Source organism: Cetorhinus maximus, chromosome 32, assembly GCF_964194155.1.
Source record: "Cetorhinus maximus chromosome 32, sCetMax3.hap1.1, whole genome shotgun sequence".
In the NCBI taxonomy this organism is placed as follows: Eukaryota; Metazoa; Chordata; class Chondrichthyes; order Lamniformes; family Cetorhinidae; genus Cetorhinus; species Cetorhinus maximus.
In genome coordinates, this window is record NC_135910.1 from 18,852,285 (window position 1) to 18,996,463 (window position 144,179).

The window sequence follows — 144,179 nt, forward strand, 5'->3', positions numbered from 1 at the left end:
GTGGGAAGTAGAGATAATCGATAAGGAGGACATATCAGAGAGTAGTATCAAGGTTAAAAGAATACTTGGAGAGTTTGATAGGATTAGAGTAGACAATAGTAAGTCATTAGATTGGGTCAGAGTAAGGGGGAAAGTAAGAAAGCCTAAATCAGGCTTAATGTGCATGTATGAGAGTGCACGGAGTGTGGTTAATAAGATTGGTGAACTACAGGCGCAAGTTGGCAAATGCAATTATTACATTATTGCAATAATAGAACTGGCTCAAAGAAGGGCAGGACTGGGCATTAAATATTCCTGGGTACAAGGTGTTTAGGAGAGACAGGAATGGAAGAAAAGGAGGAGGTGGGGTGGGGGGGGAGGGGGAAGTGGCAGTATTGATTAAAGATGGAATTACATTACTGGAGAAAGAGAATGTTCCAGAGGGGTCAAGGATGGAATCTCTCTGGCTCGAGATAAGGAATGAAAAAGGTGCAATAATGTTATCTGGCGTAGACCACCAACCAGTGGAAGGAATGTAGGGAAACAAATTTGCAAAGAAATTAGAGAGAGGTGCAAGAATTATAGGGTAATAACAGAGGACTTCAATTATCCAAATATAGACTGGGATAGGAATAGTGCAAAGGGACAAGAGGGGCACGAGTTCCTGGAAGGTGTTCAAGATAGTTTTCTACCGCAGTATGTTTCCAGTCCTAAGAAAGGGCAGACACTGTTGGGCCTGGTTCTGGGGAATGAGTTGGCCCAAGTGGATCAAATATCAGTGGGAGAGCATTTAAGGAACAGTGACCATTGTATCATAAGGTTTAGGTTGGCCATGGACAGGACAAGGAACAATCCAGAGCGGGGATAATTAATTGGGGGAAAGCCAACTTCAATGGGAAGAGAGCACATCTGAGGCGAGAGAGTTAGGATCAAATGCTGGCAGAAAAGATGGTGGCTGATCAATGGGCCACCTTCAAAGAAACAGTATTGCAGGCAATGTCAAGGTGGGACATTCCCCTTGAAGGGGAAAGGTAAGACAAATAAATCCATAGCGCCCTGGATGACGAGAGAGATAGTGGTGAAGACGAAAAGGAAGAAGTGCGCGTATGACAGATTTCAGTTAGAAAATACAATGGAGAATCAGGCTGAATATAGGAGGATCAGGGAAGTGAAAAAAAACAAGAAAAGCAAGGAGACAGCATGAAAATAAACTGTTAGATAACATAAAAGGGAATTATAAGCATATAAATAATAAAAGGGTGGTAAAAGAAAGAGTTGGGCTGATTAGCAGTATAAAAGGGGACTTGCATGTGGAGACATGAGAAATAGCGGAGGTATTAAATAAGTATTTTACATGTCTTTACCAAGGAAGAAGCTGCTCCCCAGGCCAAAGGAGAGAGGTAACTGGTAAACTCTTAAGAATTTACAATTGAGAAGGTGGTGTTAGAAAGTCTATCTTTACTTAAAATAGGTAAGGTACCTGAACCAGATGAGATGCATCTAAGGGTACTGAAGGAAGTTAGAGTGGAAATTGCAGAGGCACTAGTGATAAATTTTCCAGTCTTCTTTAGACACAGGGGTGGTGCCAGAGGACTGGAGAATTGCAAAAGTTAACACTCTTGTTCAAAAAGGGCTGCAAGGATAAAGCTGGCAACTACAGACCAGTCAGTTTGACTCCATTGATAGGGAAACTTTTGGAAACTAGAGTTTGGGATAAAATCAACAATCACTTAGTACAGGATAATTAAGGAAAGCCAGCATGGATTCATATTTAACTAGCTTTCTGGAGTTTTTTTGAGGAGGTAACAGAGAAGGTTGATAAGGGTAATGCTGTTGGTGTGGTATATATAGATTTTCAAAAGGAATTTGATACAGTGTCACACAGACTTGAGCAAAATTCCAGCTCACGGAATAAAAGGCACTTGGATAAGAAATTGGCTGAGTGACAGGAAACAGTAGTGATAAATGGTTGTTTTTCAGATTGGAACAAGGTTTGTAGTGGAGTTCCCCAGGTGTCAGTGTCGGGACCCTTGCTCTTCCTGATATATATTAATGACCTAGACTGCGGTGTGCAGGGCATGATTTCAAAATTTGCAGATTATATAAAGATTGGAAATGTTGTCAGCCGTGATGGGGATTGTCTTGAACTTCAAAAGGACAAAAGCATGTTAGTGGATTGGGCAGACAAGTGGCTGATGAAGTTCCATGCAGAGAAGTGTGAAGTGATTCATTTTGGCAGAAAGAATATGGAGATTCAGTATAAAGGGAGAAACTCTAAAGGAGGTGCAGGAACAGAGGGACCTCGGTGTATATGTACATAAACCATTGAAGATGGCAGGGCATGTTGAGAGGGCAGCTAATAAAGCATGTAGTATCTTGGGAGCATTGAGTACAAGAGTAAGGAGGTCATGTTGAATTTGAATAAGACACCAGTCAGGCCTAATGTGGAGTAGTATGTTCAGTGCTGGGAGTACTCGAGGAAGGATGTGAAGGTATTGGAGAGAGTACAGAGGAGATTCACAAGAATGATTCCCAGGATGAAGAACTGTAGCTATGAGGATAGATTGAAGAAGTTGGGGACTCTTTTCCTTGGAGAAAAGGAGGCTGAGAGGAGACTTGATAAAGGTATTCAAGATCCTGAGGGGTATGAACAGGGTAAATAGCATCAAGAACTACAGGACACAGATTCAAAATAATTGACAAAAGGAGTAAAAGCGATGAGAGGAAACATCTTTTCATTCAGGGTGGCTGGAGTCTGGAACGAATTTCCTGAGAGGGTGGTGGAGGCAGGTTCAACCGAAGTATTCCAAAGGGAATTGGATTGCTATCTGAAAAGAACAAACATGCAGGGTTACAGGGAAGTGGGACTAGGTAGAGTGCTCTTTCAGACAGCCAGTGTAGACTCACTGGGCTGAATGGCCGCCTTCTACATTGTAGAGATTCTGAGACTGAAATATACGCATAGCTTGTGCTAGTTGGAGGATCTCCAGTAATACTCCAGCCGTAAATGGCAGTTCTGGGGTTAGAAGCTACCAGGCTGAGAAAGGAAACGAGCAGAAATAAATGCTCAGGAGATAAGAATAAATTTGGACCGATTCTGGGAGAATTGAACGTCCACTTAAAGGATAGTACAACATACACCCGATGGTGTTTTCTTAGTTGTGTTAAACGTCCTGTTAGTTGCCTACAAAAATAGTGTTTAGTCAATAGTGCTTTTGGTCTGTTTGTTATGCTAAACATTTTAAAATGTGAAATTGTGTCATCTATTCAGCTATATACAGGAAGTTTGAAAAGTTATTGGTCTCAACTGGAATCATAGCAATGTAGAGGGAGCTAGTTAAATGAGATAATCATTGTTGTTGGGTTTGCCCTCTCTTACCTCAATTCTTCAGTGAGTAATATGCCCAACAGGGCAATAAAGCTTAACTCAATTCTATCTGAAAATAACATGGACGCGCATACGTACATACAATTCATTGCATGGCAGCAGTAGCAGGGAATCCAGGCAATTTTCTCCTGCCTCGTTCAACTGCAATGCTCCCATCATTGCCCAGTTGAAGCCAGGTACAGCGGACCCAGAGAATGGTAATTCCCATGCAGTAGGGCGCGAACTTACTGTAAATTGCTGGAATTTCTTTGAATGATGCCACATGGGCCACACTCACTCCTCAGACATACATTTCAGTGCAACTTATTACAATTCTCCTCAATAGAAGCTTGGATCGGGAACTTGGTATAACGGTAACCCTTCAATGGGGTTTGTTGATAAAATATGATTCTATCTCTCGTGATCCTAACGAAGCCAAGAACACTATCTCCTGACACCGACTTGAAGGCATCTTTGTGTGGTTTTCATATGAAGGGTTATACGCACATTGTTTAAAATGTGCTAGTGTTCACCTTCAGAAAGTGTTCTGGATCATCTTACTGCTGGCTGTTTAAGTTGGGATGTCAAAAATTAAATAGTAAAAAGAGTCTGTCCAAGGAGGGCAGGGAAATGTGGAATGTCGCTGAGTGCAAGGGAAAAGTCACCAATTAATCGTCAGCAGGCAAAACAGAAATACGTTAGGCAGCACTGACAATCTCCATCTGAAATGTTCAGCCACCCTTCTCCCTCAAGGTACAAACAGCTGAGGGAAGTCAAACTTAGTACATTTGGATTTTAACTCCAATCACAGCATCCAAACTGGTTACACAATTCCTATTCTCCTCTGTTTAACTGATGGAGGAGCCACTCCACACCACAATCTCCTGATGTGCCTATATCCTCTCGTACTGTCACCGTTTAAGCCAATAGTATTGCTTTGTAGTATTACAGAAGCCCTAGTGTTTCTTGGGTTAAAAACCTGCGAGTCTTAATACTCAAACATAATTTAAACAAAATTATTGGCACAAACAAGATTTGGGATTAAAAAAAAACTTAAAATGGAATAAGTAGAGAAGACGATCCCACAATCTCTTAACTACACACCAGACAGTATGAAAGGTATCACTAAAATTTCCATGCATGCCAGGAGATATCAGAAACCTGCCTTCTGAGAGTTTCCACAATTTGGGTTGTGCAAGTATTCTAGCCATTCTAGACTGTTCGGTTAAATATTTCAAGGCGTGCCATTTTCCTTACAGCTTTATGTATCATATGAAGGATAAATATTTAAAATAAAACAAACCTATTAAGCAGCAGTTTTCAATCACCACAGGAATTCTCTCTTGGCAGAACAAAAAGGTTATTGCTGAAATATTTTCCAGTCTCATATTACACTGGCCTTGCACCAAGTAACATTCATTGCACATCTGGCTATTCACATTTTACACAGAACCAGGATCAACAATAAGTTTATTTTGTTATCCAGTAAATGTTTCTTCACTCTGCTATTCCAACCTCCCAACTCCACGCTTCCCCCCATCCCCCCTTCTCCCTTAATGCTCACACATGGCTCCGTTTTCTTCTGCAGAAGCAAATCTGGAAAGCACACGTAAAAAGCAGGCCTCCACTATTGAGAGCAAGTTAGCCAGAGACTTGCAGTGATCAGTAGCATGGGAGCAGACTTTGAGGCAAAACGGAAAAGAGCCTTCAAATGAAGCAAATGTTCATACAGCGTGATGTAAAACAGAGTGCTGCAACAATGGCCAATATGGGTACTCGTTCTCCACTCATTCCCGGAGTTTATGTCTGCTATTAAATCTGACCTTGATCTTCCAAAATCAACCCCTACCTCAAGTCTTCTTTAAGACCACTTAAAATTAACCTTAGTTGCTTGTGAAACTGACTGCCCTCCAGTATCTTACTAAAGCGGTCAGTTCGAAGATCCAGGCAGTAAGTTGAGAGGCTATTCGACTGAGGGCGCAATACAGCTGAGCCCAATCCAATTCCCACTCTATGCCCATATAAAAATCCCCTTTCGGGTAAGGCCACTGGATAGAGATCGGAAGCAGGAACCCCTGAGGATTTTCTCCTTCCTAACCCAATGGAGTGAGAGTCCATTAAAGCCTATACCATCACCCAGGTAGAGATCAGCAAATTCAACACCAAAACTGTATGGGTGGCATTTTATTGCATCCAATTATAGGAGGAAGACTTCTACAACTACCAGAAGTCTCAAAGCACTTTACAGCCAATGAAGTACTTTTTTTTTGAAATGCAGTCACTGTTGTAATGTAGGAAACGCAGCAGCCATTTTGTGCACAGCAAGCTGCCACAAATAGCAACTGATAATGAGCAAAATGTTTTTTGTGATGCTGATTTGAGGGATAAACGTTGGCCAGGCCACCAGGGATAATTCTCCTGCTCTTCTTCCAAATAATGCCATGCAATCTTTTACATCCACCTGCATTGGCAGATGGGACTTTGGTTTAATGTCTCATCCAAGAGAGAGCACCTCTGATGGTGCAGCACCCATAATGCCAGTCCAGTCAAGATCAGCTTAACCCAGTACTGGCTGTGAGTTGGACTTTACAGATCTGTATTGCTCAGTACCACACTAGGATGTTTCATTTATGCAATGCGCTTCTGAGGAGAACATAAGCTGGGGTCAGATAAGGGAGTCATTTCCATATCAAATCAAGGGTCAGATGGAAAATACGTGCTACTTGAAACATTCATTGGGTTTGGTGGTCCTTAGCTTAGAGGGGTGTAAATGGCAGGTTTCAGAATACTCACCAAAGTAACCCCCTCATATTTATTTGTGAAATTATAGTGATGGATCATGGCTGTTGAGGTTTAACACTTCCATCGAAATCAATTAAAATAGAAAGTTATTTTAACAAACAGTAATTTTAAGTTAGACGTAATAATTCAGACAAACAACAAGCATTTAGTGTAGAAACAGAGCTGACGTTTCGAGTCTGTATGACCCTCCTTCAGTCAAGTGCGAAACATCAACTCTGTTTCTCCACAGATGCTGTTAAACCTGAGTTTCTCCAGTATTTTGTTTTTGTTTCAGATTTCCAGCATCCACAGTATTTTGCTTTTAACAAGCATTTAGTGTTGAGGGACAGATTTGGAATGGAAATTAATCATTCTGATGTAGGACTACAGCAAAATAAGCCTAAAGATTCCTGAACAGCCCAGTGGGTTCATCATTCCTAATTGTGCAGGACACCTGATGCCTATCAGCAGACAGTTGCATGGAGCATATAAAAAGTCAAATTTTCCACCATTTCAACAAAGCTTTTTCTAGTAATTTATTTTAAAGAGAGTTTTCCCGGTTTTGACTCTTCCCTGTAGCTGCTCAGCATCATGTTTTTTTGCATTTTCAGTTTATCTTCCCATCCAATCATGGTCTTCCAGCTTGTCCTATTTTACTTGGGGGTCACCCCAATGCTGGTTGATCACCCTTCTCCATCTCCTCCTGTCAGTCACCCATTCTTCCAGTACCACTGTGTCTCGCTACTGCATCCTTCCATCTGGTCTTTAGGTCTTCGTCGTCTTCTTCTTCTTCCCAGGGTCTCATCTCCATCATTTGCCTCAACACGTCCTCTCAACAGATGGCCATACCATTTCAATCTCTTCTCAGCTACTTTCTTTAATGCTTCCACAATTTTCACTGACTGCTGCCGCACCCCCAGCCCTTGATGCACAGTTTCCTGATCTTGTCCTTTGTCACTCCATACATCCATCTCAGCGTTCACAACTCATTTGTATCCCTCCCATCCACTGCGTACCAGAACTTGGTACATATTTTCATCAATAAGTTAAATATTTTTGCACGAATTACCTGTTGCAAATTTCAACCTACATTTATATAGCACTTTGAAATGTTTCCCTTGCAGTTTCATTTTTACATAAAAACACGTTATGCCCACCAAATCCCTTGATGGCGTTTGAATCCTCAGATGAAGCGTGTATCTGCCATCATCCTTCCCTGTCCAATGCACCAATACCAGCACCGCACGCTGGACTCAGTAGTGGCTTTAAGAGGAGAAGCAGTTGAAGTGCAGGAATGAGGGTGCATGAGAGAAATCAGAAATCACTTGAAATTCAGCTGAGGATCAAAACTGACCCACTCCCAGTGCCATGCTCTCTGTAATAAGTAGCAACTTCTAAGAACATGAAATAATAGCACAATCCAGGGGAAAAAAAAAGAGTTCCAACTTTTAAGCACTTTTGGATATTTATTGTTTAGTAAGAAAATTATTTTCCTGGCGTCAGACAGAACACAAAGGGATGTCCTAACTTTACAGCGGAGCAGAGATTCCTGGTTTCTTCAGAAGCTTCACTCTGGGCTAGATTTCTTTAAATTAGTAAATAGATTTATAATTGGGTCAAATTCTGGAATCAAGATGGAGGAAGAAATTCTACCTTGCTATTGTGGGTTTTAATCACCAGAATTTCGTGTGTTTTAATGAGTGAACAGGTGTGAGGAATATAAACAAACCTCATTGCACAGAGGAGTTTTTGGAATCTAAATCGAACTTCTCCCAGTGTAGCTGCATGAAAACTGTCCTTTTAGGATTCGTATCTCTACACCATAACTGGTGTGGTGCTTCTTTTTCTTGTTTCTCTCCCAGGGGAGCCAATTAAAGCAGCCTGACCACTCCATCGGAAAACCAAAGTGTTGACGTGTCGGTTGGGTGTGAAAGTTGGCATAGCCAGGTCCAATTCCATTCTCACCCAACATCCACACAATTCCAGGATTGGGGGAAATGGCTTGCCGTCAAGGCTAGCAAACCTGTTGGACATCTCTTCTCGAGGAACATTTACTGCCACCTCCTGGAGGTCAACACAGGCCAGATATCAAACCTGGGACATTTCAGAATGTTCAGTACCACAATGGGGTGGGGTGCAGTTACCAACAGGTCTTTTTGATGTTTCCCAACTACTCAACCTAAACAAATAACTTGAGTCATGGCCCCATTATGCTGTGTCCAGATGATGCCAGGACTACAGGTCTGTGAGGTCCATTAATGGCTATACCAAAACTAAACAACCTTCAATCCATTAACCAGAACTTAAAAAGGTGGCATGTGACAGAAATGAAGGGCCACACAGTTAGTTAATGTGCTCCCAGAAATGGATATATTCCAGCGTGTTTAATTGTCAAGGTGCTAAAAGAATGTGAAATGAAACTTTAGAAACCAGGAATGAGTCTGTTCTGGCCTTGGAAAAGCAAAATATTTAAGGAACAGGCATATTCCAAAGTTTGGCTATTAAATCCCCCCTCCCCCAGCAGCACAAACCCAGCTGCTAGAGACTTGAAACATTTCAACGCCAGCTCCAACACTGCTTCAACAATCCTCTATTCTTTCATACTTCAAACCCTCCCCCCTCCCAAAGCCCTCTCTAATTCTGTCTCGAGAAGTACAACTTCCCTTTTACATGAGGAAGCAAACCTGCTGCAAAGGCTTTTAAAAATAATAATTGTATAATAGAAAAAGGGTAACTTAACTTGTGTTTTAAACATGTATCGTAGCTTGTAAAAAGGTGGGGAGTGAACCTTCAAACACAATGAACTTTAAATGACTTTGGTTTAGATCCCAATCCAGTTTGATCCATTCCAGACCTTAGCATGTTCCTAAAAACAGCTCGTGTGGGAGTTAACCAGTCATCCTGCATTACTTACGCCCTACTTCACTGAGACATGGTGCAACAGGGTTGTGAGGCTCTAAGCAAAAAAGAAACAGGGTTTTTGCCTTCATTTTTATTGAAAACTAGCTGGATACTTCTGTGCCGTTTTCCCTGAGGAAGAGTGTATCCTCCTCCTCATCTGCCCACCCAATCTCAGCCCAAATTAGTTTCAAGTAGAGCCCAGGATTTAGAATTAAACTCAGTGACTAAGTTATTCTATTTTAGGATCTTGCCCTTCTCCTAAGCTGTACAGATAACTAGCAGTAGATAACCTTCAAATTCAGCTCTAGACTTCAATGCCAATCTTGATGGGAGCTGATTTGAAAGCCTGAAACTTCAAAATGCTTAATCCCACTGACTGTCTCTAAACTGAGCTTTCAATTGTTTGAAGAATTATTTTTTAAAAATTGGATTCCGTGGCATAAACCATACATGCAGTGCAGTTTTCTAAACCAGACACAAAGTGATATTGAAACGAGGGGTGAAAAACAAGCTGGGTGAAAGGATTCAGGAAACCCTGAACTAAGTCGTAACAAAATCTATGTAAACATGGGACAAGGCCCTGCAAAAGAAACTTTTTTCCAGTTCCTAGATTTGAAAAAGTTATAAAAAGTTAAGAGACACTAAACCACTCATTAGGGCCTGTGGAAAAGCTTCACTTTAGTAGCTTAAGGTCTGCATGTTCCTGAATGAATGAATATTGCCTTTTATGGGTCAGTTAAATAGTCTAACTGCTGCCACAAATTATCCACTCAAGGTCTGGAATGGAAATAGAAGTAGTTGTTCAGTTTTCGTCAATTTACCCAGAAATTTGTGCAACACGTATCTCACAATAGCACTGTACACTAACTAGACACAAAGTACACAAGGCTGCATCATACACTGTACAGATGCCTGAATAGGAACAGGGTTGAGCCTTATGGGGGGCCTGCCCCTCTATACCCAGTTCAAGCCTCTAATTTCAAGTGTTATTCTGAAACAGGAAACTGTTGCTATGGTAATATCCTGGGCAGCTGTACAACTGTGGATACCAAAAAAGAAATCTCTAAAACAGACCAATACACCCAAGGGTGGTAAAGTGGGATATTTATAAACCCCAAATCTTATTTTACTTAGTCTGCGGGGAGGGAGAAGGGAAGATTCCTTAAATGGTTTAACACTAAATTACTGCTCGTTACATTGGCTGAATACAAAAGGATGAAGACAGCAAGTTGAAACTTCTGCAGAATTGCATTTTGTGATGCTCAGTGTGTGATTTAGCCTCAGACTGCCTTGAAAGCCATATTTATTAGCATAGTGACTAACTGCAGTTTAATTTAAACCAGTCCAGTAGAAATTGTAGTGTGCCTACACAAGACAGGTGATTCAAATTTACTAAAAACTAGGAATAGTTCTCAAGGAAAGCAACTCACCTTTCATTAGGCCCCAACTTAAAGGTGCAATTAAAAACAAAATTAACAGATCGGTGATGCAGAGTATTGACATTCTACATTTCCTCATATTAAGGAAAGGGGGAGTGGGAGGGAGAGGGTGAGTTATCTGCTAGCATGTACTCTGGCAATCCAACTACATGCAGTGCATACAAAGCCCCCCTTCCCCTACTAGTTGACCCCTTGCAGGGAGGCCTTCTCTATAGGAAGAGGAAAAATATTTAAACACATTAAACTTATCTGGGTTTACAGTGACCTACAGCATTTACGACAATGCTATAGATCAACAATCTGACTTCCAGCAAAAAAAAAATCCACCAAATCTAATTGACAAAATCTATATTTTAGGAAAAGACTGGAAAAAATTTAAACAATGACTTTTGGGGCAGCTGTTTTCATTTTTGTAGCATTTAAATTTGAACAAAAATGGTGGATCATACTGCTTACAACATTGCTCCCCAGTTAGTCACACATCAGCCTTTCACCAACACAGCACAGGCATCCTTTAGGGAGTGAACTTCGCAAGCTAACCATGCATTAATGGCAGAACTCCAACTGGTTTCAGAGTTCAGTTGAGCAGGAAGAGGGACAGAACTGGGTTGGGGCTGAGAAAGTATGAAGAATATGGTGACTCAAAGGGCAAGTATTAGACTGTCTCACTGTATTGGCACATGTACAATTGGGCTGTGCCAGGGGATGTGCATTCCAGCTAAGTGGGAAACAAATAGCTTTAAGAGGTGGGGGGAAAAAGCAATAAAAAAAGAGCTGGCTGTACAGTGGTGCCTTCTATCTGGTGAATAACAGTTATCACCTTTTCATTCAGTATGGAACAGATAATTATATTTTTTGGGGATACATATTGGACTTGCATCCCCACAAGAACCAGCTGCAATTCCAATTTCACTACATTTAACAGGAAAGTTGACGCCAAATGCAATCAGCTTTGTAAAGGATGGTGAAGTTTAACATCCAAGCCTAACTTAATAAATTTATCAGATGGTCTTTGTTTAAAAAAAACATTGAAAATGTAGATGGTGACAGGCCATGGTTTTATATGGCTAATCTGGCATCCCTGGCACCAAGCAATGCAAAAGAAGCAACTTCAGTGCTCAACTGTAGCCATGAACTGTTTCTGGAGTTGGTATAGAGAAAAAAAAAACTGTGGCCTCTAAAGAGGCCAGAGGAACATGGCAAAGCAAAAACAAAGCCAGTCTCCCAGCACCCTAGCAACAGAACTGATCTGCACATTGGACCAAGTGCAGCATTGAGGCATACACTGTAGCAGTGATGCAAAGTTCAGAGATAAGTGATGGAAAACATAAAAAAGGGACCTAATTTTTGTGGAATTATAAAACTGTTTAAATAAGGGTGGGTTGCTGTATAAAAAATATGAACAAAAATGTAAATGTAATGGGATTCCAGCATTCTGAGGGCAAGTTCAGAGCAGCAGGCTGTCTCTAATAGATTGTGCAAGAAAAGGAGACCCTCATTTTAACCTCCCTTCAGAGTCTGGATAAACCACACACAGATTCAAATATAAGAAGCATCTATTCACTCCAAACAGATATGCCAATCAATCAGATTCTTTGGCAATTAAGGAACCATCCTATTTAATAATGTGCTTATCTCTTCTTGTATTTATCTTTTTTTTTGAACAATGCCTTTTTCTTGCAGCTCTAAGGTAGGAGTTGTAAAAGTACATTTCATGCAGAAGTCGCAAAATCAAAGTCACAAACCTCAATGGGGGTTTTTAAATGCTGTGCAAGGTGACCTACCATACAATTATATTTCCAGTTGGGTCTTGTGAAAATGTATTTCTCAAATACAAGCCTCCTTACCTTCTTCTGTCACGACACTAAGTTGGGAAAACAAGGGTTTTGGTGTACATCAGGCGGGGAATTGGTGATATGGAAGGGTTCACATCCAATCTTTTCATGAACAGGGTGATGAGGTGTCCCTACTCCTGTAGCAATTAGGACAGCCACTCAGCAATTGAAATATTTGCAAAATGGACATAAAAAAAATTTGAGGTTTTGCAAATCTAGAATTTTTTTTTTAAAAAAAAAGTTTACACAAGCAGGTGATTCCTTGCATGGGGGCAGCCACATCCCATTCTTTGCTCTTTTAGTCTGGTTTGGGAGTGGGAAACGGTCATCCTACCCCTATACTCGCCTCTTCAAGACGACAGCTAGAACAGCATTGAGACAAGTTCAGAATAAATCTGTTCACCGATGTGGCAGGACCATTAAAAAAAATCCAAAGTCATTTAAAGTCATGCCTGTGTTGTGCATGCCCCCCCTCCTAAAATGTAAACACATAAAACTTTTTTGCTGAAGCCACAAGACTCCAAAAACAAAAATGTGATTCATATAAACAGGCCCTTATATAACTGATACCCTTTTGAGAATTAATCTCACTTTTCCATACATACATTTACTATATACATGAAACCTTTCATCTTTGAACATACACATTTCCCCCCCCCACCCCCCTCCCACCCCGCCCCCCCACCCCCAATTCTGTGCCTCATGCTAGAAAATTATGACCTATGAACTCTCTTCAAATGCAACTGTAAGCGATCGGGGAGGGTTACGCAAATACACACCTCCCCGATTTCTTGCTTCCTGTGTTAAAGTTTTTCAAAAAAAAAGGTTACCTTTCTGACATCATCACAAAGAAATATTGTGTTCTGAAAGCACCAACATTACAAAACTGCAGTAAACATTTTTTTTTGTTGTCAATGTTGCAATTGGAACTAATTAGGAAAAACACTGGGGCCTTTCCATTCCCCCACCCACCTCCCTCCAACCGGAAGGAGGCCAGTGGTTTTTTTTGGTGTAATCACATAGCTGCATGTTTAAGTTTAGACATTGCCTACTGTCAAATGAAGGTGGCATGAAAAGCAACAATGCTTGAAAAGAGTGAAACACCAATATCCCACCACTTGGCCACAAAAGACTTCTACATTTGGGCAGCAAACACAAAACAGACTTCTCAGTATGCAGTAACATCGTGAATGTCTGATCTCTGCCAGAGGCCTATTTATTTGGTGTTTAAATGAAGCAGACATGGGCCTTTCCTGCTGTGTTACTGTTCAATAATCAAACTGGCATGCCCCTGCAGCAAGCCAAGTTTCACAATTCTTGCCCCACTCCCCCAGCCTCCCAACCCACCCCAAAGCAAAACTCGGTCCAACAGACCTGAATTGGCAAAATTCATGACTTATGCAACCAGCACAAAGCATCAGGACAGACCTTCAATTCCATCCTAAGACACTGTAAAGCAAAGAATTTCCTGGGGTGGATGTGTCATAGGTTTAACCCCAGAATTTCTGCAGCAAGATTCTTAGCTGATCTGGTACCAGACTAAAAGCTTTGATTGGGGAAAGGTTGGGTGGTGGGGGAGAAATAAAAAAAAAGTATGTTCTACTCCGAGTTCACAGGTTACTGTGTAACTGCAAGCATTATATACTGAAGAAGATTGGACATGGCAGTGGAGGATTATGAGGGAGAGGATGATTTCTAGTTTATTCTTACGGGCAGCTAGAAAATCAGGGCCTAGTTTCTAATGGTCAGGATCCAATGTCAGAGCATTCCCTTAGTTAAAGTATGCTAAGCATTGGAAATCGCAGCTTCTAGAAGCCTATTTTTTTTTTTTTAAGAGGCACAGTCTGTTTATCACTGCTCACAGGTGCCGCTGCAACGGTGTCACCCAAGACTCTTTCAGGGCCTTTCATTTATTTCAACCTTCCCAAAATCTATGTGAGAGCAGTAATCCCAGCCGAAGAGTCAAACACCGCTTCAAACTCCCACCACCCCAAGCTCTGAACCCATGGCCAGTGTTCCGAAAGTCAGTCAGCACACATTCCTCCAAATTCCCCAAAGATCAAGTTGGCATCCATGAAATTCCAATGTAAAAGAGAGAAAAAAAAAAATCACACTGACCCACAGCCAAATGAACAAGAGGCATTGAGACTCCTTCAAGGACCCAGTCATTGAGAAGTTAAAAAGACGTGGGGGTTGAGGGGCTTCATCGTGATAGGTTTTTGGGTGAGGTGGGGAAAACATCCAGTTAGATGCCTCCTGCTAGGAATCCACAGTTATGAAACAACCAAACAATATCAACCACAAAGCGAGAGAGAGAGAGGGAGAGTGGGGGAGGGAGGAGGGAGAGTGGGGGAGGGAGGAGGGAGAGGGGGAGAGGGGAGGGAGAGGGGAGGGAGAGGGAGGGAGAGGGAGGGAGAGGGAGGGAGAGGGAGGGAGAGGGAGGGAGAGGGAGGGAGAGGGAGGGAGAGGGAGGGAGAGGGAGGGAGAGGGAGGGAGAGGGAGGGAGAGGGAGGGAGAGGGAGGGAGAGGGAGGGAGAGGGAGGGAGAGGGAGGGAGAGGGAGGGAGAGGGAGGGAGAGGGAGGGAGAGGGAGGGAGAGGGAGGGAGAGGGAGGGAGAGGGAGGGAGAGGGAGGGAGAGAGGGGGAGAGAGGGGGAGAGGAGGGAGAGAGAGGGGGTAGGGAGAGTGGGGTGGGGAAGAGAGAGGGGGGAGAGAGAAGAGAGAGAATTTAGTCTAAACTGTGCTATTTTGGAGCCTGTTCACAGATGTATTTCTGCTGTTGATACAAGCACAAATATACAGATGAATATAAGTAACACAATAACACCAGATTAAAAAAAGTCAGTTGTTTCCCCAGTTTGCTTACTGCACTGATTAATTCTCTTTGCAGCTCCTTAACTGGAGTTTACTGGAGCAATGCATGGATAATGCAACAAGTTTTTTTTTTAAACGTAATGTGGGCTTCAGAACAGAACACCTCTTTTATATATTTTAAAACTTTCTTAATGGTTAACTTGTATGCATCACTTTGACAGTTGACCAGAGGTTTTAGGTTAAATTAGTGATAGACAGATGCAAAAGCCAGACCTGTATTACTGCCAAGTACTGCATGCACTGGGTACCAGACCTATATGACAGCACAGCATGTACAGGTTTCTGTTAAGACCATTGTAATATCAGCCAAGAGTTCCCGTCTCCTCTCTCTCTGTCATGAGCACTGCTCACCACCTTACACTGTCAATCACTAATTTCATGTTAGTTCCCAGTTTTCTTTAAATTAAGTTTTGAGCTATATGACTTATTTGTACCGGTTCAGAACCTTTTACCAGATGGGTGCTGAAAAAAAGTTAAAACAAAAATATACTGGAAAACGGACCGGAAGTAGTTTGAGTACCGGTCTATTTCCCCCAAGGTTAAATAAAGATCAGCGAAGATATACATTGTAAGGTGTAGTGACCCTCAAACTTCAGTGGCATTTCCTGCAGCTGCTGTGTTATGTCAGTCTCTCAATAAGTGTTCACAAGCTAAGTACAGCATACTAAATAGTCGATGTCTTGTCCACTCCATCTGTTAAAATAAAAAGGAAATTATTTCAGTGAAGCACCAGTCAAGGGCGCTGCCATTACCATCAGTTCTCTTAAGTTCTTCTCTCTTCCTGTTACACGCCAGATATGCCATCCTACACATTTAATCTTTGTTGCATTCTGATTGTCTTGAAATAAAGGCTCATTCCACCATCTCCGATACAGGAATTCTCTAGAGCTGTGAAATTCTTTAACTCTCTCAGGCTGACCTCCTCACAACTCTCTACCCATTCAAATCCAAGCTATTGTACAACATCTTCTATCCCACTTTTTGCCATCTTGGTGTCTGGCACTTTACTTCTCAAAAACAAAGTCTTAACTTGCAAGCTTTGGGTACCTGAATTATGACTGAACAAAGCATCCAAGTATTGCATAATTCAACATTCATTACAAAATTTCTTACAAAAATTTCTTACACTTTTCAAGAGGCAAATGTTTATTAACTTGCTTAGTGTTTTATAACTCATTCTAGTTAGTTCTAAAAGGAACATTTAAGTAAAAATGTATACTTTTAACACCTTGGAGATAAAGGGTGTCAAGAAGCTTAAAAATAATGATCGTTTATTGGGGAAGGGAGGGGGTGATGCTTGTATCAGCCTTAGTTCTCAAGACTCACTCTACTTGCTACAATCACTTAACATAGCAGGCTCAGTCTTGGCTGCAGCACATACTACCGGGACTCAATATCATACCAATCTTTACAAAGGCATCTAATAAAGCTTTGCTGCTCCTGATGGGTTGTGTGTCAATTCAACCTGAAGCTTAGCTACACTGATTAGGAAAGATAAAAGCAGAAAATGCTGGAAATACTCAGCAGGTCAGGCAGCATTTGCAGAGAAACAGATTTAATGCTTCAGGTTAATGATCTTATCAGAACTGGGAAAAGTTAGAAACGCAATGGGTCTTAGAGTGAAAGGTGGGAGAGTTGGAAAAAGATAGAGTGGAAGACAGGAGAGATTAAATGAGAAAAGGGATAGTGGTGTGAGGCAAAGGGACAAATAAAGAAACAAAGAATGCGTCTAGAGGTGGTGTGAATGGCAGACTGATGAAGAGCTGCCATCCGAGAGTACAAACAAGAGAAAAACAATTCAAGACCAAAACCTGCAAAGAGACAAAAAAATGGGGGCAGAGGTCAGAGTCTGAAATTGCTCCACGGTGAGTCTAAAGTTTGTAAAGCTCCCAATTGAAAGATGAGGCGCTGATCCTTGAGCTTACATTGAGCTTCACTTGAACACTGCAGAAGGCTGAGGACAGAGGTCAGCGTGAGCACAGGGTTGAGAATTAAAATGACAGGAGATCCGAAGTTGGGGTTCATGCTTGTTACAGAGCAGACTACATTGTGAGCGGCAAATACAGTATACTAAAACTAAAAGGAATACACACAAATTGCTGTTTCACCTGAGAGGAGTGTTTGGGGTCTTTTTTTAAAAATTCATTTATTGGATGTGGGCATTGCTGGCTAGGCCAGCATTTATTGCCCATCCCTAAATGCCCTCTGAACAAGGGCAGTTAAGAGTCAATCACATTGCTGTGGGTCTGGAGTCACATGTAGGCCAGACCTGGTAAGGACGGCAGATTTCCTTCCCTAAAGGACATTAGTGAACCAGATGAGTTTTTACAACAATCGGCAATGGTCATCATTGGACTTTAAATTCCAGATTTTTTAAAATTGAATTCAAATTCCACTATCTGTTGTGGTGGGATTTAAACCTGGGTCCCCAGAGAATTACCCTGGGTCTCTGGATTACTAGTCCAGCGACAATATCACTATGCCATCGCCTCCCCAACCTTTGGAAAGAAAGATGTTGTGAAGAGGACATACGTAGGCTACAAAGGGACATAGATTGGTTAGGTGAGTGGGCAAAGATCTGGCAAGTGGAGTATAATGTGGGCAAATGCAAAATTGTCTATTTTGGCAGGAAGAGTGAAAAAAGCATATTATCTAAAATGGTGAGAGATTGCAGAGCCCTGAGGTTCAGAGAGATCTGGGTGTCCTAGTGCATGAATCACAAAAGTCTTGTATGCAGGTACAGCAAGTAATTAGGAAAGCTAGTAGAATGTCATCATTTATTGCAAAGGGAATTGAATACAAAAGTAGGGAGGTTATGCTTCAGCTGTACAGGACACTGGTGACACCACATATGAAATACTGTGTACAGTTTTGGTCTCCTTATTTAAGGAAGGATGTACATGCATTAGAAGCAGCTCAGAGACAGTTTACTAAACTCATGCCAGGAATGGGCAGGCTATCTTATGAGGAAAGATTGGACAGGCTAGGCTTCTATCTGCTGGAGTTTAAAAGAGTAAGAGGTGACTTGATTGAAACACATAAGATCCTGAGGGGTCTTGACAGGGTGGATGTGGAGAGGATGTTGTCTCTCGTGGGAGAATCTAGAACTATGGGTCACTGTTTAAAAATAAAGGGTTGCCCATTTAAGACAGAGATGAGAAAACATTTTTTCGCTGAGTCTTTGGAACTCCTTTCCTCAAAAGGCAGTGGAAGCAGAGTCTTTGGATGTTTTCAAGGTAGAGGTAGATAGATTCTTGATAAGGGGTGAAGGGTTACTGGAGGTAGGCAGGAGGTTACAGTCAGATCAGCCATGATCTTACTGAATGGCAGAACAGGCTCGAAGGGCCAAGTGGCCTGTCCCTGCTCCTAGTTCATCTGTTCATAGGTGAAATGGCAGGTGTTCCAGTCTTGCACTTGCATGTAAAGGTGATATGGGAAGGGGAGGTGGTATTGGGGGTGATTTGAGGTGTGCACCAGGGTGTTGGGGAGGAAATGGTTCTTTTGGAATACTGAAGGGGGGGAGGGGGGGAAAAAAAAAGGTGTTTGGTGGGGTCATCATGCTGGAAGTGGCGTAAATGGCAGAGGATGATGGGGTGGAAGGTGATGATAACAGGGACCCTATTGTGATTCTGGGAGGGAATTGAAGAGATGAGAGCAGAAGTTGGAAAATGGAATGGGCCCAGTAAAGTGCCCTGTCAACTACAGTGTGGGGTTGGAGGGGAGGGCCAGAGTCCTCCGTTCAAGGAAAAGGAAGACATACTGGAAGCACTGGTATAAAATGCTGTTTCATCAGAACAGATGCAATGGAGACTGAGAAACTAGGAGAACTGAAGAGTCCTGGCAGGAAACTGAGTGTGAGGAAGTGTACTCAAGGTAGCTGTGGGAATCAGTGGACTATATCTGTTAATAACCAATTCCCAGAAATTGAGATGGAGAGATCAAGGAAAGGAAGGGAAGAGTTGGAGATGGGCCATGTGAGAGAAGGGTGGAAATTGGAAGCAAAATTGATAAAATTTTCCATTTCAGGGCAAGAGCAGGGAATTACACTGATATTATCATTATTAATGTATGGGAAAAAGTAGTAAGGGGGGGGCCTGAGTAGGACTGAGACATGGAATATTCCATATATCCCACAACTAGGCAGGCATAGTTAGGACTCTCAGGAGCTCCAACAGCAACACCCTTTCTTTGGAAAAAGTGAGCGGAAACAAAGGAGAATTTGTTCAATGTGAGAACAAGTTCAGCCAGCTAGAGGGGGTTGGTCGTGGATGGAGAACGGTTAGGTCTCCATTCGAGGAAGATGTGGAGACCCCTCAGACATTCCTGGTGGGGAGATGGAAATGTAGAGGGATTGGAAGTCCATGGTGAAGAAATTGGAAACTTTAAAGTGATGGAAGGTATTGGAAAAGTCACAAATGTAGGCATGAAGTTATTAGACAAGGGGGGAAAATATTGATGGGAAGAGATCAATGCAATGGGACAAAACAGGCTGAAACGATAGGCCTACCAGGAAAGTTCTGTTTGTGGATCTCGGGAAGCAAGCTGTTCAGGGTTGGCCATTTGAGGTCAGAGGCTGTGGTGGAAAGGTCTCCAGAGGAGATGAGATCAGTATCAGTACTGGAGATGATGGCTCGATGTTCACTGGTGGGGTCATGGTCCAGGAGGAGGAAGTGTTGGAGAGTTAGAGTTCGGCTTCTGCAAAGTAGAGGTCAGTTTGCCAAACAGCAATGACACCACCCCTTGTTGGAGGAATGGCGACAATGCTGGGGATTGACCCAAAAGAACAGTGCAGCAAGTTCAGATGGAGTGGGTGGGGGAGCAGAGAAATTCAGACTGTTGAAGTCACACCAGCAGTTCTCAATGAAAAGATCTAGAGAAGGTAAGAGGCCAGAGGAAGGGGTTGAGTTGATGGGAGAATATTGGAGGTGGGTAAAAGGGTTCATTGTGTGAGGAAGACTTCTGGCCAAAGAAGTGGGCAAGTGGGTACAAAGGCAATGGAAGGAAAGCTGAGCATCACGCCAAGCTCAAAATTCATTGAGGTGGGGGCATAAGGGGTCCTTTGCTAAGGGATCAGGAGACGCTCAAGGTTCATGGTCTGCACTGACTTAAGGGGTAGAAAAGGAGGGACTATTCTATTGCCCAACAGCATGTGTGTCTAGAGGCAGGAATAAGAAAGTTATCCAGTAATATTTCTGTTGATCATCAAATGATTCCTGGTTGAGCATGAGTGGCATGGGAGGACTGACGAGGCTCAGAGGTGACCCTCCTCATCGCACCAAGGTGAAGAATGTTCTCAAGTGAGGTACGGAGGCATGGTCTTACCCAAACAGGGTAATGGATAAAATACATTCGCCAGATGTTTTGTAAAAGTTTCTCATAGAATGATCAACAAACAGAGGGGGTTCCCATTTTGGTGGAATTTATTCCAAAGAGAGGTGAATCAACATTAGTCCACTGCAGGAACCTGCCTTCCTCCCCTACATATTTTCCACTTATAATACTGAATTTTCTTACTCTGAATTGGAGAGAAACCTCGCTTCATAAATATTCTAGTCACTAAAATTCAACTGTGTAATCCATGACTGTATTTGCTTACCTCCTAAGGCGTGCTCGGTCATACTGAGACACAGAGATTCCAGTCTGGTATTAATCTCCGGTTCTGTCACTGGCACTTGACATTCTGTTAAAACAGCACAAAGCTTCAGTAAACTTTCTGTTTGGGACACGTGACAAAATGCAAAGCCCTTCTGTCCCTGAGTAGCTTCTTCCGCTCTCCTCAAAAGATGCTTAATGCTGCTAACATTTGCTTCCACTGGTATTAGGAGCTCTTCAGTATCCATTCTGCAGGCTGAACATAGTGGCCATGGTGATGGCCCCATTCAATGGCAGGAAAGCTGGGTCAGCTCTGTCACAGCCATTTCAGAAACCTGGTTAGAACTCAATGTCAATCAGCCACCTCCCAGTGCCGAGAATCTGCCAATTTTTACCGCACATGGCATACAGCCCCTCAATAGACAATTAATGGGCATTCTCCTGACAATCAGGGTTTGTGGTGGGGGTGGGAGGGAGAGGGAAAGGGCACCCCATCCGCCACATTCCCTCTCAATTCTACAGTCCCTTCATGTATGAACATAATGAGCAGCCGGCTAATGCTATCTAATAAGGACACCAGAGCTGTCCGATCATGTTCACATTCATCTTCTGCAGGCGCATGCTTTCTAGCAGGGGTCACTGGATAGTGATTACGAGCAGGGACCCTCATTAATTTCTCTCCTCTCACCGACCTTTCCACACATTCAAATTTAAAGGTTCGAGATCAATCCCAATACTCAACATAAATCAGAGCGATTTGGCCATTTGGCCGATTGCACCTGTACCCAGTCTTTTAAAGAGCTATTCAATGAGCCCATTGCCTTAGCTCTGCAAATTCTCCCCCTTCAAGGTGAGCTTTTTCAGCACAGATTAGGAACCTTGTGTGTCTGTGTCACAACATACAGAACATTTATTCATTTATTCACTACGCCAAGTAACGCTGGAGGGTTGAAAGGAAAAGGAAAGCTCTCAGCGCAACTTAAACTCAGAGGATTGCCCAGTGGTCGGGATTAAAATATTTCCAGCATCCCTCAGTTTCTTCCATACTGTCAGTAAAAATAGCAAGGATTATTTTCAGGCACTTCAACTGGTTAAGTCAGTAATAAGCAAGGGGAAAACACTCAAAACTTGTAATTGGCTTGCAAGACATCTCATTACTATCATAGCAAACCTTCCCACTCTGAAGGGGAAAACTGAACCATTTCGGGTTGATGGAGGAAATTATTTGGAGCCAAAACAGGACAAACCTGGCTGCTGGAACATCAGGATGGCTTGTGGGGAGGTGTGCACAGGTAGTGAGTATGTCCGCTGCACTGAGCTGCGACTTTGACTTGGCATGCTATTACTGCCACCTGGGTTCGCAAACCATAGGTTCTGCAGGAAGGAAAGGAAAACATATCAATCTTACAGGCGGTGTGCTTTAGTTTGATTTATTTTCCTCTTTTTAATACTAGGAACATTAAGAATTGTTAGATGAAAAATGGCCAAGGTCCATTCTCCCTTCTACCATCCTCAGTTAGATAATACAATAATGAAGTTGTTATTGAGAGTTTGGTTGGTGTTGTTTCTTCCTCCCTCTTTGCTGAAGGTGTTGACACATGGACTATTATCCCACTGGCATTGCCAGCTCTTTGGTACTTCATTCAAGTACCAATTCTCCAGTGCAAGAAACGACAGCTGGTGCTGGCAGACAAGCACATTTTGAAGGGCAACACAACTCACCTTGATCCTTGGAAAAACTCAGCAGGTCTGATAGCATCTGCAGAGAGGAACACAGTTAACATTTCGAGTCTGTATGACTCTTCAACAGAACTAAGGAAAAATAGAAAAGAGGTGAAATATAAAAGCTGGTTTGGGCGGTGGGGGAGAGCGTGGTGGGATAGGTAGAGCTGGATAGAGGACCAGTGATAGGTGGAGATAACCAAAAGATGTCATAGGCAAAAGGACAAAGAGGTGTTGAAGCTGGTGATATTATCTAAGGAATGTGAAAATAAAGGTACTAGCCCTAGTTGGGGGGGGGGGGGAGAGAAAGGGATCGAAATAGGCTAAAAGGCAGAGATAAAACAATGGATGGAAATAGGTGTGAAAAGAAAAACCTATATAAATTATTGGAAAAAAGGGGGGATTGGAAAGGGGGTGGGGATGGAGGAGAGAGTTCATGATCTAAAATTGTTGAACTCAATATTCAGTCCGGAAGGCTGTAAAGTGCCTAGTCGGAAGATGAGATGCTGTTCCTCCAGTTTGCGTTGAGCTTCACTGGAACAATGCTGCAGGCCAAGGACGGACATGTGGGCATGAGAGCAGGGTGGAGTGTTGAAATGGCAAGCGACAGGGAGGTCTGGGTCATGCTTGCGGACAGACCGCAGGTGTTCTGCAAAGTGGTCACCCAGTCTGCGTTTGGTCTCTCCAATGTAGAGGAAAACCATTGGGAGCAGCGAATGCAGTAGACTAAATTGAGGGAAGTGCAAGCGAAATGCTGTTTCACTTGAAAGGAGTGTTTGGGCCCTTGGATGGTGAGGAGAGGGGAAGTAAAGGGGCAGGTGTTGCACCTTCTGCAGTTGCATGGGAAGGTGCCGTGGGAGGGGGTGGAAGTGCAAGGGGTGATGGAGGAGTGGACCAGGGTGTCCCGGAGGGAACGATCCCTGCGGAATGCCGCCGGAGGGGGGGGGGGTGGTGAAGGGAAGATGTGTTTGGTGGTGGCATCATGCTGGAGTTGGCGGAAATGGCGGAGGATGATCCTTTGAATGCGGAGGCTGGTGGGGTGATAAGTGAGGACAAGTGGGACCCCATCATGATTCTGGGAGGGAGAGGAAGGTGTGAGGGCGGATGCACGGGAGATGGGCCGGACACAGTTGAGGGCCCTGTCAACCACCGTGGGTGGAAAACCTGCCCCTTTACTTCCCCTGTCCTCACAGTCCAAGGGCCTAAACACTCCTTTCAAGTGAAACAGCATTTCATTTGCACTTCCCTCAATTTAGTCTACTGCATTCGCTGCTCCCAATGCAGTTACCTCTACATTGGAGACACCAAACACAGACTGGGTGACTGCTTTGCTGAACACCTTCGGTCTGACCGCAAGCATGACCCAGACGTCCCTGTCGCTTGCCATTTCAACACTCCACCCTGCTCTCATGCCCACATGTCCGTCCTTGGCCTGCTGCATTGTTCCAGTGAAGCTCAATACAAACTGGAGGAACAGCACCTCATCTTCCGACTAGGTACTTTAAAGCCTTCTGGACTGAGTATTGAGTTCAACAATTTTAGATCATGAACTCTCTCCTCCATCCCCACCCACTTTCCGATCCCCCTTTTTTCCAATAATTTATATAGATTTTTCTTTTCCCACCTATTTCCATTATTTTAAAAAGTATTTCCATCCATTGTTTTATCTCTGCCTTTTAGCCTATTTCGACCCCTTCCCCCCCACCCCACCCCCACAAGGGCTATCTGTACCTTGCTTGTCCTGCTTTCTACCTTAATGTCACGTATTAGTACATTCCTTAGATAATATCACCAGCTTCAACACCTCTTTGTCCTTTTGTCTATGACATCGTTTGGTTACCTCCACCTATTACTGGCCCTCTATCCAGCTCTACCTGTTCCACCCCCACCTTAAACCAGCTTATATTTTACTTCTTTTCTATTTTCCCTTATTTCTGTTGAAGAGTGATACGGACCTGAAACATTAACTGTGCTCCTCTCTGCAGATGCTGAGAGACCTGCTGAGTTTTTCCAGGTATTTTTGTTTTTGTTTTGGATTTCCAGCATCCGCAGTTTTTTGCTTTTAACCTTGATCCTTCCTTGCCCAATGTCCACACTTTCCACCAGAGATTGCTGAATAGCGGTCAGGGCAGGAAAACTGGCTGCTTTTCTCTTTCCTAACCAAAGGGCACAGGGACCTATTGCAGCACCCTATATGGTGGTACGGTATTGTGGTTTTATCACTGGACTGACGTTGTGGAGGCTCGTTCAAATCCAAACACACAGCTCGGGAATTTCAATTTGGCTAAACAAGCCGCACACCATCCTGATTTGGAAATACATCGCCGTTCCTTCACTGTCTGAGTCAAAAACCTGGAACTCTCCCTAACAGCACTGTGGGTTTATCTACACCACATGGACTCCAGCAGTTCAAGAAAGCAGCTCACCACCTTCAAGGGTAATTAGGGATGGGCAATAAATGCTGGCCCAGCCAGCGACGGCCACATCCCATGGATGAATAAAAATGAAATCCGGAATGGGGTCAGTGAACGCACTGGATTGTTGTATACCTCCCCAACAACTAAATTCACTAATGTTTTTTCTGGAAGGAAACCCATTTCCCAGACTGGCCTATTTGTGACTCCAGATCTGCAGCAATATGGGTGACTCTTAATTGCCCTCTGAATTGGCTTAGCAAGTCACTCAGCTGCATAGGTATGGGGAATAAATGCTGGCTTTGTTAGTGATGCCCACATACCCTGAACGAATAAAAATAGCTACACTAGACCATACTGGATGCAATTTTCACTCAATGTTCATATCCACTTTCTAAAGAGAGGCACCAGCTGCACATCTTGGGATTTTTTGATTTTTATTTTAAATTTGCTGCAAATTGAGTCCCGAGAAGGGAGAGTGGAAGATAACACCCTATCCATAGTAATAAATGACAGGTTCACTCACCCCTCATCTTCCATTGGTCACTATAAAACACAGCTCAAATCAAGAAAAGCCAGAGTAACAAATCCCCCCTTTTGATGGCCCACTTGCATTAGGAGGATAAAACTGTGACACCGAGCAACTGGGAAATGCAAGGCGCCAGAGAAGGGCGGATGAGGCTGGGCAGACATAAAGTGGCTGAACAATGAAGAGAAGGGCAAGGTTGAACACAGCACACTCAACCGTTAAAAATAGAACCTAAATTCATGTTCCCCACCACACATCAGCAATACAGCACTTTCAAAGTTTAGTTTAAAAAGGAACAGCGGTTTTTTCTGAATTCTTGCTTTTTCTTCCAGAATACTGAAAAAGGGTATGAAGGCCATAATTCCCTCAATTCATTGATACAACAAAACGTAAAATTTTATTGCATTATGCCCATCACTTGGTTTATGCCAAAGCTGGCAAATGGAGGTACACTGAATGCATGAATGTGGGCCGGTACAGGAGCAGCAGTTTGGAAACAGTATGAACACCAGCATTGCCAAAAGCCTGCCACTCTTGTCATTTTACATGAGAGGGGCAGCAGACCACAAAATTCCAAATATCAATTTATATTTAATTTTTAAAAAAATTTTACAGTGAAGGATGTCACTGCTGGAGAGTAGGGCATCAACATTTCAGACTCCCCGCCAACAAACAGTGTGATATTGCAACGGTGCATTTCTCGTAACAACATTCTGCCAAATCTGTCCAATGCTGCCATTTCATGCCCCGCACCCACTAGAGCTGCAGAGAAATTGCCCAATCTCATTTCAGGGATGCAGCCAAGAAAGAGATGAGGTTTATCCTATCAGCCCAGGTTGGAGTTGAAGTCAGGATACAGGAAACAATGCTGCATTCTCCATTCTCCAGTTATCCGCTTCTGAAGGTGCTTTCATTAAAATGCTGAATAAAACATCTTCCAAACTTTCTGTTCTCTTGCACTTGTACCACAGGCCACATGTACTAACCTGCCTGCCTTGGCTTGTCAATGGATTAAGCGTATGCCTTGGAGAAACACCACCCAGATTAGCAGAAGTGCCAATCAGACCCATGCGGTTTGCAGACAGACCCCGCGGAGGCACCTGGAATGGCCGCTGGCCTCGTCTGCCTAGCCCGCCAACCACAGAACCGGCTGTGGGAAGCGAACTGGACTGACTGAAACCCCAGCTGGAAAGAAAAGAAAAATAGATTTTATGAATTCCAGTATAAACCAGAGGACAGGAAACACCAATACACTATTAACCATTTCTCTTCTCCTGAAGCTGTTGATTCCTGCTGGGCCAACAGGTGTCCTTTTCTATTTTACTTATGCCCATGAATGAGACCCAGCCCATTCCCTTCGCTGGATATAAAAGATCCCATGCCACTATTCAAATGAAGAGGTGAGCTCACACTGGTGTCTTGTCAAATATTTATCCCTTGACCAATATTACTAACTAACACATTATATAGTCACTTTCACATTATTCTGGGTCCTTAGCCGTGCGCAAATCTGTCGTCACATTTCCTATGTCACGACAGTGACTACACTTTGACTGTAATGCACTGTGTGTAATTCTGAGGTTATAAAAGGCACTACATAAATGCAAGTCTGTCTATTTTCTTTCTTACACAGTACACTCTAATTATCGTAGGGATGATATGTATGGACTTTCGAGTAATTAGGACAAATGGAGCCCATCTGAACCAAATCAATTAAAAATAGTGCGCACATTATTGGTTGGTTCTGACACACGAATATTACCTGCATTAGTCTCAGGGTTAGAAAGGCATTTTCCAGCACTGGTTTGCTTTAAACAAAAAGCAACCCATATATGTAGAAACTGTGAAATCCCATATTTCGTAGGAGAGTTTCCCCACTGCATGTTATGCACTCCTGATTGCCAATCACTGTACAATACTGAAATTGAAAAGACAGGGCACACTGCTGGTTTTCTATTTCCACATACCATGAACTGATTTATTTTGGTTAGGAGACACTCTAGATAAATCAAGTTGGCACAGATAAATCTGCTACAAGTGGCTTACACTGTACATTTTATTGATAATAAATAGGATGACAGGGAGTTTAATGCAGTAATTAAAACTCAGGAGTTCTGCTGATGCTGATAAAAATCACAATTGAATACATCCTTTGTTACTCATTGCCAACAATCTATATATAGTAACTGAAACTCTAGTATTCATCTTCCTTGACAACCATCAGATAATGAATGGCATGGGTGTGACAGGGATGCACAGGTTTAAAGCCTGACAATTGGCACATATCCACCTGTGCTTCTGCAGTGCTACAAATTCAGCTTGCTGCAACAAAGTGTTTGATTACTAGCATGTTCGGTGTTCAAAAACCAACATTCTGCAGTGTCCAGTACATGATAAACCCTACAGGTGAATGACTAAATACAGTGGCTACACTTCCGCTTTCTTTGCTCAGGGGCTTTGCTATCAAGTTTTCAGTGCAGAGTTTAAAACTTGCTGCAAAAAACTGTACGAATAGATGGCATGAACTCACTTTTCACTACACCCCACTAGTCTCCCTGTTCTGATCACACTTACTTGCTGTGCATATGGGGTATTTTACACTCGTGTTTTTAAAACTGCATTCTGAGAAATCCAGTGTCAGGGAGTTGGCGTCTCGTGTTCAGTCGCCTCAGATATGCCAGGATCAGAATTAAAGTCCAAAACAAAAGCAGCTAAACTAAAAGCACACTGCACGGCTCAACAGTGGTGAGTTCAGGGTTTGTGCCAGAACTACACTACGATTAACAATCTTTTCAACGTCGTGTGCAATTTCTTCAACCGGATCACGGAACCAGGATCCGCTGTCCCTTCAATCAGATCAGAGTGTCAACAACCAATCAGATCCCCAAATTGCACCTCGGGCACAAATTAGCTCCCAGAACTATATTATATTATTTCTGATTATTTCAGTCACAAGTATATTTCAACAATATTTTCTGCAACATGACAGTTCCTCATCCCTTAAACAGATTGACAATTAACAAATGAAATTCCAATAAAAAAAACCATAACTTTCCATTCACATTGCAATTTCTCCGAAATCTATCTACCACACTAATCCTAAGTCTTGATCCAGAGTATGTTTTCACTCTGGAGCACAATATTGCACCCCTGTACATTTTGCTTAGCCGGGGCAAGGTCCAATGTGAAGAAAGCATGTAGGTAGGCTAACTGGGTGGCACATGCATGGTCATAGGTTCCACCCAGGCCATCTTAGCTTGCAGGGAGGCCCCACATCTCAGCACTAGCCCCATTTATCAGGTCCAGTTAGCTATCCATAGCCCTTTAGGGAGAGCTTGGAGCTTCTCCATGCTGTACCCCCACCACACACATGCCCCCACACCCAAAATCTGCTGGCTCCTTAAACAGCACTTCATATTTTTTGAATGAACATTTGGAGATCTTGGAAGCTCAATAACTTCTCAGCTTTGATTTTCCCAACCAGTCTGTTTCCCCTCAATTCCCACTGCAGCTACTCCTCGCTGTTATTCTAACTGTTTTTCTACCTTTGTTATTCGCTTCCTGGAATGAAAGCTGCAAAAAGGGAACAGGTGGGAGAGATGAAATAGAAAGAGGCAGCACAGATTGGCGAGCCACAGCAGTCTGGGGCAGAGGAGAAAGAGTATGCACATGAAGGGAAGTCAAACATAGTGACCCATGGTGGCATAAATTTCTAGAAATGCAAAGCAGATGTGCAAGAATCTAATTTTAAAAAGGGCCTAATATTTCACCAGAAGCGAAAGCTGTCAAATGGGCCTCCTCCCAAAATATTGACAATGTTCCAGATGGTGCAGGCCGTGCTGTGAAGCTTTTATTTCAGATTTCCAGCACAGGGAATTACACCCTGGCCATATCACATTAATGACACAGAAAACTCACCTTCTCTGGCGAACACCTGGCATCTCCAGCAAGGCCTTTCTAGGAAAAGACCTCAGCAGCTTAAACACTTGCTGCTTCCACGAGAAGAGTCTTTTCTTCTGTGTTTCAGTAAATGCCTGAAATCAATTTCACATAAATGTGATCCACAACCAGTAGATATAGTTTTTACAATTTCCCTGCCACTTATTTAAGAGGTGAAAATCATTCAGGATTCCAGATAGCTTCATTTCGTTGCTCCTTATATAACAGAATATGTATTGTTCGCATTCTGGTGTAATATTTGAAGCAGGGCAGTGCTATTGTGCATGCACATCAGGAAAAGTATCCAGTTAAAGGTGGTCACATTTTGTGTTGGTGCTAATAGCATCAGCATTTAATTTGCAGGGTAGAAATCGTTGCAAGGGGTTGAGCGCTGGTGAATTACGCTCTCTCCGATCACGATGAGAACACCATTCCAAAGCAATGACTGGTACCTATGGGCAACTAGTGGCCGGGAACAACATACCTATTCCTCTCCGTTACAAGGCGTCAGGAAGAACAGAGAAAAATTAGGAAGGGGAGGAGGGCGGAGAACTTATCCAGAAAGTACTTCCTTTGGAAGGGTGCAGCAGGGGTGGGGTGGAGGGCATTTAAAAAGTGTACTTTTTTATAGAAACAGAATGAACAAACGTAACTCCCGAGTAACAATTGGCAGGTGTGAACAAACTGCATTAAATCAACAATTCGGAATTTGCCACATCACATTAATCAGTTCAAGCCATGTTTTGTTGTTTCATCACACTCGGGTCAGACAACAACAACGATGCAAATCAGAATTTTTCAAAGAGAAAGTCCTGTATATAGTGAATAAACAGACCTCAGCATGCGGTCCAGTGGGCTGACAATTTGCACCAGCATTTTTGGGCTAGTTATAAAAAAAATAAACAGGTCACCTGGGGTTTCTGCTCCTGATGACTATTACAGTGACTCACTAGAAAGTGTGAATGTGGACACTGGTGAGGACAGGTGTGAGTTGGCTGTGACCCATCTAAAGTCTAACCTGATTCACAAGGAATGGCCGGTTGGGTGAAACACTGCAGAGTCCTTCGTACCTAGAGACCATACTCCAGCAACTCTCATGTCTGCATGTGCCAGATTAGTTTACTGGCAGCATTCTCACTTTTCAGTTGGATGGTTATGGCATCAAGCCCCATTATAACAATTCCAAGCCGGCACTTCAGTTGCAAGCATTGAGGCTGTGCTGCTGAATGAAGCATTAAAGCCCTATCTACCAGTTCAAGTGGATGTAAAAGCTTAGAAGACATTATCCAAAGAAAAGTGGGGAGTTCTCCTGGTGTCCAGGCCAACAACTCTTTCTCAATCAAAAACAAATAATCTGGCTATTTATTTTATTGCAGCTTGTGGGACCTTGCAGCTTGCTAACTGGCTGCCATTGACAAGCAAGTGATTATATTTCAGAACGAATTTATTCACTGCAAGTTAATAGGGCTTTATTAATAGGATCAAAGTAAAACAGCAAGGGGGTTATGTTGAATATGTATGTGTCACTAGTTCAGCTTCAGCTAGAGTATTGCAGCCAGATCTGGGTGTTGCACCTTGGGAAAGATGTGAAGAATGGTTCCAGGGATGAGGAACTTCTGTCATCAAGATAAATTGGAGAAGTTAGTATTGATTTCCTTAGAGATAAGGTGGTTGAGGGGAGATTTGATAGAGGTGTTCAAGATCATGAGGGGTCTGGACAGAGTAGATAGGGAGAAACTGTTCCCACTCGTGGAAGGATTAAGAATGAGGGGGCACAGATTTAAAGTAATTATTAAAAGAAGCAAAAGTAATATGGGGAAAAACTTTTTCACATAGCAAGTGGTTAGGGTCTGGAGCTGCCTGAGAGTATGGTGGAGGTAGATTCAATTAAAGCATTCAAAAGGGAATTAGACTGTTATCAGAAAAGGAACAATGTGCAGGGTTATGGATGAAGGCGGGGAATGGCACTAGGCGAGTTGCTCATTTGGTGAGCCAGTGCAGACACAATGGGCTGCATGGCTTCCTTCTGCGTTGAAACAATTGTGACTGGGGCTTCGGGATGTTCTGGAAGATGCAATATAAAGGCAAGTTCTTTGGTTCCCCAAGAGGGGGTAGGGTTGAAAAAAAAAATTAGATATGGGATCAAGTCTTTTTTACTTTTCAGATTCTAATTAGACCACTGCGGTGTAATTTGGGTTCAGAATGGAACATGGGAACAGGAGTAAGCCATTCAGACCCTAGAGTCTCTTCCTCTTTCAGAAGAATTGTTCAATCCAGTGGAAAACAGCTCCAGCAACTGGAAAGGGATGTATGTAGCAAGGATATATCATTACCATGGAATGGCAATCCCCATTTATAATACGCAAGTACCCACCTCATGAGCCAGGCACTTCTCTAGGAGCTGCAAGTAAGAGCTTATATTTTCTTCATCTGGTCTGGACACCAGCAGCTGAGTGCAAACTGCAGAAAACAAGAAATAGAAGCAGATTAAAGTCTTCTCAGGAATAACTTTTACGATCAGCCAAAAAACATTCCTATTCTCTCACCCTCACCTACAAAATATCCACTGTCACAGAGTCTACTGCACAGTGTAGCAATGTACAAGGTCACCTGCCCTTAACCTGCTCTCTACCAGGAAGACATCAGGAACTCGAGAAAACAAGGGACAAGGCTATTATTGAGTGAGCTAAGCTAAAGGTATTATGAGAGAAAATGATATCCATTAGGAAGCAATGATTAAAGCAAAGAACTGCGGATGCTGAAAATCCAAAACAAAAACAGAAACACAAATACCTGGAAAAACTCAGCAGGTCTGGCAGCATCGGCGGAGAAGAGCACAGTTGACGTTTCGAGTCCTCATGTGTTCTGTTGAAGGGTCATGAGGACTCGAAACGGCAACTGTGCTCTTCTCTGCCGATGCTGCCAGACCTGCTGAGTTTTTCCAGGTATTTCTGTTTCTGTTTTTGTTTAGGAAGCAGTGATTAGCTGCTTATGTTTTAAAAAGTATTTCATGAAGAAATGGAAGATTAAGGGAAGTGTGTACAGTTTGGGGCTCCTGTGAAATAACAAGTCAAAAGAGTTGACAGAGAAAAGAATTTTGTTTTCAACACATTGTGATGAAAAAGAGGAGATTGTGCAGGTACAATTAATACTATTCTGCCTGCTCCTCAAGATGCATGTAACAGTTTCTGTGGGCCACCCTGTTTGCACTTACTGGAATACCTGCAATGGCTTTCAAAACCATATATCCAGGCCTTTTTCAAAAGGAGCCAATAATTATAAAACACAATTTATCAACTGGCTAAAAGCCCATTTCAGCCTATTTTTATCCTCCAAGCACCAGAGACCCTGGTCCCTCTTTCTGCAAGCCCATGGAATGCTTTTTTTTGAGGGCAGGATGGTTAAAACTGCACATAATAGCCTAAATGCATATTTACGAAAATCAACCTATGCTGTCATCACTCTTCAGCAATCCCCAGCAAGGTCTGACAATCTCCATAATTAACAGCCTTCCCCAATACAGTCCAGGCAACATGGAGAGGGTGTGAGGTACCAGAGGGCAGCCAATGTCAAGAATAAAGAGTTAGAGACCATGTGGAGACCTTGGCAACAAAAAAAAGCTGTTGCAGTTTGTAATCCAAGCATGAACCAAACTATTTTCAATTTGCGTTTCTACTTTTGTCCCCTGTTAATTTCAGGAACTGACTGAACTCTTGAAGGCGAAGACCACCCTTTAACCCCATTTGGTTTCTGCCAACCCCCGCCATGATTAAAAAGGTAAGCACTAACCTTTCCCCATGACTCTGGTGAACTGTCCAGGAATGTCACCTTCAGATACTGGGGCCGCCGCCGACTCTCCATCGCATGTTGAGACACTCTGGGGCTGAAAGCCATCAGACGTAGACTCCTTTTCGGCAGCTGCTTTGGTTGTTCGGCTGTCTGTGCCCAGTCCGGGTATAGTATTGGAGGAGCTATTGGGGTCTGTATCGTGTCCCTCTTTGGGGGTTATTTGAGGTGGGGTGTAAGCTTTGATTGGGGTTATAATTATCTGCTGCAGCTCCTGAAGGGCATTTCGCAAGTTTCCTCCCTCGAGAATGTCCTGTTGAAAGTATAGCAATTGAAGTTTTACTTCAATCATTAGGCATTACATACTGGAATGAGTTTTACACTTTTTGAATTCATCATGTTAGTAGTCTAACAGTGTGGTGAACACATTAATCCATCCACATGACTTCTGTGAATGAGATGGCCACAGCTTGGAACTAAATTTATGCAGGACCAAAGCTCTATGCTGTGGCCCTGGAGTCCATCAAATGGAGAGTTGGGGTTCATTTCACTTGGGAGCCTCACAGGTGAGATCAGAGAGGTACAAAGAATAGGCTCCCATCATCAGATTCGGCTAGATTCAAATCCAGGTCCCAATTGTTGAACAGCAAAGCAGTGCCCTACTTTTACCTATTTACCCACATCCCAACCACCCAACCCCAACAGGACCTTAAGTCTTTTTAAAGATCCATTACTTGCCTGAATTTTTAAAAGTTACTGAGTAATTCAAGTCCAGAGCCCAAGAGCTAACATAGACAAAACTAGCTCATTTATCTCCAAACACAAGTATTACTACTCCTCCTGTGGCATAGTATAAGATGACTCCAAGTTTTGCAGACCAAAAGAGTCCAGGTTTGATTCCTGGTCTGTGAGAATTGGTTGATTTTAGCCAGGGCAGCAGTTAGATTGCTACAACTGACCTCAGTGGTACTACAAAAGGATACTGGGAGTCTACAGCACTGCATGTCAGCAAGAATCAGCATTTGCAGGAAGAGGAAAATTGGCAAAATTTGTTGTTGAAGTGGAGGATTCTCAAATGAGGGATGGTCAGAAAATGATGCATTACAGATACCTGGGCATTTATGATTAAAAAACCTCACTGCCACAGACTTCAAGGTTTCAGAAATTACACCTTTCAACATTTCTTGTAAATAACTGGTGTACTTGTGGAATTTGATTTAATGTTGCATAACAATATATTTGACTTTACTGATAACAAGCAGGCACCTTTCCAAAGAAGTAAAGCCTTCTGTTAGAGGATATTCTTAATAGGATAATTTACTGGACATTAGTTCTAATGTGCAAAAGTTTCTAATGAGCATATTTTAAACAAACTATTGTCCAAATGCAGCAAGACCAGGACAATATCCAGGCTTGGGCTGACAAGTGGCAAGTAACATCTACGTCATCAACAGTGCTATCAAGCGGCACTTGTTTAGCAATAACCTGCTCACTGATGCCCAGTTTGGTTCCACCAGGGTCACCCAGGGTTCCTGACCTCATTACAGCCTTGGTTTAAACATGGACAAAAGAGCTGAACTCCTGAGATGAGGGGAGAATGACTGTCCTTGACATAAAGGCAGTATTTGACAGTGTGGCATCAAGGAGCCCTAGCAAAACTGGAGTCAATGGGGATCAGGGGGAAAACTCTCCACTGGTTGGACTCATACCTAGCACAAAAGGTGATGATTGTGGTTGTTGGAGGTCAGTCATCTCTAGGACATCACTGCAGGAGTTCCTCAGGGTAGTTTCCCAGCCCAACCATCTTCAGCTGCCTCATCAATGACCTTCCTTCCATCATAAGGTCAGAAGTGGGGATGTTCGCTGATGATTGCACAATGTTCAGCACCATTCATGACTCCTCAGATACTGAAGCAGTCCATGTCCAAATGCAGCAAGACCTGGACAATATCCAGGCTTGGGCTACCAAGTGGCAAGTAACATTCACACCACAAAGTGTCAGGCATGGCCATCTCCAACAGGAGAGAATCCAACCCATCGCCTCGATGTTCAAAGGCATTGCTATCACTGAATCCCCCACTAACAACTTCCTGGGGGTTACCATTGACCAGAAACTGAACTGGACTAGCCATATAAATACTGTGGGTACAAGAGCAAGTCAGAGGCTAGGAATCATGCGACGAGTAACTCTCCTCCTAACTCCCCAAAACCTGTCCACCATCTACAAGCTGCAAGTCTGGGGTGTGATGGAATACTCCCCACTTGCCTGGATGAGTGCAGCTCCCACAACACTCAAGAAGCTTGACACCGTCCAGGACAAAGCAGCCCACTTGATTGGCACCCCATCCACAAACATTCACTCCCTCCACCACCAATGCACAGTAGCAGCAGTGTGTACCATCTACAAGATGCACTGCAGAAATTCACCAAGGCTCCTTCGGCAGCGCCTTCCAAATCCATGACCACCAGCATCTAGAAGGACAAGGGCAGCAGATAGATGGGAACACCACCACCTAGAAGTTCCCCTCCAAGTCACTCACCATTCCGACTTGGAAATATATCGCCATTCCTCCAATGTCGCTGGGTCAAAATCCTAGAACTCCATCCCTACAGCACTGTGGATGTACCTACACCACAGGGACTGTAGCAGTTCAAGATGGCAGCTCACCACCACCTTCTCAAGGGCAACTAGGTGGGGTGCAATAATTGCTGGCCCAGCCAGTGAAGCTCACATCCCATGAATGAATATAAAAACCCTCTGATGGATGAGCTGTACAGTCCTGTTCAAGTTTTATTTCCAATCTAGTTTTTCCTCAACTACTGAGCATCAATCAGGAATACTTGATGGTAGCCAAGCTTACAATCACTGGGGGCTGGGGGTGTGCTGGAAGGAACAAGTTCCACCAGCAGCACAGATAACCAACATTCCTCACATGCTGCAGTTCAGTGTGTTACTGCGCCATACAATATGAGCCACACGTTGCAGAAAGATCCAATTCCAAAAAGAGTGTTGTTATTTAATCATAACCAGAATGGAAGTTAGGGTGTTGTAGTTAGTTCAAGACTTGAGGAGCCAAACACAGAAAAGGAAATCTGCCATCCTTATCTGGTCTGGCGTACATGTGACTCCAGGCCCACAACAATGTGGTTGGCTCTCAAATGCCCTCTGAACAAGGGCAATTAGGAATGGGCAATAAACACTGGCTTAGCCAGCGACACCCACATCCCATGAACGAATAAACAAAAAGGGATTCCTGCTCTTGATCGCTACCCAGTGACCCTTGCAGAGAAGTGCACATGAATACTCATCAAGAGCAGGATCAAGAACAACAGCACTCACAACAGAGTATGCTGCCAACATTCACAGTCTGGGTTTACATGTGACAACTGGCCATTTCGGCAAGGTGTCAGAAGCCTGATTGTATCTAGAAATTTATACCTGGTGCTTGCAGAAGGGAGTTAATTGAAAAAAGAAAAAACCCTCAACTCACCTTTTCTAACGATTTCAGCACACCCTGTCGTTCGCGTAACTTCTGAATGCTCAGGGCTATTTTGTGCCGTGCCCCCTTTGTAACATTCTGTGTAACAAAATTAAAGACAACATTTAAATGAGTTGGGTGGGAGTGGGAGGAGAAGGGGGCAGTGAAGAAAACAGGAAGAGGAAAGAGGGGAAGAGAATGAAATAAGATGCCCTGCTCCTGATTCCCAACCTACATCCCCTCTTCGGAAGGCCAACAGTGCAGAAATCAGCCAAGGATGGAATTGCGTGTGGCAATGCCGCCCAGAGGCAGTATCTGGGATCACACAAGCATGCTCCCTTGGTGGAGGTATTGGAGAATTGCTAGCATCTGGGAACTGCACACCCGCCAACAAGTCACCTTTAGCAGAGATGGGGAGAGAAACATAAAACAGCATGGAGCAGTACATTGCTGACGGTCACTACTGTATTTCTCAGTCATAACAGCAGAGTTTATGAACATACGAATTAGAAGGAGTAGGTTTGTCAGTCCCTCAGGCCTGCTCTGCCATTCAAGAAGATCATGGCTGATCTGATTGTGGTCTCAACTCCCCATTCCACCTATCCCCAATAATCTTTGAATCCCTCGTTAGTCAAGAATCTATCTGCCTCTGCCTTAAAAATATTCTTAACGAGGTGTCAGCTGTGGCTCAGTTCATAGCACCCTCGCCTTTGAATCAGAGGGTTGTGGGTTCATGTCCCACTCCCGGAAACCAAGAACTGTGATTGTACTCGAAAGAGTTGCAATCTGTGACTGTTGATAACTCGAAAGAGTTTCCCACTCCCGGAAACCATGTACTGAATGTACTCGAAAGAGTTACAATCTATGACTGTTGATAACTCGAAAGAGTTAAAAATATTCTTTGACCCTGCCTCCATTGCTGTCTGGGGAAGGGTGTTCCAAAGATTCACAACTGAGAAAAAAAATGTCTTCTCATCTCCATCTTAAATGGGACACACCTTATTTTTAAACCGTATCCCTTAGTTCTAGTCTCCCCTACAAGGGGAAACATCCTTTCAGCAATAGCCAAACTATTTTGATAGCCTGCAAGAGGGCAACAATGAATTTCCACACCTGTCATTTATCAACATCACTATGATACATTGATAAAAGACAAACCTGAGATTCCAACTGATGCTCTGTCAGAGTCATCATCTCCTCATAGGTTAGCTGAGAGAAGAGCGATGCATACTTGTGTAGCCGAAGACTTTTTAACCAAGTGGGCACATCTGCAAAGAAAAGAGATACTGAATTAGTTTCAGAAATATGGAGGCAAAGCACTAATTCACTGATCTGCTTTATAGTACAACATTCCAATGAAAGCCATTCTATGATAAAGATTTCAATTTGTTATATATTGCATAATATGACAATTATATAGTTACACACCAGACTTACAAATGTCAATACACCATCCAACAAACTTGCAGCGGTCATGATTATCAACCTATTGTGCAGTCACATCTCAGCAAGGAGCTCACCATTATTCACTAACAGCCACAGTTAAAATCCATCCAAATGCTACACATTATAATACTGCTGTTCACCTCCAAAGGCAATTATTTTGGCTATTGAGATCATCCCCAGAAAAATTTCTAATCTCAAATGTGCCACTGGAGCAGCCAACCAACTCTCGACTCTTTTCTACAGGCGAGAGAGAATGGGAAAATGAGTCATCCAAGGCACCTCTCAGACCCAATGACAGGATAGAGAAGCACTGGTCTTGGTTTGGAAAAGCCAAAGAAGAAAATGAGAGGGAGAGAGCAAAGAGATGTGGGCTTGAAGCCAGGCCTCAGCTGAAATTAGTTAGTTAATTACTTCTAATTCAGTGCAATTCAGTTCCCCAAGGAAAACAATCATAGGGGAAATAATAGAAGTCGTAAAGATCAAGAGATAAGTGGAGATGAGCGAGGCAATTTAGCCCAACTAGCTCATCCTTCCATAGAAGCCTACAGTCACCATCGCAGCATCCATATGCCTCCACTTGGAAGACTATTTAAGGCACTGATCATCGTGTTAACATTTCAGTTCAATGACCTCTTATCAGAATGATAAATCTTAAATGTTATATCTGAAACATTAACTCTGTTTCTCTCTCCACAGATGCTGCCAGACCGGTTGAGTATTTCCAGTATTTCTGGTTTTTATTTCAGATTTCCAGCATCTGCAGTATTTTGCTTCGTATGTCCAAAGAACCGATTCCTTAAATACCATTTACTCTTTTGTTATGACCCTATGTTCCAGCTGAGTTTTAATTTAAACTAGTTTCATCACTTCTCCCGATATTCCTAGGCTTTTAACATGTCCCTAAGTTGTAATAATGGTTTAATCTAACTAGCACCACCACAAAACACAAGGTAGGCCAAAGAGAAAGCACATCTCAGTTATTAAGAGCAATGACATGAGATTCAGTAGGAATACTGAATACTGCTCATGTCAGGTGTCAGATAGAAAATACAATTGAGAACCAAGAGGAATACAGAAGGTTCAGAGGGGAGGTGAAAAAGCATATTAGAGAAGCAAAGAGGGATTATGAGAAAAGACTGGCAGCTAACATAAAGAGGAATCCCAAAGTCTTCTATAGGCATATATTAATAGCAAAAAGGTGGTAAAAGGAAGAGCAGGGTCGATTAGGGACCTAAAAGGGAATTTACACATGGGTGAAGGGGCCATGGCTGAGGTATTAAATTAATACTTTGTGTCCGTCTTTACCAAGGAGGTAGATGCTACCCAGGCCATGGTGACAGACGAGGAAATTCTGTCACTAGAAGGGTTCAAAATTGATAAGGAGGAAGTGCTGAATAGACCGTCAATATTTAAAGTTGACAAGGCACTGGGACCGGATGAGCTGCATTCAAGGATATTGAAGGAAGTGAGAGTAGAAATTGCAGGAGCGCTGGCCATAATCTTTCAGTCTTCCCTAGACTCTGGGGTGGTGCCAGAGGACTGGCGAATTGTAGACATTACGCCCTTGTTCAAAAAAGGTTGCAAGGATAAGCCCAGCAATTACAGATCAGTCAGTTTAACAGTGGGCAAGATTCTAGAAACAATTATTCTGGATAGAATTCGCAGTCTCATGGAAAAATATGGGTTGATAAGGAAGAGCCAGCATGGATTTCTAAAAGAGAAATCATGTTTTAACTAACTTGGAGTTTTTTGAAGAGGTAGCAGAAAAGGTGGATGAGGGCAAGGCTGTTGATATGGTGTACATGGTCTTTGAAAAGTCATTTGATACAGTGCCACAAAACAGACTTGAGAGAAAAGTTATTGCTCATGGAATAACAGGGACAGTAGCAACATGGATACAAAATTGGCTGGAAAATAGGAAGCAGAGTGTAATGGTCAATGGATATTTTTCAGGCTGAAGGAAGGTTTGTAGTGGAGGTCCCCAGGGGTCAGTATTGGGACCCTTGCTTTTCCTGATATATATGAATGATCTAGACCTTGGTGTGTAGCGGACAATTTCAAAGTTTGCAGATAATACGAAGCTTGGGAATGTTGTGAACTTTGAGGACGGTGTGGAACTTCAAGTGGACATGGACAAGTTAGTGGAGTGGGCAGATAGGTGGCAGATGAAGTTCAATGTGGAGAAGTGTAAGGTGATGCATTTTGGTAGGAAGAGCATGGACAGACAATACAAAATAAGGGATGAAATTTCGAAGGGAGTGCAGGAGCATAAAGACCTAAATGTGCATAGATCATTGAAGGTGGCAGGACAGGTGGGAAGAGCTGTTTCTAAAGCATATAGTATCCTGGGCTTTATTAATAGGGGCATAGAATACAAGAGCAAGGAAGTTATGCTGAATGTATATAAGACACTCGTTAGACCTCAGCTAGAGTATTGTGTACAGTTCTGGGCGCCACACTATAGGAAGGGTGTGAACACATTGGAGAGAGTGCAGAACAGGTTTACAAGAATGGTTCCAGGGATGAGAAACTTCAGCTACGAGAATAGATTGGAAAGGTTGGGACTGTTCTCCTTGGAGAGAAGGTGACTAACAGGAGATTTGATAGAGATGTTCAAAATCATGAGGGGGCTGGACAGAGTAGATAGGGAGAAACTATTCCCACTTGCAAAAGGATCAAGAACGAGAGGGCACAAATTTAAAGTGGTTTGCAAAAACAGCAAATATGATATGAGAAAAAAAAAACTTTTTCACAAGAGTGGTTTGGGTCTGGAATGCACTACCTGGAAGAGTAGTGGAGGCAGGTTCAATCGGGACATTCAAGAGGGTATTAGATGATTACTTGAGTAGAAACAATGTGCAGGAGTACGGGGAAAAGGCAGGGCAATGGCACTAGGTCATAATGCTCAATTCGAGAGCCAGTGCTGACAAGATGGGCCAAATAGCTTCCTTCTGAGCCATTAAAATTCTGTGAATACAAAATGCTCAGGAAAAGGCAATTAGCAGCAAATAAACCAGGCTCTTCTGGATAGATTAACCCATTTACTCACTTTTCCCCTTAATCTCTTCAGACACTTTGATGGTGCTTTAAACCTATGCACTCTGCCTGCTTTGATGTCCGCCCAACGTATCTTAGTCCACAATATGACTGCCTCTTCAGTGAAAAATTTCCCCTCAACTTCCCTCCTTATTCGGGATTCACAAGGAATAAATTTCCTGGATCAGCTAAAGTCAACTTCCTCCATAATCCCAGAAAGTTAAACTGGCTAATGTTAAATTCTCTACTTTTTAAAGAAAACAAACTTAATTCTTTTAACATTACTCAAATTAAATTCTTGATATGTGGAATCACTGCTGAACACAGAAAACCTTTTACTGGCTTTTTCTTGAGTGTCAACACAAAGGATTCTTACAACAGCAACACATTACATACTCTATTCTCATATTACACCGTAATGTCTTCATTAATTCCAACAAAGTCCTACCCAAGATTAAACATTATTCACACAAATTCACTATAATATATAAAATACATTATTTTAAATACATTAAAGATTATAGATAATCTTTACTAAGTTAGGATGTGTAGCAAATCATGTGGATGGAAGCAGCAAGTTATAGAGTTACAGAATGATTGAGCGAACCGGTTAAAATTGTGGAAATGCAGCTCAATGCAAGCAAGTGTGAGGTAACTAATTTTGAAACCAAGAAAAACAAAAATGGAATATTTTCCAAATGGCAAGAGGTTTGGAAAGGATTTGGGCACTCATGTACATAAATCATTGAAAGCTGGTGCACAACAACTCAAATTTATATAGCATCTTTAACGTAGTAAAATATTTCAAGGTGTTTCACTGGAGCATTATCAAACAAAATTTGACACCAAGCCATCCAAAAAAAAAGAGATATTAGGACAGGTAACACATTTTAAAGTAGGGGATGGAGGGGTTCAAAGAAACAATTTCAGAGCTTAGGGCTTTGTAAATGAAAGCATGACCACCAATGGTGGAGCGATGAAAATCAGGAACACTGAAGTGGCCAGAATTGGAGAACCACAGAAATCTCAGAGCGGAGGAGATTACAGAGATAGGAAGAGCATAAACAATGGATGGATTTGAAAAAAAGGATGAGGATTTTAAAAATTAAGAAGCTCCCATGCTGGGAGCCAACACAAGTCAGCAAGCACAGGGGTGATGGGTAAACAGGCAAGGAGAGAGAGAGTTAAGATACAGGCAGCAGATACAAAGTCATCAAATGGCTAATGGAATGTAGGCCTTTATATCAAGGGAGCTGAAATATAAAGGGAAGGAAGTTTTCCTGCAATTTTTAAGGGCCTTGGTCAGATGCCATCTAGAGCACTGCAATTAGTTTTGGGTGCCAGACCTCAAAAAAGGTCTTAGAAGAGGTACAGGGCAGACATACTAGAATGATTCTGGGGCTTGAAAGGTTAGGTTAAATTCAAAGGATTGGTTGCATAAGGGGGTGCAAGCCAAGTTTTAAGTTTAGATGCTTGAGAGGGGATTTAACTGAGGTGTTTATTGTGACTAAGGGATTTGACAGGGTAGATACAAAGAAATGATTTCCTTTGGTGGCAGAATCTAGAACAAGGCAGCACAATCTTAAAATTAGAGCTTAGGACATTTAAGATTGAAATCAGGAAACACTTCTTCACAAAAGGGAGTGGAAATCTGGAATTTCCTCCCTCAAAAGGCTATCAATACCTGGGGTCAAGACTGATACAGCTGTTTAGAGATATGGTTCAATGGTGGAGAAATTAATTTGAGGAGGAGAAACAGACTTCTCTTGTCCCCATCACAGCCCACAAGCTAGTCTTTCAACAAAATTTTAGCTCAGAGCTTTTCTTCTCTTTCTTGTGACCTTGTAACCTTCATCACTCATTGAACTGAGACACATAAAGGCACCCCTGCCTAGAAGTCTCCTGATGCCAGTCTGCAATCAGCTATTATGAAGAGAGAGAAAATGTTCTGGTATAACTAACCTTTTGATTTTTTCCTTCTGTATGAGAAAGGGGAAGAGAAGAGAAAGAAAAGTTGTAGGAGGTGTCTATCCATTTGAGACAGAAAAAAAGTGACTTGTTAGTGAGGAACTAAAACTTTACGCACCAACCCATTGGTATTCCACTCTCCCAGTCTACCTAACACATCAACACTTTCATTACATATTTTCAAAATAACTGATTTCTCAGCACTGAAATATGGCCACTGATATTCTATTTCTGACCAATAAATGTCATCAAAATGGTGGTTGCTGCAACGCTCAAAATTTAAAACTGGTTATTGGACTGAGAGCCAAATGACTGAACTGAAACAGCCAATGAATATACTTCAAAGTCAAAACTGTCTTGCATTCCCACATACAAGAAAATCAATACAAGTAAGCCACACGGACTACTCTCTTATACCACCTAACTCTGGCCAGGCAGAAGCAATGACAGAAGCCTGGCAGCAATCCAATTTTAGGCTGGGGAAAAGGGTGCAGTGCAAATGAAAACTGAAGGTGAGAGAAAGAAACAACTTAGAACAGCACAAATAGTTGAAAAAATCTTAAATCAGCTTCTTTATTCTGAACATCTGGATCATGATTTCTAGAGGAGGCAATAATCATTGGTATAGTTTCAGAATTGTGTAATGATGGGTGCATGAACTCTTCATGCTGTCTCATACTGAATTGTGAAGAATAAAACAAAAATAAATCAGTACAGTTATAGAATGCATCCTTCCAAACCAGCCTCGTGTCTGAAGAAAGCATTTGGATCTAAATAGCACTATAAGGGGGTAACATGTCTATCCCTGTGGCAGAAGTAATTTGGATATGATGAATTAAAAGCACACCCTATAGTGGCTTAATTCCAAGTCTTACTCTAACATGTTGGCACCAATCCATGAAATAAGCGTACTGACAACACTGGGAGGTTTGAGCAAAGAATAAGGCTTGTACTATTCAGGTTTTGTCTATTCAGCACTTTTGTTTCTGGGGTGACAGGGTTACAATCCTGACATTTCCTACACTGATAAATAAGTTTCACCCAAGCTGCTGTCTGTATTTCAGGGAATTCCTAACACAATTATTGTGTTGAGGGACCAGAGATGCAAGCGACAGTCCGTTGATATTAGTAACAATATTACAAGGCTAGGTAAAGGCAATTAAATTCTGTAGGTCTGAGACAGTAGAGTGGGTGGAGCAGAGGATAAAAATCACAGGATGTGGGAAAACCTCCATTTTAGAAGCACCCATTTCCTGAGTCATGTTACAATGCAACGATTTAACAGAATTTTAAATTATGTCATAAACCAGGCATGCAAGGCTCCAGTAGTTTATAAAAGTCATCATAACGCGGGTGGGGTACTGATTGTAACACCTCCAGGCATTTACAATATTAGACATCAAATGCACACAGAGGAAGAAATGTAGACAGAGAAACCGAAATGAAATTACATGAGCCTAACTCAAATTTCAGGTATTTCCACCAGATATCAGAAAATAGTGTTAATGACACACATCCTGATAACTAGACACACCCTCCCTGATTTCATCTGTTGCATCATAACACTACTCATTACCTGGCCACTATCTACATCAAGAATGGGCACTCAGTTGAGGTAGCAAAGAGCAGCAACCACGAGCATAAGTCAACGCATTTCTGGGAGTGGAAAAAGCCACTTAGTTGGGATAATTGTCTGATTTCCACATATCCCCAAAAATATAGAAGAGCCTTTTCTCTTACCCTCAACAGATGCGATCATGTTATTTACCCACCTTGGTGTCTGACAAGTGTGAAAGTCCCGCATAGGATGCAAAAAAAGAACATTAAGGGCACGGATATCACTTGTGCTTTTCCAACGGCTAAATACCATCAACTTAAACAACCCCAAATGCAAACTAGAGGCAATCACATGGCGCCCCTGCCATTCGATGACTACCACTGGAAAGGAGTTCAGGATCTGGCGGTCTTGTGATTTCCCTCTCCCCTAGGCCAAATAGCCTAAAAACATTTTCTGAGCAAGAGTCCAGATAACCATTCAGGCAATATTAGAGGGTGCCTGACATCCATGATGCTCTATTACAACAGTCATCACCTTCAGGGCATTAAAATGCAATAGCGTCAGCTTTTAGAGGGCAAGTTACTCTGAGGTTAAATCCGCTTGCTCCAGTGGAATATTCAAGGAACAGAGTTCTCCCGTTCTCCCAGTTTCCCAGCAACTTTCTTCACTCAACCAATGTCTTCTAGGATAGATTAAACAGGTCACTCATCTCAGTTGCCTACAGGATTTTGTTGGCTGCCATATTTATCTGCAGAAGCGTCATTGATATTCTAAATAATTTACTGCGGTGAGTACAGAGACATTTTTGGGAAATGTGTTAGGTGCTATATAAATGCAAGACTTTCTCTCCAAAGTGACTGCAACTTCAAAGGTATTTTCTTTAAAGGCTCACTTGAAAGGAAAATTCTGAACAATGCAGAATTCTATTCAGTCCAGAACAGTCCTGAGCTCCCAGCATCAGTAAAGATCATTAGCACATGTTGATGCTTCCATTTATTGTTCTGGAAAAAATATTCAAAAGTCTTGCTACCAAATAATACCGCTAAAATGTACAAGTAAAATAAAGAGGCCAACAAGTGGAATACTTTTCAATTACTGGAACCTATTCCAAGATGTTTTCCGAGTTATTGATCAAATGATGCACGTTACTGCCTTTCCTGCAGACTGATAGATGAAATAAGATCTGTATGCTAGCAAAGCACAAAGGATAATTGCAGAATGAAGATTACACAGCTGTGCTCAAGCAATAGTGCCCAAAATATATTCAATCTGACACTGACTAGATCCTTCACAGATCAGACCCAACTATTCACCTCATCACAGTTGCCTTTATCTTGATCGTAGATAGGCTGCTCCCAACTGTCAGCTCCCAACATGTTGCTCTTGTGCAACCAGAAGCAATCTCAATGCAAACTGGTCACATTCACTAAGACTAGTCATCAGGTTCTTAAAAATCCTCATTTTACTTTCCACATCAATGCCCTTCCGGATAGCTATGTCCCCAAATCTGGGCGAAAGGGTTCCAACCTCTCTCATCTTACTCCTAACTTCCTAATCTTTATGCAGGCTTTCAGCCTAAACTCTTATGTAGTTCAATCACATTTTCTGAGCCAATAACCTGGTCATTGTCTCTTACCTTTCATGCCACTCCCCTCCTCCTGAAATGTGTTGCGACTTGACCCCTGTTCCTCTGTCTGCTCACTGCCGCCACTCCCAGAGGAGGCTATGCTGCTCTGCGGGGAGAGTGGTGCATGGTCTGATGGGGCGTAGACTGCCCTGGTACGCAGGTCATCTGGAGACATCCACTCGCTGACCACAGACTGGTTTGTCATATTGATCGGTGGGGTGAGGGAAACTGAGCGCTTCAGAGGACTGTGGTTGGTTTGGGTTTGGCCTTGGAGAACTGAAAATTAAAAATGGCACATTAATTTATTTTAAAAATTTAAATGAAGAAACTTGCTCCGTCCTGCAAAAAATAGTGGGCAAAACAAAAAAAAACTTAAAAGATGGGGTTCAGGTGTTCAGTCCTGGTCAGTTCTGCAGAAGAGTAACTAGCCCCCCAGCCTGACTTGAATTACAAAATGTTATCTTTTTTTCTTGGCTGTTAATTGATGTTGCTGTGCATCTCAGTATTGAATATTTTAAAATCACATCTACTATGTGAACACTAAAAAGGGCCTCAGCAGTCTAACTAGGTAATGGATGGCTTCTACCTGCAGCTTCAGAAACACAAGCTGTGCGAGAGCCCTCTTCCTGAACTGCCTCCACTCCTCCCAACTGAAGAGAGTCAAGTGCCAAAAAGATAAATACCTAGTGCTCTTGATAGCACTAAAGTGTGCTAGAAACCACATTATATTCCAACCCGACAAACACCATCTCTAATATTCTTCTCCAAACTTTGGTTATCCAAGGCACAACTGTTCGTGTAGTGAGATTTAAAATGGAGGACTCTAAGAATCACAACATATTTGTTTTCAGACATGAAAAGTATGACTCAAAGCAGAAAAATTTCATACACACAAATAAATGATGATTCCAAGGTTCGAATGTGTAGAAGTATAAATATATGTATAAGAAAACTATTATAAAGCACATGCTTTTAAACTTTCTTTTGCATTATCAAAATTAGCATGTTGTAAATAGGAAAGACATCTTTTCACTACGAAAGCGGTTAACATCTAAATCGTCACTTCAACTATGGATGGGATTTTAATGAATACTCAACTACATTAGAACCAAGGGTTGCTTATAGACACTAGACTGTAGCTAGTGAAAACTGAACACCAATTAACGTTTAAAGGCTCAAATGGGCAAAATTATTCCAAAAATGGAGTATGTATTGTGCATGCAGACTAGAAAATTGATCGGCCTTGTTTCATAGAACAGTAGCTCTCAAAATGGGGACTGTCGAGACACTCCAGAGGGTCCTCAAAATAAGCTGAGTGTGCAGTGGCCAAGAATGAGTGAATGAATAGCGGCTAGAAGCATGCTCTTGCTTTCCCTGTAGTCGCTATCTGGGCTGTGCTTTCTCCGTGCTCCTGCCAAGGATGGACAGACTCTGCAGTAAGAAACAGGCATACCCACTTCATCAGTATCTGGAAGTAAATGCCTGTTTTTTTTAAAAAGCAGTATTAAAACACTCTTTACATGCAGCAGTTTCATATTATGACTATGTAACATAGATGGGGTTGGTGATTTCTAATCCATTGGAAAAAGACATCCTAATATCAAGAGAGTAGCACAACTATAGAACAGGCCTCTCAAATAAATGGTAGTCAGCTCTTGCTTGCACAAAATATATTAAATTTATTTTGCTAATTTCCCTGTTCCACCTTTTCTGGGTTACTGTTCAGTGAGTGCTGCCAATCTTGTGGTACCTCACTCATGGGATTGTTTTGTCAGTAAATGATCTGATAGAGCCACAATCCAGTCTTGACCTAACAATCACACATGTACATTCCTACAGGAGTTAATGGATAATTATTAGGAGCAGGAGCACTGATAAATTTTTCACCTCCCAGCTGAGACCAGGTGCTGCTGCTGCCTTGACTGATCAGCTCAGATTGACTAGGCTCACTGACACACCACTAATCCATAGAGGAAGCTCTGCACTACTTTTTTGGAAAATCCTTTTTCTTGTTCTGTCTGGGTTTTCCCACCCATCATATCCTATAGAGGGCAGGAACATGCCCAGCTCTCATATCTCTATCAAAGCCATTCAAATCAGTAATTTTGCTAATTTTATTCCCCCTAGGCCATGGATACAGGGGTCAATAATAATTTCCTCATCAATCCAGCTGATTCAATACAGGTGACCGTCTTTGTCTGTATTGCAGTTTCACATTGAATAGTGACTACTAACAGACACTGGGGCACGAGTCACTTGACATTTTTGTCAAAGGTTCAAGATATTGGCTCAGAGCTGTTCATGCTCTAATTGGATTACAGGATGACAAAATGCATAAAATGATTCTGAATGCTTACAGGAGCTCCTTTCAACTTATGTAGTTTAATTAGAAGCACCAATTCTTGTAATTATAGCTTCAAATCTTAGAAGCGCCCTTCAGACAAGCTGTTCTGCTTTTGATTTTCCTTCCAAATTCCATTTCATCCTGACTCACTGTGTGATGGTCTCAGTTGATCTACGAAGCTGAAGGCACCAAGAGATCTGGAGTTTTCCCATTGGGCAGGGTCAAATATATAACAAGTCCTCCTGCTCCACTGTCATGCACCTAATGGCAGAGGCCTAAATGTTTGCTGATATAGTAATCAGGTGTAGCCACCAGTCTGTTGGCTGAGGGGTATGAACTGAAGTTTAAAGGTTTTTGTTTCAGAAACAAGGAGGTGCTTCATGCTAATGGTCTGTTATAAAGATATAGTATATACATTATGCTTAAGGGGCCACGATTAGGAACATGTAAACTTGCGTGCACTGAATGGCCTTACATCAGAACACCAAATTTAAAAATATGTGCAACTAATACTGCCCAGATGGAAGTGCTTGCTCTGTTATTGGAAGACACATGGGATGCTTCACAGGGCAGAGAAAAATAAGTTTTAATAATTTATTTTCCTTCAATGCCTTCTTAAAGAGTTTTCATGAGAGTTTTGATCAAATGGAGGGCAATAGCAAAATTTGGGGAAATTATGATTCATGCTAATGCCTCTCGGTCATAAATAACTAGTCATGCAATATGATGTGTCTTCTGAAAGGTGGCATCTTTCCTGATCCCCTTCAGTTCCTGCTCCACCACTGGTGGCCATGCCTTCAGCTGCCAGGGCTCTAAACTCTGAAATTCCTTCCCTAAGCCTCTCTACATCTCTTTCCTCTTTCAAGGTGTTCCTCAAAGCCTCTCTGACCCATCTGCCCTGATATCTCCTTATGTGGCCCACTATCAAATTTTGCTTTACAAGGCTGCTGAGTAGTGCTTTGGATCATTTTATTTCATTATAAATAAAAGTTATCGTTGTCAAATATCAAATCGACTGTCACAGGCTTTTACTATTTAAGAATTACGTCTTATAATTACAATTTATAACACTAAGGGGAGACCTCTTCATAATTAAAAACTCACAAAAAAACAGAATAAGCTAATTAAAACTTTATTTAAATATGAACTCAAGCTCAAATCAGGCTACTAGCAGAAGCCACATGCTGCTTTAGGGAATTTTCACTTAGTGAAAAAAGGTTAAGCTGTGATTCAGTACAGGAGAGGAAGTTGGCCCATCATCTTTTCCTACTGCTTCACATTCCTGACACTGTCTTGGGATGGGCAGAGGAAGGCCTGTCTATGGCTTCTTTCACCAGAGTTGTTGTTTCTCTATTGCAATCTCCCACTATGTTTTTTTCCCCCTTCCCACCACATTTTCCCCCCCTATTAAATAGTAAACACCCTCTCCCACTCAGATTGCTGAAAATAGACACATTATTCCCCAAAGCAGTAGCAGGATTAATTTTCTATCCAGAAGAGATCTGCACACTCATAATAAAATCCCTGTATGATAAATCCTTGGGAACCTTTCTTGGCTGCATACATTAGAGGGTCACAGTGAATATATCAAAATGAATTACTGGGAGAGCTAATGAGTAATTTTAATATAAAGTAGTGGATTAAATGATTCAAATCAAAGTGATGAAAGGGGACTTCTCATTCTTCTCTAAATTTCTAATATTTTGCTGTTTACCTGCTCTCATATCACCTTTGTAAGCTATATTGTTACTTCATTAATTTCCTTCCTTCACAGGGGCAGAGAAAGATTGGCGTATTGCAGGCAAGACAAACTTTAAGTTATTGAAAAAACACTCAGCATTTTCAATTCTACAGCACAACCTATAGCTTCCAAAGGGAAGCATTTCCATTAGTTAGAATATCCAACCACCTTCATTATATACATTTTCTTCATACAGGAGAACACAGCACATTAAAAAGCCCCAGTGACAGACCAGACAACCAAGTTAACAAACTAGGCACATTTCCTGAGGTATGCAAACACAGTTTGGATAGACAAAGATCACACAAGTATGTTAAATACGTAAATACTCAGCCAAGGCAAACTCTTCACATAAACCTCAGTTAGTGAAAACAGATGAACATGACGACAACATTTGTGTGGGATGAAGCTATTGCACTGGCATATAGGTTGGTCGGAGACGACATTAAAAAAATTCATAGGCATTTTATTTTTTTTTTTAAAAAAGAGGGAAAATGAATTCAACCTCCAGCAAAGTCTACTGAACCCATAATGGCTTGCCTGCCACCATCGAGACAGCTTCCTAACAATATTTTCCCAATTTAAAAAACCTATCCACATTTCTTAAAAAAAGCATTTGGACAGAAGTGATCCAGCACAACTCCAGTGTAGTGCAGCGAAGTGATGAGTGTGTGTTCATGTTCACCATTCTCTGATCATAGAGAAAGGTCATTCAATGCTCAGAGTCACTAGTCTGGTACAATGTTATTGAAGGAAGGAGACTTCCCAACAGAAGGGAAAAATGTAAAATATGAGCTGCAAGGTAGTCCTAACAGCCAGCTCAAGGCACTGTTGGCTGATGTCCGGGAACTTAATTGCCTGGGTGAAATCACAGCTAGGGAATAATACACAATGTGAATGTTTTCCCTAAATCGAAACTGAAGGAGGAAGAAGAAAAAAGGTCAATAAGTCACACCAGCACAATTTTTTAAAGAGAGTCTGTAGTACATTTTACACAGACAAACCATAGAAAGTATCAAGTTCCCTCAGTGTTATATGGGAGCGAGATTATAGTATTTACAGCAAGGAGCCATTTGGCTCAACAGGCCAATGCCTATGCTTATGCTTATGTTCCATACGACTGCCAATGGTATTCTTAGAAAATACAATGGCAAAGCAGCTGATCTCACTTCCCACTAGTACCAAAGAGGATTAGATCGCATGAGTGTCCTTGTGGCACACCAAAGCAAGCGATGCAACAACTGATTATTCCTGGTTTCTGTAGATCAACCTTTAAACAGAGCCAGTTAGCCAATTTCTATTCCATCAAATTTGCTTGGTTTATAATATGCAGTAAATTGAGGGGCACAACATCTGTCATACACAAAAGTTGTGCATTCGCACTTACTTTAAGTCACATTTGTGACTCGCACATCCTAACACAGATCTTCTGGCATGTCAGGAAAGACCCCAACAGGAAAGCAATGTGAAAATTGCATTTCTGGCCTGTGATAACAAGAATAAGATAGCAGACAACAGATGTCAGCAGTCACTTCACATTGGCATTTCAGCATCTGCAGAAGGGAGCAAAAGCACCCTTGTGTACTTCAATATAATAAAGTACAGAACTCATTATATTCCAGAATAAAACCCTAATTAGAATTTGTCTGCTGCCAACAAGTTTTCAACAGTGACATCTCATCATAGATGATTGAAGTCCATCATTTATTTCTACTGGATTCATGAGCATATCATTCACAAAGCCCTAGGTGCATAATTTTAGTTGACTGCACAGAAGAGAAAAACAGCTGTAGATATGTACTGCCTTCAGGCATTTTTGTTCCAAGCTATATATAGGCTGACACCACTGGCATGGTTGAGTACTGAATGTTCTCTGTAGCTTTTATAACACACATGTTTTCTATTATGTAACATCTGTGACAGACATTTTCTGAGTTGTTTTAATAAGTTATTTTTCTCCTTCCTTTAGGACCCCCTTCCTGGACTATGTTTTGCCCTTCAGCAAGAGGGTGGACAATTGAAATGCTCCCAGGCCTCGGTCAATGCCACTCAAACCAAAACCAGATGCATGCGAGAGTTTGGTGATTTTCTAGGCTATTTTATCCTTTTGAGAGGAAGTGCTGTTCTTCCTTTCTCACCCCTTCCCCCATTGCAAACTACATAGCCATGTTCTGAAACTTGTGGTGAAAATTTGTAATCTGTTCTATGGCTCAGTTTGCTGGAACAACTCACTAAACTGCCTAAATATTTCTACTGCTAAAATGCCCTGGAGAGGAGTGGATGGAACAAGTGAATGATTCTTAAAATATGGCACAGCAGTCACAGATTTCTGGCTTAAAAATATACTTTGCGCAAAAGCAGTTATTTAGAGACTACCCGAGTTAACCCAGCAAATTGCAACTTTTTTCCTCCAACTTTTAAAGTCTCTATTGTTGAGATGCCAATCCATAGGTACGGCACACCCTCTAGTACTGGAGCTAAGAGCATTGACAGGCTTTTCAACCATAAAGAACATCACAGCCAGGACAGATTTTCTCTCACCGTGTACTTTCCATTAGAGTCACTGATAGTTACTCTTGATACTTACAGCCTGGGGCGCTGAGGATAATCTTAATATCCCACTTATTGTGCAGTCTTGTGCCCCCGAGTCAACACAGACCAAGAACTGAACCTTGGACGATGTTAGTAGTGCCTATATCCACTTCGTCATTGTAAGTAGTTCCATTTAGCAGGTTTGCAAATATTTCTGTGCAATGTAGAAGTTTTGGAGTCCAAATAAAATTCACCTCCAAAAATATGAAACCAAACATGAAAATTAGGGCAAACTGGCATATTCACGACTCTTAATTATAAAGAGCATAAAAACATAATAGCATGAGTGGACCATTCAACCCATTGAGCCTGCTCCACCATTCAATACGACTGATCTTCTACCACAAACCCACTTTCCCGGGCACTCCACATATCCCTTAATTCTGAGAGATCAAAAGTCTGTCTATTTCAGTCTTGGGTATATTTGACGATGGAGCATCCACAACCCTCTAGAGTAGACAATTTCAGAGGTTCACAGACGAGCAAAGAAATTTCCCTCATCTCAGTCCTAAGTGATCGATGCCTTACCGAGGGCGTGACCCCAGGTTCCAAATTCCCCAGCCAGCAGAAACCACCTCTCAACGTCCACCTATCAAGCTTCTTCAGAATCTTGTATGTTTCAATGAAAATCACCTCTCATTCTTCCAAACACCAGGAAGTATTGGCTCAGCTCACTCAGCCTTTCATCACAGGATCACCCTCTCAACCCAGGAATCAAACTAATGAACCAGTGGGATAGCGCCTTCAAGACAAGTATTTCCTTCCTTAGATATGGAGACCAAAACTGCGTATAGTTTTCCAGGTATGGTCTCACCAAAGCCCTAAACAATTGGAACAGGCTTCCTTATTCTTGTACTCCAATCCCCTTCTAGTAAAGGTCGACATATCGTTTGCCTTCCGAATCGTTTGCTATATCTGCAGCTAACTTTGTGTTCCTTAGGAGTACACCCAAGTTTTCTGAACATCAACATTTAAGAGTTTCATGACTTCAAAAAATATTCCTATTACCAAAGTGAATGACTTCACATTATACTCAGTCTGCTATCCTGTAGCCCACTCATTTAACCTGTCATTTTGCAGCCTCCTAGTGTCCGCCACATGCTTACATTCTCATCTAATTTTGATTCCTCAGCAAACTTAGATACATTACTCTCTAGCTCTTCATCCAAGTCACTAATATAGATTGTAAATAGCCAAGGCTCCAGCACTGATCCATGCGGCACTCCACTAGTTAGTCAATTTGAAAAAGCCCCGTTTATCCCTTTTTTCTGCTTCCTGTCCATTAAACAATCTTCCATCCATGCTAATATATTACCCCCAATTCCATGAGCATATTAACCTTCTGTATGGCACTTTATAAAATGCCGTTTGAAAAGCAAAGTATATTACATTACATTGACTGGTTCCCCTTAACGATCCTAACAGTCACATCTTCAAAAAAATTCTAAAAACTTTGACAAACACAATTTTCCTTTCACAATACCATACTGACCATCTGATCATATCATAATTTTCTAAGTGCATTGTGAAGAATTCATTAATAATTAGGTGCCAACAGATGATGTCAGGCTAACTGGTCTGTAGTTCCCCAATTGCTCTCTCCCTCCTTTCTTGAATAGCAGAGTTACATTTGCTACCTTCCAATCCATAGGGACAGTTCTAGAATCTAGTAAATTTTGGAAAACCACAACCAGTGCATCCGCTATTTCTGCAGCTCTCTCTTTTAGGACCCTAGGATGTAGGCCATCAGCTCATAGACATTTGTTGGCTTTTAGGCCCTCAAGTTTCTCCAACACTTTTTCCATGCTAATATTAAGTTTTGTATTCGTTAGCCAAATAGTTACCCGCTATTTCTGTAACCACTGTGAAGACAGACATTTGTTTAATGTACTTCTAAATTCTCTATTTGTATTAAACTTTAGCATGTAATCCAGAAAATTCCAAACGACAAGTAACACGGTCAGTTATTCAGGCACTGAAATACAGAATTAGTTCAGTGCAAAGTGCACTATAAGGTTTGAGGGGAGATGAAATAATTTTCCACATTCAGAGGTCAACAGGGCATGAAATCACTCTGTACTATATTGCATATTCTCAACATGGTTATCAATGTCAGTGCATGAATAGCAAGGGCAGTGACTGCAGACCTCAGCAAAGATTTTGGGTTGACTTCAGTAATTTCAAATCAGTGTACAATTATCTTAGCATAAAATTCAAAGTTGGCACTCCAGTGCAGTACTGGGGGAGTGCCACACAATTGGCTGCAGCGCTTACCTTTCAGGTGAAACGTTAAGTTGAGGTGGGTGGATGCAAGGTTCCATCTTACTATTTTGAAGAGCAGGGGAGTTATCCCCATTGCCCTGGCCAATATTCATCTCTCAACCAACATCACCAAAACAGATGATCTGGTCAGTATCACATTGCTGTTTGTGGGAGTTTGCTGTGTGCAAATTGGCTGCCAGGTTTTCTACATTACAACACTGACAACATTTCATATAAAGTACTTCATTGGCTGTAAAGCACTTTAAGACATCCAGCGGTCTTGAGAAGTGCTATACAAATGTAAGTCTTTCTTTTTAACTGATTTGTTAGCTTTTTTCATTTAAGCAGTGCATTCAGAAAAGCTGGCGACACTCAACTCAGGCTAGGTTATGCCTCTGCCAGCTTCCCAAGTAGCTATTAATCATGCATCAATCAGGCAGGGTGCTGAATTCAGATTGATGGGCAGGGTGAAATTATAAATCCTTGTCCTCAACCAACATCTATATATGTAAACTTTCCAGGAGGGGTCACTGGACCTAACTCAGAAGAGAAACCTTTGCTGGTCTTTTCCTAGCCAAAGGGTGTTAACATCCAACTCCAGCACATCCATTACCACCAGCTAACTCTGCTAAGCTAGGAACCTAACACACTGAGGAGTATATTTACCAACTGAACCATTAGGAGTGCTACTGAACATCTTGATGCAATACTATGCAAAGTGAGGTCACTTACACTTGTTGTAAGGAGTATTTTGGACTAATATCTTTGGAGGGAGTACCTGGATACAGCTTTTAACCAACAACTCTACTTTTAAGAGTTAAGCCATTACCAGGTAGCGTTGAACATGGAAACTGCAAACTGCCATGTGAAAATTACTCAAAGGCCAGAGAGAAAGGATCTTTTAGTTCTTCCTCCACACTCAGAATTGCAAGATAAAGTACGTGTTGCAGGGCTAGGCAAAAATCATGTAATGCAATCCACATCAACTGAATACAAACAATAACAATCTGCATTATTTGAACATAAATCTGCATAAGAGGTTGTTTGTTTATTTCCACTGAAAAATTTATACCTCAACAAAAGCAGAAGCAAGGCAGAAGCCCCAGGCTAAATTTTAATTGTGACGCAGTGCAAATACCGAGAAAAACTTTGGCATAAGCAGAGGTCAGCATTAGCAGGTACCACAGGCATTGATGCACTTTACAACACAACTAGTGAACCATAACAACCGTGACTAACACTTCAAAAATAATTAATTGGCTATGAAGTGCTTTGGGACACCGTGAGGATATAAAAGATGCCAAAATGCAAATTTTTCTGTTGGCTTGATTGACAGCTTCAAAAAGAATTTTGGTTTTCTGGTCGAAAATTAGGGCTTATTTCACTGGGCCAGGGATGGTTAATGGGCTAGAAGAATGAAGGGCAAGTCTACATCAACTTGTATTTATACAGAACCTTGAAGTAGCAAACGTCCCAAAGTGCTTCACAGGAACGTCAACAAAACTTTACACGGAGCCACACAAGGAGATTAGGCCAAGTGACGAAAAACTTGGTCAAAAAGGTAGGTTTTAAGGAGCATCTTAAAGGAAAAGAGAGTAGTAGAAAGGTGCAGAGGTTTAGGGAGGAAATCCCAGAGTTTCTGAATCAGGCAGCCAATGGTGGCATGATTAAAATTAGGGATATACAAGAGGCCAGAATTGCAGGTGTAGAGATCTCAGAGTGCTGGAGGATGTCACACAACTAGGGAGGGGTGAGGACATGGAGAGATTTGAAACCCAAGGATGAAAATTTTAAAGTTAGAGCATAAAATGCTTAGCCACAAGTGCTTTTGGGTAGACTTTAACATCATCTGAAAAAAACTGCGAAAAGGGCAGGGTAGTGTAATCAGAGTTGATAACTGAAGAGCTAGCACCAGTACATGTGCTACAGGTCGAAAGCCTTCCAAGTGTGGTGCAATACCTATGGTTTACGAACCACTGATTCAGTCCAGTGTTTAACCTTAGTTGCTCGTCATTTTGCATGCAAAAGCAATTCTGGAGTAGTGGCAATTAAAAAAATTCAGCCAGTTTTACTGGTCCCAAATAATGCTCAAGAGCTTCTACTGGAAGGTTGCCAAGCACGGTGAGGAACAGATCAGGCAAACCTGTGATGACCTCCATAATCAAGCTGCCTACCATCATTGATGGTCTAGATTTAAGCACCAAGAATATCAAGAAGCTGGTCCTAATCCTTCTGGTAGGTGTGGATTACCATGGATCAAAACAAGTGCTACCTTTACCCAGTGGGGCAGGGGTAAAAAGAGTAAAGTGTTTCCACCTAAACACATTTAATGCCAAAAGGCTTCCAAATTAACCAAAGATGACTGCATTTATGTATTCTGTACCACAAGTACTAAGTCCACTTTTGTTCATGGGGCCATTCTAGTCAACAAATATGTCTTTTGCATGCACATTGAGACAAAATCCTGCAATGACATCAGAAACATTCTTCAAGCGCAAACCAATATTTAATGTTCAAACTTGACAATTAAATATCTACCTTACCTGTACTTGTATTGCTTCCAATGTTGTTCATAGCAGATGGCACCGATGCAGATGTATGCAGAGGCAAATGTCCATTCTCACAGGTCATTGGCTTGTCCTGCCAAGCAGGGACAGTGACGCACATGCCGCTATCCGCTCGATTTTGCCATTCATTTAGTTTGTCTTCGACATTCTGCCTTTGATTTTGGTTGTACACTCCTGTGTATATAGAGTCTGCTGGCCCCACATTTTGTGAACTGTAGTTGCTTGACATGCGCTCCTCCAAGTGGGTTAGCCATAAGGCCAGAGAACTCCGGTCATCCAGTGAGGTGGCAGGATGGATTAGTGCATAGGATAACAGCTGTCTACTCTCCTCGATGAACAGATTGCTATCGATGGAATAAGCCAGCACCTTCTGCAGCAGTTTCATATACTCAGACTTTGCCTCGACATTCCCAGGCTGAAGTAAAGGAAGATGGGAAAGCAGCTGCAGAACAACCTTTTCCTTCGGGTCCTGATGCCATTGACTGATGAAAGCTGCAAAATGAAAAAAGTACAATTCAAACCTCTGGAAATAAAACTTTGCCCTGTTACTAGGTTATTAATCACTGTTCATTCAACTTCATAAATTACATGCAACAATAGCCCTTGTACACTGTCATTCATCTGGCAAAATTAAACTCAAGTTTCTGCATATGAATAAAGGGAAACTTTGAATCAATGACCTGTCAAGCAAAAAAGTAAATATCCAGCTTTTATTTTGGGTGAGGTGGGAAATGAAATGCAATGCAACCAAGTCTAGAAAATCTCTCAACTGTCACTAAATATGAGATGGTACAGGTTGGAATGGACTCAAAAACACAGCTGGAATTTAGTATTCAACAAGGCTTATAATGTTCAAAGTGAGCTCAATATGCTTTCACCATCCATTATTAACCCTTCTGAACACTGAATGTCTTTTGGGACTTGCATGTTTGTTAACTGCCAAAAATGATTTTAATGATACAGAATCATGGAATAGTTACAGCACAGCAGGCAGCTATTTGACCTGTCAAGCCCATGCTGGCGCGCTGCAAGAGCAATTTAGCAAGTCCAACTCTCCTGCCCTTTTACCTTTGGCCCTGCAAATTATTTTCCTTCAAGTACTTATCCAATTTCCTTTTGGGGGAATGATTGAATCTGCCTCCATCACTCTTTCATGCAGTGCACTCCAGATTCTAACCACTCGCAGTGTCAAAAAGATTTTTCATCATGTCACCTTTGGTTCTTTTCCCATTCACCTTAAATTGGTGTCCTCTGATTCTTGACCCTTCTGCTAATGGAACAGTTTCTCTGCCTATGTCAAGATCCCTCATGATTTTGATCACCTCTATCAAATTTCTTCTCAACCCTCAACTCAAAGGAGAACAGCCCCAGTTTCTCCAATCTATCGAGGCAACTGAAGTCCTTCATACCTGGGTCCGTTCTTGTAAATCTTTTCTGCACCATCTTCAATGCCTTCACATCCTTCCTAAATTGCAGTGTCCAGAATTAGACAGAATACTTCAATGTTTTATAAAAGGTTCATCATAACATCCTTGCTTTTGTACTTTATCACTTTATTGATAAAGCCTAGAATTCCATTTGCCTTATTAACCACTTTCTCAACCTGCTCTGCCAGCTTCAATAACTTGCGTGCATTTACCCCCAGGTCCTTCTGCTCCTGCCATTTTAGAATTGCATCCTTTATTTTATATTGTCTCTCCTCATTTGTCCTACCAAAATGTATCACTTTACGCTTCTCTACATTAAATTTCATCTGCCATCTTATCCGCCCATTCCACCTGCCTGTGTCTATTACTATCCTCCTCACAGCAAATAATACTTCGAAGTTTGGTGTCATAATAAATTTTGAAATTGTGCTCTGCTCACCCAAGTCTAGGCCATTAATATATATCAAGAAAAGCAGTGGTCCTAGTGCCGGCCCTTGGGCAACCTCATCATACTTTCCTCCAGCCCGAAAAACCACCATTCACCACTACTGTTTTCTGTCACTCAACCAACTGTGCACCCAAGCTGCCACTTGCCCTTTTATTCCTTGCGGTTTGGCTTCTGACAAGCCTGTTTTGTGACACTTTATCAAACATCTTTTGCAAGTTCATGTAGACTATGTCAACCACTTTACCTTCACCAACCCTATGTTAACTCATCAAGAAACTCAAGTTAATTAAGCATGATTTGCCTTGAACAAATCTGTGCTGGCTTTCTTCAATTAATCCACATTCATCCAAGTGACTGTTAGGAGTTTTGTCCTGAGTTAACGTTTCTAAAAGCTTTCCCACCACTTAAGTTAAACTGATTGGTTTTTTATGAACAAGGGTACATGATTTACAATTTTCCAGTCCTCTGGCACCACCCCTGTATCTAAGGAGGATTGGAAGACTACTGCTTCCACAATTTCCACCCTTACTTTCCTCTGTATCCTTGGATAGATCTCATCCAGTCCTGATAGATATCAACCTTTACACACCCAAAGTTATTAATCTCTCATCAAATTTTAGTCCTGTACCCCAACTACCTCCTCTTTTGCTATGATTCTGGCAGCATCATCTTCCTTGGTAAAGATAGGTGCAAAGTACTTGTTAGTACCTCAGCCATGCCCTCTGCCTCCATGCATAAATCCCCTTTATGGTCCCTAATTGGCCTCACTCCTTTTACCATCTTTTTACTATTTCTATGCCTATAAAAATCTACACACAAGTGAAGCATCGTCATTAGCTCTGTTTAACATATTGGTATCAAAATACTGCAAGGAAATTGCACTTCAACCAATACAGTTCAATGTGTCAATGTACTTTGAGTGAATGTGTAATTCATCCTCCCCATCTCCTCCCATTGATCCCCATAACAGACCTGTAGCCATTAGAATTTTAATTTACAATAGGGTAATGTGGAACCGTGGTGCAAAGCATATATTACAGGGGTATGCGAAGGGGGCCTATTTATATAGCTCCTCCAAAGACCTGACAAAAATTATGGGCTGAATGGCCGCCTCTGCTAACTAAAAATTTAGAGAGATTCACTTTTGTTGACCTCTAAGTTATGAGATTTTTGGCCTTTCCGTATCTCCCTCATCCAGCAGTTTCCCACTATGTGCCACACTGAACAGTCATCTCCCAGGTCATTACCTCTTCCATCCTAGCTGTGCTAGACTATCTTCCCTCTACAGATACTGTGCCTTGTAGGGATCAAATAGCCACCTGCTCAGCACATTCCTGTTCCATAATTCTTATACTTGCATGTCTAGGTTAAGTAGGAAATGGGACAGCAGACCTCATATTAGAATGGAAGAAAACCAATGATATCTCGACAAACTTAAGGGGAAAGTAAAAAATATGATCACTGCTTTGATTACCTTTTACAATGTAGCACCTCAATCAGCCCAGTTTCATGTCAAAACAATACAAGTTAATGCACTCCATTGCTGACTACTCAAGTATTACAGATGTTAGCAAAGAAGCACAAATTAAAATTAGGTTTGGAACACCTGCAAATGGTGTCATGGTGCAATGGAATTCTAACATGTTGTACCAAAGAATGAATATCATGCTGGCATTGTATTCCATCTGTAGTGAATCTTCTAGTCTCAATGAGATGTTCATAAGGAGGCCAGGCACATTCCCTCCAGAAGCAGGCTTTTTAAATAAAAACACAAAACTGATCAGTGAGGCCACTCTGCAGTGCTCTGAAGAGGAGTCACACGGACTTGAAATATTAACTCTTTCTCTCTCCACAGATGCTGCCAGACCAGCTGAGTTTTCTGTTTTTATTTCACTCTGCAGTGCTTCTTAGTGTATAGGTAGAAGTCTGAAGTAAAACACTAGCTGGTTCTCACTTGGCCAGATAAGATGTGAACTGTAGAGAGATGAGCTACAAACAACCAGCTCTATACATGGAGCTACCAACTGAAGCAAGCCTTTATTTCAGAATAAATAGATGAAACAGTGACACTTCCATGGGCTGCACCACAGTTTGGATTACACTTGCAGAGGCCCACAGAACATATGCGGTGAAATTAGTATGTTTATTTCAATGGTACTTCTTTAAATCCCCATCCATTGCCATTCCATCCTTCCCTTGTGATCACTCATGCCATACCCACCCATTCCTTTCATTGCTCTCATATCACCCTACTTCTTCCTATGGTCATCCCCACCTCCATTCCATAACTCCCCAGCTACACTGCTCCATTGCCCCCCCCTCCCATGCCACCTTCCCTCCCACCCTCCCTCTGCTGCAAGCCAACCCCTCCCCTCCCACATTTGGAACGGTACCCTTGAGCAACTAACATTTTTGAAACCGTCTCAGCAAAAGTTTGTTTTTATCCCTTCTGAAAAATACTAAGTGAAGGGGACAGAAAGAAATGACCTTGTTGTAAATGCATAGCAGTAGCACATACTTCCCATTTTAACAGCAATTCTTTTTCTTATAAACTATGTTGCACTTGCTTTACACAGACTAAAATTCAAATAGCAGCATGGCTGTATCAATCATACCGAGCTTAACTACAATCCTGATCTGAAATTCCATTCAGATATTCTGTACCGTAAGGTTTCAATTTGAAAATCTCATTTAAAAAAATGGAAATGATAGAAGACCAAAGATTGTTCTGGGTAAGCTTCAAAGGAAATTCTGTATCCAAATATCAAACCTAATCTCACCAACAACCCTCCCAATCACATCAGCATGGTCAAGGTCAGAGCATTCACATCTCTGCACATATTGACTGAATTGTTTCAAACCCTTAACAGCTTAATTGTAGAGCAACTCAAGTTTAAATCAAAACAAGGTGATAAAATGTAATGGGATCACGAAACACAATGCATTTATTTGCTGTTAGAGTAAAGTAAAACCAATTAAGTCAATAATCATGATTGTTTTAATGTGGAAAGTTGCATCTAGAGCTGAATAGGGGAAAGCATACCCAATTCAAGCTGTACAGACACAGTGTCACAAGTCCAACCTCCTGGGGCAGATTTAGCTGAACTCAGATGGGTGCAATAAAAGGGACCCCTACAATTGGTTTTAGCTACACAACAAAAATAGTTCAACACTTACCCTCAGGACACACACAACAACAACAGGCACTTGGGCAAGTCAGAAGCATATACAGACATAACCCCAGAAAGTGACTGCATCCCAAGAACAGGGCACTAGGAACAAGAAAACAACAGTTGTGCAAATAACCTGGCTGATATTAGCTTATTGTCCAAATTTGCTGGGCTGTATCACTTCACTCCTGCAGTTGCCTCCAGTCAAGTGCCCTGCCTATACTCACTGTTTATTTTCATATTAGCAATGGATAAGGTACTGGGTACACTCTCCACACATGGGACCAATTCAAACAAAAAAAGACCATGATCCTGGAAAGCATGGAGAAACTGCTGAAGAGCTGTTAAGCAAAAATAAATACTGAATTCTCTCTAAATTTAATACAATACTATTTGCATTTTTATTATTTATTGAACATAAGAAATGAAAAATGTCCCCCTAGTTTGAAACATCTAAACTTTGACAAAAACTGGTGCATTCATACTAAGTTTAACTTAATCCTGTAAGAACACAAGAAACAGGAGTAGACCATTTGGCTCTACAGTTTGCATCACCAAATCAAATCACCTCAACGCTATTTACCACCATTAAGATGATAACATAAGACAAAGGAGCAGTAGGTCAGAGCCTGCTCTGTCATGCTGCAAGATGGTTGAACTTCTACAACTCTGCTTTCCCGCCCTATCCCCATTTCCCGCAATTCCCTTAGTGCCCGCCCACCCCGAAAATCGATTATCTCAGTCTTGAATATATACTCATGGTCTGTAACCTTTGGAATTCACAACATTCTGAGCAAAAAACAACCTCTCCTTCTCGCCATCCTAAATGATCAATACCATATCCTGAGACTGAGCTCTTAATTCTAGGCTCTGCAGCTAGTCGAAATAGCATCTAACATTTATCCTGTCTATCCCTCGAAGAAGTGAATGTTTCAAATGCAATCCTCTCTCATTCTTCTAAACTCAATTCTACTCGATCTCTCTTTGTAGATCAGCCCTGGAATCAACCTAATGAACCTTCATTACACCCCCTCTAAGGAAAATACATCCTTCCTTAGGTAGACATCAAAATTATACAGTGTATAAATTGTACTCAGGTGTAGTCTCAAAGCCCAATGAAATTGCAAGATATCCTTACAGTTATACCCCAACCCTCTTGCAATAAAAGCCAATAAACTATTTACCTTCCTAATTGCTTGCTGTGCCTGCATTTTAACTGTGATTTCTATACTACGATACCCAAATCCCTCTGAATATTTACAAGTCTTTCATTATTAAAAACTATTTTGTTTTCCATTCTACCTATCAAAGTAGTTAATCTCACATTTGTCAAATTATACTCCATCTGCCACCTTCTTGCCCAATCACTTCACTGGTCTATATCCCTTTCCAGCCTTTTTGCATCCAGACAGCATCCATGGGAGGCAGTACAACGGGAGTGTGTAGTGACGGGGGAGAATGCAGCAACTTGGGAGGTAGGTGTAAGGTGGGAGGAAGGTATAAAAGAGGGAGTTCCGGGGGGGGGGGGGGGGGGGGGGGGGGGGGGGGTAAGGACTTCGGTGGAGGAAGGAGTTCAGCAAACTATAATACTTTAAACTGAGTCCCTTTATCTAAATCATTGATATAAATGGTAAATACCTGAGGCCCAAGCACTGATCTCTGTGATACCCCGCACCCTGCCATCCTAAAAATGATCCATTTATTCTAAATCTATCTTCTGTCTATTAATTAATCTTCAATCCATGCTGATGTATTACTCCCAATCCCATGAGTTTTAATCTTATGCAGCCACCTCTGATGTGGTACCTTAGCAAATGCTTTCTCAAAATCCAAACATGGTTTCCTTCATCTATGCTGCTAGTTACACCCTCAAAAACAAAGAGTACAGTCCCTCTCATAAAACATTAACTCTGACTAATCATATCCACTGCCACTAATGTTCCCTATCCTGAGATACCCTTATTATAGTGTATGAGCACTCAAGTCTATCCCTCCCAAACATTTCTTGCAGCTCAATATAATAGAGCATAAACCAAAAAAATAAAGTCACAATGCCTGGGAGTCAGCATCAGGCAATATGGAGAGAATTTGAAATTCAACTCCACAGCAAAACAGCATGAGAGGATTAAAAGAAAAAAGAAAATACAAAAAAGTGTAAAGGAAACCAGAAAAACGAACTTTTACAACAACAATTCACGGAATGCAATTAACAAAAAATTATACAAAAATACTACATAGAATTCTATCATGTGCCAAGGTCAAAGGGAAAAATAGCTGAACTCCAATGAATAGATGGCACAGTCACACGATTAAGTGAAATGTAATTACACTTTACGCAATAGCCAAATTTTAAACATATCTGGAGATAGCACGGTGCAAAGCACAGACTTAAATTTCATTTGGAGTACAATGATGCAATACATTTAGGTCTCTAGGCTGGGACTAAAAATAATCACAAATATAAATTTCAGTGGTAGTCACCACAAGCCACAAAATCACAAATCAAGTTTAATAAGTGTCGTACACAGGAGAAGTGGCAGAAACGCAGACATGTTTAGTTTAAAAGTGGTGCACACTTTTCGCAGTTCTCAGGAAGATAGTGCCCTATTTTCATAACCATTTCACAGGCATACTCCAAAGCTGCTCTCAACCAACCGTTGGAATACGAGATGATAACACCCAGGTTTACTGGGTCTGGAGCTTTATTCTCCCCTTGGGCATATAGATACATGACCTGCACTGGCTGCTCGAGTACTGACATTGCAGGAGAAATTGGTTTGGAGGAGAGGTTGAACAGGGCACTATGAATCAGACTACAGAACTGAAGCTGTAAGGTTTAAGCATCACGATTACAAGGTCAGATTCAGAAACCCTTCCGGCTCGCTCAATCCATTTGATTACCTGCTTCTAAAGAAAACAGCTTCGTTAGCAGAAACCAAGAGTCTCCCCCAACAGCTCAGCGAGTGAATTAACTATTTTGCACAGCATTGCACCTTAATTGTGGACAATATTCGCTTCTATGCTCTGGAGAATTATATTTCTTTAATCTGTAAAATATTTTTGGTTTAACACAAATTTGATCTTGTACACATATTTAGTTAGACATTTGCATTGGTGCTTTGCTATGTGCTTTTTTTTTTAAAAAAAGAGGCTTTGGGATATATATGGCTCATGTTTTAGAAAGGTTTTAAAAGCATTAACTTACAAATCTTCAAGGGTTTTGTAAAATTAGTCCTTTTGAAATTAGGAACAAGCACTAAATTGTCAGTAGTCTTTGCTTGAAGATTATTATATCTAATTATATTGTGATTGCTTTCCCAGGTATCCCCCACATGGAAGTCGAACATAGCACTGGTGCTTTATGCTCAGTGCAGACCTATGCACTATTAGAAATGCTCTCCCTGTTTTTGGTGTAAAATTTAAAGTTTTGAGCTACCTTTAGTGACAAGCTTCAGGTCCAGACAATAGAGATAACATTGATATTTACACTGAATAATGGAGGCAGAGGTATTGTACAAATTGTAATATCATAGGAAATCAACAAACGCCTATAAAAAAAATCATGAAACAGCATCAAAACTTTTCATGAAATAAAGAACCAGACATCCGGGAGCGGGGGTGGAAGAACCACTTTGAAGGAAAGATGTGCTGAATGGCAGAAAAAGATGAATAATAATCAAAGTTGAATATGAAACAAGCACCTATTCAATCCCTGTACTGCTCTAATCCATGGAGGCTCTACTCAATCAGGAATTGGTACCTCAAGATGAAAAATTAAATTAGCTCCTGCAACAGAATAGCAATGTTCTGGTTCCATCACCAAACATGATTTGTCACAGGAAGCACAAACCTACTGCAGTATACATCAAACTGAGTTACCACAAAAAAATGAGGAAACGAGCAATCCACCTAGGGTATTGGAATTTTGAGGACATGTGGTCATTTACCGTGCCAAATGGACTATGATATCCTCCGGCTTAATTCCTAAAAGGTTGCTCAGATATATGGACTGGGAGGTCTATTTTTATATGAAGAATCATCATAAAATACTTAGCTTCTTTTCATTTGGCTGTTGCAAACCAAGAGATTGCAGAACCACAGTTACATTCTGGGTATAATGTCCTACCTTCATATGATACCCACTTCTACTTTACAGCACAAGTGATCAGGGGTGGCAGGGTAAGAGGGAAGGCAATCCCGAAATGACTTTTCTCCAAACCTGGGGCACTGACCTGTAACATTACCATGCTGGTAGTAAAACTAACTTGATATTAGATTGCAGATCAAACTTGGGATCTTCTTGATCTGCAGAAATGTTATATGTTCCCTTTACTAACAGCCATTTAGGAGCTGGCGAGAATAGTAAATAATTTTAAATTTCCAAGAGCGAGGTAGATAGATTTTAAAACAAATTGGATAAGGGCATCTCAGGATGTGGAACAAAGGCATGTAAATAGAGCTGATATACAGATCAACCAGAATCTAACTGAATGGTGGAACAAGTTCAAGGGGCTGAATAACTTTAACCTGATCTTATACCCCAATCTCAAAAACTATATAAACTGACAGTAAGTGAAGTTACAGCTCAGATACTCAATGTCAACTTTCCTAAATGTTAATAATTAGCACCCACAAAGACATTTCATATTGTGTAAATAAGGTGTAGAGTTACATTTAGTTGAGACAACATATGAAGCACTGTTATCACTCTACCTACCCATTATATTTCACTGTCAGCTGATCAATGAGCATTTGTGAAACGAGCATTGTTTCCATCACCAGACCGAGCAGTATGGAAAACTCAGCTATTTCTGCCGATTTTCTGAAAGATTATTTGCATGGACTGAAGAGGGACACTAAAAGTATACTTAAATTATTTGAATGTCACTGTCAACATTTATCATTTTATCAACACCACTAAAAAGATTAACTGGTCATTTATCTCATTACTGTTTATGGGCTCTTGCTGTGCAGTTACATTTGACCACTTTAGAACAACGACTGCAATTCAAAAGTATTCTGTTGGCAGCGAAGTGCTTTGGGGCGGTTGGAGGTCATGAAACGCGGTATGAGACACAAACTCAAAAACCTGTGTATGAATAGTTTTTCAATAAGAGAATTACTCCTCAGTCACTTCAATTAAATAGCAGCAATATTTTAAATTTGCCATATGGCTTTTTAAAATCGTAGCAGTAGCATAAACTGTTCTGTAAATTCCTTAGTTGAAATTCCATATCTTTGTTAACTATGACTATTTCTCTTTCTGGTAAGAGGGGGTTACCCCCTCTTACCAGAAAGAGAAATAGTCATAGTTAACAAAGATATGAAATTTCAACTAAGGAATTTACAGAACAGTTTATGCTACTGCTACGATTTTAATTTGGCATGATGCTTAATGTGAAACTGTATGTAAAACTTCACTTGAATTACATCCAGCAGTACAGTTAGCATATAGACTGTGTAATTTGAGCTACATAATTTGATGAAGTACTAGCAGTTACAAGTCTATCACTTAATGCAATGCTGGCAGAAATTTGAGATGATGAATTAAAGAATATCACAAAAAACATATTGGCTGAAGCAATTCTCCCTACAGCTTATTGGCACCAATATGCTAAACAGGCTTAGTTACAACATGCAGGGTTCAATCAGCAAACAGCTACATTCATTCATTGGGGGTTTTCACTTCTGGATAGAGGACCAAAGTAGTCATTTTATAATTCAGTACCAGTTACTATTGCATACTTCTTTAAAAAAAAGAGAAGGCTGAGAATATCTTCAAGGGTCTAGAACATTCAATTTGGGATAAACAACTTCAGCCTTGCTCTAACACTGGGGGGTATCTAGACCCTTCAAACGTATTCTAATTAAGCATTCCAAAAAGACGTGTTAAATATTAAGGCAGAAACAAAACTCCAGGTTCTCCAAGAATTCCTTATTAGGGTTAAACTCTTGAATCAGTTCTGAAAATGTGTATAGATCTGCAGGTCTGACTTCCTTTATTTCAGGCCTGTGTGACAGTGTAGGTGTACATTGTCAATAAACATCACGGAACCACACTAGAGGAAAATTATCCGCCAGACTACTGGGGATAATGTTTTTTGACAGACAGTTTGAACAAAAATGTAACCGACTACATACAAGATCTTTTTACGCTAACTGTACTTTTCAGCCCTAGTAGTGCATAGACTTTATATTTAATCAAAGGACAGTTTTTCCAAAGATTCATCATCAAGCATAGTGCAAGGTATGGTACAGAACCAAGACGACCCAAGTTTCCATTTTTGCTTTCTGCCAGATTGCGGGGAAGGTGAGGAAGCTACACTGGGCCTCAGTGCCTCCACTGCAGGGGGTGGGGGGGAAGCAAGCAAAAAATTAATCAGCTTTAACTTTTCAAAGAAAAGAAAACTTGCATTTCTACAGCATCTTTCAGGGTCTAAGGACACTCAAAGCATTTTACAGCCAAAGAACATTCGAGTGTACCACTGTTGTGACATAGGAAACTTAAAGGCTATTTTGCACACACCAAGCTCCCACAAACATCAATATGATGACCACCAGATAATCTGTTTCAATGATATTGGTTGAGGGTTAAACAAGAGACCAGGGGGAACTCACCTGCTCTTCTTCATATAGTGCTGATGGATCCCTCACATCCACCTCAGGAGGCAGGCTGGGCCTTGATTAAACACCTCATCCAATGATGGCACCTCTGACAGTGCAGCACTCCCTCAGTAATGCACTGGAGTGTTAGTCTAGATTTTGTGTTCAAGTCTCTGGAGTGCATCTTGAACCCATAACCTTCTGACTCAGGCAAGAATGCTTCCCATCAAGCCACAGCTGACAGTGCTCATTAAACTTCATTCTCCTGCACTTTCTAGTTTTCACTTATCTCTTTGCATCTATATCCCAGCAAAAATCAGAAGCAAAAAAATGGTCTTTCGAAGGAGGTAGAAAGAGTTGTTAGGGCTTGTAAAATCTGCACTTTAGTTACTATAGCCACCTTCAGGGGAGAAAAACTGTAGAGGGCTGGGCAAGATAAAGAAAAGAATTCAAATTCAAAATCATAGTTCAAGTTACAAAACTTGAAAGTTTACATTATACTGGAAAGCAATGGAGGCACAAAGCGTTGTGGCTCATTTCTCTCCACTCCAAACATGTCACCTGAACACAACTTAATACATCTATCAAAATGGGAACAGAAAGAATTAACAAAGATGATCAAAATACAAGACTGAAAAACAATCAATTTCGGAGGAATCTGTGACTGACAACTTATCAGAATTGGCAGTCAACTGTTGTTCTCTTTGAAACCACAAACAACAATATGCCCATGGGTGCAGTGAGCCAATGGAGAACACTGCAACAGTTGAGCTACGCAGTTGCTCAGTGTCACTGCAATGCCAAAGGTCTTGTGCGCTTAATCCTACTGGCTGTTTAAGAATTGGGAGGGGATTGAGGCAAGAACCAGGAGAGTAATAGAAAAATGAAAACCACAATTAACCATGGCTTTGCTTCCTAACATTTTGCAATTGAATCTGAACATCCCATCATTTCCATGCTAATCTCCTTCACTCTATTCCCAAAAGAAAGGGATAAATGAAACAGAGGTTTTGTCAAGGCTGTGCATAGGATTCAGAAAAGTTCGTATGTAGCTGGGCCAACGGAAGGTATGGAGTAAAAGCCAAATATTTCACTCTGGCGATGGTGGGGGAAGCTACTATTAAATTACCTATCAGTCCTAAATTACCTGTCAGCACTAAACAGACACTAGCATGGATACCATATCGAAAGCATGAGTTCAAGTTACAAACTCTAAAGTTCAGACAGAACTGGAAAGCACAATTATCATAGTTCATTTTTCTCTATTCCAAATACATCATCTGGGCATAATTTAATACATCTATCAGAATGACAACAAAAAAGGAATTAAAAAACATGATATTTTTCAAAAAGCAAGACTGAAAATCAATTATACAGGAACCTGTGACTGACAAATCAGAATTGGCAGCCAACTGTTCTCCTCTCTGGATCCACCAAACCCCACCACCACCCAACCATAGCTGGAGAAATAACTTTTAATGTACATTTAATACCTGGGAGGAAATGAGAGAGCTAGAAATAGAGCATGTTTTCAGCAGGTAGCAGGTATTAACACCAGCTTCCATTAAAAGGCCTGTAAAAATGATGATAATCATGCATACGCCAAGCAGTCTCACTCTGCAACAATCCAAAATTTGCAATGGCCAACAAGGTTATAAAAAGACAAATGCACAAAATGCTCGATAGGTGCACAAGAGGTGTCCCACTTAAAACAGTGAAATTAACAGTTATATAGCACATAGCACTGTAGCTCAACACACTACACAATTAAATGCTACATAATTAAGTGTGGCAGTAGATTAAACACAGCAAGGTCCCAAAAACAGCTAATGAGTTCAATGGCCAGTTATTTTTTCCTTTGGTGTTGTATGCTGAGAGTTACATTAACCAAGAAAACACCAGGCCTTTTTTCAAACACTGGCACGTGATCATCTATTTACACCCCATACAACTCTACAGGACCTCTGTTTATATCAGCTCACTTGAAAAGGTGACATTTTTAACAGTACAACACTCACTCAGTATTGCACTGAGTAGCCAGACTAGATTAAGTGCTGAAATGGGGAGCAAGTAGGGGGAAGGAGAGTTTGAACTCAGAATCTTTTGATACAGTGCTACCAATACAACCCAACACCAAGTGTCTTTCCCTTTTCAGATGTTGACCGACTGTGCATTTCAATTACAAGTTTCTATTGTGCCCATTAAATGGCAAGGCTGACCAAATCTCAAAACAGTTCCCAGTAGAGGATACAAATTCCTTCTGACAATTGTATATAGAATGAAAATACTTAACCCCTGCTCCATATAATTCCCCTATTCCATATACCGTGATATTTCCTTAAGGACTGGGAAGTGATCCGCTGAATGCTAGAATGGTGCAATGTTTTAATCTGCAATTTTTTGGCTTGACTCTTTTTGGGGTGGGGGCATGGTGGGGAATGCATAAACTAAGACCAAAATTAATTAACATTTTGAACTAGTTGAGATCTGCAAAACATTTGCAGTTAAATTGGTATCCACAACTAATTCCAATCATCTCACCCATCCATCCACCCATGCCATCCCTTTCATGCTAACCCATCCTTCCCATGCCATTCCTCTGATGAATCTACATACACCTTACAAGACGATGGAGCAAATCACATTTGAGCATTGAGTGAAAATGTAGAGATCAGACTGGTTGAATACTGTCCTGGGAAGAGATATCTTTGGGGCTTTTAATACAAATAAATCCATGACAAAGAAACCACTGCTAAATGCTCAAGCAGGTGGTTTTCAAAGCTGAAAAGCAGATCTGAAATCATTTGCATATACTAGACAAACAAACAATATGGGCTCCAGTTACCATCCAGGAACCTGACAGCAACTCACATACCTTAGTACTGTAAGGTTTCATTTTCAATTTAAACTTCCACTGCACTCTTCACACCAATGTCAGAAATGTAATTAAAATTATTCATAACCAAAGCCAACATTACATGTTAAGTGCTCGAATGTCGAACATATTTAGTCATGTCACATCAGAACCGCAAACTCAAATTAGTGTCACTGAGTGTTCAATATTTAGGGTAAACTTCCAAGTTTCTTTCCATAGACAGGCTCAAGCAACATAGAAAAAATAAAAACTGAACACTCAATTCAGATTCCTGGGATACAAAAGCAAAATACTGCAGCTGCTGGTAATTTGAAATAAGAACAGGAAATGCTGGATATATTCAGGGTCAGGCAGCAGTCACGCAGAGAGAAACAAGAGTTAACGTTTCATGTCAATGACCTTTCTTCAGGACTGGGAAAAGTTAGAAATGTAACAAGTTTTAAGAAAATGAAAAGGCGGGAGAGTGGGAAAAAGAACAAAAAAGGGAAGATCTGTGACAAGGTGAAAGGCATAGGAGATTAAATGAAGAGTTGGTGGTGCAAGGCCAAAGGGGGTGGTAATGGGACAAGTAAAGAAACAAAAAAGTGAGTCTAGAAAAGTTGCAAATAGCAGAATGATGAATAGCTGCTGTCGGAAAGCAAAACCAAGAGAAAAATGAGTGTAAAGACAAAACCTGCAAAGCAAAAGGAAACTATGTGGGGTAGAGATTACTGGCTGGAATTGTTGAATTCAATGTTGAGTGCAGAAGGCTGTAATGTTCTCAATTGAAAGAGGTACTGTTGCTCGAACTTGTATTAAGTTTCACTGGAACACTGCAAGAAGCCAAAGAAAGGGGTCAGCGTGACAGCAAGATGGAGAATTAAAATGTCAGGTCACCAGAAGCTCAAGCTTGTGAACTAAACAGAGGTGTTCCCAAAAGAAGGGGACGGGATGTTGGGAGTGACTGAGGAAGAACCAGGGAATGGTCCCTTCAGAATGTTGGAAGGGGGAGATGTGTTTGGTGGTGGGGTCACATTGAAGGTGGCAGAAATAGTGAAAGATGATCGATTGATTATGGAGGCTGGTGGGAAGGAAGATGAGGTTAAATCTGATTTCTGGATATTGTTCCAATCCAGAGCATCAGGCAAGTTATACAAAAATATGGGCTAAAACACACCCCTCCCTATACTCTTGACACTAGATTGAACCAAATGCCAGAAGGACAAATAATCTACTGTATTAGATAATCAAACTCTACCCAGACTGCTTTCTCATTTATCAATAGTACTCCGGTTTTAGCTTCTCTAAACTTTCCTTCTTGGGTCCCAATAGGCTACTGCACATCCTCTTCCTCCTCCTACATACATCACATATTTGTGACTGAATATCAGTAGTGAATACTGGTGTATATATATCATCTTGTCATATTTGAGGCTGTTGTGGGAGGTGGATAAACTAGACCAGACAATTTCCTCTCTGGATCATCCAGTCCATCATTATTTTGATGATTCAAAACAATGGAAGTCCAGTACGGCCTGATTAAATGTTCTCTGGAAGCAAAGAGAGGAGAACAGAATTTACTCTTAAAATCACAGTGATGCTGGACCTTGTAATCACTAGCTGGGAATAGACAGAATGGTAGAATACTGTCTACACTTCAATCTGATCTTTCAGGTATTATACAGAATAATCTATTACAATAACATTGCACAAGGGCATTTCTCATCTTTAGTTAAAAGCGGTGTACTTGGGTTTTTGCCAAAGCAAAAGATGCCACTCCAAATAGGCCATGTTTCAGTCAGACCTGCTGCAGGTTTTGCATTGTTACTACAATATTAATAATTGATATTTCATTGAGGGCTCTATTAACCCATCAGATGATGTTGGATAACTTCTAAAGTTGCATTGCACAAGCTGAAACTGGTTATCTTAGGGAGATGGGAGTTTTCCTGAAATTGCTGGTGTAACAATGAGAAAGGGGACGGGAAATACAGGACTGAAGGTGTTGTATCTGAATGCACACAGTATACGAAATAAGGTAAATGAGCTTGTGGCGCAGATTGAAATGGGCAGGTATGATGCGGTGGGCATTACAGAGACATGGCTGCAAGGGGATCAGGACTGGGAGCTAAATATCCAAGGATATACATCCTATCGAAAAGATAGGCAGGTTGGCAGAGGGGGTGGGGTTGCTTTGTTAGTAAGAAATGAAATTAAATTGATAGCAAGAAATTACGTGGGGTCAGATGATGTAGAATCTTTGTGGGGAGAGTTGAGGAACCGCAAAGGTAAAAAAAACCATAATGGGAGTTACGTACAGGCCTCCAAACAGTAGTCAGGATGTGGGGCACAAGATACACTAGGAGATAGAAAAAGCGTGTAAGAAAGGCAAGGTTACAGTGATCATGGGGGATTTCAATATGCAGGTAGACTGGGAAAATCAGGTTGGTAGTGGATTCCAAGAAAAGGAATTTGTGGAATGTCTACGAGATGGCTTTTTGGAACAGCTTGTGGTGGAACCCACTAGGGAACAGGCGATTCTAGATTTAGTGATGTGTAATGAGGCAGATTTGATAATGGAGCTTAAGGTGAAGGAACCCTTAGGAGGGAGTGACCATAATATGATAGAATTTACCCTGCAATTTGAGGGGAAAAAGCTGGAATCAGATGTAATGGTATTACAGTTGAATAAAGGCAACTACAGAGGCATGAGGGAGGAGCTGGCCAGAATTGACTGGGAGATGAGCCTAGCAGGAAAGACAGTGGAACAGCAATGGCAGGACTTTCTGGGAGTAATTTGGGAGACAGCAAAAATTCATCCCTAGGAAGAAGAAGCAGACTAAAGGGAGGACGAGGCAACCATGGCTGACAAGGGGAGTCAGGGACAGCTTAAAAGCTAAAGAGAAAGCATACAATGCGGCGAAGAGCAGTGGGAAACCAGAGGATTGGGAAGCCTACAAAGACCAACAGAGTACAACTAAAAAAGAAATAAGGGGGGAGAAGATTAAATACGAGGGTAAACTAGCCAGTAATATTAAAGAAGATTGCAAGAGTTTTTTTTTTTAGATATATAAAAGGGTAAGAGAGGCAAAAGTGGACATTGGGCCGCTGGAAAATGACGCTGGAGAGGTAGTAGTGGGGAACAAAGAAATGGCGGAGGAACTGAATAGGTACTTTGCGTCAGTCTTCACGGTGGAAGACACGAGTAACATCCCCAAAGCTCGAGAGAGTCAGGGGGCAGAGGTGAGTATGGTGGCCATTACCAAGGAGAAGGTGCTAGAAAAACTGAAAGGTCTGAAGGTGGATAAATCACCTGGACCAGATGGATTACACCCCCGAGTTCTGAAGGAGATAGCTGAAGAGATAGTGGAGGCGTTAGCGGTGATCTTTCAGGAATCACTGGTGTCAGGGAGCGTCCCAGAGGACTGGAAAATCACTAATGTAACCCCCCTGTTTAAGAAGGGAGTGAGGCAAAAGACGGGAAATTACAGGCCGATTAGCCTGACCTCGGTCTTTGGTAAGATTTTAGAGTCCATTATTAAGGATGAGATTTCAGAATACTTAGAAGTGCATGGTAAAATAGGGCAAAGTCAGCATGGTTTCATCAAGGGGAGGTCATGCCTGACAAATCTGTTAGAATTCTTTGAGGAGGTAACGAGTAGGTTAGACAAAGGAGAGCCAATGGATGTTATCTACTTGGACTTCCAGAAGGCCTTTGACAAGGTGCCGCACAGGAGGCTGCTCAGTAAGATAACAGCCCATGGTGTTAGAGGTAAGGTACTAGCATGGATAGAAAATTGGCTGCCTGGCAGGAGGCAGAGAGTGGGGATAAGGGGGTCCTACTCAGTATGGCAGCCGGTGACTAGTGGAGCTCCACAGGGGTCAGTGTTGGGACCACAACTTTTCACTTTATACATTAAAGATCTAGATGAAGGAACTGAGGGCATCCTGGCTAAGTTTGCAGATGATACAAAGATAGGTGGAGGGACAGGTAGTATTGAGGAGGCGGGGAGGCTGCAGAAGGATTTGGACAGGTTAGGAGAATGGGCAAAGAAGTGGCAGATGGAATACAATGTGGGGAAGTGTGAGGTCATGCACTTTGGTAGGAAGAATAGAGGCATAGACTATTTTCTAAATGGGGAGAGAATTCAGAAATCTGGAGTGCAAAGGGACTTGGGAGTCCTAGTCCAGGATTCTCTTAAGGTTAACTTGCAGGTTGAGTCGGTAGTTAGGAAGGCAAATGCAATGTTGGCAATTATTTCGAGAGGACTAGAATATAAAAGCAGGGATGTGCTGCTAAGGCTTTATAAGGCTCTGGTTAGACCACATTTAGAATATTGTGAGCAATTTTGAGCCCCGTATCTCAGGAAGGATGTTCTGGCCCTGGAGAGGGTCCAGAGGAGGTTCACGAGAACGATCCCAGGAATGAAAGGCTTAACATATGAGGACTCTGGTTCTATACTCGATGGAGTTTAGAAGGATGAGGGGAGATCTGATTGAAACTTACAGAATAATGAAAGGCCTGGATAGAGTGGACATGGGGAAGATGTTTCCATTAGTAGGAGAGACTAGGACCTGAGGGCACAGCCTTAGAGTAAAGAGAAGACCTTTTAGAACAGCGATGAGGAGAAACTTCTTTAGCCAGAGAGTGGTGAATCTATGGAATTCATTGCCACAGAAGGCTGTGGAGGCCAGGTCACTGAGTATACTTAAGACCGAGATAGATAGGTTCTTGATTGGTAAGGGTATCAAAGGTTACGGGGAGAAGGCGGGAGAATGGGGTTGAGAAACTTATCCGCCATGATTGAATGGCGGAGCAGTCTCAATGGGCCGAATGGCCTAATTTCTGCTCCTATGTCTTATGTATCACTTCTTTATGTCTATACCATTTAACATGTCTAAACTTTAGATCTTAATGCACCCTTGATTTACATAATCACATGGGGTTTTTAAATCATACTTCTTTGATTTTATTTGTGAATGAATTATTTAGCAAAGCCAGTTTTGGCTCGATTTTTACAATGGTCACTGGTTTGGGTACATACATAAGGAATAGACCATTCAGCCCTTCAGCCTGGTCTACCATTCAGTGACATTGTGGCTGATCTCTATCCTAACTGCATCCACCCACCTTGACTCAAACACTTAATATCCATGGCTAGAAAAATAATTGAGCCAACATCTATGGCTTTTTGTGGAGAAAGCTCCAAGTTACCTTTAGCATGAAGTAGTGTTTCCAAACTTCTGTTCCAAATGTCCTGGCTTTGACTCTCAAGTTATGTCCCCTTTGCAATGCTCTGTCAGTGGAAAAATTTCTCTACCCAATCAATTCCTTTCAAAGCTGTAAAAACTGTTGTTTAAAGTTCATAACACATCACAAAGTTTGGAAAGAAGGGAGAGTAGGTCAAGAAATTGTAGCTAGATGTTGCCAAATTTCACTTCTAAACCCTCTACGTTTCTAGAAGAGGTTTAGATAGGTGAAGAGTTTCTTAATTTTGAGATCCCTGGAAGTGAATTGGAGAGGAAGATAGTGCACAAGGCTTTGATCTCACCACACGAAGCAGTCCTTTCAGAATGCTGGAAGGGGAAGATGTGTTTGGTGATGGGGTCACGTTGATTTTAAAGGGTAAATTCTGTTTTCCTCTCTTTGCTTCTAGAGAGGATTTAATCAGGCAGTACTGGACTACCATTGTTTTGAGTCATCAAAATAATGATGGACTGGGTGAGCCAGAGAGGAGATTGTCTGGTCTGGTCTATCCGCCTCCCACAGCAGCCTCAATGTGACAAGATGATATATATACACAATATTCAGTCACTAATGTGTATCAACTTTCTACTTAACATGCTCTTTAAAGTTATTAATGTTCTGTCTGTATTACAGACATCCTACATTAACAATACACAATCAATCCACTACTCAATTCATAATGTTGCCTGAAATCTTCATTTTACTACTGCTAAAAAGCATATTTTTGACTACTACTTCTTCAGTTCTATGCCCGAAGACAGGTCTGACCCACATTGTACGACCTTCATCACAGGTAGGGCAAGAAGGCAGGTTCCAAATCCACCCCCAGGCACCAATCTGATCCACAGCAGCTGTCCAGCCAACCGAGTCTATTGGCACCACACCCCTAAAGGAGTCAGAGTTGCTGTGGCAACATAACTTTCATATACATGTTGCATATGTGTTTTGGATAGTGATGGCAGAGGCTCCAATTTTCTTTCCATCACAATGGCTGACCAGGAGTCTCTCCTGCTCTTACCGCCTGCCATTGGATGGATTTACGAGTTGATATTCAACCTGTTTGGCCACATTATGAACACACCTTCTTTGGCCATCAAGGCCTAGAGTGGGACTTGAACCCAGAGCTTCTGGCTCAGAGGTAGGGACACTACCTACTGCACTACAAGTCCTCCCGCATTTTCACCTATAGATGTTGAAAAGTCAAGGTGTATGAATACTCTATCTCAGCTCCGACAGCTCAGCTGGTAAATGCACTGGTTGGGTGGAACAGAGTCATACAGGCAGGAAAGTCCCAGGTTTATTTAACAGCATGTGTTAGGCTAGCTGCTCTCCACTGAACCACCAGTAGGAATATGGTAACCAGCCACCATGTCCTCAGGCTAGAGTAGCTCTCACTGCCAATTGCCATCCAGTAATCCCTGCTGCAAAATAAATGCAATGGCACGAAGCACCCAACTCTCATTAAAACAAAGGACAAGAATTTTAATTATTATATAATTCATAAGATTGAGGACCAGGTTGAGTGAACAGACTCACCAGCATCATTGGCTTCTCCCTCTAGTATGTGGATGTCAGTGCAGTCGGCCAGCGAATGCTCTAAGCAGATCTGAAGGAAGCGAGCCTGGGTCCGACTGACCCTCTTCAGCAGAGATAATAGGGCTACTGTCTGCTCACATTCATTCCATCCTTTAAACCACCCAGCTAACACGCCAACTTGATCCCGAAACATCATGATCGCAAGCCTGCACGATTATCTGTCTCTCTTTCCCTCGAGCTCCGACGACAGAAGAACGTCACATGTTTTCAGTCTGGGTAGTAAGATTATCGACTTTGTAAGAGTCGGTGTCTTTTCTGTCCAAACATTTTTGGGTGATACAATATTTTCTTTCCCTTTACCTCCACCACCCCCCCCTCCCCCCAGATACAACAGTCCAGGAGAACCACTGTCAATTGAATGGAGAAATAACTTCAGGCAACTTCTGATAATAGACCTTTGAAAGCTTGGTTCTTGCTTATTTTTCCTTGCTTCTTGCAGTCAGGGCTTCATGTCATCACTGTTTAAAACAAAAAAAGTATTAAAATATGGAAATATCAAATACACATTCCTAGGCAGACTTTTGTGCCAATTTTCTATAATTCTCTTTTACCCCTTCTCCTTGACCACAGTTTGTGCAGTTAAGCCTCCTCTCAGGTCTCTGCTGAGACTGGTCTGATGAACGATTAAGCAATAAATCGAGAATTACTCTTTTTCCCCCCCAAAGAGTTGCAACTAAAATCGGAAACCAATGAAGTGAAAACATTTTAATCTGTCCATCCAATATTGGTCTGACTTTCTCTCACGCTTTCTCTTGCCCCACCCACTTTCCACATATCCCCAGTTTATAAATTCCCATATCAAATACAGAAAATGCTAGACAACCTCAGCAGGTCAGGTAGCATCTGTGCAGAGATGAATAAAGTCGAGAAGAGTCAGACATTGACCATGAGAAGGTAATAAAGGAATGGCTGATTTGTGGAACACCTTCATTCAGTCCGTAAGCGTGACCCCGAGTTTCCGGTCACTTTAGCTCTGAAGACGACTTATATGGACCTGAAACGTTAACTTGATTTCTCTCTCCACAGATGCTGCCAGATCTGTTTAGTTTTTCCAGCATTTTCTGTGTTTATTTCAGATTTCCAGCACCCGCAGTTATTTTGCTTTTATCAGTTTAACTCTCTGCTTTGCTTTGAACCTGACCCTTCTATCCTCAGCCTCCAATAGCATTCCAACGATGTTCAATGCAAGTGAGGAACAGCACCTTGTCTTTCAATCAGTCAGATAGTTTAAAGGCTTCTGGGCGAAACACTGAGTTCGATAATTTTAGATTGTAACCTTTCCTGTTTCTCTTTGCAGGTTTTGACTTTTCTCATTTGTGCTCTTATACGGCAGCTGCCATTCAGTCTGCCACTCACACCTCCTCTAGACACATCTTTTGTTTCTTTACTTGTCCCATTGCCACTCCCTATGGCCTTGCACCACCAACCCTTTTCTCATTTAACCTCTCCTGTCTACCAATCCATCATAGACCTTTCCCTTTTGTTCTTTTCCACCACCCCCCCCACTCCTTTCACTCGCTTAAGACTTATTACATTTCTAACTTTCCTCAGTCATGATGAAAGGTTGTCAATCTGAAATGTTAACCATGTCTCTCTCCACTGATGCAGCCTGACACAAGAAATTGGAGCAGGAGTAGATCTTTTGGCCCATCGAGTCTTCTCTGCCATTCAATATATGATCATGGCTGATCTTGGGGTTCAACTCCATTTTCTAACCTACTCCCCATATCTCAATTCCCTGAGACTCCAAAAATCTGTCTGCCTGTCCCAGCCTTAAACGTATTCAACTATGGAGCATCCACAACCTCCAAGGTAAAAAATTCCAAAGATTCATTATCCTTTGAGTGAAGTAATTTCTCATCTCAGGTTCTAAATGATCAGACCCTTATCCTGAGACTGTGACCGTGTATTTTGAACTCCCTGACCAGCAGAAACAATCTCTCAGCATCTACCTGATCAACCCCTTCAGAATTTTGTAGGTTTCAATGAGATTGCCTCTCATTCTTCTAAACTCCAGAGAACAGAAGCCCAAATTACTTAGCCTTTCATCATAGGCGAGCCTCTCGTCCCAGGGACCTTTGCTGTATCGCCTCCAGTACAAGTATATCCTTACTTAAATGTGGAGATCAAAACTGCACAAAATTTCAGATGTGGTCTCACCAAAACCCTGTACAACTGTAGCAAGACTTCTGTATTCTTGTACTCTAATCCCCTTACAATAAAGACCAACATGCAATTTGCCTTCCTAATTGTTGGTGCTGCACCTGCATGCTAATTTTCTGCATTCCTCATATGAGCACATCCAAGTCTCTTTGAACACCATCACTTCCAAGTTTTACACCTTTTAAAAAATATTCTGCTTTTCTAATCTTATGATCAAAATAAATAACTTCATACTTCCCTACATTATACTCCATCTGCCATCTTGTTGCCCACCCACTCACTGACCTGCTGAGTATTTCCAGCATTTTTTTGTCCTTACAGATTCCGAACATCCACTGTATTTTGCTTTTGCAAATCCCCATACTCTGCTTGGCACTAGTCCCACAGCAGCAAGATGTATTGATGCATGTGTGGAGAATTGTGGGCACAAATTCATAGTTCACTACTTAGATGTCCGCAGGTTCAGCCCCACTTCACTATACCACTGGCACTTGTAGAAATGTCAACATGACTTTTCAGACATTTGAAAAAAGTATTTTACTAAGAAAATATGCATTGTCTAATTTCTGCAAATGCAACTTAATTACATACAACATACTGTTTTCTAAAATCAAGTGTTCAAGTGGGAGCATTCGAGTAGTATAAAATTTATACAAACAATTCCCTTTATGCACTTAGGACATCATAGGGAGTAACTAAGCAAAGAGCTCAACAAGAATTGGAAAAACGTGTGTTGAGGGGAGATGGTGGTAGGTCAGGGGGTGATGAAGGGGAAGTACCACAGGACTTGGAAAACCTGTAAAACAAATGCCAGAAGATCTTGCATTCAGAACTTACTAGGAATAACAAAACGCACTTACAAAAATGCTCTATATAAATAGGTTATCAGCTGTGTAGATACTGTGTCTGGCATATCAGTAATTTTGAATAGTTGAGTTAACACAAGCTTTAGGAATATACACTGAAGACAACAGGCTGCTTGCATTAGATTCTCAGCTCCCCTCATGCAATGAACTCAGTGAATCACCCCTGAATGTGCGTACACAACTGCCAATTAATAGACAGAATTCTTCCATGAAACAATATTTTTTCACCCACCCCACCTCACAGCCACCCCCTCCCCAGCCCCATCTGGAGCAGTTATTAAGCCAAAAAACTAACTTCCACCAGTGTATGACATCATTCCTTCAGCCACCTACATCTGGCATTCATTAGCATTCAAAGAGTACTCAGTGCTGGCACACACTGGATACAGAGAGAGAAATCTGTATAAAATCACATTGAAAATCACTTGACCAGTGTTGCCTTGAAAGGAAACAGAACTTTCGCCGATCAGAGACCTGACTGTAAGGAGAAAGTATCCTGTTTAATTTTAGAGTACATTTCACTGTAATTAGGGCTTCCACGTGGATTTTAAAATAGATTAAAACTAAATAATCCACAACGATTCAGCTGGTTAAGGTGGAAAGCTGAGCAACACTGAGCAAAAAATTCAAAGTTTGATCCTTGGTGTATGCCAAGTCACAGGTCACAATCAGAGCACTGCTCTATGACTGGTTTCATCATCTGAGGGAGCAGGGTGGCAGGACACACGCTAAAGGTGGGATGTCAAGTTTTCCACGCTTGATCATGCCCCTTGAATAAAGGGGAATCAATAAAGGCAGAAGCTATGATTCTCCTGCAGTCAAACAGCCGACTGATACTTACTTTACAGGGTAATACATGAAGCAGAGCAACTTAGACAAGGTATTAGAGAATATTTGGTACCAATGCAACAGGAGCATGTGGAAGGCGGGATGAAATTAGAATGACAGACCATTGAATAGCTTCAAAGCAAGCTTCTGATTTCAATCGCACAAGGAGGAGGATTTCCCAAAATCATTTGGGTATATTTCCTCTTGGTCAATTTACAAAAAAAAAGTTTTAAAAAAATACTCCAAAGCATGCCCCATTCCCATCTAATGGGCCATGGATGGCAGGATGCTTTGCAAAGTATCTCATTTCGAAATGGAAAATGTTTACGAGGTCAGCAAGGAAACCACACCGAGATTCCAACAACGGTTTCCACATAGGCCTCTCTGTACTGCAACCAAAGCTGTTGCTTCAGACCGACATTCATCAACAATTCTACCTAGGAAGCTTCTAATGATCCAAATAACTACAATGTGAAGCACAACTAAACAAAAAAGGCCAAACTGACAAAGACAGGAACCTGGAAGATGCTGTCTACCTGCCCTCTCAGTTAATAGACTGCGATAGGTGGAGGGAAGTTGGAGTAATGACAAGAAATGCTCAAACATTTTACAGAGATAATGAAACAAAGAAAATACCAACAACCTTGGTCTCAGCCTAAATTATTAATCATTTCACTACAAATGCTTAATATACAACACTCTTTAAATATCTCTATAGACTGTGACCTTGATTGTTCAATGGATAATTGCACTATACAGAATGATACTAAATGAGAGATCAGAATACATTAAACCCTGGTCTGTGCGGGGAAACTAGGGAGAAGCACTACAAATGACCTCAGTAACCATAGGCTAGGGAGAGAGAAAATTCCCAAAAGTTCCCACTTCTGATCTAGTAACCCCTGTTGGAAAATGCTCAAGCAGACATTTGGCGATGGTAAGATTCATCCATGATGTCCTCCAAGGTTAAACACCCTGTTAACACTGGGTTTATACGCAAATTGTCATTTGGCTGAGACTAAGTGCAAGCTAGACGCCAAAAGTCACTGTCTTCAGGTGGGTGTGGGGAGTATTGATAATTAAATTTCCTCTTACTGCAAAGATAAATCACCCACTCCATTAGCCACAAAAAAAAAAATCAGGACTTATTTGCAATTACAGAATATCTAAATCACCACTGCATACTTATAACAACAGCTACTCATATTTATATAGCACCTAGAACATAAAATCTCCCAATACACTTCAAAGAGGCATTTTATATATAAAAAATTACACTGAGAAACATAAAGAGATAGATGACCAGAAGGCCAAGAATTTGGTCAAAGTATGTTTTTAGGAGCATCTTAAAAGGAGGAAAGAAAGGAAGAGGCAGAGAGGTATATGGAGGAATTCCAGAGTTTAGGGTCTAAGCAGTTAAAGGTATGGTTGCCAATGGTGGAGCAATTAAAATTGGGGGTGTGCCAGAGGCCAGAACTGATGCAGCACAGAGATCTAGGCTGGTTGCAGGGCTGAAGTGATTACAGAGAAGCGGAGGGGGAAAGGCCATAGAGGAATTTGAAAATTGAGGCATCGCTTGACCGGGAGCCAATGTAAATCAGCAAGTACAGGGAGATGGCTGGTGAGACTTGGTGCAAGTTTGGATGTGGGCAGCAGAATTCAGAATGACCTCAAGTTTGTGGAGGGCAGAAGCCAGGAGTGCATTGGAATAGCCAAGGCTAGAGGTAAAGGCATGAATGAGAATTTCAGCAGCAGACAAAAATGTAAGAAATAGGAGCAGGAGACTATACAGCTCGTTAAGCCTGCTCCGCAAATAGGCTGTGTCAAGGTCAAAGTCGGGCGACATTACAGAGGTGAGAAAAAATGTTCTAGCGATGGTTTAGATGTACAGGAGGAAGCTCGTCTTGGGGTCAATTATAACACCAAGATTACCAACAGTCTGGCTCAGTCTCAGGCAGTTGCCAGGAAGGGGGACGGAGTCAGTAGTTTGGGAACGGAGTTTTTGATAGTGACTGAAAACAACAGCTTCCGTCTTCTCGATATTTATTTATAGGAAATTTCTGCTCACCAAAGCGGTCAGACAATTCAGACAGAGGAAGGACAGGAGAGGTGGAAGAAAGAGAGAGCTGGGTGTCATCAGCGTACATTTGAAAATTGACAGCATGATTTTGGATGTTGTTGTCGAGTACTGCGTAAGGTTGAGAAAATGGAGGGGGCCAAGGTTAGATCCTTGGGGGACACAAAGCTGACAACGCAGGAGTGAGATGCGTTCCAATAGCCGAGCATTCGCCATTAATACTGATAAAGAATGGTCGCTTGGATGATGTATCAGAGAGCTGCTGGCGCTCACAAAACTGCACCCTTTCAATTTTCTCTTGAAGCCACTCCTTCTTGAAGTAAAAGGGATAGTGCTAACACAACTGAGTTTCTAATCTCGGTTCCGCTCCTGTGACGGGAAAATAGAAAACATGAGCATGAGTCCTCATCAAGTTGTTCTTACACACTTGCAGCAAATAAATGAGGAAAAAGCCCAAAATACTGCAGGCATGAAAATCTGAAACAAACAGAAGATACTGTAAACACAATGGGTCACTCAGCATCAATGGAGAAGACAAGACAGGTTAATGTTTCAGGTTTGAAATCATCTTCAAAACAAAGTATTCTACACACCTAAACATTAAGTGGTCTGTCCTCTCAATAACTGCTGACTGACCTGCTGCATTTCCAGCATTTTTGTGTTAAAGATACTGGTGATGGCCTAAGGGAAGCCACCCCTCAGTCCCTTCAAATACACAAGGGTTTTGGTCAAGAAGTAACATATAGAGTATGAGGGGTTAGCACTGAGTGGACTAATCCATTGGTTCGTGCCAAGGTCCCATCTGCTCTCAAAACATTACTTCTGGACACTGCAGGACGAAAGGACACAGCTTCACATTTATGAAGGGCAAATCTAAAACAGGCTGTCAGGTAGTTCTTCATTGTGTGGGTGACTAACAGCTGGAATAAGCTCAGGCAAGGGCACTGGGCTCAATTCAGATGCTACAGTGGCATGAAGATAACACTGATGTACCAGGAGCTCAAGGTCAGATGGGATGAGGGCCATCTTCATCCAAATCAACTTCAAAGTAAATTTCTGAAGTCCCTAATTATAAAAGGAAATTTGCTCGACTGCTCCAGTGCAGTCCCTTTGTATCCTCTCTGCCTGCAAACCTGGATTATTGACTAAGGGGCACAGTGAAGCTAAACCATGATTGGTTTCTCACTAATGATACTATTCAACCTCTACCAGTTGCCCAGTCTGTTCATCTGGATGTCAGATGTAGCTGTGGGTAGCACTCTAACCTGAACCTGAGGGTTACGAATTCAATTCCCATACCAGACACTTGAGACCATAACAACAAAAAGCTAAAAGCTACTGCGGATGCTGGAAATCCAAGACCATAATCCAGACTGACACACCCAGTGCGGTACTAGGGAGTAATGCACTCACTGGAGGTACCACATTTCAGCCAAGATGCTCAGCTGAGAAGAAAGCCTGGTCCTCAGTTTCATGTAAAAGGTCCCATGGCACTATTTGAAAAGGTGAATCCTGACCAATATTTATCTCTCAGCCAACAGCGCTGAAATACATTATGTGATGATGATCACATTGTTCTTTGTGGGAGCTTGCTGTGCACAAATTGGCTGCCATGCTTCCCACATTGAAACAGTGACTACACTTCAAAAATACATTATAAAGTGCACTTCAGTGTTCTGAGGTCGTGAAAGGTACCACATAAATGCTAGTCTTTCCTTCTTCGGCAATACAATTCGCAAGCACCAACCACCTCGGGTACCTCGCCCAAGATCCAGCCATGACAGTCTGCATCATGAGACTGCACAACCTTTCAGGACCAACACACACCCGTTTTCATACACATTTTGCAGCAAGGGTTACTGCATCGTGGTCAGGAGCAGAAACCCCAATTTATCTTTTCTTTCCATGATCCAGTGGCCTTTCAGTCCAACTGGAGAGAGTCCCCTGCTACCAACACAGATCAGGAATCAAACCAGTGATATTCAGGTCCACATAGCCTAATGCATGACACATGAGCACTGGATCATGAATCATAGGGTACACAGTTTTGCTGCCCCTACCCCCATGCTTATTTTTAATCTATACAAAAAATCAGATAACACTAATAACTGCTCCAGCTTCAAGGTACCTGTTGTATTTCTGTATTCTGTTATCATGCAACATTAAAATATTTTCAAGCAAAACATCAGCCTTCCTTTAAATACCTCTTCACTGACAAATAACTCCGAATAACTTTTAACTTTCCGACAGCATGACTGATATGCTTGACAATGCAACAGTCAGGTCAGCTGCTGCAGCAATGTCCTGTTGTGCAACTGAGCCATACAGAAGCAGAATGTCCAAGGTCTTATCTTGGCTGATGACAACAGAGGCTACAGTAATGGTGCTAAAGCTAGCTTTGCCTCGCTTCCCAGTTGAGGGGTGGAGAAGAAATCAGTCAGCGTAGTGCAGCTCATCATCCCAAAGGGCACCCCCGCCCCTCTGACCAGGCTGAAAAGTGATTACAGTCAAAATCAGGCTCATCACCTAGCCACCAGGGAACAGACTGAAGAGACGAAGGATGGTGAGGTACTGACTGTGCCTGGCACCCAATGTCAGGGATATGGGAAGAAAAGTTAGAAAAGGGAAGTGTGGTGATGAGGAGTTGGCGGTGGGGGAAGAAAGAGAGGAAACACAGAAAAGCTACAGACAAAAACTACAAGGCTTTAATTACCAGAATCTTTTGACTTCATTACTGCCTCGAGTCTCATAGTTAGCTGTATACTATTCTGTCAGAAATGAAAAAAAGCCCCACTGCTTTTTCCTCATTTTAGGCCAATGTCACCCAGATTTGAATATCTACTGACACCCAAGCATACCAACATTACTTGCCCTCTTCCAGAACAATCATTTTTAAACTACTCGCTCAGCTCCCTACCAAGATTAAATCGTGCGAGTGGGCTGTTAGGGACATTTTAACACTCTGGTGCCCCCCCAGATTAGGATAAGGCAACCAGTCAGAGATTGTGCTCCTGCTACAAACCAACATACCTCACACAGTTGAATAGCTGAGGATAATTGCTGCAAAGGCTCACACAAGAACAAAATAGACACTTGACTGAAGTCAAACAGCATGTATAAGCAGAAGGTATTAAGTACAATGAATAAACTGCCTTAATAAACTTGTCAAATAATACATTTAAAACAAATTATCCCTTCTGCTGCTAAATAATAAAATTCTCTCCAAAACTTAGGCTCAAACTCAAGTCAGACTCAGAATAAAAGTTTCTTCTTGTGGGCAATTAATTTACATTAAGCGAGATTTCATGGCAGTCTCAACCTACTCATAACAAGGACCTCAAGCACAAACCCCTTAACTTAGAAGTCTGACTAAGAGTGGGCACAGGGCAGCTAGAATGGCAAATGTTAAATGGCAGAATGGTGATACAGGAGTTGCTCTGTGAGATTGAGGTGCGCAGTTCGGGCAGGAGAGGAGGGGTGGCGGGTTTCACAGTATATTTTGATCTGGACTTGCTTGGTGACATCTGATACCCTAAATGGCACCACCCAGTTTTAACCCTCATCTTGGCACGCACAAAATTCACTTCACTTAAAAGTCAATAAATAGTCTAGAATCATTACAATGCTTAGGTGTGCTTACTATAACCGTAAACTGAAGCACTGAACGTAATTGGCAAACAGCCTTTAGGTGGAGGGACTGTTCTCCCCATCAGTTGCTAATTCATAAGTCACGCCAACAGGTAATAGTGGGCAATAGCAACAGGTAACTCACAGGTTGCAGTTAGCCAACCACACACACACACACACAAAAAATTCCTGTTAATAAATTTAACCCAGTTGCTTTCCTCTTTAAAAAAAAAAACAAATCTAGCAATCATAAGGCTTCAGTATCCATTAACCTTGACACCAAAACATGCTAAAATGTCCCTAACAACAGAAGTCAACAGTTTACCATATTGAACAACTCAAGCATATAACATTTTGGAGAGATGTACAATTTGGTTTTTTTTTGATTAATCACACGCTGGTGGACACGAAAGCCACTCTTGACACAACAACACCCTGATATTTATAACTTTTAGGTAGATAGAGAGCACAACACAAGATTTATAAATAGAAAAGGATCAGTTCTTTTTTAAGCTACAAAATGATCTGAAACTGGTGACACGAACAGTTCAGCTGGGTCGTGCAGTCTTGGACTTAAATGCTGCACTTGGGGGGGGGTCTTATTTTATAGTCAACTTGCCCCACTTGCCTTCTTCCCTCCAAATGTGCTTTCGCAGCTCAGGGGGAGGAAAGGGAAACCCAGAGAGAGAGTATTTCAGGATTTAAAAAGACATTTTGAGCCTGAAATTTAAGGAGGAGAGAGAAAGAGAGAGTGGAAGGGGAGCCCACTGAAAGTAAGAGGCAGCAGATCCACATACATACCAATGCTCAGGCTTTTTCCACGAGGAGTCAGAGGGTTTCTTGCAGCTGGGGTGGGTTTTATTTGGTGTGAGTGGGAGATAAATGATAAAACATGAAGCAGAAGCAGCTCTGGCTTCTCCTCAGGAGCCCACACACACTTGACATAAAATGTTTATGGTTTTAATCCCCTCCCTCTTTCTCTCTCCCTCCCTCCCCACCCCAAGCTCTAGGCAACAGCAGAGAAATGGCCAACACCTCAGGTTGTCTACCCCCCCACCACCCCAACAACCCAACCCACCCACCCTCAGCCCCAGCCCGCCATGGAGGACTGGCTCTCTCTCAGGTGATGCTCGAGGCCTAATCCCACCCCTCCTCCCTCTCACTCACTCACTCACTCACTCACTCTCCCCTCCTTCCTTCCTTCCTTCCCTCAACACGTTTCTTCAAAGAGAGGGAAAAAAAACAAATGTCATCCAATCGATCCGGCACCAGCCCCATTCGACAGCCCGTGCCCGATATTCAGTCAAAAATATCGATTATTTACCCGTCCGCCGTCGAATTTTCTCGATTTTTCCTCCTCACCTGGGGGGGGGGAGGGGGTTGAATCGCGGGCCCCACAAGGGGGAGGGGGGGGGGAAAGGGGGGAGGGGGGGGGTATGAAAATTAGCCGAGCCAAACCGCCGGGCCGAACTAACTTGATGTGCCCGCCATCGCCCCCGCTCATTGGCTGTCTGTCGCCGGTCCTGAACGGCGCGCCGCCCCATTGGTCCACCCGCCTGTCAATCAAAGCCACCCGTCAACACTTTCGGTTGTCGTTGCCATGGCTTGGGAGAGATCGGAGGTGACGTCACGATCTACCGGAGCTAGAGGGCGTGTTTGCGCCAGGCATGCTGGGGGTTGTAGTCTTTCTTTCGGTGCTCAGCAATCTCCGCCACAACATCTTGCATTTATATAGTGCCTTCAATGTAGTGGAAGGTTCCCAAGGCGCTTCAGTGGAATGTTACCAAACAAAGTTTGACACAGAACCACATGATAAGGTATTAGAACAGGTGACCAAAAGTTTGGTTAAAGTTTTGAGATGGATATCTTAACTCCTTTAAGAGAGAGAGGTTTAGGGAGGGAATTCTGTTAAGACCCCAGCAGCTGAAGGCACAGCTATTAATTGTGGAGTAAGATAGGGATTCTCAAGAGGCCAGAATTGGAGCGATCCTAAAGGGCTGTATGGCTGGAGAAGGTTACAGGGATAGGGAGAGACGAGGCCATTGGAAAACAAGGATGAGAATTTTAAAATTGAAGCATTTCTGGACCGGGGGTCTTTGGAGATGAGCAAGTGCAGGCTCCACAATCATGAATAATTTTGCAGTTTGTTCTCTAAAGGAGGGGACCCCGATCAAACTCAATCCTGTCCACCAACCACTGCCCACTCGCAGCCAGTTAAGGGTGACTGGTAGATCATGCATTTATAATCATTGTAAAGCATTGACGGTATTCCACTCTCCAGCCTTGCAACATCTCAACAACCCAAATCTTTGCCTTTAAAATGTGGCTCTTAATTCATTTAAGTGATTGCCAATTTTAAAAAAATGTTGCTCAGGTGCAATGATTTTAGGGTGAATGGCCACTCAATCGAGGGCCCTGTGCATGAACAAAATGCCTGCCCAATGAAAGCCCTTGATGAGCAAAAAGTGGAAAAACCAGAATCTCTTCCTTAAACAGTTTTCTTTTTCTCAGCATGTTCCAGATAACGACATCAACTGTGAAAGGAAAGCAAAAGTGTATCTCCTCTGATGAATTATAACCTTGTTGCTTTGCTGTCCACTGTATTTACCTGTACTGATTAGAAATTGTAATTCAGGCTTTCATGTTGAGGGATAACCGTGCTCAGAATGGATTATTTTCCCATTTCAGTGGTCAAGTATCAACATCAAACACTGTCTGGGTGGTTGTTAAATACTGAGTAAAGCTCCCACCACACTGTCCCATCAAACACTCCCAGGACAGGTACAGTACGGTGTTAGATACAGAGTAAAGCTCCCAATACACTGTCCCATCAAACACTCCCAGGACAGGTACAGCACGGGGTTAGATACAGAGTAAAGCTCCCTCTACACCGTCCCCATCAAACACTCATAGGACAGGTACAGCAGTGGGGTTAGATACAGAGTAAAGCTCCCTCTACACTGTACGCATCAAACACTCCCAGGGCAGTCACAGCATGGGGTTAGATAGAGAGTAAAGCTCCCTCTACACTGTCCCATCAAACACTCCCAGGACAGGTACAGCACGGGGTTACATACAAAGTAAAGCTCCCTCTACACTGTCCCATCAAACACTCCTAGGACAGTTACAGCACGGGGTTAGATACAGAGTAAATCTCCCTCCACACTGTCCCATCAAACAGTCCCAGGACAGGTACAGCATGGGGTTAGATACAGAGTAAAGCTCCCTCTACACCGTCCCCATCAAACACTCACAGGACAGGTACAGCAGAGGGGTTAGATACAGAGTAAAGCTCCCTCTACACTGTCCCCATCAAACACTCCCAGGGCAGTCACAGCATGGGGTTAGATACAGAGTAAAGCTCCCTCTACACCGTCCCCATCAAACACTCCCAGAACAGGTACAGCACGGGGTTAGATACAGAGTAAATCTCCCTCTACACCGTCCCCATCAAACACTCCCAGGACAGGTACAGCACGGGGTTAGATACAGAGTAAATCTCCCTCTACACTGTCCCATCAAACCCTCCCAGGACAGGTACAGCACGGGGTTACATGCAGAGTAAAGCTCCCTCTACACTGTCCCATCAAACACTCCTAGGACAGTTACAGCACGGGGTTAGATACAGAGTAAATCTCCCTCTACACTGTCCCATCAAACACTCCCAGGACAAGTACAGCACGGGGTTAGATACAGAGTAAAGCTCCCTCTACACCGTCCCCATCAAACACTCATAGGACAGGTACAGCAGAGGGGTTAGATATAGAGTAAAGCTCCCTCTACACTGTCCGCATCAAACACTCCCAGGACAGCTACAGCACAGGTACTGTGTCCTATCAAACACTTTGTTTTCATCACATTTCTACTCTTCAGCTCTGAAGAAGGGTCATACAGAATCGAAATGTTAACTCTGTTTCTCTCACCACAGGTACTGCCAGACCTGCTGAGTTTTTCCAACATTTTCTGTTTTTATTTCAGATTTTCAGCGTCTGCAGTATTTTGCTTTTAACTTTGTTACAATCGCCCCACGCTCCATAGCATGTTCTTCTGTGTCTCCCACTTGTGCTCATTGCTAGGTTCCCATGGAGCCCATACAGCCAGAACATTCAGACAGAGAAAGGGTCAAAATGTAAAATGTGACACCTCACCATTTCACCAGTTGCTTTCCTCAGGTGTGGTCTTGAGAGATTCTGCACTTTGTGAGAACATGTTGCTCTGGAATTTTATTGGGTATAAAATTAAAATTGGAGAGAAGAGGCTGCTGTGTGGTTTGATTGTCGAATGGGAGGAGATTGCTGGGGCCTTGACAGAAATCTTTGAATCCTCACTGGCTACGGGTGAGGTCCCAGAGGACTGGAGAATGGCCAATGTTGTTCCATTGTTTAAGAAGGGTAGCAGGGATAATCCAGGAAATTACAGGCCGGTGAGCCTTACGTCAGCGGTAGGGAAATTATTGGAGAAGATTCTTCGTGACAGGATTTACTACCATTTGGAAGCAAATGGGTGTATTAGTGAGAGGCAGCATGGTTTTGTGAAGGGGAGGTCGTGTCTCATTAACTTGATCGAGTTTTTTGAGGAAGTGACAAAGATGATCGACGATAGAAGGGCAGTGGATGTTATCTACATGGATTTCAGTAAGGCCTTTGACAAGGTCCCTCGTGGCAGACTGGTACAGAAGGTAAAGTCGCAAGGAATCAGAGGTGAGCTGGTAAGATGGATACAGAATTGGCTTGGTCATAGAAGACAGAGGGTAGCAGTGGAAGGGTGCTTTTCTGAATGGAGAGCTTTGACTAGTGGAGTTCCGCAGGGATCAGTGCTGGGACCTTTGCTGTTTGTAGTATACATAAATGATTTGGAGGAAAATGTAACTGGGCTAATTAGTAAGTTTGCAGACGACACTAAGGTTGGAGGAGTTGCAGATAGTGAAGAGGATTGTCAAAGGATACGACGGGATATAGATCGGTTGGAGACTTGGGCAGAGAAATGGCAGATGGAGTTTAATCCGGACAAATGCGAGGTAATGCATTTTGGAAGGTCTAATACAGGCAGGAATTATACAGTAAATGGCAGAACCCTTAGGTGCATCGACAGGCAGAGGGATCTGGGTGTACAGGTCCACAGGTCACTGAAAGTGGCAACGCAGGTGGATAAGGTGGTCAGGAAGGCATATGTCATGCTTGCCTTCATCGGCAGGGGTATTGAGTATAAAAGCTGGGAAGTCATGCTGCAGCTGTATAGAACACACTCGGAATATTGCGTGCAATTCTGGTCGCCACATTACCAGAAGGATATGGAGGTGTTGGAGAGGGTGCAGAGGAGGTTTACCAGGATGCTGCCTGGTCTGGAGGTTATTAGCTATGAGGAGAGGTTGGAGAAACTCGGATTGTTCTCACTAGAGCGACGGAGATTGAGTGGCAACTTAATAGAAGTTTACAAAATTATGAGTGGCATGGACAGAGTAGATAGTCAGAAGCTTTTTCCCAGGGTGGAAGAGTCAATTACTAGGGGACATAGATTTAAGGTGAGAGGAGAAAACTATAGAGGAGATGTGCGGGGCAAGTTTTTTACACAGAGGGTAGTGAGTGTCTGGAATTCGCTGCCAGAGGAGGTGGTGGAAGCAGGTACGATAGTGATGTTTAAGAGGCAGCTTGACAAATACATGAATAGGATGGGAATAGAGGGATACGGACCCCGGAAGTGCAAAATGTTTTAGTTGACGGGCAATATGATCGGCGCAGGCTTGGAGGGCCCTGTTCCTGTGCTGTACTTTTCTTTGTTCTTTGTTTTCTTTGACAAAGCGGGAGAATAAACAATTTAAAAAGAGCAAGCGGCTTAAAAACATAACCAATCAGGTTGAAGCAATTTGAGCGATAGGGTGAGTGTAACGGCATAGGTGAGAGAGAGCAGAGATTTGATTTGAAAGATGTTGTAACTGGGATATATAACCTGCTTTAAGGTGTATGTTTGTGCCCCAGCGCTGTAATTCCAGATGGTGCATGTGCAAGTGAGCTAGCTTCCAACAGGGTGTGAGACTGGAGAACACAAGCCTGATTTGGTTAAACAACGATGTTAAACCAATCCCGGGGGGTGGGGGAGAGTTTCTGTCAGGTGCTGACTGCCTGAGGTGACAATTGGAGAAGCTAAAGCAGGAACAGAGTTCAAAGCAGCTGGCTGTGACTGTTACACACGGGAGAGCTGGTCTCTTACTGTTGTGCGTTCTGTGGCCATTCCAAGTTACTGGCTTATTTAGGTGATAGTAAAGAAATGTAAGGATTGACAGAAACAGAAATACCTGGAAAAACTCAGCAGGTCTGGCAGCATCGGCGGAGAAGAGCACAGTTGAAGGATTGTAAGGATTGACTTGGGTTTACACAGTGACTCATTTCATCACTTTACTCAGAAACATCTCAAATCGCTTTGTGTGTAATTAATTATTAAATTATGCAGCATAAGAATGAAGCTGTTTGGCCCATCGTGGCTGTGCTGGCTCTCCGAAAGAGCTATCCAATTAATCCCACTTCTCCTGCTCTTTCCCCGTAGTCCTGCAAAGTTTTCTCCTTCAAGTGTTTATCCAATTCCCTTTGAAAGTTGCTATTGAATCTGTTTCCACTGCCCTTTCAGGCAGCATGTTCTGGATCACAACAACTCGCTGCATAAATCAATTCTCCTCATCTCAGCCTGGTTTGGGGAGTATTGTTATTGCAGAGTACTGTAAAGCAGCAGCTTATTCTGCACACAATAAGATCCCACAAACTGCAATGAGATGAAATCATCAGTTAACCTGTTTCTGATGGTGTGAATTGAGGGAATGATATTGCCTTGCACTGGTACTTCTGGGTTTAGACTTTAGACAGGGCTTTCCGTGTCCCTGCACATATTGGGATAGCCTATGATTTAAGCAGGTATAAAACAGACTCAAATGAAGAAGATTCTCTGGCTCTGGTGAAGAAGTCTGTTTGCTTTGATTGAAGAGGATTCTTTGCTTCCAGTGAAGAAGACTATTTCTGATGAAGAGGATCATTTGGTTCAAGCAAAGAAGACTATATTCCCAATGAAGAAGATTCTTTGATTTGGATGAAGAAGACTCTTTAGAAACATAGAAAGAAACATAGGAATGTCGAACATTCATGACACAAAAGGGGGCCCTTCAGCCCATCATGCCTGTGAAGTCAATAAAGAGGTATCCAGACTAATCCCACGTTCCAGCTCTTGGCCTGTAGCCAAGGTTATGGCATTTCAAGTGATTTGTTTTGGTTCAGGTGAAGAACCGTGTTTGGATGAGAAGCATTTTTTGCTTTCCAAACTGCTGTCTGGTTCCTCTCCCCTTAATCCCTGCCCTGCTGAAGGCACAGACTTAATTTTGAAACTCAAATAGCCAGAAAAAGATCATTTGACCTTTCAATCAAGTTAAATCAGCGAGAGCTCGGGTGAATTTCTTTGAAGCAACTTTGTGGTGGGCTGAACAGGATGTCGTGTGAGTTCTGTATCCATTGAATACATGACAGGGAGGAGGAACCAAGGGACACAAGTCGCTAAACTGACAAATTTAAACTAACCGCAGCTTCTTTGAGTGTGAGGAGAGAGGACACACGGTGGATTGATAAATAGTGGAATGTTTTGGAAATTTGCTGCCGCAGTTTTGTTTCTAGAAGGATTTTTCTTTTAAATGCAAATTTGCAGTTCAAATATCCTCTGTCAGCTTTATTGAGGAACTAGCAGTTTGAGCATCCTGTCACAAGACCAGTGTGAGTTTGAGCAGCCAAGGCTGTAACGTAAAGCTAAAGAGAAGTTAACATGGTAAGCAATTTGTGTTTTCTAAATCTTTGGGCGACCTCACCATTTTCTTGCATATTTCGGTATAAAGAGCATATTGTGTCGTGTGTCTCTCAATCACCCTCCCAGTTCCACCGCCCTTCAGAGTCTCGTTTCACTTGTCCCTTAGACAACAACTAGGTTCGGGCCATGACTGTTTGATATGTGTTTCTTTTCATATTTGTGCACTGTTGTGCCAGTGATGTGCACGGGAGCGAGGAGCAGTTCAGGCAGGGATTATTAGCTGGGCGGCGAGGGCAATTGGAAAAGCAACTTGGGGAATTCGCGGTTGCATTGAAGATTTCTGCTTAGTTACTGTTCGCAAGGAAAGTTGCAGAAAATGTGTTAAATTTGCCATGGTGCGATCAGACCTGCTTGAGTCTTGCTCAGAGTGAAAAGGTTATCAGCTTTGATGATAGTCCTAAACAAATGCAGCTTCGATTATTTAATTGGTCTGCGATCTGTCTTACTGTACCTGATGATAAATTTCATTTCCAGCATTTCCCTGACACAAATGGCTCCATGTGTGTTGAAAGTAACGCGTGCTACATATCTTGAGGGCACTGAGTTTCTGATCAAGTTGGTGACGTCATCTTGCTGCTGCTTCACCATCCCCCCAAAGGTGGGAACAGCATGGCCTGTGGGGCCCACTCAGCCCGACATTAGGGCAGTTTGCATCAGGATTACACCATCGGCTGCATATTGGATGAGAAGTCAGACTAAGGCCTCGTGTGACAGAAAAGATCCCTCGCCACTAATTTTAATGTAGAGCAAGGGAGTTCTCCGCAGTGCAGTAACTGTTATTGCGTATGCAAATATTATAGCCAATTTAGACAAAGCAACATCCCACAAATAACATTAAAATGAGTGACTGATGAATCTGAGTTTGGTGGTTGAGGGGGGAAATGTTGGCCAGAACATTGGGAGAATTCCTGCTCCTCTTCCAAACTGTGAACAGCATGGTAATTTCCTCTATCCTCTAAACGTCAATTCTTTCTAAATGATCATATATAGCGATTCCTATACGACCCTATATAGTGATTCTTATATGGTCCTATATAGTGATTCCTATAGGATCCTGTATAATGATTTCTATATGATCCTATATAGTGATTATTTGCTGGCTATTCATGTGTGGAGGCATTGGATCTCAGGCCATTCCAATGCTTACCTGACATCATATTCACACACATACACAAAACACATTCACACTTACAGACATACAGAGACACAGACAGACGCACATACACACAAATACAGACATACACCCAGATGCGCACACATACACAAAACACATTCACACTTACAAACATACAGAGACACAGGCAGACGCAAATGCACACGCGCACACACACACACACACACACACACACACAGACACAGACACACACACAGATGCGCACACATACACAAAACACATTCACACTTACAAACATACAGAGACACAGGCAGACGCAAATACACACGCACACACACACACACAGACACACACACACACAGATGCACACACATACACAAAACACATTCACACTGACCGACATACACAGACACAGACAGGTGCACATGCACACGCACACACACACACAGATGCACACACATAAACAAAACCCAAGTCTCACACACAATGCACACACAGTCACACTTACGGACACATACACATGCACAGCACACACACAAACATGCATGCATACACAGATCACATGCAGAAATATGGACATACATACACAACATTCACACAGACAAACACATGGCATTTTGTAGCAGGGCATAGTGAGCAGGTGCACGGATCATCACGATTTTTTTTCGCCTTCCAAGTTCACAGATTTGGAGTTTCTTACATTCAGCAGAGATCGACCACAGGATCTTCCTGCTCAGTGCAGCTCACTATCGCACTGCTATTGGTGCATTTATCAGCTTAACCATGGGAAGCTTTCAAAATGCTGCATAGAAGTAAAGAGCAAAGACATCTGAATTTTAATGTGATTCATCGAATGTGGAGCTGAGGCTGGGGCCGAGGGTGACAGGGACAGAATCAGATCTATCTGTGATGAGCCTTAATTCCCCCTCTCTATTAGTGCTCAATAAATATAGCGAGCATGAGCATCCTGGGCTAGGGCAGAGGGTCTTTGCACCTGAGGACACGACTTGGCGGGAGGTGTGGAGACACAGCCAATACCCTCCATGGTAAAGCCGACTCACGATACTCAATGCCTAGGCTTAGCCATGAATATTGGGAGATATTCCCAGAGGGGAGCAGCTGTCCAGAGATTTCTATAACATCAAGTAGACAGCTGCTTAAAGAAAAATGGTTCAAGTTTCCAATGCCCAGTGAGATGTGTTTGTTCATCTTTTGGGTTGTCAGTGAATTATCAGCAGCAATAGAAGCGATTTCAACACAAGAACACTGACCTTTTCCCAGTCTGCCCCGCAGAGCAGAGGATTGAGAGCTTCCCCACTTTTGGTTCTGTCCATTTATTGAGTGCATCAATCTGCTAGATTGACTGGGATGAAAGGGTGAGAGTGAGAGAGAGTTTAATTCTCACCCTCCCAACCCTCAAATCACGCACCGTGGAGCTAAACGGGCAATGTTTCAGTTTATTACAAACCATGTTGTTTTTCTGTTTTCTGTCAGGTTTACCAAGCTCATGTATCACCTACTCAGTTAGGCAACATTTTCACGTCCTCTTCCCCCATCTATTGCCACATTTTAGCCCCTCCCGCCACAATTCGCCCAGTCACTTCCTGCTCGTGACGTGTTTTTAATTTCCTTTTAGCAATTTTCCCCTCCCCCGCCTCCTCTTTGAGTTGCCCTTCGAAATCCCACCAGATTGACCCTGCTTCACCCGCGAGACCGGGCAGTGCGTGTTGGCTGGAAATTCGCCCATGCAGGCATCACGGCTGAGGTTGAAATAAAGGACCCAGCAGCAGCAGCAGTAGTGGCGGCGGAGAAAGAAGCAGAGTTAATGTTTCCAGATAAAAGATGTAACAGGTTTTACGCAAGTCCAGAGTCCAGGGAAAGGGCGAACAGAGGGGGAAGAAAGAACAAAAAAGGGGGAGGCCTGCGCTAGGAAATGGGATAAGCGGAGGAAGAAGGGTTGGCTCTGGGTGCGGCTGAGTCTGGCCCTGTCACCACACATAATTCCCAGCAGGGTTATACATGGATAGAATTGGAAATGGAGGCTGGGGCAGGGGAGAGGGCATCTCGATTCCCCACCCCCACCCCCACCCCTCAACCCAACTCTCTCTCGCTCAGAGGCAAATTTTTATTTTTGTTGTGAGAAAGGAAGAGGAAGGAACTGCATTGCTGCAGCGTCTTCCGCAGCAACCACAGAAGGTCCCAAATTAAGTATTCATAAAGTGGAACCACTGTTGCAAACGCAGCACAGAAGGATCCCAAAAACAGCAACACGACAATGACCGGATAATTTGTTTTTTTTTTAGTGATGTCGGCTAAGGGATCAACATTGGCCAGAACACCGGGGACAACTCCCCTGCCTCCCTTTGAAACTTGAAAACCAGACCTCTTGGTTTTGCAAACATCCTGCAACAATAAAAATTCAAAATCCAAAGTAAATACCTCAGGGATTAGAGGCCTGATTCTTTGGGTGAGGTCAGTTCCGCTGGTGTGTGAGAGCAGCGGGGGAGTTAATGATGCCATTGCTTGGTGTCTTGGCCAACATTGCTCCCCTGGCTGACACTCAGAGCTATTAGGATTAAACTGTTGCTGATTAGCCGCTGCCTGTGGGATCTTGCTCTGCGCATGGTCAGTATAGCCCACTGGTGACGTGCCATTCCCACTCTCCCCAACCCCCCACCACCAATGCAATGCGGGTGACGCCATGTGTTTTTTATCCCCCCGCCCCCTCTCCTAACAGTCGGACTCCCTGGTTGTGTGCGAGGTGGATCCCAAGCTCCTGGAGCGGCTGAAGAAGTTCCGATTCCGCAAGGAGACAACCAATGCCGCAATCATCAGTGAGTAAGAGCGCCTGACGTGGGACTTCCACATGATCACCCCCTCCCCCAGCACAAAATGCCTCCCTTGCAGCTTGTGGGGTGAGTGGGGACTCCTCTCCTCCACTTTATACCTTGGGGGACACTCGGTGCCAACAGAGCAGAGCTGAAGACCTTGTGTTCACCTGGGAGTTGGGTCTCCCCACCCCTTCCCCCACCCCCACCCCCACCCACCTTCCGACCCCCTACCCCTCTCAATTGTGATTGCTCAGTGTTTACCTTTAGCCAGACTGGGGAGGAGGTGGGTGACTGTTTGCTTCTCCCCCCCCAGGGTGAGTGCATTCTAATCCTGTGTCAATGAGGTGGGCAGAGGGCAGCATTAGGGGTGGTGTGCCACCCCCCTCAGTAAAACACACAGTGTTTGTCGGGAGGGCGAGAGGGACACCAAGGCCATGGAGGACCAGGTCATCACCAGAGCCTAAAAAACAGGCAGGTTGAGGAGAGCCATACTGGTGCTATGCCCAATCAGAGTGGGGAAGTGGGGGGTGGGGGGGGAAATCAATCTTTAAATCCCCCCCCCTACCCCAGGCAGTGAATCCCGAACACCTCGTTGGTGCTGGTGGCCACTTTGAGGCGGGGTTTCCAAATTCACGTCATCTCACGAGACGCTCAGATACCAAATTCAATTTGAAGTCTCTTTTACAGCAAAGGAGAGCCCGAGGATCCTTTCATAAAGATCCAAATGGCTCACTATTGCCGCCCTTGCCCACGCCATGCCTATACATGACTCCAGCCCCACGCCAACTTGGGTGACTCTTAACTGCTCCTCCAAAGTGGGCACTCAGTTGCCTCAAAACTTCTATAACAATCCAGACTTCAGCTGCCCACCACTATCTACTCGGGGGGGGGGGGGGGGGGGGGGTGGTCAGGGATGGGCAATATCAGTTGGCCTTGCCAGCGATGCCCACATCCCAAGGAGGAACTAAATTATATTGTGTCATACACTTACCCATTGAGCCCTTAGGGGACGCTGATACCTTTCCACAAATGTCAATATTTCATTTATCTTCAATCTCCTAGTCAAAGTTGATAAAGAAAACCAGCAGATGGTACTGGAGGAAGAGCATGAGGTAAGTGCCTTGCAGCAATATTACTGACAACTTGTACAATGTGTGGGATGTTGAAGAGAGAGAGTGTTACACTGATGATGGTGAGTTTAAAATTCTCAAACTTGCATTCAAACCCCTCCATTGCCTCATTGCTCGCTATCTCTGTAACCTCCTCCAGCCCCACAACCCTCCAAGACCTCTATGCTCCTCCAATTTTGGCCTCTTGAGCATCCCCTATTTTAATCGCTTCACCATTGGTGGCCTTGTCTTCAGCTGCCTGGGCCCTGAGCCCTGGAATTCCCCTCCTACACCTCTCTGATCACCCTTCCCCCTTTAAGACGCTCCTTGAAACCTGCTACTTTGAGCAAGCTTTTAGTCACCTGCCCTAATATCCCCTCATGCGGCTTGCTTTTAAATTGTGTTCGACAACACTCCAGTGAGGTGCTTTGGGATCTTTTTGCCACATTGAACCTACTATATAAATGCAAGTTGTTGTTGTTGTTTCTGCTGGAGTTACACAGCCCAACCAAAATATAAAACCCCTGGAAGGTTCAGCTACCAAAGTGTGGATCGTGTCCTGGAGGTTTAATCAACACTTTTTATTCAGTCCCCAACTGTTAGGCCAACAAAATCTCCCATTTCAACACAGACATTTAGAAAATCAACAGAAACCAGAGGATACAAAATAAGTATCGCCCCCCCACTTTTATCCTCTCCCGATCTCACTGACTCATCTGCTTGTGGTTAATTGATGTTCTTGACCTGTGAACCCAGGCTACAGGTGAGCTCTTGACAGGATTTCCTCCCTGGTCTGGAGATCACCACTTAACCTCTTGACCCTACCCTGTCCTCGCTCAATATCAATTTCCATCAGGAGTGGAGGGCTCACCGATTGGTGTCCAACATCAGGAAACCAGGCTGATTTTCCTGAGATTCGAACCTGAGACCTTCCTGGTCCTTTAGGACTCAGCGCCACACGGAGCCTCCCTCAGTGAAATAGTGCTGGAAAAACTCAGCAGGCCAGGAGGCATCTGTGGAGTGAAGCAGAGTTAATGTTCCTGGCCGAGTGGCCCTTACTCAGATCACAGGTCCGTCGACCTGAAACACTGACTCTGTTTCGTGGCCACGAACGCAGCCATGATCTGCTGAATTTTCCCAGCGTGATTTCAGATCTCCAGCATGTGGGGCAGGTCGCTCTCGCACCAGCCTTTCCCATTGATTTTCGAGCTGTCACAGGGTCTGTTGATCCCAGGGTTGTGCACAGGTGGAACTCAGCGGAGACGGTGGCTGTGAGTGACTCTGTCTGAGGTCTCAGTAAACCAGCGCTTCCCAAACATTTTCCCGGCCTGACCCCATTTCAATGCCTCAGATTTGGATGTGGCCCCAGAGTTGGTTGAGTTTGGGGGCTGGTGGGGAGGTGGTGGGTGGTGGCGGCCTTCAGTTTTTTGAGGAGGGGAGAGGGGCAGTGGCAAAATAAAACAAAGCAGCAGGGTGGTACCTCCACTGCTGTACTTTGTCAATGAGGAGTTTGGGAGCTTTATGCGCCCAGAGCTCAGCTACCTCCTGTCCCCACCTTCTCACCCCAACGCTCCAATTGCAGCATGTCCTCCCTCCTCCACTTACTGTGCCTCCAATCGAGATTCCTATTGAGGCTGGCTGTGAGAAACGTGGTCACTCCCCTCCCAGTGAGCTAAGAGCTGGCAAAAAAAAACCTGAGTGTGCGAGGTTACAATCAGATCAGCCGCGATCTTATTGAATGGCGGAGAAGGCTCGAGGGGCTGAGTGGCCTAACTCCTGCTCCTAATTGGTACGCTCGTGTCTTTGCACCGTGGGATCTCTGAGCCAATCCCACGACACAGTCTCAGCTCCGCGGCCGCACTCACGGTATCGGACCTTGTGACCCCAAAATCTTGCCCTGCGACCCCACTGGGGGTTGCGACCCACAGTTTGGGATCCCCCTGGGTGTAAATGTGAGATGTGAGGGTGAGCATTTGCACCAGTCTGCATGCAGTCACTGGATTTACCATGTATGTTATGAGTCTACGACGGGTGCCAATCGTTCTCTATCCCCATGTGTTTTCCTTTTAGGACATTTCTCCAGATTCACTAAGGAATGAACTACCAGAGAGACAGCCTCGATATCCTTTAACAAAGAACATCCTTATCCTGTCCCAAAGCACTTCATGTACAGTGAATTGCTGACTAATAGGTTCTGCCGATAAGAGTTAGATAAGGAAGGATGGGGAGAGGTTTGAGTGGAGCACCAAAGATTGCCATGGACAGGCTGGACTGAGTGACCCGTATCGATGTTGCAATCAACATGGACTCGCTGTGTTATAATTTCTATTTAATTCTTTGTAATTCCAGGACAATGTTGAGTGTGAATGCTACCCTTTGCCATGATGCTCTCTCACATGGTGACCCATCTCTTAGCTTAGTGATACTCTGGCCTGAATTTTACCTTCGGTTTCAGGACCCTGACATAGTGTCACAGAATTGTTACAGCACAGGAGGAGGCCATTCGGCCCATCGTGCCTGCACTGGCTCACTGAATGAGCAATTCACTTAGTGCCATGTCCCTACCTTTCCCTCGTAACCCTGCACGTTCTTCCTTTTCAGACAATAACCCGATTCCCTCTTGAATGCCTCAATTGAACCTGCCTCCACCACACTCTCGGGCAGTGCATTCCAGACCCTAACCACTCCGGTGAGCAGAGATGGCAACCCCCACCTTGGGCTATTGAGTAAATCGCTCCCCACACAGGGAGCAGGTGAACAGCCTCTCCCCGGTGTAAACTGCTCACACGCCAGCTGGCTGGATGTATCACTGAAACCCTTCCCACACCCAGGGCAGGCCAATGGCCTCTTCCCCCCGGTGGGAACTTGTTGGCGTGTCTGCAGGTGGGTTGGCTGAGTGAATACCTTCAGCCGGTGGCCTCCTCACACAGAGGGAGGTGCCGCTCCCTCCATAAGATGGCGCTTAATAGGGTCTTTAATTATGCAAATCAGCTGTCCGCCTCCTTGGAGGAAGCAGCTGATCCACCTTGTAAGGCAGCGCTGGGAAAGTGCTCTGGTGGCGGGATGGGCGTCCTGAAGCTGTTTTACCAGCCCCCCGCCCCACCACCTAGCCCACAAACCCGGGTCCCATAAAACCCTGCCTCCTGGGTCCCTTCTGGATCTTTAGGCAGTATCTGCACATTATAAAGGAGACATGGTTACTGAGCATCCAGCTATTCCCTGCTGTGTGGCTCAGATGACACCATTGTTGACCTTGTCAAAAAGGTGGTGGTGCAAGAGAGAAATTAGGCATGTCATGACATTAACAGTTATTTCCAGAAAGTTCAATGGAAGAGTTCAAAGAAAAATCATCTCCCAATAATCAAACAGATCCAACCACTTATAGAGATGATTAACAATATCATCACCACACCACAGGTTTTATTTCAATTCTCTCTCTTTGCTAATTTGTGGTATATCTTCCCAGCTGGTGGTGTCTGTGTAAGGCTCATTGTTGGTGCCTTGAATCTTCAGGACTAATAGTTCTTTCACTCCTCTGCACTGGCTTTGAGTTTTTCCCAGAATGATGAAATGAAACTCTTTCTGTGTTCAGTTTGAAGGCCTATGTGTTTGCATATTGCCAGCCTATTACTAAGCAGATGTGGGATCAGAACACTCAGAGAGGCCAAAGGGCAGTTGGTGTGGGAAATGGAAAAATATCACACGCTGGAGTAAGGCCACTGTTCTGAGGATGGTTTAGTGTAGAAGGAGCTTTACTCTGTATCTAACCCCGTGCTGTACCTGTCCTGGGAGTGTTTGATGGGGACAGTGTAGAAGGAGCTTTACTCTGTATCTAACCCCGTGCTGTACCTGTGCTGGGAGTGTTTGATGGGGACAGTGTAGAGGGAGCTTCACTCTTTCTCTAACCCCGTGCTGTACCTGTCCTGGGAATGTTTAATAGGGACAGTGTAGAGGGAGTTTTACTCTGTATCTAACCCCGTGCTGTGCCTGCCCTGGCAGTGTTTGATGGGGACAGTGTAGAGGGAGCTTTACTCTGTATCTAACCCCGTGCTGTACCTGCCCTGGGAGTGTTTGATGGGGACAGTGTAGAGGGAGCTTTACTCTGTATCTAACCCCGTGCTGTGCCTGTCCTGGGTGTGTTTGATGGGGACAGTGTAGAGGGAGTTTTACTCTGTATCTAACCCCGTGCTGTACCTGTCCTGGGAGTGTTTGATGCAGACAGTGTAGAGGGAGCTTTACTCTGTATCTAACCCCGTGCTGTACCTGTCCTGGGAGTGTTTGATGGGGACAGTGTAGAGGGAGTTTTACTCTGTATCTAACCCCGTGCTGTACCTGTCCTGGGAGTGTTTGACGGGGACAGTGTAGAGGGAGCTTTACTCTGTATCTAACCCCGTGCTGTACCTGTCCTGGGAGTGTTTGATGCCTATCTGTTGAAACTACAGCATATCAAAGCAGATTAACCGGTCATGTTTCTCATTGCTGTTTTCAAATTAACTGTCATGTTTGTCTGCATAACAGAGTCCAGAATTTCCAGGTAATTGTCTGAGAAACACTTTGGGTGTTTGGAGAAAGTGTACACCGTGTATAAATGCAAGCAATTTCTTCCTTTTTATTACTGGTTATCCTCCATTCTTATTAATTATATTTGTTATTATTGATTATACATATTAATTACATACAATTATTATTAATTATCCTAATTACAATGACCTATTCCCACCCATTTTCACACACTGGGATATGTTTACATTGTTTCCTTGACAGTTGATCAGATTTGTTGTTTATAGTTATAAGTATGTGCATCAGGACAAGAGGGTGTCCTACCCTCTGTGCTTGATTTTCAGCAGCCCCCAGGGTAAGTACATGGATTCATCTCTTGGAAAACCTGTGATTAAAGAATCTGGCGGATCAGGGAAACTCTTTCTACAATGAGTGTAAAGGCCTATGTGTTTGCAGATTGCAAGTCAAATACTCGGCGGGTGTGGGACTAGGGGTACAAGCTAGCCCCAATTAAGAACAAATTATTAACCTCACTCAGTGAGGCCAAAGGGCATCTAGTGCGGGAAGTGGAAAAATGGTGCAGTAAAGCCCCTGTATTGAGGACGAAGTAGTCTAGAGGGAGCTTTACTCTGTATCTAACCCCATGCTGTACCTGTCCTGGGAGTGTTTGATGGGGACAGTGTAGAGAGAGCATTACTCTGTATCTAACCCCGTGCTGTACCTGTCCTGGGAGTGTTTGATGGGGACGGTGTAGAGGGAGCTTTACTCTGTATCTAACCCCGTGCTGTACCTGTCCTGGGAGTGTTTGATGGGGACAGTGATGAGGGAGCTTTTTTTTGTATGTAAACTGTGTTATACTTGTTCTGCAACATGACCAACCATCCCTCATTTTATGGCTTTGTCTCATAGTTGAACCCACTATCCTGTTCTCTGGGTCGCCTACATCTTGGATGCTGTTTTTCATGTAATTTTGGCTGTTAAATCTCACGCATGCGGAGAAACCGTGCTCACCCCCCCCCACCATTTCCTCCCTGGCACAACCCCCACCCCTGCTCTAATGGATACCCATTCCAAGGTGTTTCTTATTTTTCTCTGTGAGAGTTGGTCACCTTGCTGCCCTGGCAATGTTTGATAAGACAACGATATTATTTTGTTTCCATTGCTGCCTTGGTTGTGACTGATAACTATTTTCAATGAGTTGACTGTTGACTGGGAATCCGGTCCCAAGGGAAGGCACACATGCACATGCATGCAAACACGCATGCACACGCACACGCATGCACACACACACACATGCATGCAAACACACACGCACACGTATGCAAACACACGTGCGTGCACACATACTCACACACACGCACATGGACACACACATGCACATGCACACACACACATGAATGCACGTGCATGCGCACACACACACACACACACACACACACACACAACAGAGGTGATGATCTGTGTTCATGTGGCCTAGGAGGAACCTCACCCACCAACCACACAGGTCTGCAAATCATGACCTTCACACCCTCTCCAGTTCCCAATATATGCGTCTGGTTGCTGTAAAATCCCCACCTACCAGCCACAGGTTCATATTGACATAAACTGCGTGAGTGGCTGTTCCTTTTCTTAGATTATTTTGGGTTGTGTTTAAGGGAATTATGTTTGGTGGAGCTAGAAAGGTGTAATTGTTGGACCGTCGAGCTGTTTGAAGGAGCCCAGGTTGCCTGTTCCCCTGTTCTATTATCGAGGTGGGGGATTTGAGGGTGTTTGGCGTCTCGTTAGACTTTGCCCGATGGGTGATTGGTCCAAAGTAAAAGTGTAAAGAAGTTGTTTTTTTTCTGTAACCTCCTGCCTGTTACTGAGGTTTAAATTGTTTGGTGGGCGTGTGCCACTGGTCTCTTGTCAAGGTGTGAGCTCAGACCTTGATCAGGGTCAGATTTTAACTCTGTGTCAGTAACTGGGTTTTTAGTGAGTTAAATTCAGGCCCTGAGTGTCACCAGGCCATTTGACCAGAAAGTACATTGTAGTCACTCTTCAAAACGGAGAGGTTTAGGGAGGGAGTTTCAGAGCTTGGGGCCCAGACAGCTGGAGACAGCTATAAACACTGGACCAATGAAAGCTGAAAACATACAAGAGGCCAGAATTGGAGAAGTGCAGAGATCTGCTAGATTTGTAGGGCTGGAGGAGGAGTAAGTCACAGCGATAAGAAGGAACAACTGCATGGAGGGATTTGAACATGAAGATGAGGATTTTGAATACGAGACATTTGGAAACCAGGAGCAATTGTAGCTCAGTGAACACAGGGGGTGATGGGCGACCAAGACTTGGCGCAAGCTAGCATACGGGCAGCAGAGTTATGGATGAGCTGAAGTTGATGGGGGGGTGGAAGATGGGTGTCTGAACAGAAGCTCATTGGAATCGTTGAGTCTGGAGATAACAAAAGCATGGATGAGGGTTTCAGCAGCAGGATGGGACAACCGGGGGACTCATTGGAAGGAACCCAATCAACCATCACCCAGTCAAAGCTTGTGTGACATTGATACTAGGTAGTTCACAGAAAGGTCTACAATTACTCCCAGGGGTCGTGTGTTGGCCCCTGTGAAAGGGACAGTGTTTCTTTGATGCCTGGAGCCGTTTGGAGCTCAGGATTACTCACGTTGCACATTCCTCATCTTAGTTTCTGGTCAAGGAGAGCGGTTGTCTGTTACTTTTCCCAAAGGGGCTAATGGGAACTTAGAATGTGAGTTACTGCCCTGTTGGACAGGAGCTGAGTGGGGGTGACTGGTGGAGGGGGAGTGATGACCACTGCCCTTGTCAATTATTATGTAGAATGGTGGATAGAACAAAAATGGTCATTTTATGACCCAGTAGCCAACTTTATAGTCTCCGTCTGATTGAGCTCATTGTTCAACTATCCTTAGATATTGACCTAAAGCACATAGCTAACTGTTCTTACCATTCATTGCAGGATGTAATCTTCAGCAGCAGATGATGTACGCTGGGAGTAAGAACAGACTGGTACAAATTGGAGAGCTCACCAAGGTGGGTACATCTCAGGAACAAGGTCCCTTCGTTAGATCTTTCAATACCATTTGTTTTTAAATGCTCCCATTCTTCTCCTCCTCTCAGACGGTCCACACCCACCCCCCTCACACCAACCACCCTCACTACTGCTGACCCTGGTCAGATCAGCTAACTCACACAAAACAGGGAATCAAACTGGGAACTTTCCTGGACAATGTGGCCAGAGAGGGATAATGGGCTGAATTTTCAAAGCCCCATGATCCCAAATTTGGACTTTTTTGGAAAAGCCCTGTTGAATATCTAGGCTTGGGCTGACAAGCGGCAAGTAACATTCGTGCCACACAAGTGCCGGGCAATGACCATCCCCAACAAGAGAGAATCCAACCATCGCCCCTTGACGTTCAATGGCATCACCATTGCTGAATTCCCCCACTATTAACATCATGGGGGTTACCATTGACCAGAAACTGAACTGGACTAGCCATATAAATACTGTGGCTGCAAGAGCAGGTCAGGGTTGGCCCCCATTGTTCCCGAGAATCTGCACAAACATCAGTAACACTTGGACCTGGCTCTCTACGCTGCTTTCAAATCTCACTTCATCCTGTAAGTTACTCAATGCCCTTTCAAAATCCTCTGAATTTATATTTCTGCTCCTGTAATGTTAGCACCTTGTCCCCATCATTAAAAGGAACAGAAAACAAGCATCAGCTCCATTCACAGGATCACAGTATCTTTACAGCGCAGAGGGAGACCACTCGGCCCATCGAGTCTGCACTGGCTCTCTGCAAGAACGTTCTGCCAAGTCCCACTCCCCTGCCTTATCGCCGTGACCTTGCACATTCTCTCTTTTCAGAGAGCAATCCAATACCTTTCTGAATACCTCGGTCAAACCTGCCTCCACCACCCTTTCAGGAAGTTTGTTCCAAACTCCAGCTACCCTCTGGGTCAAAACATTTTTCCTCCCATCGCATTTACTCCTTTTGCCAATTAACTTGAGTCTGTGCCCTCTGGTTCTGATGCTCTCTTGAGCAGGAACAGTTTCTCACTGTTGGCCCTGTCCATACCCCTCAGGATCTTGAATACCTCTCTCAAGTCTCCTCTCAGCCTTTCAGATGACTTTCAAATGTTCCTTTGCGCGTTTCACATTCTCCGTATCGCTTGAAGATCTGGAACCTCACCCAGGCGAGTGTTCCTGAGGTTGGTGCGTTGGCGGTTTATTCTGAGTGGCATTGGCAGAGTTATGACGTGCGCACTCACTCCACGAATCGCTGTCTGTACTGGCATCTTTCCTCACTCTCCCTCCCGCTAACTAGTCACCACAGACCGAAGGATCCCAACCCGGGATGGTCTGGTCTATGCCTCTCAGTGCTGCCCCCAGAGGAACCGAATGGGTTGAGAACCGCCCTCCAAACCCTCACTGGTTCCCTACAGGGTGAGCCTTGGCCCATCACCTGAGTATCAATCTCAGTCTCCAAACAATAATTGTGCTGTTGTTCCAGGTAAGAAAAATGGCGGGGAGAAGATTCTCATCCACAGAAGATGTCATTGATGAGGCATTCAAACCTTAAATCTTATTGCTCTCCCCTGACTGTGGAACTATTTTAGCCTTGTAATATTAGTGACGAGTTAGTGATTTATGAAGCGTTTAATGAGGAAGTTATCAGTGTGTGAATGGTCCTCTCACACTCACCACCCCCCCCAATTCTCTCTGATTGATTCAAAATAGGTGTTTGAAATTCGGAACATTGATGAGCTGACCGAAGATTGGTTGTGTGAGAAACTGGCGTTCTTTCGCTGAAGATGTGAGTCCTGCCAGGGCTCTTTAAAACCGTTTAATTCCAAACATTTTATTTGCCATGTCGAGTGATATTAAACGAATTTCACGTTCTTTATCTCGAATTTTTATACTGTATTAATAAATAAAACCACAAATAATTAGTCATGTGAATTTCAGACCACACTCAACTGACTTCAGTCAAATGTTATTTTTCAACTTTCAGTCAGTTTTCACAGAGTTTGCTCTCTGTCTGCTGGCTGTGAGATACCCACGGAAAATCAGTTTGGCCAATATCAGCGCAGCTCCCATTGCACAAGATGCCTCTTAGACTGTCACAAAGTTGGGTATCTCACTCAGAGTGGACATGGGGTGCCTGAAATGGAAAATGTAAAAATATCACGTTGAGTAAGTAGAGGATCATTGTGCTCAGATTGTAGACTTTCTGGATTGTAGGGAATTGTCTCTAACTTGTGCTATACCTGCTCTGGGAGTGTTTGATGGGAACAGTGTAGAGGGAGCTTTACTCTGTATCAAACCCCATGCTGTACCTGCTCTGGGAGTGTTTGATGGGAACAGTGTAGAGGGAGCTTTACTCTGTATCTAACCCCGTGCTGTACCTGTCCTGGGAGTGTTTGATGGGGAGAGTGTAGAGGGAGCTTTACTCTGTATCTAACCCTGTGCTGTACCTGCCCTGGGTGTGTTTGATGTGGACGGTGTAGAGGGAGCTTTACCCCGTATCTAGCCCCGTGCTGTACCTGCCCTGGGTGTGTTTGATGGGGACAGTGTAGAGTAAGTTTTACTCTATCTAACCCCATGCTGTACCTGTCCTGGGAGAGTTTGATGGGGACAGTGTAGAGGGAGTTTTACTCTGTATCTAACCCCGTGCTGTACCTGACCTGGGAGTGTTTGATGGTGACAGTGTAGAGGGAGATTTACTCTGTACCTCACCCCGTGCTGTACCTGTCCTGGGAGTGTTTGATGGGGACAGTGTAGAGGGAGCTTTACTCTGTATCTAACTCCGTGCTGTACCTGTCCTGGGAGTGTTTGATGGGGAGAATGTAGAGGGAGCTTTACTCTGTATCTAACCCTGTGCTGTACCTGCCCTGGGTGTGTTTGATGGGGACGGTGTAGAGGGAGCTTTACTCTGTATCTAGCCCCGTGCTGTACCTGCCCTGGGAGTGTTTGATGGTGACAGTGTAGAGGGAGATTTACTCTGTATCTCACCCCGTGCTGTACCTGTCCTGGCAGTGTTTGATGGGGACAGTGTAGAGGGAGCTTTACTCTGTATCTAACCCCGTGCTGTACCTGACCTGGGAGTGTTTGATGGTGACAGTGTAGAGGGAGATTTACTCTGTACCTCACCCCGTGCTGTACCTGTCCTGGGAGTGTTTGATGGGGACAGTGTAGAGGGAGCTTTACTCTGTATCTAACTCCGTGCTGTACCTGTCCTGGGAGTGTTTGATGGGGACAGTGTAGGGGGAGCTTTACTCTGTATCTAATCCCGTGCTGTACCTGACCTGGGAGTGTATGATGGGGACAGTGTAGACGGAGCTTTACTCTGTAACTAACCTTGTGCTGTACCTGTCCTGGGAGTGTTTGATGGTGACAGTGTAGAGGGAGATTTACTCTGTACCTCACCCCGTGCTGTACCTGTCCTGGGAGTGTTTGATGGTGACAGTGTAGAGGGAGATTTACTCTGTACCTCAGCCCGTGCTGTGCCTGTCCTGGGAGTGTTTGATGGGGACCGTGTAGAGGGAGCTTTACTCTGTATCTAACCCCGTGCAGTGCCTGTCCAGGGAGTGTTTGATGGGGACAGTGTAGAGGGAGCTTTACTCTGTATCTAATCCCGTGCTGTACCTGACCTGGGAGTGTATGATGGGGACAGTGTAGAGGGAGCTTTACTCTGTATCTAACCCCGTGCTGTACTTGCCCTGGGAGAGTTTGATGGGGACAGTGTAGAGGGAGCTTTACTCTGTATCTAACCCCGTGCTGTACCTGCCCTGGGAGAGTTTGATGGGGACAGTGTAGAGGGAGCTTTACTCTGTATCTAACCCTGTGCTGTACTTGCCCTGGGAGTGTTTGATGGGGACAGTGTAGAGGGAGCTTTACTCTATATCTAACCCCGTGCTGCACCAGTCCTGGGAGTGTTTGATGGGGACAGTGTAGAGGGAGCTTTACTCTGTATCTAACCCTGTGCTGTACCTGCCCTGGGACAATTGCACAAACAGTAACTATGGGCGGATTTTTCTGAGGAGTGGCACCCATGGTCGCATTGCCAATCTGCTTCTATTTTTCCACACAGAGCTGGAGAGCCACATTTATGGCCCTGGTTTCTGAATCGGACCTCTTCAGAAATGCAGAGCGCACCTGTTCCTGGAGTCCTTCTGCGTACAGCAGGGTTGTCGGGAGTAGCCCAGCCCCCTTTACAGGGCACTAGCTGCTGTACTTGGGTCAGTCTTTATTCACTAACGCACCGAAAGGCTTTGGGACATCTTATTAGGTTTTCACTGTGTTAGTGAATGAGTGTGAGTGAGGTAAGTTATCCACTCACCTCACTCACACTCAGTCACTAACAAGTGGTTGGGTGGGTAGAGTGCCAGCTGTGTAGGGTGGCCCGGTGGGTAATGTGATAGGTGGCAAGGATGGGTTGGGTACTAGCTGCGTAGGGTCGGGGGAGGGGTTGTAGTCGCAAGGACGGGTGGGCTGTTGGAGGGACAGGGAGGATGTCGGAGGGAGGTCGGGTGAGTCAGAGGGTTGTGAGGTGTCGGATGGTCAGGAGGGTTGTTGGAGGTTCAGGGGGGAGGTGGAGGGTCGGGCAGGAGTTGGAGGGTTGGGAGGGGGTCAGAGGGTCGGGGGGGAGTTTGGAGGGTCAGAGGGATGTCGGAGGGTCGGAGGGGAGTCAAGCGGCCGGAGGGAAGTCGGTGGGGGTGAGTGGGGAGTCTCGGGGGTCGGGGGGCAGGAGTTGGAGGGTTGTGGGGGGGTGAGTCAGTGGGGCGGGGGGGGTCTCAGTGCGCAGTCGTTGGAGGCAAGGGGAGAGCTGGGGTCAGTTGCATAGTTACCCAGGAGTTAGACTGGGAACTTTCTGTTGAACATTTCCTTGGGTAACTACCCCGGTGAGTAAATCCAAACTGTCTGAAATCTCTGAATCTAACTCAGAGTTTTAGACTTTTCCAGAGGGCTCTGAATATTCCAAACGCATGGGAATTGCCTTTTGGAAGTTGACACTTCCGGGACAATTCCCACGGAATCCCTGCTTTGGAACATCTGAGGGGTTTCCCTGCGCATCTTCCAGGTTATGTCCCGGGTCCGACCGTCTGGAGACTGGAAGATCTGGGCCAACACATGTGCAGTGTTTAACTATGTTGTCAGTCAGGAGCAGCTTATGCCTGGATCAGTATTGTCAGCTTTTTTTTTGTAAAAATATACTTTATTCATAAAATATCTTCAATCACATTTAAAACCATTTCAAAAACAACATTACAAGGGTACAATCCAGGTTAAACTTTTACAAAATGTATCACCAGGTGCATCAGTACAAACAATATTACAATCATTTACAGCCTTTCATTTTGATCTGTACAGCCCGAGGGGCTCTAAACAGTTCCCAGTCTCTCGGTGCGCTGTGGTAGAAAGGTCTTAGACAGCGACCCTTCCCCATTGCGCCTTTGCGGCAGCTGCCCCAAGCTTTAGTGCGTCCCTCAGCACGTAGTCCTGGACTTTGGATTGTGCCAGTCCGCAACAATCGGTCGGGGACAACTCTTTGTGCTGGAAGACCAACAAGTTTCGGGCAGACCAAAGCGCCTCTTTCACTGAGTTGATGATCCTCCAGCTGCAGTTGATGTTTGTCTCGGTGTGTGTCCCTGGGAACAGCCCGTAGAGCACAGAGTCCTGTGTCACAGAACTGCTCGGGATGAACCTCGACAGCAACCACTGCATCTCTCTCCAGACTTTCTTTGCAAAGGCACAATCCACAAGGAGGTGAACAACGGTCTCTTCCCCACCACAGCCACCCCGAGGGCAACGTGCGGAGGGGGTGAGACTCCTGGTGTGTTGGAAGGATCTGACGGGGAGGGCCTTTCTCACCACCAGCCAAGCTACGTCTTGGTGCTTGTTGGAAAGTTCTGGCGATGAGGCATTCTGCCAAATGACTTTGACAGTCTGCTCGGGGAATCATCCCACAGGGTCCACCCTCTCCTTTTCCCTCAGGGCCTCTAGGACGTTACGTGCTGACCACTGCCTGATGGACTTGTGGTCAAAGGTGTTTTTCTGCATAAATTTTTCCACCAGGGACAGGTGGTACGGCACGGTCCAACTACTTGGAGCGTTCCGCGGCAGCGTGGCCAGACCCATCCTTCGCAACACCGGGGACAGGTAGAACCTCAGCACGTAGTGACACTTGGTGTTTGCGTACTGAGGGTCTACGCACCGCTTGATGCAGCCGCACACAAAGGTGGCCATCAGTATGAGGGCGATGTTGGGCACGTTTTTTCCCCCTTTATCTAGAGGCTTGTACATCGCGTCCCTGCGGACACGATCCATTTTCGACCTCCAGATAAAGCGGAAGATGGCTCGAGTGATCGCCATCGCGCAGGAGTCTGGAATGGGCCAGACCTGCGCCACGTACAGTAACAGCGAGAGTACCTCACACCTGATGACCAGGTTCTTACCCGCAATGGAGAGGGAGCGTCGCTCCCACATGCCCAGTTTCCTTTTCACCATAGCCACTCGCTCCTTCCAGTTTCTAACGCATGCCCCGGTCCCTCCGAACCATATCCCCAGCACCTTCAGGCCGTCAGCCCTGACAGTGAAGGGGACAAAGGATCGGTCAGCCCAGTTCCCAAAGAACATGGCCTCGCTCTTCCCACGATTTACCTTGGCTCCCGAGGCCAGTTCGAACTGGTCGCAGATGTGCATCAGTCTGCGCACCGACAGCGGATCCGAGCAGAAGACGGCGACGTCGTCCATGTACAGGGAGGCTTTTACCTGAGTGCCTCCACTGCCTGGGATCGTCACTCCTCTTATGCCCGGATCCTTCCTGATGGACTCGGCAAAGGGTTCTATGCAGCACACGAAAAGGACAGGCGAGAGAGGACAGCCCTGCCTGACTCCAGATTTAATCGGAAAGCTATCTGTTTCCCACCCATTGATTGAGACTGCGCTACTGATGTTAGTGTAGAGCAGTTGGATCCAATTTCGAATTCCCTCCCCAAACCCCATTTTGGAGAGCACATCCCCCATGTAGGTGTGCGATATTCTGTCAAAGGCCTTCTCCTGATCCAAGCTGATGAGGCAGGTATCCACACCCCTGTCCTGTACATAGGCAATCGTATCCCTGAGCAGCGCCAGGCTGTCAGAGATCTTCCTGCCTGGCACAGAGCAGGTCTGGTCAGGGTGAATCACCAATTCCAGAGCGGATTTGACCCGATTGGCGATGACCTTGGACAGAATCTTATAGTCCATATTCAACAGTGAAATGGGTCGCCAATTTCTAATTTCTTCCCTTTCCCCCTTGTGCTTGTAGATGAGGGTGATGATGCCCTTCCTCATGGATTCTGACATACTACCGGCCAGGAGCATACTCTCGTACACCCCTAGCAGGTCTGGGCCGATCAAGTCCCACAGAGCCGAATACAACTCCGCCGGCAAGCCGTCGCTTCCGGGAGTTTTACTCTTCTCGAAGGACTCGAGGGCCTTAGTCAGTTCATCAGGAGTTAGCGGTTTGTCTAGGCTCTCCCGCGTACTGTGGTCTAAGACCTCCGTGATAGAGGACAGGAAGGACTGGGAGGCCGTGCTGTCCGTGGGCTTCACGTCATACAGTCCGGCATAAAAGGATTTGCTGATCCTCAGAATGTCGGACCGGGATGACTTTACTGAGCCGTCTTCTTCCTTCAGGCTGCTGATCACAGAGCGCTCTCTGTGTACCTTTTGGAAGAAGAAACGTGAGCACGTCTCATCCTGCTCCACGGAGCGGACTCTGGAACGGAAGATGATCTTGGAGGCCTCCGAGGCAAAGTGCGAGGCTTGCTGGCCCTTCACCTCTTGGAGCTCCTCCTTGACATCGACCCCCATCGACTGCAGCCGGAGCAGATTCTGCATCTTTTTCTGGAGTCGGGACATTTCCCTCTGTTCCTTTCTAGCTTTCTGGGTGCCTTTGAGGATGAAAAACCTCTTGATGCTTCCCTTGATCACTTCCCACCAGTGTGTCAGGGACTCAAAGAGGGGTTTCACGGTTCTCCAACCTTTGTAATCCCTCTTGAGCTCCTCAATGTTCTCTGGGGTCAGCAGTTGCACATTTAGCTTCCATGCCCCCCTGCCCACCCTCAGGTCCTTCTCCAAGTGGCAGTCCGCCAGTAGGAGGCAGTGGTCAGAGAAGAACACCGGCTTGACCTCGGTGGATCTGACTGTGAATGCACGGGACACAAACAGGAAGTCTATCCTGGAACGAATGGACCCGTCTGGCCGCGACCAGGTGTATCTGCGCTGCGCTCCATCTGCAGGGTTGCTGAAGACGTCGTGCAGCTTGGCATCCTTAACTGTTTCCATCAGGGATCTGGACGTAGCGTCCAATCTGCTTCCGGCCCTGCCGGATCGTCCAGCCGCATCGATGATGCAGTTGAAGTCCCCGCCCAGAATGACCGGCCTGGAGGTCGCCAGCAGCAGTGGGAGCTGCTGAAAAACCTCCAGCCGCTCAGCCCCTTGTGCCGGGCCATACACGTTAATTAACCGGAGTGGAGCGTTCTTGTACATTACGTCTGCTACGAGGAGTCGCCCGCCCACCACCTCCTTGACCTCGGAGACGGTGAAGTTGCCTCCCCGCAGCAGAATACCCAGGCCGGAGGAACGAGAGTCGTTTCCGCCCGACCAGATCGATGGCCCGTGGGACCACCATCGTGACCATTGCCTGTAGGAGCTGAGGTGCGGTATCGCACACTCCTGCAGAAACAACAGGTCAGCTTTGACCTTGGCTAGGTAGTCCAAGGTCGCAACACATCGCGTAGTAGATTTAATGCTACGCACATTTATGGATACAATCTTTAAACCCATTTTAAAGCATTTATTCTCCTACCAAACCCACTGTCTCTGAGAGTCCCAGACCTTTAGTCTGCTCCTTCATACCCGTAATGAGCTCAAATTCCTTCACTTTGGATGGGCTGAGGTAGATCTCCTTGGCCGTGTTCTGCTCCGGTGGCATCTGGAGGTTCACGTAGAGAGTGGGTTTTGAGATGACCTTTGCTGGAGAAGCTTCTCCAAAACTCACCCCCTCTGGGGTGTTGCTGTTCCCGGCTTCCTGGAGCTGGGGTGCGATGATTGCCTCACTGCTCCCAGATTCCAGGGGCTGTGGTGCACTGGCCTCCTCAGGTTGCAGGCAAAGTTGGGGTGCGCTGGTCTCCTTGTTGTCTCCAATTTTCTGGAGCTCGGGTGTCTCGTCCTCCAACGCCCTGGAGCTTTGCCGCCTCTTCTGTCGGTGCCGCTCTGGCACTTCATCATCCGAAGAGCTGCTGCCCTTGTCATCCGTGTCGGATGGGAGACGCCTCTTGCCGCTTCTCTGGGAAACGCCTTTGCTTCTTCTTCGCTCCCTCTTACTTTTCTTGTTCTTCACCGTCCGCCACTCCCCCTGCTGCTTTTCCACTGCTGCCTCCTCCTCCATTGATTCGCTGTCCTGAGGACTGGGAGGTTCAGGGGGTAGTGCTGTTGATTGGCTCTCTGTTGCCTCAATCTCTTTCTCCACCTTGTCTCTCTCTGTGTCCTCCTTTGTCCCGTTGAGCTCCCTGGGGGCCTTGGTGGTTGGAGTGACACGGAACATTTCTTCTGCTTCCCCCTGGTCGGCTTTGGCTGCCTGTGCGTAAGTACGGCAGCGTTTGGGGCAGGTCCTGTAGAGGTGACTTGCCTCGCCACACAGGTTGCAGCACTTGGCCTGTTTGCAGTCTTTTGTCTGGTGCCCTTCCTGTTTGCAGATCTTGCAGAGGGAGGCGCTGCAGTTGGCCGCCACATGACCAGCCTTGCCGCATGAGCGACAATGCTTGGGTTGCCCAGCGTAGACCAGGTAGCCCCGGTTTCCCCCGATGGCGAAACTGGAGGGAGGGTGGAAAATGGCTCCCTTACCATCGGTCTTTAGCGTGACCTTAAACAGGCGTTTGCCTGTCCAGATCCCCAAGTCGTCTCGAATCTCGGTGCCGCTCCCCACCTTATCGAAGTACCTGGTGAGGAAGGTGACCACGTCGGCGACAGGGACGAAGGGGTTGTACACATGCACCATCACCTCACGTTCCCGTTGCAACGGCAGAGAAAAGTGAGGCTCCGCCGTCAGGATCTTCATCTCCGGCAGGTCTCTCTTCTCCTCGAACACCCTCAGGAGCCGGACGCAGTCTGCCACCCGCTTGAACGTCACGTCAAAATAACCACCTTTGCGGGAGTCATGCAGGGTGAAGATCTCCGTAGCTTGGAAGCCGCACGCCTTCAACAGGATCCTCCTGGTGAAGAAGCCCCGATCCATAGGTGATCCTCCTTCGCTGTGGTTCACCGTGACTCGGACGGTGATAGGTAATCAGTATTGTCAGCTGCTTTAATCTGAGGTTGGGACTTTAGGATAAATTCCAGACAGCAAGCTGAGAAATCAGGCACCAATCCATTGGATCCACAAAAAACTCGCACTAGCATTGCCAATAAGAACAATTTGGGTCAATGGTTTATTTTGTTGAGATTCAACCAATGGGAGAGCTGTGTTTGTGCTATCAGCTGAGCTAGGCCAAGGCTGGGATGAGGAAGCCATTGGTCAAAGTTTAGGGACGGGAAGAATTTAAGAGGATGAATTAACAACCAAACTTAGAGTGATGTGGCTGAATTTACTGGCCGGTAGCAGCCCTGCTGCAACCATTCCCAGGAGCCCTGGGGGGTTTAAACCCTATCAAGCAATAACCTGCCTGTCATTGGAGTTCCAGGCGCTGCCAGCCAATCAGGGGGCTGGGAGTGGTGGCCACTCCTGGGACTGGGGGAGGCCCCAGATCGGAAGCATTGCTGGAGGCCGGAGGAGAGGTAAATGGGGCAGGCTCATTGGTACCAGTGGGGCGGGCCCCGGATGGAGACGGAGGGGGGAGGGGGAACAACCCCAACCTCACCAACCCAACCTTGCAGCTAAAATCCCTCATCCATGGAACCATTCCGGCAAATCTCCCCTGCACCCCCTCAAATCCATCCTGAAGTGTGATAACTGGAACTGGATGCAATACTCCTGGTTGTGGCCCAACTAGAGTTTTACCAAGATTCAAAATAAGATCCCTGCTTTTGTACATAACCCCTGCCCTGCACCTAAGTTCCCATTTGCATTACTAACCACTCTCTCAATGTGTCCTGCCACCTTTAGAGATTGACGCACATAAACCCCAAGGTCCATCCGTCCCTGCACACTCGTTAGAACTCTGCCATTGAATCCATATTGCCTCTTCCTGTCCCTTCTGTCAAAATGCATCGCCTCATGCTTCTTGCATCTATATAACCCTTTTAACAGAGTAAACATCCAGGTGCTTCACAGAATTGCAAGGAAACAAATGAACAATGACAGAGATATCAGGAGGCGCAATCAAAAACTTGGTCAAAGATTTGGGTTTTAAGGAATGTCTTTAACAGAGGAGGAGTAGAGAGAAGCCGAGAGGTTTAGTGAGGGAATTCCAGAGCTCAGGGTCCAGGCAGCTGAAGGCACGGCCGCCAATGGTGGAGCGATGGAAATCAGGGGATGCTCAAGAGGCCAGAGTTGGAGGAGCGCAGAGATCGTGGAGGGATGTGGGGCTGGAGGAGGTTAAAGAGATAGGGAGGGGCGAGGTCATGGAGGGATATAAACGCAAGGGTAAAAATGTAGCATCAGATGGGAAGAGTATTGACTTATTGTTTTCGGACAGCACAAATTAGCTGAATAAGCCCGGCTCCAACAATTCTGGTCTTACTGTTGTTACAGATAGGAGGGGGATTAATTTAAACAGCCCTGATTTCTCCACTCACTACCCATCTGTAAACAGAAAGGTGTTTTTGATTTCTCCCCCCTTTGATAGGTGTTTTCCCCAATGCTTCAGTTTTGGAGTAATCCAACCATCTATTAATAACACCACAGCAAACAGTAATGTAAAATAGGAGGGTTGGTTTATTTTAGACACACACAGAACGCAGGAAGGGTTTTCGCAATGTCCACCCCTTATTGCATTCATACAATAAAAAAGCGATAAGGGAAAGGAAAGTGTTCAGGGCAAAGACCACGATAAAAATAAGAATTATGGTTTCACGTGAGTCCAGAGTCCAGAATCAAAAAGTCCAATGGGCATTCCTTCAGGGGTCAGCAGCCTGAAGCTATTACAGGATGATCCACTTTTTCCAAAGTGATGACTTCCACGATGGAAGAAGGCCCATAGACATGAATTAGTCTTCTAGGCACTGATACAGAAGTTCAGATGTTCCAGCAGTACACAGTGTAGACGAGGGCCAGTCAATTTAAAACCTGGACAGAGATCTTTGTTGCTGCTCGTTAGGTGGTAAATGGTAGACAGAGGCAGGCTGCTGTAGCCTGGAGTCCTGTCAACTCTCCTGAGGTTAAACAGTAACTGAAGATAAAACCCAAAAGCTGTATAATTAAAGCAATCCAAACAGCTCGAGTTTCAGTCATGTGACAGGGCGGTTTTGGGTCAAGCTATTCAGCTAACGAGACCCCTTGTTAAAACCCATTGTGTTTGGAGCAGTGACTGTAGAACCATTAGAGATGAGGGGTCACAAATGACACTGCCTTTGTCATTAGCTGGCTAGCGCAGACATCTTGTCTACTAACCCTTTGTGTCGGCTTGGCTGAAATGTTTATACAGTGCGAGCAGTGTTACGTTCCAGGGATTTGATGTGTCACCCATTGTCCATTTTAAACTGCTCAGAAACTTCCAGAACTAGCGTCATGTAGTAAGTGGTGGCCACTTTATCAATTCATCCATTTAAAAAAAAACCCAGAATTTAAGCAAGAGAATAAATGGAAGAGAAACAAATTTCTTTTAGATTCTTTCCTTCTTTATGCTGTCTGGGCCGGACATTGTGAATTGACCCAGTGGCTGAGGGAGCTGATTTTCATGGTGTGCTTGTTAACATGGATTTAGCTGGGGAATCGGTTATGATGTTACCGTTGCTTGAGCGTAGGTGTGAAAAATAGTCAGAAACCAGCAAGCCTTGAGTGACACAGCCATTAGCTCCACACACTCTGCCTTCAATCTACCTGATCACTGCTGCTCATCCTCCGAAGAGTTGCGGTTTCAAAAAGGAATGTGCTGGCGCACCATGTCTCTCCATTGGTGCATTGTTTGGCCTTTTGCTTGCTGTGCGAACAAAGCTCGGTGACAAGTTCGTGCCTTCCTCCCACACCTAATTAATGTGCTGGAAAACAGACATCAGGGTCTAACGATTTTCAATTAGGCAACATGAGCCCACTCGATTGTGTTGTTGCTTCCTTGCGGACCCTTCAGCTCTGCTGCACTGAAATATCTGTCATTCTGCTCAAAGTGCAGACAGCAGGGTTTCAGCACAGATAGGATCCAGCTGCAAACACACATAGGCTGATACAGCAGAGGAGGAGACCACTCGGCCCATTCTGTCAGTGCTAGCTCTTTGAAAAGAGCTAACTGATTAGCCCCTACTCCTACCCCTCATATCCCTGTGAATTTTCTCTCCGAGTGTTCATCCTTTGGATAGTTTTCCCCACTTTCCTCACAAATGAATATTTGGAATGTTTGACTCAGTTATTGTCATTGGTTTGGACCCCACACAGCCAGGCCCCTCTACACGTGGCTCCTGGTGGTTCCTTTAGGAGCTCCTGTTAGTGTCAAACTGTCATGGAAAGTGACAAGCTGGGGTCAACAGTTTCCTTACAGGGGGGTGTAGGGCTGCCAACCCTCCAGGATTGGCCTGGAGTTTCCAGCAATTGAAGATCAATCTCCAGGACACTGCTGTGCGCCACCCTGGAGAAAAATCATCAGGACATTCAAAAGGATTGTCCTTTTTTGTCGTTTTCTTTGAACAGTTCACCTTACCAGATATAAAAATATTGAAAAGGGGGGGGGGGGCATAAGAAACACTGTTAGGCTGACAGTCAAGCATCATCCAATTGGTTAAAGAGTCTTTTTGCTTTCCAATTGACTGAGGAAGGCAGGATGTCACAAGGATGGGTGTGTTGGCCAACTAATAGCTGGAGTCATGTGATGAAACCTCCAGGGATACATTTAGTCACAGTTGGCAACCCAGGAGAGAAGGAGATCCCTTCCTTTCTGTTTCTATCTCTCTCTATCTCTCCGCTGTGCGTCTTTAGCCTCTGTATCTCTCTTTACCTCTACATTTTTCTCTCTCTCTCCCTCTGTCCATCTTTTGCTTCTTTCTCAACCTGCTTGTATCTTTCTCCTAATCCCTCACCTCTCTTCGCTTCTGATCTATTTTTCTCTCCCGCTCATTTTTGTCTCCCCCTCCATCTATCCTCGGCTTCAGCCTGGTTTTGGACGATCCCTCCCTCTGTCCGTCTGCCTCTCTTCATCTCTTCCTGTTCTTCCTGTATCTGTATCTTTCTGTCTTTCTGTCCGTCTTGGTCTCCCTCTGCTGTGTTTTGTTCTCTGTCTCTCTCTATCCAGCGATCTCTCTCTCTCTCTCTCTCTCTCTCTCTCTCTCAATTTCTGTCTGTCTCTTCCTCTTTGTCTTCAGTTACTAGTTGTTAATTTTTCCACACTCCCTCCTTACTGTGGTAGAACTAACAGAGGGACAGTGCTGGAACAGATGCTAGCTGACTGGGGAATCTTCCATGATGTGTGCAGGTGCGATGAAAGGGCAGACGGGTATTTGGTGATTAACTTAATTAGATTTTTAGATTTATTTTTAATTATTTCCTCTCCTACATTCTATGTTTCCTGCTGGCTGGCCCATCCCCAGCGACAGAGTCACAACGGTGAATTTACAGCATAGGAACAGGCCATTCTGCCCATCTGGTCCATGCTGGTGCTTATGCTGCACCCGAGCCTCCACTCACCTTCACTCTATCAACATGTCCTTCTATTCCTTTCTCTCTCATGTGTTTATTGAGCTGCTTCTTAAAGGAATCACTTGTCCAGAAATTTTAAAAATGGAAACCAGTCACAAGTGGGTGAAATTGTGCGATATTAGCATAAGGCACATTATTTTAATATAAGTGCTAAAGGAGCAGCTGAAATAATTTTACACAAATGCATTCTGCTAATATCACACAAGACCCTTTCTTACTGTAACACTTCCACTCCTCGGTCTCATGATGTATGAGTTATTCAGATCTCACAACGAATTTTCATCAGCAAATAAACGGTTGGACCTTGAGCCTTGTCCCTCTGCTCCTGCACAGTCAAAAGGGGCCTCGATGCAGCCGGAGTTTGACCCACAACCTGACCAGAGGCACAAAAAAGTCATGAACCCCAGGTCAAGACATGAGCCTGGCCAATCTGAGTCTAGACTTGGCCTTCAAAATTCACAAAATTCTGTTAAATAGGGGCCTGTTATGCACAAGCCTGTTACACAAGTAACCGTTACACAACCCCTTGTTTTACATCTGCCCATTACACACCCGCACATTCCCCACCTGCCCATTACACACTTGCCCATTACACACCTACCTGTTACACACATGCCCATTACACACATGCCCATTACACACCTACCTGTTACACACATGCCCATTACACACCTGCCCATTACACATCTGCCAGTTATACACCTGCCTGTTGCAAACCCGCCCGATATACAGGTGCCTGTTACACACCTGCCTGTTTTGTACCTGCCTGTTACACTCCCACCCATTACACACCTGCTTGTTATATACCTGTCCATTACATACTCCATGAATCACACTTATCGAAATAGTAAATCTTGTGACATTTAGATTGAATTTTCAATATCATTAGAAAGCTTGGCGGTGCTCAATGCATCACATATAAGAGGACTGGGGTGATTATCACCTTATTTATACAGGTTAACATGTTGCTTAGTGCAGAAGGGGACTGGTTACCATGGTGACTGCTTACACGAGCTACATTCTTCCTTGCCTGGTAACTTTAATAATCTGTTTCTCTGAAGTTCAGTGACGTATCTGAGCAATGCTAAAGTCCAATGGGAACACAGAGACCCCTGGGTGAAGGGGTAACTTCGCCCTTTCTCTCCTGAAAGACTGGATAATGAAAACTGTCCCATCAGTGCCTCGGATTCTGGGCTTTATAGGCAGCTCCGCAATTCACAGGAGGCATCGCAGCACATGATCCATCCTGAACTTGCACACACTCACACAGGCACACGTTAACACACACTCACTCGCACGCGCCCATACATACTCTTCTTCTGTTAGGCAGTCCCTCAGGATTGAGGGTGACTTGCTTCCACTCCGGTTCACTGGTTGTCACTTAGCTGACAACTCCAATGTGTGATCTGCAGACTCTGCCACATGTGAGGCAGGTGGCGCTCGGAGGTTTGGGTAGGTGTGTTGTTTGTGCGCTCCCTCCGATGCCTCAGCTTTACCTCTGCACATTCCCGATGAAGTCTCTGGATGGATGTGTTTGCTGCCTTCCTGAATAAGTCACAGAGTCATAGAGTTATACAGCACAGAAACAGGCCCTTCAGCCCATTGTCTCCGTGCCAGCCATCAAGTCCCTTTCTACTCTACTCCCATTTTCCAGCACTTGGCCCTTAACCCTTTACGCTATGGTGTTTCAGGTGTTCATCTAAATACTTCTTAAATATTGTGAGCGTTCCTTTCTCTACCACCCCCTCGGGCATGTGTTCCAGATTCCAACCACCCTCTGGGTGAAAAAACTTTCCTCAAATCGCCTCTAAACCTTCTGCCTCTTACCTTAAATCTATGCCCTCTGGTTACTGACACCTCCACTAAGGGGAAAAGTTTCTTCCTATCTATGCCAATCCCCAAAGCCTTCTGGAATTTTGTAAACCTCTATCACACACACACAGACAGAAACACACACACACACACAGACAGAAACACACACACACACAGACAGAAACACACACACACACAGACAGAAACACATACACACACACAGACAGAAACACACACACACACACAGACAGAAACACATACACACACACAGACAGAAACACACACACACACAGACAGAAACACACACACACAGACAGAAACACATACACACACAGACGCACATACAGGCATAAACACACACACACACGGACATACACACAGATACACACGCACACACATAGAAACACACGCACACACACACAAAGATTCACACACACAGACATAAACAAAGACACACACACATACCTACACACACAGAGACACAGACACACACACACAGTTACACACACAGATACACACACACACAGTTACACACACACACACAGTTACACACACAGATACACACACACACACACACACAGATACACACACACACAGATGCACACACAGATATACACACACACACACACAGTTACACACACACACACAGTTACACACACAGATACACACACACACACACACAGATACACACACACACAGATGCACACACAGATACACACACACACACAGATACACACACACACAGACGCACACACAGATACACACACTGACACACACACAAGCACACACATAGACTCTGTTACATACTTACATCATTCGTAAAGATATGGGAGCTAATTGTTATGGCATATTACACTGCTGCACTGCAGCCTGTGCTAAGTAACAATATAGAATCCAGCAGCCACATGGATAGCAGCAACAACTATACCTGATGGAGCTCCAGCATTTGGAGTCTACAAAGTTAGTTAATATAAATATCAATTGGACATCTCTACTGGTCTCTGTTAACATAGAGATGAATGATTCAGGCTGGAGACTTGGTAGGAATTTGGGGAATTTGGATGTAGGAACTTTACAGAAGGATTTGGGGGTTGGTGATTGGAGTTGGACGTCTGTGATATTGTGAGCTTGTCCTTTCCAATCAATTCTTTTCATACTTCAGGGTGTGCAGAAACTTTAGGAACTGCCGCCCAGTGAGAGTTGGCACCTTCAGGAACTGTCCCCCAGTGAGAGTCAGCACCTTCAGGAACTGTCCCCCAGTGAGAGTCAGCACCTTCAGGAACTATCCCCCAGTGAGAGTCAGCACCTTCAGGAACTGTCCCCCAGTGAGAGTCAGCACCTTCAGGAACTGTCCCCCAGTGAGAGTCAGCACCTTCAGGAACTATCCCCCAGTGAGAGTCAGCACCTTCAGGAACTGTCCCCCCAGTGAGAGTCAGCACCTTCAGGAACTATCCCCCAGTGAGAGTCAGCACCTTCAGGAACTGTCCCCCCAGTGAGAGTCAGCACCTTCAGGAACTGTCCCCCAGTGAGAGTCAGCACCTTCAGGAACTGTCCCCCAGTGAGAGTCAGCACCTTCAGGAACTGTCCCCCAGTGAGAGTCGGCACCTTCAGGAACTGTCCCCCAGTGAGAGTCAGCACCTTCAGGAACTGTCCCCCAGTGAGAGTCAGCACCTTCAGGAACTATCCCCCAGTGAGAGTCAGCACCTTCAGGAACTGTCCCCCAGTGAGAGTCAGCACCTTCAGGAACTGTCCCCCAGTGAGAGTCAGCACCTTCAGGAACTGTCCCCCAGTGAGAGTCAGCACCTTCAGGAACTGTCCCCCAGTGAGAGTCAGCACCTTCAGGAACTGCCCCCCAGTGAGAGTCAGCACCTTCAGGAACTGTCCCCCAGTGAGAGTCAGCACCTTCAGGAACTGTCCCCCAGTGAGAGTCAGCACCTTCAGGAACTGTCTCCCAGTGAGAGTCAGCACCTTCAGGAACTGTCCCTCCCCACAGTGAGAGTCAGCACCTTCAGGAACTGTCTCCCAGTGAGAGTCAGCACCTTCAGGAACTGTCTCCCAGTGAGAGTCAGCACCTTCAGGAACTGTCCCTCCCCACAGTGAGAGTCAGCACCTTCAGGAACTGTCTCCCAGTGAGAGTCAGCACCTTCAGGAACTGTCTCCCAGTGAGAGTCAGCACCTTCAGGAACTGTCCCTCCCCACAGTGAGAGTCAGCACCTTCAGGAACTGTCCCCCAGTGAGAGTCAGCACCTTCAGGAACTGTCCCCCAGTGAGAGTCGGCACCTTCAGGAACTGTCCCCCAGTGAGAGTCAGCACCTTCAGGAACTGTCCCCCAGTGAGAGTCAGCACCTTCAGGAACTATCCCCCAGTGAGAGTCAGCACCTTCAGGAACTGTCCCCCAGTGAGAGTCAGCACCTTCAGGAACTGTCCCCCAGTGAGAGTCAGCACCTTCAGGAACTGTCCCCCAGTGAGAGTCAGCACCTTCAGGAACTGTCTCCCAGTGAGAGTCAGCACCTTCAGGAACTGTCCCCCAGTGAGAGTCAGCACCTTCAGGAACTGTCCCCCAGTGAGAGTCAGCACCTTCAGGAACTATCCCCCCAGTGAGAGTCAGCACCTTCAGGAACTGTCCCCCCAGTGAGAGTCAGCACCGTCAGGAACTGTCTCCCCCACCCCAGTGAGAACCATCAATTTTGGTGGAGATATTTCTCTGGGTTTATAATGTGTGGATCTGAGTTGTAATGACTGCAATAACCCATCGGGTGGCAGCAGCTCCTCGAGTTAGACAGGGCTCGTGCTACTTGCGAATGGATGGATTCGATTAAAGTTTTATTTTAAGTATCTGAAAGGCTTCCTTAAAGTAAGAGACAAAAGGGCAATGAGAAAGAGCAGAGCTGCTCCAGGGTTTTGAACAGGTTTCGCCAGCTTGGATGATGTCTCGCTCCTGCCCCAGACACAGGCAACAGAAAGTCACGACAGCCAAATCACTCACTCTCGCGTGGACCATGTGAAAGATCACGTGAGATGATTTTGAGGAAGAGTAGGGGAGTTCGCCCCAGCGTCTGGGGCTAATAATTATCCCTCAATCAGCATCACTAAAGCAGATCATCTGTATCATTGTCCATTGCTGTTTGTGGGATCTTGCTGTGCGCAAATTGGCTCTGGCCTTTCTCTCCTTGCAACAGTGACTACACTTCAAAAGTTTCTGTTTGAGAAATCCTGAGGCTGTGAAAGGTGCTATAAGAATGCGAGGTTTTATTCCCTTATAAATGTTGGATTGGAGTAAAGGGCTATTTGACCAAGGGAGGCGGTGGGGTAAAGGCAAGAGGTCATGTGATGAAACCTCAAGAATGCACCTGAGCAGAATTGGCGCACGCAGCCTCCGGTGCCGTGGGAATGCAGAAACAGAGGAGGGTGACTGTCATTGAACATTAGCACAGACTCTGCTACACCTGGGCGTTGACAAATGAAGGGATTGGCAGACACAGCATCAATCAAACAGGCTCCACTCCCAAAGCCCAGGTGAATAACATGGTTTGGATTTGGGCTGCAGAGGACTGAATCATTCAGTGGCCGAAGGTAATCGGATTAAACACAAGGGGCAGAATTTCACGGCCCTGTTTTGGTGGGGATGGGGCTGTAAACTGCGGCGAGACATTCTAAACCCCATTGGCTGCAGCGGGAACCTGGAATCCCACTGCTGTAAAATTCTGCCCCATGAAATGAATCAATCGGATTCCACCCTCTTTACAATTCACCAATCCATCATTTACCGAGACCTTACAGCCAATGCCTCAGACTCCTCCATAATCATGAAACAAAAACAAAAATACCTGGAAAAACTCAGCAGGTCTGGCAGCATCTGCAGAGAGGAACACAGTTAACGTTTCGAGTCCGCATGACCCTTCAACAGAACTAAATAAAAATAGAAGAGAGGTGAAATATAAGCTGGTTTAAGGGGGTTGGGACAAGAAGAGCTGGATAGCGGGCCAGTGATAGGTGGAGATAACCAAAAGATGTCACAGACAAAAGGACAAAGAGGTGTTGACGGTGGTGAAATTATCTAAGGAATGTGCTATTTAAGGGTAGAAAGCAGGACAAGCAAGGTACAGATAGCCCTAGTGGGGGTGGGGGTGGGGTGAAGGGATCGAAATAGGCTAAAAGGTAGAGATAAAACAATGGATGGAAATACATTTAAAAATAATGGAAATAGGTGGGAAAAGAAAAATATATTTTAAAAAATAATAAATTATTGGAAAATGGGGGATCAGAAAGGGGGTGGGGATGGAGGAGAGAGTTCATGATCTGAACTCAATGTTAAGTCCAGAAGGCTGTAAAGTACATAATCATCTCTGGGTAGGTCCTATCCCAGTAGAGGCAGCAGCACAGTGGTATGGGGTCGGGAGGGAACTGCCCTGGGAGTCCTCAACATTGGCTCTGGACCCCATGAAGTCTCCTGGCATCAGGTCAAACATGGGCAAGGAAACCTCCTGCTGATTAACAGGTACTGCCCTCCCTCAGCTGATGAATCAGTGCTCCCCCATGTTGAACACCACTTGGAGGAAGCACTGAGGGCGGCAAGGGTGCAGAATGTACTCTGGGTGGGGAACTTAAATGTCCATCACCAAGAGTGGCTCGGTAGCACCACTACTGACCGAGCTGGCTGAGTCCTAAAGGGTATAGCTGCTAGACTGGGTCTGCGGCAGGTGGTGAGGGAACCAACAAGAGGGAAAATCCTATCAGACCTCATCCTCACCAACCTGCCTGCCACAGCTATTAAAATGGGGGATATCCAAGATGAAAGATTTGGAGGAGCACAGAGACCTCGGAGGAGTTGTGGGACTGGGGGAGATTACAGAGGTAGGGAGGGGTGAGGACAGGGCAGGCTGCTGATTAGGGAACGAGTGCATATGGCAGAGAGAAGCGGGTAGAAAATTTATAAGGTGAAGGATTTAATTAAAGAAATAATCAGCGTGTGAGACCTCTGGCAGCTTATAACACCTCAAAATATTTCTCTTCATCAGCACCAACTCAGAATAAACTTGAAGTGTAAAATGCATCAGGTGTATTTTTAAACTTCTCATAATCTTGTGAAGTCTGTAAACACGCGACTGTGTAATTAGCCGCCTGTCCCTGTGCTCACTCACACAGGGGGTCTTTCTGTGTGGAAGGGTGGGGTGACAGTCTGAAAGGAGGGACAGGGCACAGTGACCTCGTCAGCCACAGGCAGTGCTCTTCACACTCTGGTGTGAGGCTCCTGGTGTCCGAGCAGATAGGTGGTAGTTCTCAGTACAGTCTCCATGATTGTACCTGAGGCTCCCTCGGACATGGGTCTTCAGTGAAGTTCGTTGGGGGGCAGTGACTCCCCGATTACCGGCTATGGCCCAGCCACCTCCTGCCTCCTGACCAGCCAGCTCCTACTCACGGCTGCCTCACTCCCAGCTCCCTCTGTCCTCCAGCCTCAAACACAGCCTCTGCAGCCAAACCGGTGAGAAACTGGCCAACAAGAGGGTAACACCAACAGCATCTTCTCTCCATCCAAACTAATTATCCAGTGTCAGAAAGCAGCTCCAGGAAACACCCGGTGGTTACCCAGCCTGCAACATCTCACACCAAGTCCGGTTTCCCCCACCACTCCCGTGCCCACTGACCGACACTCGCTCCCAGCTCAGCAACTCCTCCATCTTAAAATTCTCAACCTTTTCTTCAAATTTCCCCATGGCCTCTCCCCTCCCTTTCTCTGTCGTCTCCTCCAGCCCTACAGCTCTCCGAGATCTCTGTGCTCCTCCAGTTCTGGCCCCTTGCGTGCCCCCTGATTTTAATCACTCCAACATTGGCACCCGCGCCTTCAGCTGCCCAATCTCTGGAATTCCATCCCTGAACCTCTCTGCCCATGACCTCTCTCTGCTCCTTAAGACCTGCCTCTTTGATTAAAATTTGGTCATTTCTCCTTATGTCTCCCTGTGTGGCTCAGTGTCAAATTTTGACTGGGTGGTGCCTTGGGACATTTTATTGCATTAGGGTGCTATATAAATGCAAATTGTTGATATAATGTCACTCGCTTGCTCTAAGCAATTCCCTCTCCCTCACCTACTTGGTGACTCTTGGATCCCCACGCTCTCCCTTTTCTCCCATTTCATGCCTTTAGACCCTCTGTCCAGGTCTCTATTTCTATCCAGCTGCCCCTCTCTCTCTCTCTCTGCTAATTCCTTTTAATGATCTGTGTCCTTTGAGTGAATGTTGATGTGTTGAATGTTGAATGTTGATGTGCCCGTTGAGTGAATGTGCGGCGGGTCATTGGTGCAAACCCACATCCTGCCACTTGGTGGTGCTGTGCACCCACATCAAAATCCTCAACATCATATTAAAATATTAGTCACAGAAATAAGATGTTTAATTTTATGCATGCGGGTGATAAGAATTAATAATAGAGGCTAGGCCACCAACACATGGTGAGCATACAGGTTAGGGCATGTTGCATAGTGTAACATACATGTTGGCACAGGTTTCTTAGTGTGGCTTTCATGCTGAGATGTGTTACACAATGTGACATGTTATGGCTTGTTACACAGTATAACATATACTTGCAATGTATTACATGGTGTGACATACGTGCATGGACATGTTACACAGTGTAACATACATGTGCAATGTGTTACACAGTGTGACAAGCATGCTGGGAAATAAGAACATAAGCAATAGAAGCAGGAGTAGGCCATTCGGCCCCTCAAGTCTGCCCAGCCATTCAATGAGATCATGGCTGACCTGCCCCAGGCCTTAACTCCTCTTTCGTGCCAGCTCCTCATAGCCCTCAACTCCCTGATATTTCAAAACTCTATCTACCTCCTCTTTAACTACTTCCAGTGATCTAGCCTCCACAACTCTCTGGGATAGAGAATTCCAGACATTCATTGCGATCTGGGAGAAGAAATTCCTTCGCATCTCAGTTTTAAATGAGTGCTCTTTATTCTGTAACTATGTCCCCTAGTTTAAGATTCCTCCACTAGTGGAAACATCTTCTCAACATCTACCCTGTCAAGGCCCCTTAGAATCTTGTACGTTTCAATAAGATCACCCTTCATTCTTCTAAACTCGAATGAATAAAGTCCTAACCTGTTTAGCTGTTCTTGATAAGTCAACCCCTTCATCCCAGGAACCAGCCTAGTGAATATCTTTTGAACTGCTTCCAATGCCAGTATATCCTTTCTTAAATACGGGGACCAAAACGGTACACAGTACTCCAGATGCTGTCTCACCAACACCCTGTATAGTTGTAACAAGACTTCCCTATTTTTAAACTCCAACCCCCTAGCAATACAGGCCAAAATTCCATTTACCTTCTTAATTACTTGCTGCACGTGCCTGCTAACTGTTTGTGTTTCATGCACAAGAACACCCAGATCCCTCTGTGCTGCACTTTTTTGGAGTCTCTCTCCATTTAAATAATAGACTGCCTTTTGATTTGCTGTGTTGGGACGTGTTACACAGTGTGACATACATACTGGGACGTGTTACACAGTGTGACATAAATGCTGGGACGTGTTACACAGTGTGACATATATACTGGGATGTGTTACACAGTATGACATATATACTGGGATGTGTTACACAGTATGACATACATACTGGGATGTGTTACACAGTGTGACATACATACTGGGACATGTTACACAGTGTGACATACATACTGGGATGTGTTACACAGTGTGACATACATACTGGGAGGTGTTACACAGTGTGACAAACATACTGGGACATGTTACACAGTGTGACATACATACTGGGACATGTTACACAGTGTGACATACATACTGGGACGTGTTACACAGTGTGACAAACATACTGGGACGTGTTACACAGCGTGACATACATGCTGGGATGTGTTACACAGTGTGACATATATACTGGGATGTGTTACACAGTATGACATACATACTGGGATGTGTTACACAGTGTGACATACATACAGGGACATGTTACACAGTGTGACATACATACTGGGACGTGTTACACAGTGTGACATACATGCTGGGACGTGTTACACACCGTGACAAACATACTGGGACATGTTACACAGTGTGACATACATACTGGGACGCGTTACACAGCATGACATACATACTGGGACGTGTTACACAGTGTGGCAAACATACTGGGACATGTTACACAGTGTGACATACATACTGGGACGCGTTACACAGCGTGACATACATGCTGGGACGTGTTCCACAGTGTGACATACATGCTGGGACGTGTTACACAGCGTGACATACATGCTGGGACGTGTTACACAACGTGACATACATACTGGGACGTGTTACACACCGTGACATACATACTGGGACGTGTTACACACCGTGACATACATACTGGGACGTGTTACACACCGTGACATACATACTGGGACGTGTTACACACCGTGACATACATGCTGGGACGTGTTACACAGTGTGACATACATACTGGGACGTGTTACACAGCGTGACATACATACTGGGACGTGTTACACAGCGTGACATACATACTGGGACACGTTACACAGTGTGACAAACATGCTGGGACGTGTTACACAGCGTGACATACATGCTGGGACGTGTTACACAGTGTGACAAACATACTGGGACATGTTACACAGTGTGACATACATACTGGGACATGTTACACAGCGTGACATACATACTGGGACGTGTTACACAGCGTGACATACATACTGGGACGTGTTACACAGTGTGACATACATACTGGGACGTGTTACACAATGTGACATACATACTGGGACGTGTTACACAGCGTGACAAACATATTGGGACGTGTTACACAGTGTGACATACATACTGGGACGTGTTACACAGTGTGACATACATACTGGGACGTGTTACACAGTGTGACATACATACTGGGACGTGTTACACAGTGTGACATACATACTGGGACGTGTTACACAGTGTGACATACATACTGGGACGTGTTACACAACGTGACATACATACTGGGATGTGTTACACACCGTGACATACATACTGGGATGTGTTACACAGTGTGACATACATACTGGGACGTGTTACACACCGTGACATACATACTGGGACGTGTTACACAGTGTGACATACATACTGGGACGTGTTACACAGTGTGACATACATACTGGGACGTGTTACACAGTGTGACATACATACTGGGACGCGTTACACAGTGTGACATACATACTGGGACGTGTTACACAGCATGACATACATACTGGGACGTGTTACACAGTGTGACATACATACTGGGACGTATTACACAGTGTGACATACATACTGGGACGTGTTACACAACGTGACATACATACTGGGACGTGTTACACACCGTGACATACATACTGGGACGTGTTACACACCGTGACATACATACTGGGACGTGTTACACAGCGTGACATACATACTGGGACGTGTTACACACCGTGACATACATACTGGGACGTTTTACACAGTGTGACATACATACTGGGACGTGTTACACAGCGTGACATACATACTGGGACGTGTTACACAGCGTGACATACATACTTGGACGTGTTACACAGTGTGACATACATACTGGGACGTGTTACACAGCGTGACATACATACTGGGACGTGTTACACAGCGTGACATACATACTGGGACGTGTTACACAGTGTGACATACATACTGGGACGTGTTACACAGCGTGACATACATACTGGGACGTGTTACACAGTGTGACATACATACTGGGACGTGTTACACAGTGTGACATGCATACTGGGATGTGTTACACAGTGTGACATACATACTGGGATGTGTTACACAGTGTGACATACATACTGGGACGTGTTACACAGCGTGACATACATACTGGGACGTGTTACACAGCGTGACATACATACTTGGACGTGTTACACAGTGTGACATACATACTGGGACGTGTTACACAGCGTGACATACATACTGGGACGTGTTACACAGCGTGACATACATACTGGGACGTGTTACACAGCGTGACATACATACTGGGACGTGTTACACAGCGTGACATACATACTGGGACGTGTTACACAGTGTGACATACATACTGGGACGTGTTACACAGCGTGACATACGTACTGGGATGTGTTACACAGTGTGACATACATACTGGGATGTGTTACACAGTGTGACATACATACTGGGACGTGTTACACAGTGTGACATACATACTGGGACGTGTTACACAGTGTGACATACATACTGGGACGTGTTACACAGTGTGACATACATACTGGGACGTGTTACACAACGTGACATACATACTGGGATGTGTTACACACCGTGACATACATACTGGGATGTGTTACACAGTGTGACATACATACTGGGACGTGTTACACAGCGTGACATACATACTGGGACGTGTTACACAGTGTGACATACATACTGGGACGCGTTACACAGTGTGACATACATACTGGGACGTGTTACACAGTGTGACATACATACTGGGACGCGTTACACAGTGTGACATACATACTGGGACGTGTTACACAGCATGACATACATACTGGGACGTGTTACACAGTGTGACATACATACTGGGACGTATTACACAGTGTGACATACATACTGGGACGTGTTACACAACGTGACATACATACTGGGACGTGTTACACACCGTGACATACATACTGGGACGTGTTACACACCATGACATACATACTGGGACGTGTTACACACCGTGACATACATACTGGGACGTGTTACACACCGTGACATACATACTGGGACGTGTTACACAGTGTGACATACATACTGGGACGCGTTACACAGTGTGACATACATACTGGGACGTGTTACACAGTGTGACATACATACTGGGACGCGTTACACAGTGTGACATACATACTGGGACGTGTTACACAGCATGACATACATACTGGGACGTGTTACACAGTGTGACATACATACTGGGACGTATTACACAGTGTGACATACATACTGGGACATGTTACACAGTGTGACATACATACTGGGACGTGTTACACAGTGTGACAAACATACTGGGACGTGTTACACAGCGTGACATACATGCTGGGATGTGTTACACAGTGTGACATATATACTGGGATGTGTTACACAGTATGACATACATACTGGGATGTGTTACACAGTGTGACATACATACAGGGACATGTTACACAGTGTGACATACATACTGGGACGTGTTACACAGTGTGACATACATGCTGGGACGTGTTACACACCGTGACAAACATACTGGGACATGTTACACAGTGTGACATACATACTGGGACGCGTTACACAGCATGACATACATACTGGGACGTGTTACACAGTGTGGCAAACATACTGGGACATGTTACACAGTGTGACATACATACTGGGACGCGTTACACAGCGTGACATACATGCTGGGACGTGTTCCACAGTGTGACATACATGCTGGGACGTGTTACACAGCGTGACATACATGCTGGGACGTGTTACACAACGTGACATACATACTGGGACGTGTTACACACCGTGACATACATACTGGGACGTGTTACACACCGTGACATACATACTGGGACGTGTTACACACCGTGACATACATACTGGGACGTGTTACACACCGTGACATACATGCTGGGACGTGTTACACAGTGTGACATACATACTGGGACGTGTTACACAGCGTGACATACATACTGGGACGTGTTACACAGCGTGACATACATACTGGGACACGTTACACAGTGTGACAAACATGCTGGGACGTGTTACACAGCGTGACATACATGCTGGGACGTGTTACACAGTGTGACAAACATACTGGGACATGTTACACAGTGTGACATACATACTGGGACATGTTACACAGCGTGACATACATACTGGGACGTGTTACACAGCGTGACATACATACTGGGACGTGTTACACAGTGTGACATACATACTGGGACGTGTTACACAATGTGACATACATACTGGGACGTGTTACACAGCGTGACAAACATATTGGGACGTGTTACACAGTGTGACATACATACTGGGACGTGTTACACAGTGTGACATACATACTGGGACGTGTTACACAGTGTGACATACATACTGGGACGTGTTACACAGTGTGACATACATACTGGGACGTGTTACACAGTGTGACATACATACTGGGACGTGTTACACAACGTGACATACATACTGGGATGTGTTACACACCGTGACATACATACTGGGATGTGTTACACAGTGTGACATACATACTGGGACGTGTTACACACCGTGACATACATACTGGGACGTGTTACACAGTGTGACATACATACTGGGACGTGTTACACAGTGTGACATACATACTGGGACGTGTTACACAGTGTGACATACATACTGGGACGCGTTACACAGTGTGACATACATACTGGGACGTGTTACACAGCATGACATACATACTGGGACGTGTTACACAGTGTGACATACATACTGGGACGTATTACACAGTGTGACATACATACTGGGACGTGTTACACAACGTGACATACATACTGGGACGTGTTACACACCGTGACATACATACTGGGACGTGTTACACACCGTGACATACATACTGGGACGTGTTACACAGCGTGACATACATACTGGGACGTGTTACACACCGTGACATACATACTGGGACGTTTTACACAGTGTGACATACATACTGGGACGTGTTACACAGCGTGACATACATACTGGGACGTGTTACACAGCGTGACATACATACTTGGACGTGTTACACAGTGTGACATACATACTGGGACGTGTTACACAGCGTGACATACATACTGGGACGTGTTACACAGCGTGACATACATACTGGGACGTGTTACACAGTGTGACATACATACTGGGACGTGTTACACAGCGTGACATACATACTGGGACGTGTTACACAGTGTGACATACATACTGGGACGTGTTACACAGTGTGACATGCATACTGGGATGTGTTACACAGTGTGACATACATACTGGGATGTGTTACACAGTGTGACATACATACTGGGACGTGTTACACAGCGTGACATACATACTGGGACTTGTTACACAGCGTGACATACATACTTGGACGTGTTACACAGTGTGACATACATACTGGGACGTGTTACACAGCGTGACATACATACTGGGACGTGTTACACAGCGTGACATACATACTGGGACGTGTTACACAGCGTGACATACATACTGGGACGTGTTACACAGTGTGACATACATACTGGGACGTGTTACACAGCGTGACATACGTACTGGGATGTGTTACACAGTGTGACATACATACTGGGATGTGTTACACAGTGTGACATACATACTGGGATGTGTTACACAGTGTGACATACATACTGGGACGTGTTACACAGTGTGACATACATACTGGGACGTGTTACACAGTGTGACATACATACTGGGACGTGTTACACAACGTGACATACATACTGGGATGTGTTACACACCGTGACATACATACTGGGATGTGTTACACAGTGTGACATACATACTGGGACGTGTTACACAGCGTGACATACATACTGGGACGCGTTACACAGTGTGACATACATACTGGGACGCGTTACACAGTGTGACATACATACTGGGACGCGTTACACAGTGTGACATACATACTGGGACGCGTTACACAGTGTGACATACATACTGGGACGTGTTACACAGCATGACATACATACTGGGACGTGTTACACAGTGTGACATACATACTGGGACGTATTACACAGTGTGACATACATACTGGGACGTGTTACACAACGTGACATACATACTGGGACGTGTTACACACCGTGACATACATACTGGGACGTGTTACACACCATGACATACATACTGGGACGTGTTACACAGCGTGACATACATACTGGGACGTGTTACACAGTGTGACATACATACTGGGACGCGTTACACAGTGTGACATACATACTGGGACGTGTTACACAGCATGACATACATACTGGGACGTGTTACACAGTGTGACATACATACTGGGACGTATTACACAGTGTGACATACATACTGGGACGTGTTACACAACGTGACATACATACTGGGACGTGTTACACACCGTGACATACATACTGGGACGTGTTACACACCGTGACATACATACTGGGACGTGTTACACAGCGTGACATACATACTGGGACGTGTTACACACCGTGACATACATACTGGGACGTTTTACACAGTGTGACATACATACTGGGACGTGTTACACAGCGTGACATACATACTGGGACGTGTTACACAGCGTGACATACATACTTGGACGTGTTACACAGTGTGACATACATACTGGGACGTGTTACACAGCGTGACATACATACTGGGACGTGTTACACAGCGTGACATACATACTGGGACGTGTTACACAGCGTGACATACATACTGGGACGTGTTACACAGCGTGACATACATACTGGGACGTGTTACACAGTGTGACATGCATACTGGGATGTGTTACACAGTGTGACATACATACTGGGATGTGTTACACAGTGTGACATACATACTGGGACGTGTTACACAGCGTGACATACATACTGGGACGTGTTACACAGCGTGACATACATACTTGGACGTGTTACACAGTGTGACATACATACTGGGACGTGTTACACAGTGTGACATACATACTGGGACGTGTTACACAGCGTGACATACATACTGGGACGTGTTACACAGTGTGACATACATACTGGGACGTGTTACACAGCGTGACATACATACTGGGACGTGTTACACAGTGTGACATACATACTGGGACGTGTTACACAGCGTGACATACGTACTGGGATGTGTTACACAGTGTGACATACATACTGGGATGTGTTACACAGTGTGACATACATACTGGGATGTGTTACACAGTGTGACATACATACTGGGACGTGTTACACAGTGTGACATACATACTGGGATGTGTTACACAGTGTGACATACATACTGGGATGTGTTACACAGTGTGACAGACATGCTAGGGCCTGTGACCCATTTTCCCAGCAGTGAAGTATGTTGACTACCCCCTCTCAGTGGGAGAGATAGCTAATCTCTGCTTTAGGATCAGTCACTGTGTACATGGAATTTAAAAGCTGGGATTTTTGCATATGTCCCAGTAGAGAGGAAATCTATCTCTATATTCGGTTTGAGGAGTTTAAAATAGGCCGTGACTGGGGATTAAATGTTGCTTCTGGGAGATTCGGGGAACCACACTGAATCTCTGTCAATGCTGATGAACATGTGTGGAGGTGGTGGAAGTTTGTAATGAAGACACTATTCACTGTCCCAGTGAACTGGGCACATCTTCATTACCTGGGGCTGATTGTGAGCTCTGTCTTATACAGCGTCTGTCAGAATCTGGAATGTATTGCTGCATTAGGAAATCCTACCTTTCCACGCTAAACCTATTTATAAACATCTTCCAACTTTTATAACCATCAAGTTGAGCGTGTTCGTATTGGGAATTTGGTCTCTTGTTGCCTCAGCCTGATTTAAATCTCTCTGTGCTATTTTTAGTTAATGTGTTTACAATAATGTTTGGGCTGCTACATTCGAAAGTGGCTGTTAACACTTTGATGGTTTGATTAAAATGGCAAAGCTAGGAGCGTGGTATGGAATGTAACACTGTAAAAGCTGCATCAACAACTTGCATTTATATAGCACCCTTTATGTACAACAAATGTCCCAAGGTGCTTCATAGGAGCATTATCAAAAAAAAAACTAGACACAAAGACTAAGAAGGAGAAATTTTGAGGCGTTGGTTTAAGGAGTGTTGTGTAGGAAGGGATGGAGCTGGTTAAGTACAAAACACCCTCTACACTGTCCCCATCAAACACTCCCAGGACACGTACAGCACGGGGTTAGATACAGAGTAAAGCTCCCTCTACACCGTCCCCATCAAACACTCCCAGAACAGGTACAGCACGGGGTTAGATACAGAGTAAAGCTCCCTCTACACCGTCCCCATCAAACACTCCCAGGACAGGTACAGCACGGGGTTAGATACAGAGTAAAGCTCCCTCTACACTCTCCCCATCAAACACTCCCAGGACAGGTACAGCACGGGGTTAGATACAGAGTAAAGCTCCCTCTACACCATCCCCATCAAACACTCCCAGGACAGGTACAGCACGGGGTTAGATACAGAGTAAAGCTCCCTCTACATTGTCCCATCAAACACTCCCAGGACAGGTAGAGCACGGGGTTAGATACAAAGTAAAGCTCCCTCTACACTGTCCCCATCAAACACTCCCAGGAAAGGTGCAAGATGGGGTTAAGTTCAGAATAAAGCTCCCTCTGCACTGTCAACACCCCCAGGGGAGGTACAACAAAGGGTTAGATCCAGAATAAAGCTCAACTAGCAGATGGAACATTGAATTTAAGTGCTATCCTGAAGAAGGAAACTCAGACAGTGAAGCACCTCCTCAACCCTGGATTCTCAGTCTAGTTAATGTGCCTAATGTGACTCAGCCTCACTACGCAGTGACATTTTGACTCAGAAAATTACAGTGGAAAGTGTGAGAATAATTGAGACTGCGGGAAATAAGGATGGTGGACAGAAAGCCTCTGTGTGATTTTAAATAACATTTAGAAATAAGAATTTTTCGGAATAAGAGAAGATCCGACATTCCCTCATTCTCCAAATCAACTGACCTTCTCCCTTACCCCCACTGACCCGCCCTTGTCTTTGACACAGGGGGACCAGCTGGAAGCCAATCGGCCCAGGCTGCCTGTGGCTGTGTGGAGATCACCATTCACACCATAATAAGCAATAAAGCAGACAAGCTGAGAAACAACTGAATCAGGATGAAGCTGTTCAGTGGGATGCCACACTCTGCTGGGTCCTTATTACCTGTGTCTCTGAGTTCATTAGCAGCCAGGCATAGAATGCTTTTCCGCAAGGAAGATTAGTTTTATCTTTTTTAAGGAAAGTGCAAATTGATTTCCCTTACATTGTTTTCACCAGCGTCTGCCCCGCTTGGCGATGATGGTTTACCCCAGGGTGACCTTGCTCCAGAGTCTCCCGGCCACATCATTCTCACGTCTAAGGCAAAGTGTCACAGACAGAAGGCTTTTGCTCCCTCATAATCAGTATGTTTGTGTGGAAAGAGGCATGTCTTTTATTACTCTTTTAGCGTATATTTCAATTAAATAATTCAGCAGCAAACTTTTATGAGTTTAAAACAAGGAAGGTTATTTCTAATCAATCATTTAACCTGAATTAATGTCACATCACACACTCAGTCTCATGCATGTGCACACACAAAGATTGGATGCCGATAAGGATAGTGCACTTATGCAGATTACAGTTAATTCAGTCTCTGGTTTACAATCTCCGGTCTCCCATGTGGACAGGCCTATGGTTTCTTGGATGGATTCGATGATTTAAGGTTGAAGTGAGGGTCGGTCCGCAGCAGGTTGTGAGGTTTCTTGCAGTCGAATATCTAGGAGCTTGATTCTCGGGTGAACTTTGAAACCCAAACAGGTTAAGAAATTTGGCCACTTGATGACTTACAAGCTAGACTCAGTGTATGGTTCTCAGACTGGCTGATGGTTCTTAAAAGGCAAAGATGGCCCAGCCTTTCTCTGCAGCTTTGTCATGTCAGTGCTGTTCAGCAGTCTGCCCAAGTCTCTCCTCCATCTTGGGATTTTCGTATGAGGAGAGATTGGGCGGACTAGGTCTGTATTCACTGGAGTTTAGAAGAATGAGAGGGGATCTCACTGAAATATTTGAAATCCTGACAGGGCTGGACAGACTGGATGCGGGGATGTTGTTTCCTCTGGCTGGAGGCGGGTCTAGAACAAGGGGTCATAGCCTCAGGATACAGGGTAGACCATTTAGGGCTGAGATGAGGGGAAACTTCTTCACTCAGAGGGTGGTGAACCTGTGGAATTCTGTACCACAGAGGCTGTGGAGGCCAAGTCATTGAATATATTTAAGAAGAGAATAGTTGATTTCTGGGCTCTAGAAGTATCCAGGGGTATGGGGGAGAGAGTGGGAGTTCGGCTTTGAGATTGAGGATCAGCCATGATCATATTGAATGGCGGAGCAGGCTCGAAGGGCCGAATGACCTACTCCTGCTCCTATTTTCTATGCTTCTATAATAAAGGACCTTAGTATCAGAAGCCAGTTTCGGTCATATGGTCAATTGCCAGAATGGCTAAAAGCTATAAGACATTGATATACAACAGGAGATAGACGGTGGCCTTTCACACTTAACTGGTGGATAACTGGTCTTGTCAGCTTCCTTTTATTGAATTGTAAACCTGAAGGAATAGGGCAGAATCGCCCCAGATCCATACAAAGTGCGGTAGCGTGTGGAATAAAGGATGTTTTACCCGCCCGCCGCAATGGTGGGTTTTCATGCTGAAACGTCCCCTTCCCAGCGCGTCCCGGCTCATTAATAATGTATCCATGGGAAACACAC

At 44.1% G+C, this 144,179-nt stretch overlaps 2 protein-coding genes across 5 annotated transcripts; one reads left to right on the forward strand and one right to left on the reverse strand.

The window, feature by feature from the left end:
* Positions 1–7,573: 7,573 nt before the first annotated feature.
* samd4b (sterile alpha motif domain containing 4B) lies at positions 7,574–90,079 on the reverse strand. Of its 4 annotated transcripts, XR_013573912.1 has the most exons (14): positions 89,485–89,591; positions 79,063–79,580; positions 57,753–58,268; positions 46,280–46,546; positions 37,794–37,903; positions 36,648–36,734; positions 33,160–33,469; positions 31,745–31,830; positions 29,350–29,465; positions 26,418–26,616; positions 22,014–22,140; positions 20,771–20,854; positions 15,740–15,867; positions 7,574–9,083 (listed from the first exon to the last, which is right to left on the reverse strand). XR_013573912.1 is itself a non-coding variant. In XM_078533199.1 (13 exons), the coding sequence occupies exons 2-13, from the start codon at positions 79,256–79,258 to the stop codon at positions 15,839–15,841; spliced, it is 2,127 nt and encodes a 708-aa protein (XP_078389325.1). In that variant the 5' UTR covers positions 79,259–79,580; positions 90,008–90,079; the 3' UTR covers positions 14,977–15,838. The 4 variants fall into 4 exon arrangements, 3 of the variants coding, with proteins under 3 accessions (XP_078389325.1, XP_078389324.1, XP_078389326.1); XM_078533199.1 differs by lacking the exons at positions 7,574–9,083; positions 89,485–89,591 and adding an exon at positions 90,008–90,079 and having other exon boundaries at positions 14,977–15,867; XM_078533198.1 differs by lacking the exon at positions 7,574–9,083 and having other exon boundaries at positions 14,977–15,867.
* A 6,118-nt stretch (positions 90,080–96,197) lies between these two features.
* LOC144671270 (glia maturation factor gamma-like) lies at positions 96,198–111,043 on the forward strand. The gene is made up of 7 exons (XM_078533080.1): positions 96,198–96,480; positions 100,371–100,467; positions 101,527–101,576; positions 103,644–103,690; positions 106,343–106,428; positions 109,045–109,118; positions 110,830–111,043. Exons 1-7 carry the CDS (start codon positions 96,478–96,480, stop codon positions 110,899–110,901), a joined length of 429 nt encoding a protein of 142 aa, XP_078389206.1. The 5' UTR covers positions 96,198–96,477; the 3' UTR covers positions 110,902–111,043.
* The last annotated feature ends 33,136 nt before the right edge of the window (positions 111,044–144,179 follow it).

Bases quoted from the DNA above. Each gene is read 5' to 3' on its own strand.
- LOC144671270 (XM_078533080.1), top strand. The intron at 103,691-106,342 runs TCGATATCCTTT...TTGACAGTTGAT, and splicing joins GAACTACCAGAGAGACAGCC to CAGATTTGTTGTTTATAGTT. The intron at 106,429-109,044 runs GTAAGTACATGG...CATTCATTGCAG, and splicing joins GATTTTCAGCAGCCCCCAGG to GATGTAATCTTCAGCAGCAG.
- samd4b (XM_078533199.1), bottom strand. From the start codon at position 79,258: ATGATGTTTCGGGATCAAGTTGGCGTGTTAGCTGGGTGGTTTAAAGGA. The intron at 36,735-37,793 runs GTTTGTCTTTTA...TTTGTTACACAG, and splicing joins AGCATCAGTTGGAATCTCAG to AATGTTACAAAGGGGGCACG. The intron at 33,470-36,647 runs GTGAGTTGAGGG...TACTTTCAACAG, and splicing joins TGCTGAAATCGTTAGAAAAG to GACATTCTCGAGGGAGGAAA.